This window comes from Scyliorhinus torazame, chromosome 4 (genome assembly GCF_047496885.1).
Source record: "Scyliorhinus torazame isolate Kashiwa2021f chromosome 4, sScyTor2.1, whole genome shotgun sequence".
In the NCBI taxonomy this organism is placed as follows: domain Eukaryota; kingdom Metazoa; phylum Chordata; class Chondrichthyes; order Carcharhiniformes; family Scyliorhinidae; genus Scyliorhinus; species Scyliorhinus torazame.
This window is the reverse complement of record NC_092710.1, coordinates 172,930,186-173,074,364: the sequence shown is the minus strand read 5'-3', so window position 1 is coordinate 173,074,364 and position 144,179 is coordinate 172,930,186.

Genomic DNA, 144,179 nt, shown 5'->3' with positions numbered 1-144,179 from the left:
GCCCTTAGTGTCCAAAATTGCCCTTAGTGTTGGGTGGGGTTACTGAGTTATGGGGATAGGGTGGAGCTGTTAACCTTGGGTAGGGTGCTCTTTCCAAGAGCCAGTGCAGACTCGATGGGCCGAATGGCCTCCTTCTGCACTGTAAATTCTATGATTCTAAATTCTATGATAAGGCAGGAGAATGGGGATGAGAAAATATCAGTCATGATTGAATGGTGGAGCAGACTCGATGGGCCGAGTGGCCTAATTCTGCTCCTATGTCTTATGGTAAGCGGATGCCCTTAGCTGACTCCCGCTGCGTATATGCTCCTCATCCCCGTCAGTGGCAGACAAAGCTGTGTTGGCACTTAATTTTATGGACACATTGCCTGTTACGGCCTCAGAAATCCGTGTATGGACTCAAAGGACCCAAAGATTGTGCCACATTGGCCTACATGGAGGACTGAAGGGGAAACTTCCAGAAGAGCTGCGAGCATTTGCAACCAAGCAACAGGAGTTTAGTGTAGAGAATGGATTGTACAGAATCATGTGAACTATCTCAAAGGCAAGGAGCCTGCACCAGAGGTAGACCTGCCAGATGAATCCCCTTGCCTACAATCCATGAGCCAAGGAGCACAACTCTCCAGGGACCGTGGCGTATGTCTGCATGAGATGGAATTCTCTGCATCAGATATGGATATGGAATCCTCAATACATTTGGAAGTGTGGTCTGAGGTGGACCTCCGACAGGACTCGTGCAAAGGTCGGTGCAAGAATGATGCGCCCCGATGCGTTATACACCCCCTGACCCAATCCCACATTATGTGGAGTGCTCTTTCCAAGGGCCGGTGCAGACTAAATGGCCTCCTTCTGCACTGTAAATTCTATGATATTTATGTGAGCCTCCACTTGTAACCAGTCTCCAAGTTAAACTGTTACAATATTCATGCTCTGACAAACAAATCCCGAGTCAGATATTTTTGCTGTAATTCTAAGCACACATTGCCTTAAATGTAGACTTCTTGAATATTTGTGAAATAAATGTTTAAAATGTTTGGATTAAATATTTTAGGGCACAACTTTAATAGAGATTTCTAACTTGTTTATTTTAATAGATTAAATCCTGACTAGTTTGCTTTCTCATGGCAATGATTAGGACGTGCCTACAGTCTAGTTGTCAAGGCAAGTATTTTAAACTGGAAACCTCATTGGTACTTATTCCTAAACATAGCATCATGGCAGGTCTGAGGAACAGGAAACTGAAGCAATCTTTATCAGTTAGACAGAATTCAAGATAATGTATGAGCAAAAGAATGACACGTCCAAATGAATTTTGTCTCAGATTTGACACCATTAAATCCAAAATCCATCTTAAAAAATTATTGAATATTCAAAAACTCCTCATTAAATACAAATTGACTCATTAAGGACAGACATTTTTTTTTAACAGGAGCAAAATTTAATATTGATGTCTGGCATTTGAGATTTTTGGAATTCCTTTGGGCTTTTTGCAAAATAATTTCAGAATCTCTTTGTTTCTGTGGTTAAACTAGGTTTTCACTTTATTGAATTATCTTGAGTTATAATTCCAACCATCATATGCCAGCAAGAGCTGGCACCACGAGGATTGGGAGGACACCCACTGCCCACGGCCTCTAATGTTACCACTGCTCTGAACTTCAGTGCAAGCATCTAATTTCAGGGCAACTTTGATGACCTGTGCAGCATTTTCCAATCAGCCACACACAAATGCATAAGGAAGGTAACAGATGCCCCCTTTTTTTGTGAGTGCCCACATGTATATAAACGTGGACCGGGACCAGGTGAGACAAGATGCCAAGCCCATGGGCTTTGCCCACTGAGCAGGCATGCCCCAGATGCAGGGGATAATCAACTGCAAATATGTGGCCCTGTGGTGTCCATAGCATTATGTGGCACCATTCATGAACCTCAAGGGATTTCACTCCCTCAATACCCAACTCATTTGTGACCACACGACATGCATAATGCATGTGTGCGCCCATTTCCCCGGGAGCTTTCATGGCAGTTACATCTTGGCAGGCTCGCGGATCCCTGATGTTTTTTGAGGGAGAGCAACGTCTAGAGCATAGTTCCTCAGAGATAGTGGGTACCGACTGAGGAGATTGCTATAATGAGGCTCATGCATCAACATGCATGCTGGTCGAGCAGGTGATAGGACTGCTGAAGATGCGGTTCTGGTGCCTGGACCTGTCGGAGTTGTCCTGCAATACAGTCCCCAGAGGATATCCTGCATTATCGTGCCTGCTGCTTTCTCCACAACTTCCCGCTGCAAAAGGGAGACTAACAGGGCGAAGAGGAGATGGGGGAGCAACATGTCTCCTCGGATGAGGAGGAACTCAAGGAGGGTGACAAGGGACAGCTCATGGAGGAGGAGAAGGAGGACGGAGTTCGGGCCATGTCGAGGGCTCACATGGGCCGAAGAGCTGGGGACACCCCCATAGCTTCTCGGTTTGGCGATGACCAAGACTAGAGAGTGAAGAACTCTCCCACTTTGGGCTATGACATCTCATCAGTGCTGTAGTGCCAGCAATAGCTTCGCGTGATGGTGCCTAAGTTCATGGGCAGGGCACAAAATACATAGGCCGGACTCTGCAGGAGAATGACGATGACTTGCTTTGAGGACAGAGCGATGCTCGTCTCTTCCTCAGCGATATGTCTGACTCCAGCCTGACAGAAAGCTGAATGCATCCTGCCAATGAACGGGCTTCTCAGGATGAGCTCTCATCAGCTGCCGGCCCCTCCGAGTTCTGGGGTCCTAGTATTTTCCTTCAACTCATATCCGAGGTGGCTCAGCCTCACTACACTTTGCTAGCCCATGACCTCCTCATCACTGGAGAAGAGAAGGCTGCGCGGTCAAGTGTTGACACCAGCGTAAACACCGGAGTGGTATACGTCGCCGTCAACGGGCCTCCTGGCCCAGCGATTCACTGGTCTTCAGGGGGCTAGCACGGCGCCGGAGTGCTGCACGCTGCTCAGCTGCCGAAAGGCAGCCCTGCACGGCCAGGGCGGGTCCGCGCATGCGCGTGACAGCCGTCTCCGCGCAGGCGTGGAGCAACATTGCGGAAACCTAACAATGGGCCAGTGCGGAAAGAGGTAGGCCCCCTCCAGACCACGGGCCCCCGATCGCGGGCCTAGACCCCGTGGAGACTCCCCCAGATTCAGAACCCCCGGCCCCCCCCCTCCACCAGGACGTCCACTGCAGTCACGGGTCCGACCTCCTGCCGGGTGGTACCCGGTTCAAACCACGCCGGAGGGACTCGGCGGGAGTTCGGCCGATCCCCCGTGGAGAATCGCCACGGGCATCTTTCAACGGCCCCCAACCGGTGCCGCTTCTCTGGTCGCTGGAGAATCGCTGCTTCAGAGCGGGTGGCGGGAATTTCCCGTGTCCCCGGTGATTCTCCGACCCGGCACGGGCTCAGAGAATCCCGCCCATAGTTCTGCCATTCTCACACTCCACACGGATGAAATGCCAAGTGTGTGCAGGGGGTTTGCAGAGCATGGCTTCATGATTGGAATGGATTTTGTTTATTGTCACGTGTACCGAGGTACAGTGAAAAGTATTTTTCTGCGAGCAGCTCAACAGATCATTAAGTACATTAAAAGACAAGGAATAAAAGAAAATACATAATAGGGCAACGCAAGGTACACAATGTAGCGACATAACACCGGCATCGGGTGAAGCATACAGGGATGTAGTGTTAAAGAGGTCAGTCCATAAGAGGGTGGAGCATCTGCTGATGAACAAAGTGATATTTAATACAAGTGCTTTATTACAATGGTGGCCTATCTCAACTAGTGCCTATGTTCACGAGTGCTCACTAGGTGCCTCCAGTTTCTTACTTTTCCTCAGCCCAACGTTACATCTAAGTGTCTCCCCAGGATCCACAGCTGTAGTTGAGATGGTGTACTGCCTTCCTGTGGCATGAGATTGGCATGACATGCTTCCCCTTGATTTTGAGGTTCCAGATCTACAATCAGGCAGCATGGGTGTTGCAGTGCTACCTACCTTGGAGTGCTGGGCTGGTGGTATGTCATTCACAGGGAGGAGGATGTCAGATGGGCTGGACACCCTTGGATATCCTGTGTGTAGGGCTCCTGGCTGTGCTCCTACCGACCTTCATCCCTTCGGGTGCTCGGTGGCCCCTGTGCTCATTGATGGGATGGGATGGGAGTGAGATCTAGAAACCCCGCCGTACCCTGGCGCAGACATTCATGGACTCCCAACAGTACCTGCCCCATGTAGTTGAAGCTCTCAGCCATGAAGGTCTTGAGCTGAGCCATGGAGTACCTTGGACTCATTTCTTGTTCAAAGGTCTCCTTTGCGGATGTTACTCTCACAGTGTTTTGCATGGAAATACCGGTGCTACAATGGAACAAGTATTTAGTAGGGATTAAAGTGAAGTGGTTATACTAAATAACTCCCTTTCTCATTGCAATGATTAGGACGTGCCTGTATCTTGTAAATGACAGCTTCCTGTTTATAATGCCAGAGGTCTCATTGGGGAATGCTGCAAGAACAGTCTGGGGGAGATCTGAGTCATTACTTTAGAGATTATTTTTATCTTGGCTGATCACAAACCAAGCATCGATGAGCAGGTTATTGCTGAGCAAGCACCACGTAGCAACACTGCTGCCGACGCCTTCCATCACTTTGCTGATGATCGAGAGTAAACTCATGTGCAGTTATTCGTGTCAGAAGCCAGGAAAAGTCTGTCGTTGCAGATCTTGTAGGTGTGAGTACAGAAACTATTTGAGAATTTTAATTAAATTCATGAGCAAATAACTCTGACGCAGTTCGGCAGCTTTACTTTCATTCTGTGTGTTGAATTTATGGCCAATAAATTCATTCAGGTTACGAATTTCAGGCATTTGAAAGTCAGATTGAGATTTGATTGAATACTCAGAAACCAAGAATATAACTCAAAACTGCATTGCTAAAACCTTTGAAGAACACACAATTAAGCTGATAGTAGATCAAAGTCTTCCTTTACTTTAAACAGCGTGGAAAACAGTAGTATCGAAACTGCTTGGTTGGACTGAGGAATGGCATTTTGATTTCATCCAGAACACGGGATAAATGTACACATCTTGAAGTTTATATTTTTCCAGCCAGCCAAGGATTAGAAAGCTAATTGATGCCAAGCCAAACATGTAACTTGAGGACTATAATATGGGCAGCACGGTACACAGTTGCCAGCCCTGTTGCTTCACAGCGCCAGGGTCCAGGTTCGATTCCCAGCTTGGGTCACTGTCTGAGTGGAGTCTGCATGTTCTCCCCGTGTCTGCGTGGGTTTCCTCCGGGTGCTCCGGTTTCCTCCCACAAGTCCCAAAAGACGTGACTAGGTGAATTGGACATTCTGAATTCTCCCTCTGTGTAACCGAACAGGCGCCACAATGTGGCGACTAGGGGCTTTTCACAGTAACTTCATTGCAGTGTTAATGTAAGCCTACTTATGACAATAAAGATTATTATTATTATTATGAGCAAATCAGAAAGCGCTGGAAATACACAGCAGAACAAATCTGCAGCTGTACAGGTATAGGACAGGTTAACATTTCAGATGTCGGACCTTCTGCTAGAACTGGAAACTGAAAGTTAAACAGATCTTGCCATCACAGTTGATGGGCGAAGGCCCATGAGCAATTGAGCTGGCATAACACCCGTGGTAGTGCGAGGGGTCATGTTGCAGGACAATAGGAAGTTGGCCAATAGATGGCGCAATGGCCAGTCTGATTGCTTCCTCATGGCATTCTTAAAAGTCTGCATGGCCCTTTCTGTCAATCCGTTGGATGCAGGGTGATATGGGCTTTCCTGGTATGCAGAATTCCGATGTCTGAACAAAGCTTGGAAATCACCTCCAGTAAAAGTGGTACCATTATTGGAGACAATGGCTTCTGGCAAGCTGTGTATGGCGAATAAACGGTGTAAGGCGACCACTGTAGCTCCCATCTCTTGTACGGATAACCATTTGGAATAAGCGTCCACCAAGAAACATCCTGCCTGAGGAAGGACCTGCAGAGTTGATAATCACTCTGGTCCATGGGCGACATGGCCACTCCCAGGGGTAGAGATTGGCCAAAGGAAGTATCAATTGTTGAGTCTGGTATGGAATACTTTGTTATCGTACTTCCTCAGTAGCTTTATGGATTCTTGGCCACCAGATATAACTGCAAACCAGCATCTTCATCTTTGTTTGACCCAGGTAGGTGCTGTGTAAGTGAGGTTCCCTTGTTGGGGGGTGGAGTGATGTCTCAAGAGCCCCAAAATATTAATCTATCTTTGCAGGTTAGTTCATCCCTGCGGGTTAAGTAGGGTCTGTTGCTAACTTTTGGTTGGCTCTTAAATCGTAATTTGCTCTGTTTTATAACCTTTGCTCTAGAGTCGCCAGGTATCTTTATGATACCGCCACGAGGTTCAAGTTCAAGTAATGATCAATAACTCAACGCACCAATTAGTAAGATTCAAATCAAAACACTTTTATTATACACAGTAAATCACTACTCATGCATAAACTCTACTTTCTAGACTATTCCTATCACTAAAAGGCCTATACTTAGCTTCGGAATTGGCCCACCAGGTCAGGGGAACAAATGGCCTTTCGTTCAGGTCCTGAGTCTGCAGGATTCAAAAGCTGGTATGGACTGGTAACTAGGAGCGCCTATCTCATTGCGAGCATTGACTTGAGACTTACTTGGTTGGCGGTCGCTGGACAGTTCTCTCAGGGGTTGCTTCGCGCTGCTGAGTGACCCTGTCAAGAAGGACGATTTGAACTTGGGGGCTTTACTTTATAGTCCACAGGGGCTTCCCGCCCTTTGGGGCGGACCCCGTACCTGGTTCCAAGTGATTGGACTGCGTTCCGATCACTTGCATCGATTTCTCCAATACTGGAGTTGTTCCCTGATCGCTGGGCGGTCCCTAAATGTCCATTGGCCTTCCTTTGTCTTGGTTCCTGCTGGCGCCGAGGAGTCTGACTTGGCTTTAGTCACCTTAACTGTTGCAATTGTGCCTTGGAATCGCTCATTACTATGCAGATGGCTGCTGCATTACTATGCAGATGGCTGCTTGTTTCAGTGCTGTCTGTTTTTTTACAGGTTTCAATACACATGATTTCTGTACTTGCTAGTCTTTGCCTGTGTTGGCTGAATTTCCCTTCAGTCTTTGCGGTTCTCCATTTTAAGTCGGGAAGTGGCCAACCCAGGTGGCTACAGGTCTTAAATGTTCTGACCTCTCATGGTGCCAAGCTGTTTGTGTCATCCGTTTCATCTTGGACATTACCCCATCTCATTGATCCCAATTTTGCCTCAGTCCCGACGACACCGGCAAGGTGTTTGGCTTATCTCTTCTTAGAAGACCCAATAGCAGCTTAAGGTTGGTTATTATAATGAATTGCCGACCGCAGACATATTGGTGAGCGTTTTAACATCGTAGATGACGGCCAGTCCCTCCTTTTCGCTTTGAGCATGATTTCAGTCCGCTTCTGATAGGGTCCGTGAGGCACAGGTAATTGGTCATTCCAATCCATCCTCCATCTTATGGGATAGAGCGACCCCAATTCCATATGGTGAGGCATCGTATGTGAGAGCAATTGGCTTCCCCTGGTCGAAATGAATTAAAAGGTTTGAGGATTGCACAGCTTGTATTACCGCAATGAGTCAGGTCAGATAAAGGAAAGCTTCCTCTTGCTGCTCCTTCTATTTCCAACATTGGTGTTTCCTTAGTAACTGGTATGCTGCCGCCAATGTCATGGCCAGGCTTGGAATGAACCTGCTACAATAGTTCATAATTCCCTGGAAGTATTTCAGCTCTGCTACATTCCTGGGTGCTGTGACCCCTCATATGGCTTTGACTTTTTTCTGAGTGGGTTTAAACCTGTGGCATCCACTCAGAACCCCAAGTACCTGGCTTCTGTGGCCTGGAAGGTAAATTTCTCACATTTAAAGCAGACTCCCGCATATCTAAGCCACTTTAATACTTCCTCCAATCTTGACATGCCCTCTTCACGTGTGACTCCAGTAACTATATCATTGTCTAGATAGACTATCACTTTTAGGGTAGGTACCCTGAAGGATTTTTCGATGGTACGCTGGAAAATAGCACAGGCTGAGGAAATGCCGAAGGGTAGACTTGTGTACTGGAATGGGCCTTATGTGTATTGATCATGATGAAATTTCAGGAACCCTCCCTGTGCACTTGGGCAGCCTGGTTGACAGTCCCCACATGGTTTCAGCATGGGGACTACGGGGGCTAGCCACTTGGAAAACTGCATTTGTTTAATTATTCCCAGTTCTTCAAGTCACATTATCTAAGCTTCTACCTTTTGATGCAGGGCATGAGGGACTGATCTGACCCTAACAATCTTAGTTGTCTAGTCTGGATCGACATAAAGTTTGGCTTTTATGCCCTTTATTCTGACCTGACTCATTGCAGTACACATCCTCGTACCTTTACAGGACATCTCGAAAACCGTTGTTTGGGACTTTGAAAATTTCCAGCCCATATAGTTTAATTTGCTGTAACCATCCCCTTCCCAGGAGGCTTGGTCTGTACCCCTCTATGACAATCAAAGGCAGCTGGGGCTTCTTATTCTTTGTAAGCTACTGGCATACTGGTGGTCCCAAGGATTTTAGGGATTCCCCGGTCAAGGATGACAGCTTGGCCCTCGAGCGACCCAAACGCAAGGTCTGAGCCCCTTCTCGAATGTAATCAAACGTCTGCTCCCCCACAACCTTAACTGTTGCCCAGGTATCGATCTCCATTTTCAAGGGTCTTCCATTATGCACTTCTCTCAGAGTTCTTCTCTACAGTTATGCCGTGCATTGCTGTTGTTGCTGCTTTTTTTGCATTTCCGTAAATTGCCTCGCTCAGCAAAAAGCCAGGATATGGTCTCTTCGGTTACAACGGAAACACAAACTTGCGACAACGGCAAGCTTCCTGAGAGTGATCTCCCCCACACCGAAAACGATCTACTTCTGCCCCGGGCTGCCGACCCATTCATTTCCCAGATCTTCTCGCAGAGAGTGATGAATTTGTGGAATGGGCTGCCTCGTAGTGCGGTGGAGTCTGAATCATTAAATGGTTTCAAGAAGGAGATAGATATATTTCTGATTTTAAAAATGGGTTTAAGGGATACGGGGAACAGGCAGGGAGATGGATTTGAGACCAGAAAGATATCCAAAATAGACCTCATGTGGCAGGCAAGGGTGAGCCTATTGCTGTCAAGCCTCCACATTAAATTAACGGGATCAGATAACATTGCTAACAGCCCCAACTCTCCCAAAGCTGTGGTTCTTACAAGCCTAGTAGTGTGGAAACCCGCCCAGCCCAGCTGCCCAGACTTCCCAGCCCAGGGCAAGGGCCCTCTCTTCAGCTATGGATTCCAGCCTCAGGTGTAGTGATCTGCACATCTGCATGTTTACAAGGGGTTAATGTAAATACACTACAACTAAGTAATCACTAGAGGGAGCACTAGAGATGTATAAAATAGACAGACGGGATTCAGGATCTCACTCTTTACAGGAACGGCAGCTAGTGACCAGACACAGACAGAGATGTAGCATCTAGTATAAGCTCTGGAGAGAGAACAAACTTACTCAATAAAGCATTTACTTCAACTGGAAGACTACGAGCTTTATTCAAACATAGGAAATAATATATGGTACCAAGGAGTGGCTTCAGAAAGCTTACTAGACAGATTACTCAAGATTCTGACAAAGAAAGATCGAAAAGAGATGAAAACTCGTACCGGATTCGATGTGGGGAGACTTCGCTGATTTGATGGAACCCATTGGAACTCCACCGCAGCTGGAAACAACCGGTAATTTAAGTCATAACTGGAAAATTTTTAAACAAATGTTTGAAATATATATCGTAGCTAATGATTTGAACACGGCCTCTGAAGAAATGAAAATAGCACTGCTACTAGCAGGACATCGAGCTAGAGAAATCTATAACTCCCTTAATTACTTAGAAGGCGAAGACAACACCAAATTAAAAGTAGGACAAGGACCCCCTCTTCAGCTGTGAATTCCAGCCTCAGGGTGGGTGAGATTTGTTTGTGGCTTTGTTGCCATCTCATTGTAAATTTCCTTCCTCCCCTTATGGGGCCTGTCCCCCAAACTGCTTCCCACCCCCACTTTGGAACATAGCCTTTGCCCATTTTGCCTGCCACCCCCAACACTGCCCCCCAATGCCAGTTCCAACAACCCACAAGGATCAACATTTCCTCCCTGGCCCCCATGGAACCTCCCAACTAGTGTGCACTGCTCTGGGGCTGCCCTTTCAAGACTCTACTTGACTCCCCCCTACCTGCAAGCATGTCCACCCCCAGTGAGCACCCCTCAAACCCACAGGCACCCGCTCCCCCACCCCCAGACCTGTAGGGGTCTTAATGCCCCGGACCTGCTCTCAAACCCCCTGACCCATCATCTCTGCACGGACCTGCGCTCACCACCCCCCAGTCCGGTGAGCATTTCCCCGCCACCGGATCTGTTCTCAACCTCCCCAGACCCGCACTTAATCCCGCCGGACCTGCAAGCACCGCCCCCCCCCCCCCCACCCCACTCCCAAACTGCAACCCTCTTATCAGGCTCCACCGCCGAGCTCTCTGATGCCCTCTCTCCATGGAATCCTTGCTGGACAGTGCCGAGCAGTGCGTTCATGTCCGAACTCCGACTTAGAGGTGAGATTGGCAGGATTGGCTGGTGTGATGTCACCCAGCAAGGTTGGAATATATAATGAAGGGGGAGGTTACTGGGAAAGTACCTGCTAATGATATGTTAATACATTGAAAAGTGGTTCCCAACCTTCCTGCGGAACCTTGTTATGTCACCAGAAAGGGGGGCGATCTGAAAATGAGATCTCACCGGCGGGACTCCTGTTTTTTCACTCTCGTGATGTTTTGTGCCCACATCAATATTTGCGCTCATGGGCTGGATATGGAAAATAGGAATGGATAATATACAGATCACCCCAGTCATGCAATGAAAAGTCACCAAAATAAGAAAAGAATGTACAAATCATTAACATTGAAAAACAAGAAAAACGAAAAAGCTACTGGTTCCAGTTGTATGTTCTTGATCATCAAAACAGAATTCTAGCAGAGGATGAAGACCGTGAAATCAAATCAGGACCCGCTAGCTGTGAATTTCCACCAGCTGTCAGAAGATCTCAATTTCTGAGGCCATGAGGGGTTTGCAGCTGTGATTAATTTTTCTGGCCAAGGGATGGAAACAATCAGGGCTGGATCTTTCTCTCTGCATCTGCAAACGCGAGTTAGGCCGTTTCCCAATTTTGCGATCCTGAACCTGTCACCTCCTCCCACTCCCACAGCATTTTGTTTCTGTAAGATATGGGTCGGCAAGATTTGGGTCTTCTGCCTCCCTAGGCAGACAAAGACAGTGGCAGAAGTGGGCTGCGCCAAGGCAGGCTGGTTGAAAGTCCTGCCTCAGTTCTCTGGGACATCAACATAGTTTTTTGGCTGCCAGCCCTCACTCATCATCCCCCATACCTCCTCATGCCCCCATGGCTCCTCATACCCCACCCCCAAGTCCTCTCATCCCTCATCCCCCCTACTTCATCTATGCTCCCGTATATACCCCTGCTCCCTCCATGCCCTCATATCCCTCAATGCCCCTTCATATTGTTGCTTTTTTTACCTGCTATAAATATGGCAATCAATAAGGTTGCCCTTCTTTCTTTGGATATCAATATTATATTGTTCAGTCGCCAGGTATCAGATGATACCACCACAAGGTTCAACCAGATATTGATCAAAGAGCCAAACAGCAGTTAGTTAGTTCAAGGTCAAGGGTACTTTATTTACACACACAATTAATCATCCAACATAAACACTACTCGTTAAACTACACCTATCAACTATGACAACCTGGACTGTTGCTCGTTGCTCTTGTTTCTTAATTTGCCTCTGTTTAATTACGTTTGCTCAAGAGTCGCCAGGTATCTTTCAATACCGCCACAAGGTACAAAACCGAATACTGATCAAAGACTCGATACACCAGTTAGTAAGTTCAAACTCAATGCTCATTTATTTACACACACAGTCAAATATACTCATGCATAAAACTCTACAGACTAAACTATCACTACTGCCAAAAGCCTATATTTTGCTTCGGGTGCCCACTCAGTCAGAGGAACAATGGCCATTGCTCGGTTCTGAGGCTGCTGGGTTGAGCTGTTTACAGGATAGCAACTAGGAGCGTCTATCTCGGAGCGTGCGTTGACTTGGAACTTACTTGGTCTGGAGCAGCTTTGGCAGGTCTCTCCTCGCTGAGAGCCAAGGCCAAGAGAGAGATTCTCTCTTGGGGAATCCTTTTTATACCCAAAAGGGCTTTGCACGCTTTTGGGCAGGCCTTGAACTTAGCCCCAATTAATTGGGCTGTTTCCCAATCGTTCTTATTGATTTTCCTCCAGTAGAGGGGTGGGCTCCCTGATTGCTGGGCGTGTCCTAGGTGGCCGTTGGTTTGCTTTGTTTTAGTCTCCTCTGGCGTCGGAGTGTCTGTCTTAGTATTGTTTACTTAAATGTTGCCTTTTTGCCTTTTTGTTTCCGGGGATGGCTCATTAGTATGTAGATGGTTCTGCAGTCTCGGTCTTGTCTGGGAGCTATGGTTCCAATCAACAGACACACCTTGCACCTGATGCTTTCTCGGTATTGTCCAATTTTCCCTGCATTCTTTGCAAAGTGTCCATTTTGTAATCGGGACGTGGCCATCCCAGATGGCTACACGCCCTCCTTGTGATCCTCAACGCGAAGACATTACTGCGTCGTCTTCGTTCTCTGACCAAACGGGGCACCCATAATCTGCCCTATCCTATGAAACACTATTTTACCGAAATCATTTTAAATACATACATTATTATAAAACTCTATGGGGCGCTATTACATTAATGCATTCATTACAGAAAAAAAAAACTGGAACCTCTAACTATCCTCAATAAACTATCCTCACTCAAACAATCCAAAAATAATCTATAACATCTTAAACTGTACAAAATAGCAGCACACAAATTTCTCTGGCCTGGCAGTCAGGCACAGAGATTTACATTTCTTTATTTAACAGAATACATAAAGAGAAACAGACGCACTTTAATTCATGTCAAGGGGTTCGGGGGTTTGGTGGAATCCGAAAATAGGGGACCTAAATCTGTATACCGGGGTGCGAGAGGGTTGGCTCTCCTTCACCATTTCCTGACTCTAATTGTCTGCACGACACTGCAAAGTATCGGCAGCACTAAGAGGGCTTCTACTACATACAATAGTGAGTACCAGGTGATAAACCTATCACACCAGTTCGGGGTATTGTTAGCTGTCGCGGGGCTAACTATCTCGGGGTTCTGTGTATTGCGGGAGTGGGAATCATTCATGGCTTGTGTGGTAGGGGTCAGGGCTGTAGCATCCACGCGCAACTGAAGGGATCCCGCTAAGATCCATGTGAGCATGAGGGTTGTCTTCATCTTTCGGTCTTTCTGTCTTCTATTTCTTCCTCTGGGGTTCCTGAGGTTCCGGAGTTCTGTGAACACAAGCATAATTTCTGTTATTATCTTGCTTAAGATCTCTTATGTCTGTCTGTCCTTTGTTGCCAATTTCCCTTTATAATTGGTCACCATCTGTGACTCCCACATTTTTTTTTTTTTTAAACCAAATATTTGGGACAAGACATCCGAGAAAAATATTGACATAGTGCGAGCTGTCTCACAGCCTGTGCGATCTGCCATCCTAGTGTTTGAGGATGTAAATAGCATATGGAAGCAACCTAAGGGTCGCCAAAAACAAACAAAAAAATTTCGAACCAAAAGTGCCAAAATGGGGTGCGTATGGGCCACGGCGGGTAAGAAATGGGTGGAATCCCCGGGGAGAACGGTGATCAATGCCGTTTGTGCTCTACCCGAGCAAAGCTGACCAGAGGGGGGTCCTCAGGCAACTCAGGGACCAGTGCCATTTCTCCACTGCCTGAGCAAAAGGCACGAACAGGTAAGAATGTGGTCGTCGTGGGGGTTGCCTTGTTGTCTGCTGACAAATATGTACCTCTAAACTGGTTTCTGTTGACAAACTAATTCCTCTGAACTGGTTTCGGTTGACAAACCAGTCCCTCTGAACGGTTGTCTGGGGACAAACTTTTTCCATTTACTGCAAGTGGGCGTTAAAGGAGTGGTGACGTGGGGCCGTGAAAAACTTTCAAGTTTACAAGCAACACTTAACATTAACACTGATGAACAAACATACAACAAACATGGTGCAGGTTCCATCAGAAAGGACACCGTATCTCTCCATCAGTTCCATTTTTCCATCATCTGGACACCTCACTGCTCAATAGCGAACAGGGTCGCAAAGGGATTCATTTGGTGGGAGTCAGACTCTAAGTCATCACCTTCTCCCGGCTGCCAAACCCTTGACTGTAGTAATCGTGCTAAAGCTGCTTGGGGCGAATTGGGGTCCATCTCATCATTCCGCATGAGCCTGAACGAATTGGCTCGCTGCCAGAATCGTGTGTCGAGGTTGGAGCTACTATGCTTCAATCCGTAATCGTCGGGCGGTGGGTCTGGGTCGGGGGCTTTGATATATGTAATCTCGAAGGGGTCAGTGGAATCATGCTTGGATTCGCTGGGAGTGGGGCCTGGTACAGGGGGATAATCGTAACGTGGTGTGCTGTGGCTATCGTCATCGTGATCGCTATCACTGTCGCTGTCGCTGCTGGTTGAAGGAAGGGAGAGGCGGAGTTGTGCCTCTGGGGGTGGAGTTGAAGTTGTGTCTGAGGACGGGCTGGACTGGTTGGGGGAGGGTAGGAAAACGTCATCTGTGGGCAGGGCGTGCTCATCTGCTGCTGTGAGCAGGATGTGGTGTGTGTGGCTATTCTGCGAGCCATAAGCCTTGAGCTGGTTTATGTGAAACCACGCAGACTTGCCATTGGGATATATAATCTTGTATACCGAGGGGCTGACTTTGTCCGAAATGGAGTACGGTCCGGAGAATTTAGGGGAAAGGAATGAACTGGGGTTGTATAAGGAAAGCATCACTTGCTGCCCGACTGCAAACTCAGTGGCGTGTACTGTTTTGTCGAAACAAGCCTTGCTCTGTTTCTTCCTGGTCCCAAGTCTCACAGCTGCTGCGAGTTGGGCTGCCTTTATGTTCTCCAACAATTGTTGTACCGCATTTTCATGCATGAGGGCGGTGACTGCGGGGCTGGTCAAATCCAGTCCTAATAAATACTCTGTCCCTTTCATGGGGCATCCGGTCATGAGAGTGTGGGGGGTGCATCCTGTGGGCGTGGATACCATGTTCCTTAGAAACATTAAAGCAAATGGGAGAACTGAATCCCAGGTGCTGTTATTCTGCTGCACCATTTTCCTGAGGGTGGCTTTTAATGCCCTGTTCATCCTCTCTACAATACCACTTGACTGGGGGTGGTATGCTATGTGAAACTTTTGTCGAATGCCGAAAATCGTGAGGACGTTTTTCATTGCATGTCCTGTGAAATGGGAGCCTTTATCAGATTCTATACTGCGGGGTAGGCCCCATCTTGTAAAGGCCGGGTCGGAGAATGGCTGTTGGCCGCCGTGAATCCCGCCCCCGCCGAAGTCTCTGGTACCGGAGATTGGGCGGGGGCGGGAATCGGGCCGGACCGGAGAATTGAGCGGGGGGTCCCGCCAACCGGCGCGGGGACCGCCCGCTCAATTCTCTGGCCCGGATGGGCCGTAGTCCCGCCCAGAAATTGCCTGTCCCGCCGGCGTAAATCAAAGCTGGTATTTACCGGCGGGACCAGGTGGCGTGGGCGGGCTCCGGGGTCCTGGGGGGGGGGGCGCGGGGCAATCTGACCCCAGGGGGTGCCCCCAAGGTGGCCTGGCCCGCGATCGGGGCCCACCGATCCGCGGGCGGGCCTGTGCCGTGGGGGCACACTTTCCCTTCCGCCTCCGCCACGGCCTCCACCATGGCGGAGGCGGAAGAGACTCTCCCCACTGCGCATGCACGGGAAACTGTCGGCGGCCGCTGATGCTCCCGCGCATGCGCCTCATTTCCGCGCCAGCTGGCGGGGCACCAAACGCCATTTCCGCCAGCTGGCGGGGCAACAAATGCCATTTCCGCCAGCTGGCGGGGCGGAAATCCCTCCGGCGCCGGCCTAGCCCCTCAATGTTGGGGCTCGGCCCCCAAAGATGCGGAGCATTCCGCACCTTTGGGCCGGCGCGATGCCCGTCTGATTGGCGCCGTTTTTGGCGCCTGTCGGCGGACATCGCGCCGTTGGGGGAGAATTTCGCCCGTGGTGTGTTAGGATTTTAGATGTTGTCTTGGCCGTATTAGTTCTCGATGGAAATGCTTCCACCCATTTTGTGAAGGTGTCAATGTCCACCAACACATACTTATAACCATTTCTGCAAGGGGGTAGGGGTCCTATATAGTCTATCTGTAGATTTGTCCAGGGTCCATAACAGGGCGGGTATGACTAAGTTGAGCCTTTTTCGCATATTTGTCCGGATTGTTCTGGGCACTGCTCAAGCAATTCTCTATGTAGTGGGTAACATCAGCTTTTAAATCAGGCCACCAGCAGAGCGGTCTGAGGTGGGTTAGGGTGGGTTCAATACCTTGGAGTCCATGATTGTCATGGAACTGACAAATGATCTGGTTCCTGTCCTGGCTGGGAACTATATAAATACCATCCTTTAAAATCACACCGTCGTGTGTGGTTATTGCATTCTTGTATTTATCATACGGGGCTGGGAAGGTACCCTTTAAAACTTCCCTGAGTTTCCCGTCCTCTTTCTAAGCCTTCGCTAGATCCTGAATGTTGGTCTGTGAGACCTGAACTGCGTGTACTGGGGGGGGGTTTCCCAAATAACAATGCCTGGAGCCTGCCTTCGCTAGGGTGTCTGCTTTAACATTACCAGGGGTGGGTGGGGAGAACGGTGATGACTGCGAACCTTAATTATTCCATATTTTCTATCCTTCGCTGTCTCTAAGATATGGCGGAGTAATGGGGCTGAAGGTTGGGGTTTACCGTCCGCGGAAACAAATCCTCTCGTTTCCCACAGGGGTAGGAATTCCGTCAAACTATTGCAGACAAACAAGCTGTCCGAATAGATGTCTGCTGGGGTCGGGAACGAGTCGGGGTGGTCTACAATATAAGCGATTGCTGCCAGTTATGCTGCCTGCGAGCCTAAGTGTCCTGGCAACTTTAGTGAAATCTCATCTCGGGCACGTCCCTGCTGTCCTCTACATAAATACCGCAACCTGTAATTCTCTTTCCATTTAACACTGTGGAGGAGCCATCCACATAAATCTTCAGGGGTGTGCACGTGTCTGTGGGCTGGTGTCTCCGGGGTGTACTACCTGCTTTCCTGGGAGGTGTTTTGGGCATAAATGGGCTTGTGTTCTATTTTGTGGTGATGATCTCACATTCATGAGGGGTGCCTGCATGCTGCAAATCATCAGTAAGGAAGGTGTGGGTCTTGGTTCTTTTTACTGTAATGTCCCGTCCCTGTAAAAGAAGGGTCCAACGGGCTGCGCGGATTTGGCTGACTGTGCCATCCTTAAGTCGGCCGTCTACCAATAGCTGTGTTGGGGTGTGTTCTGTGAGAATGGTGATGGGGTTGAGTCCTGTAATGTAGGCGAAGTATTGTACTGCCCAAAAAACTGCGGGCAGGTGCCTTTCACAGGCAGAAAATCCTTGCTCGACAGGATCTAACACGCGTGAGGCGTATGCTATGGGGCGTAATTGGTCATGGCATTCCTGGAGGAGTACGGCCGAAAGGGTTCGGTTGGTGCTTGCAACTTCAATAGCATACGGGGAAAGTGGATCTGGGACCTGTAGTGCTGAGTGCTCTTTTTAAAGCATCCACGGCATCTGTATGCTGTGGAAGCCATTCCCAAGGTGCCTGCTTCTTGAGAAGTTTGGAAATGGGCGCTGCTTTAGTGGCGAAACCGTCAATATGGTTTCGGCAGTCGCCAACCAGTCCTAAAAATGACCGGAGGGCTGAGACATTGTGGGGAAGGGGCAATTTGACGATCGAGTCAATTCTCTTGTGCTCGATCTCGCATTTACCATGAGTGATCACTGTTCCCAAGTAAATCACTTCCTCTTTCAAAATCTGGGCCTTCTTGGGGTTGACCTTGCAACCAATTTCTTTTAGCAGTCCTAGGAGTTTGGCGAGAAGCGAAATGTGCTCTCCCTTTGTGTCTGTCTGCAGTAACAAGTCGTCTACATACTGGACCAGATAATCGGGGCGGGAATATTTTGCTAATCCATTTGCCAGCTGTCGGTGGAAAATGGATGGGGAGTTGTGGAAGCCTTGTGGAAGGCACGTCCACCTACATTGTTGTCCCTGGAATGTAAAGGCGAATTTGTACTGGCACGCTTTAGCCAATGGAATGGACCAAAAGCCATTGTTAATGTCCAAAACCGAAAAAAAATTTGACTGGATTCCCTGTTTGAGCATGGTCTCGGGACTTGTGGCTACAGTGGGGGCTGCTACTGAGGTTACTTTGTTCAGTTCCCGGTAATCAATGGTCAGTTGCCATGATCCATCCGGTTTTCTGACGGGCCAAATTGGTGCGTTGTTTGTGAAGGCTACTGATCTGAGTACGCCTTGATCCAACAAACTCTCTATTACTTTGGAGATTTCTCCCTCTGCTTCCTGGGGAAATCCGTACTGCTTCTGGGGTTTAGGGTCGGGACCTGTAATGTTCACAAAGCCAGCCAATTTGCCACAGTCGTGCTTGTGCTGTGCAAATGCCGCTTTGTGTTCCTGCAGGGCTGCCCTAACCTGTTTGTCTGCACTAATGGCTCGAGGGTCGAACCAGATGTCTCCAATGAGCTAATCCTGTTTACATACTCTCCTACTGTGAGCGTGGCGGGGGCTCGTGCTGCTTTTGCCATTTTCCATACACACTTGTTAACTGGGTCAAAAGAAAGATTGTGGGAGCTCATAAAATCGATCCCTAGGATATGTTCTGCTGTCTGGGGCAGATCAACCAAAACTACGGGGTGCTTAGTTGTAATGTTACCTATTTGTATCGCTACAGGGGTTGTGATGTGTCCCTGTTGTAAATGACCTGTAAAGCCGCTGAGTGTGATGGTGTCTGTTGTGGGCCACGTGTCTCATTGAAACATCGTGGAGGAATTGAGTGTGGTGTGGGACCCTCCTGTGTCCCAAAGAAATTCCACGGGGTGTCCCCGGACTTTGCCTGCTACTACCGGTCTATTGGACTTGCCCCAAAGGGTGTCGCAGACCCAAGTTGGGGAGCCCGAACACCGTCAGTCGGTGCCGTTCATGTCTGCATTCTCTGAACGGGCGCTAACGCTATGGATCGGCTTTGCCCTATTCCTGTTTAGGGTGCCTGTCTGTTGGCTTCTCTGCTGCTTTTGGGGCGCGTTGCACTCTCGTGCAAAGTGTCCTAACTGTCCACAATTGTAACATTCTTGAGCTTTGGGCTGGGGTGGGCTGTTCCTGCCCTCATTTACCCATGCGGGGTTCTGGTGCGCTTTAACTGGATTCATGTCTGCCTGCTCTTCATCTGGTTTTGCAAATGCGGTTTTTGACTGGTTGTTCCCAAGCGCGGGACAATCTCTTCAAAACCCATTTCTCGTTGTGGGCCTCGTCTGAGACTTCGTAGTTTGCGCAAGCTCTCTGTCCTGCGTCTGTCACATGAGAGACTAGGATTCTAGTCCATTTGGCCATGTTATCTGGGGACAAATGGGCGTGGGCTAACTCGCCGAAAGCTGCTGTGAAATGTATCCACAAGCATCCAGCAAACACCGTGGGGTGCTCTGTCTTCTTTTGCCTACACTTGTTCAGGGCTTCTACCGGGTCTCCTCTGTTATAACCGATTGCATCTAGGATCGCTGTGTGCATCTCTTGGAGTGTGCCTCCTCCTACATTCTGTGGGTCGGGGAGGGCTGCCACGACTGAAGGGTCGAGGCTTAAAACTGTGAGCTCCACTTGCTCCTTTTCGTCCAGACTGTAAATGGTAGCCTGCTGTTTGACCTTCGCGAAAAATTGGTGGGGGTCGGATGTGGGAAGGAACGGTGTAATTTTTCCACATGCGTCCCGTAATTGGGTCACTGTTAATGGGGTTGTATAAAGGAAATCAGCGTCTCCTTCTGCTGCGGCCCTGTGGTGTGTGGTTACAGGGTTCATAGGGGTGTGTTCTGCCTGTTCGGTTGGGGGTTGGGGCGCTATCCTTTTCTGGGGTTTTACCTGCGTACATGTCCCATGTACGTATCTATGGGCAGTCTCGTTCAATCCCTGCCAATCAAATTTTTTTTCGGTTTTGGACATTAACAATGGCTTTTGGTCCATTCCATTGGCTAAAGCGTGCCAGTACAAATTCGCCTTTACATTCCAGGGACAACAATGTAGGTGGACGTGCCTTCCACAAGGCTTCCACAACTACCCCTCCATTTTCCACCGACAGCTGGCAAATGGATTAGCAAAATATTCCCGCCCCGATTATCTGGTCCAGTATGTAGCGACTTGTTACTGCAGACAGACACCAAGGGAGAGCATATTTCGCTTCTCGCCGAACTCCTAGGACTCCTAAAAGAAATTGGTTGCAAGGTTTCCTGATCTAACTGGGGTCCAAATGTGCTTTGAAACCCATTTTGAACTGAAAGCAGAGATTGCAATTCTGCAATTTGCTTCCGGCACTTTGAGTGGTCTACTGAACTCTGCCTTTGTTCCGTCGTGGAAGTATGGAGTGCTCATAGGGCTGCTTTCAAATCATTGCACTGTTTCTCAATTTGTTGCTCAGTCTCTTGTCTTACCAAGACCGCACGTTGTGTGTCCTGGTAGGCCTTATCATATTGCGTTTGGAAGCTCCTCAAATGCGCGAGACAAGACTGGTGTGCCCACTTGGCATCATCCATATCTCTGTCCCTTGCTGTTAACTGCTCTCTCAAATCTCTATTCTCCTTCTCTACTTCGCTCACGTCTACCTCACTACTTCTGTCTCTCTCCTCTATCTCTCTACGGAGCGTCCCAACGAACTCCCTCTGTGCCTCGCAATTGAGCCAAACAGGACACGATTGCCATCGGCTTGCGAGCTTTCCCCAAGCTCTTCTTGTGGATCTCCGACAGATTCTCCCACCAAGTATGTCCTATACTCCCGGGGCCTGTTTCGTCATTCACGCAGAATTCGCTCAAAAGGGCCATCCTTTCCCTTTGAGATATTTCCTGATCTCATCTTCCCAAACGGGACACTGTCCTACTCTACTGGTCACTGCGACCTCGAATTCCTGGGGGTTCATAAGGCGTTCCATTGCCTTCATTGCCATTTTCTCTATCTCTGGGTTCTCTACTGAATTTGGAACAGGGGGTGATAAAGTGGTGATGTAGACACGGGTACGCCTTACGCTAATTTCCGGCCTAGAAAACTCCCGACAGTTTTACGCAACAAAATCTCTCAGGTTTACCTTATATTCCTGTTAGTACGCATGCATTAACACACTTCCGAATCTCAGAGGCTTGATCAGTATTGTTCTTACGCTTGTGGTTTTTCTGTTTCCAATTGGATTCTCAATTCAAGTTTGGGTTCTCTCGGAGTGGTTAGGCCACTTCTAAGTCGAGTCCCGTCAGATGTCGCCAGTAAATGTTGCTCGTTGCTGTTGTTTCTTAATTTGGCTCTGTTTAATTACGTTTGTCAGGTATCTTTCGATACCGCCACAAGGTACAAAACCGAATACTGATCAAAGACTCGATACACCAGTTAGTAAGTTCAAACTCAATGCTCATTTATTTACACACAGTCAAATCTACTCATGCATAAAACTCTACAAACTAAACTATCACTACTGCCAAAAGCCTATACTTAGCTTCGGGTGCCCACTCAGTCAGAGGAACAATGGCCGTTGCTCGGTTCTGAGGCTGCAGGGTTGAGCTGTTTACAGGATAGCAACTAGGAGCGTCTATCTCGTAGCATGCGTTAACTTGGAACGTACTTGGTCTGGAGCAGCTTTGGCAGGTCTCCCCTCGCTGAGAGCCAAGGCCAAGAGAGAGATTCTCTCTTGGGGAATCCTTTTTATACCCAAAAGGGCTTCGCGCGCTTTTGGGCGGGCCTTGAATTTGGCCCCAATTAATTGGGCCGTTTCCCAATTGTTCTTATCGATTTTCCTCCAATAGAGGGGTGTGTTCCCTGATTGCTGGCGCGGGGGTGTCTGTCTTAGTATTGTTTTCTTAAATGTTGCCTTTTTGTTCCCGGGGATGGCCCATTAGTATGTAGATGGTTCTGCAGTCTCGGTCATGCCTGGGAGCTATGGCTCCAATCAACAGACAAACCTTGCACCTGCTTGCTTTCTCGCTATTATCCAATTGTCCCTGCATTCTTTGCAAAGTGTCCATTTTGTAATCGGGACGTGGCCATCCCAGATGGCTACAGTACTTAACTTCAGACACCTGGCTTAGGTCAGAGGAACAGTGGCCATTGTTCGGATATGGATCGATCGGGTCTGTAGAATTGACTGCTGCTCAGCTGGGCTCATCCGTCTGGTAGCGGGTATTGAACTTGACCTTGCTTCTGGTGGTGCTGCAATTGGAAGTAAACGTTGCCGAAGTGCCAGGTCCAAGCGAGGTCGAACGCATGGTGGTCTCTCTCTTTATCCTTGGGGATTTTTGCGCTCTTTTGGGCGGTCCTTCAGTTTGGACTCACTAATTGGGTAATTCTTGATCACTATGTTCGATTTGAACCAATAAAGGGGTGGGTGCCTTGATGGCTGGGCGTGTCCTAAGCGGCCATTGACCCTATTCTTTACGCTTCCTGAGTGCAGGGAGTGGCGCCGAAATGTCTGGGATTGTATCGGTTGCTCAAGTATCAGTCCTTTGTCTGACGGAGATGGGCCATCAAAATGCTAGTCGGTTGGGGGTTCCGCTGCTGTCTGGATTCTTCGCTCACAAATATACATTCAGGCTCTGAGCCTGCCTGAACCTTACATTGGCCATTTTTCCCGTTATGCTTTGCAACCGTCCATGTTTCTTATTGTAAGTGGCCATCCCAGATGGCAACAATATCCCTACATGCCCCTATATGTACTCACTTCACTGCTTAACTTACAATGTTACAAAAATGTAATTCAAACGCAGGCATTTATAATATCACTGGCAAAAGCTTTAATTCTCTTAAAAACTCTAAATCATGTCTAAATAAACACACAGGCATTGAAGACCCACATCAAGGAAAGAATAACTTATTATAACCCCGTGGAGCTGTCAATCAAGAAAACATAATCTCCCTTCAAGTTGTGTTAACATTGCATGCTGAGTAAAGTCAACTCGTCAATCTCGAAGCTCAGTCAAGCATTTCTATTGAGGCCATCTGGAAACTGTACAAACAGAAGCTCCAACTCCACTTCTTTGCCTTCCTTCTTCCCAATTGTGATTTCCAGGAAAATGCAATTGCAATGTTAGAAGTATCTTAGTAGTTTAGAATTTGCAATAGCTACAACAAATTCTTTAAATCCTTTAAGGTCAGAAAGCCTGAACGCTCCTGCAAGAAAATTGTCTCTAAAAGCTCTGTAAACTTTTAAGTGAGGAAAGCTGAAGATCCTTCTGTTGTGTTATGCTGCTTCGGATGACACAGGCTGCTACTTGATGCAGTCTTAACTAAAGGATGCTCCAGACTCTGAAATGAGGTCAACGTGTTTATTGAACTATTAACACAGTTCTCAAATGAGTTTGACTCTCTGCTAATCTAGTAACTCAGTCTAACTGTACCAGCTTGCTCTAAGCCACGTGCTGGGGTGTGATGCTGCTGATCAACCCTGTCTAACTCTCTAGATGCCTGTCTGTGGAAAGAGGCAGGGTGTGAGTGCCTCATCCCTTTTATAGTGTTTATGTCATGCCCCCTTGTGGTGATGCCACCTCTGAGTGTCCTGACTGCCCATTGGTTGTGTCCTATTTTGAGTGTTCATTGGTTGCATGTTTGCATATCTTGACATCTCCTTTTTTTGTAGATGTATATACATGTGAACGTGTCTGTCTAATGTGACTGACTGAGGAATGCAGAACAGAACAAACAAAACAAATGTTCATAAGTCCAATCTCTGAGGCTTGCGTCTGATCCTCGTCGACTGCCAGAGAGGTGGTGGAGGGGATGATGGTGTCTTGACAGGCGAGTGGGAGGCACGACTGGTGGCCTCGTGGTTCGAGGTGGCTGGAGGTGGCAATTCAACATGTGTAAATGGAGTGGAATGTGGTTGTGGGCAAGCAACCTTTCGCAGTGCCCTTCGATTCCTTCGCACAATGGAGCCATCAGCCATACGTATGACATAGGATCTGGGTGCGGCCTGTCGAACTACGACAGCCGGAGCAGACCAAACACCATCCGGAATCTTGATTATGACCGTGTCTGCCGGGGATAGCACATCCAGATCGGAGGCATGTGCGTTATAGCCCTGCTTCTGGCTGTCGTGAAGCTGCTGCATCATCTGCAGCACCGGGAGGTGATCAAGGTTGAGCAGGTGTATGGCTGGAAGCGTCGTCCACAGGTCCCTGGTCATCAGCAGTTGAGCTGGCAACATGCCAGTGGACAAGGGAGTAGCCCCGTACGCAAGTAGTGCAAGGTGTATGTCGGAAGCGGAGTCCGAGGCCTTGCGGATGAGCTGCTTAACGATGTGCGCCCCTTTTTCAACTTTGCCATTGGACTGCGGATAGTGCGGACTGAAGGTGACATGCCTGAAATTGTAGCTCTTGGCAAATATGGACCATTGTCGACTGTGGAAGCACGGACCATTGTCGCTCATGACGGTGTTCGGGATGCCATGCCGTGAGAATGTCTCTTTACATGCTTTGATGACGGTCCGTGAGGTGAGGTCTGGCAGCTTCAGCACCTCAGGATAGTTCGACAAGTAATGGATGATTAAGATATAGTCGCGACCATTCACGTGGAATAGGTCAGTGCCAACCTTGGACAACGGAGAGGTCTCCAGGTCATGTGGTTGGAGCGTCTCCTTGCTCTGCGCTGGTTGGAACCTCTGACAGGTTTCGCAGTTCAGGACCATGTCCGTGATGTTCTGGTTGATGCTGGGCCAGTAGACAGCTTGCCGGGCTCTGCGTCTGCACTTTTCTACGCCCAGGTGTCCCTCATGAATCTGCCGCAGCACCATGCTCTGGAGACGTAGCGGGAATGACTATCCTGTCCAGCTTGAGCAGGATGCCGTTGATCAGCGTCAGGTCGGCCTTGACGTTGTAGAATTGAGGGCATTGCCCTTTCTGCCAGTCATTGCTGAGGTTGTGGATGACTCACTGCAACAAGGGGTCTTTGGCCGTCTCTTCTCGGATGAGAACGATCTTCTCATCTGTTGCCGGGAGAGTGCTTGCACACAGTTGTACCTGCAATTCAATGTGCTGGATGATCTCCAGTGGTTCACTGGGTGAGTTGACGGAGCGGGACAATGCATCGGCGATGATGAGCTCCTTGCCAGGTGTGTACACCAAATTGAAATCATACCTCTGGAGTTTGAGCAGAATTCTCTGCAAACGAGGCGTCATGTCGTTCAGGTCCTTTTGGATGATGTGGACCAGAGGCCTATGATCCCTCTCAACGGTAAATGTTGGTAAGCCATAGACATAATCATGAAATTTGAGGATGCCGGTGAGAAGACCTAAACACTCCTTCTCAACCTGCGCATATCTGGTCTCAGTGCCCGTGACGCGTATGCTACTGGTACCCAGGATGACATGTCATCTCTTTGAAGCAACACCGCCCCAATGCCAACCTGACTCGCATCTGTGGATATCTTGGTCTCTCGGTCTGGGTCAAAGAATACAAGGACGGGTGAAGTGGTGAGCTTGGCTTTCAGCTCCAGCCACTCGTTCGGTGCTCCATCTTCCACTCAAAGGCGGTTGATTTTTTTCACCAGGTTGCGTAGGGCTGTGGTGTGTGTGGCCAAATTCGGGATGAACTTGCCAAGGAAATTGACCATTCCCAGGAAGTGCAATATTGCCTTCTTGTCCTCGGGGACTTTCATTGCCTCGATGGCTTTAATTTTGTATGTGTCTGGGCGCACACCGTGTTGCGAAATCTGATCGCCCAGGAACTTCAGCGTGGATGTCCCAAAACAGCTCTTGGACCTGTTTAGCTTGAGGCCAGGTTCATGTATGCGTCGGAATACTTTCTTGAGTCGCGACACATGTTCCTCTAGGGTTGTGGACCAGATTATGGTATAATTAACGTAGACACGAACCCCTTCTATTCCCTCCATCATCTGTTCCATGATGCAATGGAAAATCTCTGATGCCGAGATGATGCCAAATGGCATTCGGTTGCAGCAGAATCTGCCAAAAGGCGTGTTAAAGGTGTAGAGCCTCCTGCTGGATTCTTCAAGTTGGATTTGCCAAAATCCTTGGGATGCGTCCAATTTTGTGAAGATGCGCGCGTGTGCCATCTCTCGTGATTTCTTCCCTCTTCGGGATGGGGTAATGTTCCCGCATAATGTCTTTGTTTAGATCCTTGGGGTCAATGCAGATGCGTAGGTCCCCCGAAGGCTTCTTTCTGCACACCATCGAGCTGACCCAGTCGGTTGGTTCAGTGACCTTGGAGATGATGCCTATTTGTTGTAGACTTGTGAGCTCTGCCTTCAGGTGCTCTCTCAGTGGAGCAGGGACTCGTCGTGGTGCGTGGACCACTGGCTTGGCATCAGGCCGCAGTAGAACCTTGTACTCATACGGCAGCGTGCCCATCCCGCTAAATACATCTGGGTACTGGGTTAGGATGTCGTCGATGCTGGCCTGAAGATCCGAATGGGACGGCGTTGTGGTGTAGACCCTTTGAATGAGGTTCAGTTGCTTGCAGGCGTGCGCACCTAGCAGGGACGCCCTGTCTGGTTAAACAATCTCGAAGCGTAAGCTTGCTTGTGTGTGTCGGCTGGACACCTGCAGATGGCAGGACCCCAGTGCCTTGATTACGTTTCCATTGTAGTCCAGGTGTTTTCAGGCAGGTGGAAGGATTGTGGGGAGCTTCTTGGTTCTCTTGAAGTCCACCTGCGAAGTCAGGTTGGCGGAGGCACCTGTGTCCAGTTTGACCTCGATGGGGCAGTGGTTGACCTCCATCACTGCATGCCAATTGTCCTCGGAATCCACGGCCAGGATTGATTGGACTTGCGATATGTCCGGTGTGGTGTATTCGCACTTCGTAATAATGGCCACTCGGTAAGTGTTGCCCAGGTATTCATCCTCTGCATCCATCGCACTGCCTGGATCAGAGTCATGCATTCGGTGTTGCACACTTCTGATGCGCCGCTGTCGGAATTGGGAGCGCTGGCTCCTGACTGGTGGTGCAGATCTGCACAGGGCTGCATTGTTTAAACAGTGTTTGCCTCTTGCAGGGCAATTTTTTAAAAAATGGGCGGTGCCGCAGTTCGCACACGTCATGACGTCAGAGTCATGACGCTCAGTGCATCGTTGCGCATGCGCGGTGCGGTTCTCGGACGTCTGCACCTGCGCAGTGCGGTTTTCGGCCGCTTCGTGTTCCCGATCGCATTAGAATCATAGAATCATAGAAGTTTACAGCATGGAAACAGGCCCATCGGCCCAACCAGTCCATGCCGCCCAGTTTTTACCATTAAGCTAGTCCCAGTTGCCCGCACTTGGCCCATAACCCTCTATACCCATCTTACCCATGTAACTATCTAAATGCTTTTTAAAAGACACAATTGTACCCGCCTCTACTACTACCTCTGGCAGCACATTCCAGACACTCACTACCCTCTGAGTGAAGAAATTGCCCCTCTGGGCCCTTCTGAATCTCCCCCCTCTCACCTTAAACCTATGCCCTCTAGTTTTAGACTCCCCTACCTTTGGGAAAAGATGTTGACTATCTACCTTATCTATGCCCCTCATTATTTTATAGACCTCTATAAGATCACCCCGAAGCCTCCTACGCTCCAGGGAAAAAAGTCCCAGTCTATCCAGCCTCTCCTTATAACTCAAACCATCAAGTCCCGGTAACATCCTAGTAAATCTTTTCTGCACTCTTTCTAGTTTAATAATATCCTTTCTATAATAGGGTGACCAGAACTGCACACAGTATTCCAAGTGTGGCCGTACCAATGTCTTGTACAACTTCAACAAGACGTCCCAACTCCTGTATTCAATGTTCTGACCAATGCAACCAAGCATGCCGAATGCCTTCTTCGCCACCCTGTCCACCTGCGAATCCACCTTCAAGGAGCTATGAACCTGTACTCCTAGATCTCTTTGTTCTATAACTCTCCCCAACGCCATACCATTAACTGAGTAGGCCCTGGCCTGATTCGATCTGCCAAAATGCATCACCTCACATTTATCTAAATTAAACTCCATCTGCCATTCATCGGCCCACTGGCCTAATTGATCAAGATCCCGTTGCAATCCTAGATAACCTTCTTCACTATCCACTGTGCCACCAATCTTGGTGTCATCTGCAAACTTACTAACCATGCCTCCTAAATTCTCATCCAAATCATTAATATAAATCACAAATAACAGTGGACCCAGCACCGATCCCTGAGGCACACCACTGGTCACAGGCCTCCAGTTTGAAACACAACCCTCTACAACCACCCTCTGTCTTCTGTCGTCCAGCCAATTTTGAATCCAATTGGCAACCTCGCCCTGGATCCCGTGAGCTTTAACCTTCTGCAACAACCTACCATGCGGTACCTTGTCAAAGGCTTTGCTAAAGTCCATGTAGACAACGTCTACTGCACTGCCCTCATCTACCTTCTTGGTCACCCCCTCAAAAAACTCAATCAAATTTGTGAGACATGATTTTCCACACACAAAGCCATGCTGACTGCCCCGAATCAGTCCTTGCCTCTCTAAATGCTTGTAGATCCTGTCTCTCAGAATACCTTCTAGCAACTTACCTACTACAGACGTTAGGCTCACTGGTCTGTAGTTCCCAGGCTTTTCCCTGCTGCCCTTCTTAAACAAGGGCACAACATTCGCTACTCTCCAATCTTCAGGCACCTCACCCGTGGCTGCCGATGATTCAAATATCTCTGTCAGGGGACCCGCAATTTCCTCCCTAGCCTCCCACAACATCCTGGGATACATTTCATCAGGTCCCGGGGATTTATCTACCTTGATGCGCTTTAAGACTTCCAGCACCTCCTCCTCTGTAATATGCACACTTCTCAAGACATCACTATTTATTTCCCTTAGTTTCCTAACATCCATGCCTTTCTCCGTTGGTTGCGTATGCGTCGGGCCCCGGGAACAGCACGCAAAATGGCCGCTTTTGTCAATGTGGAAGCGCTGCATCAGGGAGATGGCCTGAACACTCTCCACCTCGTGGGAGGCTTGTCTTTCACTTTCTGCCGTTTTGTACTGTGAATAGCAATTTTTTAGGGTGCTCATGCACAGTACACTTTTCAATCGCGACTGGCAGGGTCATGTGCTTGATTTTCAACAATTGCTCTCGCAGAGGATCAGAGTGGACTCCAAAAACGATTTGGTCTCTGATCATGGAGTCAGTGATATCACCGAAGTTGCAGGATTGCTCTAGCAGTCTAAGGTTAGTTAGATAGGAGTTGAAGGATTCGTCTTTACCTTGCATCCTCTGCTTGAAGATATAGCGCCCGAAGATTTCGTTGGTGTCCACGTCGCAGTGGCTGTCGAATTTGTCCAGGATGGTTTGGTACTTCGTTCTGTCCTGCCCTTCGGAAAAGTGAAAGGAGTTGAAGATCTCTATCGCATGGTCACCCGCAGTGGTGAGTAGAAGAGCTATCTTCCGAGCATCGGTTGCGCCGTTGAGCTTCTACTTATAGTTGAAATTTTTGTTTGAATGATCGCCAGTTGGCACTAAGATTGTCAGTGGTCCTGAGCTGATGAAGAGCCTGAATCTTGTCCATTGTGTCTGTATTCAGTAGCTGGTTGTCACGGATCTTGCTGAGTTTAACTAACTAGATTGAACAGTCACCCCTGGTATCATGTTGTGTTATGCTGCTTCAGATAACACAGGCTGCTACTTGATGCAGTCTTAACTAAAGGATGCTCCAGACTCTGAAATGAGTTCAACGTGTTTATTGAACTATTAACACAGTTCTCAAATGAGTTCGACTCTCTGCTAATCTAACTGTAGTAACTCAGTCTAACTGTACCAGCTTGCTCTAATCCACGTGCTGGGGTGTGATGCTGCTAATCAACCCAGTCTGACTCTCTAGTTGTCTGTCTGCGGAAAGAGTCAGGGTGTGAGTGCCTCATCTCTTTTATAGTGTTTATGTCATGCCCCCTTGTGGTGATGCCACCTCTGAGTGTCCTGACTGCCCATTGGTTGTGTCCTATTTTGAGTGTTCATTGGTTGCATGTTTGCATATCATGACACCCTCCACTCAGTATTTGAATTAGCCACCTATACAGCTACTTTAGTTGCTGGGTACGAGCAGACAAAGGCTTCAGTCAGAAGCAAGGTTAGAAAATAGCATCACTATCATAGAGCAACACTTGACGCTTGGTTTTCGACAGGAGCTCTGGAGCCAGGAACGATCACCTGAACAGAATATTGGGTGAATTTTTAAAAATCAACAATAGCCAAGCAGAATGTACAGACATTTTGGGAGAAAGTTTCATTGCAATAAATAAACGGGTTTGAGTCGTGTGGGAGGGTCAAGAGTGAAAAATCTAAATGCCGATACAAACCAGCTTCCAATCTGCTTACTTGTGGCAGGGCACTGACCCATGCCAAGGAGGTATGTCGACAATTTAAATACCTGAATGAGACTATCATATTTATCCACCATTTCAAGTTTATCTCTGGTCTGCCTGGTTTTCCAGATCTCTGGATACCTGGCAGCTAAAGGAAGACAAAGGCTGCTGGACGAGGAAATAAGTGCCTTCCACTTACCTGCTGGATCAAGCATACCTGCGGTGGTGAATGTATTACTGCTACTGTTCACCATTGTATTGCATTACATTGTATTGCATTATGTTGATGCCCTTGTGGGCTCCGCCTACTGCTCCGCCCCCTCCGGGTAGGTATATAGATCTGCAGCCTGTAGGCGGCACTCAGTACAGAGCAGTCGCAGGCAGGCACAGATCTAACTGATTAAAACCACTGTTCACTTCAATTCATCTTGTGTGAATTGATGGTAACGTCAATTTAATCAGCTACAATATAGCTATGGAAGCCGCCCTCAAACCTGATCAACTGGAACTCGACCCACAGGCAGCTGAAGCCAAAGGAATCTTTTCGCACTGGCTCTGCTGTTTTGAGGCCTTCCTCACCACCTCCTCCTCGTCCGCCGTCACAGAGGCACAGAAACTGATTCTCCTCCATGCCCGGGTGAGCCACCGAATCTCCATATTTATCGAGGAAGCGACCATGTACGCAGACGCGGTCGCGATCCTGAAAAGACACTACATGAGGCCAGTGAATGAAGTGTTCGCACGGCATCTCCTCACCACTCGTCATCAATGCCCCGAGGAATCGCTGGAGGAATACCTACGCGACCTGAGGGTACTCGCTCGAAACTGCAATTACAAGGACGTCACGGTCTCGCAGCACATGGAACTGGCCATCCGGGACACCTATGTGGCTGGAGTCCGGTCCAACTATGTCAGACAGCGCCTGCTCGAAAAGGGCGCCCTCGACATAGAAGAGAAGGTCAAACTATTCACCTCATTAAAAGTAGCTTTCCAGAGCCTAAATGCTTTCCCCTCTGACCACGCGATTCACTCGTGGACACCCAACCAGAGGGTGACCCAGGCCTGTGCCACGCGGCTGCCTGCCTAACCCGGGGGCTGCCTGCCTAACCCGGGCCTGTGCCACGCAGCTGCCTGCCTAACCACGCGGCTGCCCTGCTATTTCTGCGGCCAGAACCAGCACCTCAGGCAGCATTGCCCGGCTCGGAACACGACCTGTAGCGACTGCGGCAAGAAAGGACACTTTGCCAAAGTCTGCCTGGACTGATCCAAAGCTCCTAAATCGCAGACCCGGCTCACAGACTCACAGGCCCGCAGACCCCGCAGCGTGGCTGCATGCCTGCCGGTACCACCCCCTTCAGACGTGTCAAGAGCCCCGTGGGGGCCGCCATCTTTAACCCTACCTGACACGTGCGACCGACGGGGGCGCCATCTTGGCCGCCATCTTCAACGGCGCCCGACAATTGCGACCGACGGGGGCAGCCACCTTGGGACCACTCCGCTATCTCCGACCACGCCGGCTACCCGCAGCTCAGCGCTGTCACCCTCGACCAGTCACGGCCCAAGCACCTCAGGAACTTGATGATGACCGTCCGGGTCAATGGGCACGAAACGCCCTGTCTGTTTGACTCTGGGAGCACGGAGAGCTTCATACACTCAGACACCGTAAGGCGCTGTTCTCTCCAGATTTCCCCCGCATCGCAAACAATCTCCCTTGCTTCCGGATCACATTCAGTGCAGATCCGGGGGTCTGGGTCGTGAACCTTACGATAGAGGGCGCTGAGTACGCCAATTTTAAACTATATGTCCTCCCCCATCTCTGCGCTCCTCTCCTGTTAGGACTGGACTTCCAGTGCAACCTCAGGAGCCTGACCCTGAAGTTTGGCGGGCCCCTCCCCCCTCTCACCGTATGTAGCCTTGCGACCCTTAAGGTCGCCACTCCCTCGCTCTTCGCGAACCTCACCTCCGACTGTAAACCCGTCGCCACCCGGAGCAGGCGGTACAGTGTCCAGGACAGGACTTTTATCAAGTCAGAGGTCCAGCGGCTCCTGAGGGAGGGGATCATCGAGGCCAGTAATAGCCCCTGGAGAGCCCAAGTGGTGATCGTCAGGACCGGGGAAAAGAACCGGATGGTTGTAGACTACAGCCAGACCATAAATCGGTACACGCAACTCGATGCGTACCCCCTTCCCCAGATAGCGGACATGGTTAATCAGGTTGCATACTACCGGGTTTTTTCCACGATAGATCTGAAGTCCGCATACCACCAGCTCCCAATCCGCCCGGAAGACCGCCACTACACTGCCTTTGAGGCAGACGGCTGCCTCTTCCACTTCCTCAGGGTTCCCTTCGGCGTCACCAACGGGGTCTCGGTCTTCCAAAGAACGATGGACCGAACGGTGCACCAGTACGGGCTGCGGGCCACGTTTCCGTACTTGGATGACGTCACCATCTGCGGCCATGATCAACAGGACCACGACGCTAACCTTCAGAAGTTCCTCCAAACCGCCCAAGCCCTCAATCTCACCTACAACAAGGAGAAATGCGTTTTCCACACAACCCGACTAGCCATCCTCGGCTATGTCATGGAAAACGGAGTCCTAGGGCCCGATCCCGCCCGCATGCGCCCCCTCCTGCAACTCCCTCTCCCCCACTGCCCCAAGGCCCGGAAAAGATGCCTCGGGTTCTTTTCATACTATGCCCAGTGGTCCCCAACTATACGGACAAGGCCCGCCCACTTATCAAAGCCACCATCTTCCCCCTGACGACTGAGGCCCACCTGGCCTTCAGCCGCATCAAGGCAGACATTACCAAAGCCGCGATGCACGGGGTGGACAAGTCCATTCCCTTCCAGGTGGAGAGCGACGCATCAGATGTTGCCCTGGCCGCTACCCTTAACCAGGCAGGCAGGCCCGTGGCCTTTTTTCCCGTACCATCAACGCCTCCGAGATTCGACACTCCTCGGTCGAAAAAGAAGCTCAAGCCATTGTGGAAGCTGTGCGGTATTGGAGGCACTACCTGGCTGGTAGGAGGTTCACCCTCATCACCGACCAACGATCGGTAGCCTTTATGTTCAACAACACACAGCGGGGCAAGATCAAGAATGATAAGATCTTGAGGTGGAGGATCGAACTCTCCACCTATAATTACGATATAGTGCATCGTCCTGGGAAGCTCAATGAGCCCCCAGATGCCCTGTCCCGTGGCACATGCGCCAGTGCGCAAGATGACCGACTCCGGGCCATCCACAATGACCTCTGTCACCCGGGGGTCACCCGGCTTCTCCACTTCATCAAGGCCCGCAATCTGCCGTACTCCACCGAGGAGGTCAGGGCCATGACCAGGGACTGCCAAGTCTGCGCGGAGTGCAAGCCGCACTTCTATCGGCCAGACAAGGCCCACCTGGTGAAGGCATCCCGGCCCTTTGAGCGCCTCAGCATCGATTTCAAATGGCCCCTCGCCTCCGCTGACCGCAATGTGTATTTTCTTAACGTCGTTGACGAAGACTCCTGCTTCCCCTTTGCGATCCCATGCCCCGACATGACCGCGGCCACTGTCATTAAGGCCCGGCACAGCATCTTCACCCTGTTCGGTTTCCCCACTTACGTCCACAGTGACCGGGGCTCCTCGTTTATGAGTGACGAACTGCGTCAGTACCTGCTCGGTAAGGGCATTGCCTCGAGCAGGAATACCAGTTACAACCCCCGGGGAAATGGACAGGTGGAGAGGGAGAACGCGACGGTATGGAAGGCCGTCCTTCTGGCCCTACGGTCTAGAAGTCTCCCAGTTTCCCGCTGGCAGGAGATCCTCCCCAACGCACTTCACTCAATTAGGTTGCTCATCTGCACAGCCACGAACGAGACCCCCTAATGACCGCCTATTTGGCTTCCCCATGAAATCCACCTCCGGGGTCTCGCCTCCGTCCTGGCTGACAACGCCGGGGCCTGTCCTCCACCAAAAGCACGTGAGGAGCCATAAGTCCGACCCCCTGGTCGAGAGGGTCCAACTCCTCGATGCCAACCCTCAGTATGCCTACATGGTGCACCGCGACGGCCGACAAGACACAGTCTCCCTCCGGGATCTGGCACCCGCCGGTTCCCCTGTGAACATCACCCATCCACACACCCCCACCCTACACCGAACACCGCCCCCACTCCTACATGGCCAACACCCCCCCTCCCCCCATCGCCGACCTACAGTGATGAAGCTCCAGGCGACATGCTCCCGGAGTCAACGAGCCAACACCCGTTCCCGCAGCGACGAGTTCAACACCTGTGCCCGCAGCGAAGCCGGAGCTGAGGCGATCGCAGCGAACGATCAAGGTGCCGAACAGACTCGATCTGTGAGCCCACTTCACCCCCACTGGACTTCAATTTTTAACAGGGGGTGAATGTGGTAAATGCATTACTGCGACCATTCACCATTGTATTGCATTACATTGTATTGTATTATGTTGATGTCCTTGTGGGCTCCGCCTATGGCTCCGTCCCCTCGGGGGAGGTATATAGATCTGCAGCCTGTAGGTGGCACTCAGTACAGAACAGCCACAGGCAGGCACAGATCCAGCTGATTAAAACCACTGTTCACTTCAACTCTTCGTCTCGTGTGAATTGATGGTCGCATCACCTGCCTCACCAAAACTCTGCAACTGGGCAACTACCTCCACCCAACTAACTACCCCCCACCCCAGGTCTCTGATTTCTCCTCCCCCCCACCTCCCATTTGGAAATTCCAGCTACCCACCACCGCTCCCAACTTCTTTAGCATCTGATCCCTCTGGCCGCCAACCTCTGTTTCCCCCCCCCTCAACCTCAGGATTGGATCCCCTACAATTTGGGATTGGAGTTCTTCACCACATAGCACCAGCATCCCCCCACCCCCCCCCCCCCTCAACCCTGTCAGGGTTTGCAGCCATGTGCTGTTGCAGCCTCTTCTCCTCTCCAGCATTCGTCACCTGACTGGAAGCCACAGCTGTCAATCAGACTGACTTCCAGCTGGGAACCAGTCAGTGGCTTCACATGGACTGTGGATTTAAAACTCACAGTACATGGGGAAACCCCAGTTTGTGGTTTCTCACGCGCTAGCGGGTCCCCCTCTCTATATTCAGCAGGTCAAAAGTTTAAACTTTATACATTTTCCATCCACTACTTCTCTGCCTTGGAGCACAAACAGGGTAGTAAAGGAGACTCTAATAATAACCATCATGTTTTATTATCTGATGTTGGCTAAAAATAGTAATTTAACAACTAAAATAAAGTGCTTTGCTTTGAATTGTTAATCTTATGACCTAGTGTTCCATTGAACTTTAAGTTTAATGCCTTTTATAGCTTGCTATCCTTATCTTAAATCACAAAGCAATCTTACTGAATTCCTGTCTTATTTTTCTTGGCTTTGTCTTGTCCATATCACCACAAGAAGTGACAAGTTCATTTTTTATAACAGTTACTATGCCTGTAATGTTAATACTGCACACTGCAATCTGCACCATTATGAACATGAGTGGATGTTTCCTAACGGTAGGATTTTTGCGTTATAACTCAAAGACAGACTGAATAGCATTGAAGAAACCCTGACTGAGCCACACCCTACCACACCTGCAACCAACCGAGGACCAAGTTGACTTCAGAATATAGAAACGAAACAGTAAACAAATAATGGGCCAAATTTTGCTGGAAGAGAGGGCGGGATTCTCCGGTGGAGAGTCAGAGTGTCGGCGCCGTCGTGAACGCCGTTGCGTTTCACGACGGTGCGAACGGGCCGCCGGCAGTATTGATTCAGGCCCCGAAAAGGGGCCAGCAACGTGGTCGCGAGAAACGCGGTGGGCGTGGCGCCAGAGTGGCACGTCATCGCACGATGCCCAGATGACGCGGCGCCGCGTCAGTTTATGTGCGCGATCCGCGCACAGGCCCTGACACAGAGAGGTGGCTGCGCCCCTCCGTGCCGCTCCCAGGTTCCGGAACAATGACCTGGAGACACTGCTGGACGCAGTGGAAGAGCGGAGGGTGATCCTGTGCCCAGGACGTGGCCACCGGCACCCGGCCAGCACAGTCAGGTGCAACTGGTGTGATGTGGGCATCGTCGTTAGCACTGCGGGGCACACCCCACGTTCTGGAGAGCAGTGCTGCAAGAAGCTCCACAACCTGACGAGGGCAGCCAGGGTAAGTACCCCGAGAGTTCCCCCAGGCCACACCCCACCCCTCCCCCCCCCCACCATGTGCCGTGCCCCCCCCCCCGCCTATGCAGGGGTGGGGCACCAGGTTCCACCCGACCCACATGGGCACCACACCCCCCTTGCGTGTTGCCGTGGTGTGGTGCCCATTCCCCCGCCCCCCCCCCCAGTCATAATGTTGCCAACATCGGCGCGTCTTGCTGCTGACCTCCTAACTCTGATGCTCCCCCCCCCCCCCCTCCCGCAGGGTAAGACAGCCCACAACCATCGTGAGCGTGCAAGAACCGGAGGGGGATCACCTGCTCTGCACCCCCTCACCGTCCATGAGCAGAGGGCTCTGGGCCTCGCTGGGGGAGCCGCCACCCGGGAGGTAGCGCCATGCCAGGTCGGAGGCGCAGCACCAAGTGAGACTCCCCTGCCTGGCTACACTCCCAGCCCCTCACCGCCCCCTCCCCCCCTCACACTGCCCCCTCCACCCCCTAACCCCCCTCACACTCCACCCCCTCACACGGCCCCCTCCACCCCCTAACCCCCCTCACACTCCATCCCCTCACACTGCCCCCTCCACCCCCTAACCCCCCTTACACTCCACCCCCTCACACTGCCCCCTCCACCCCCTAACCCCCCTCACACTGCCCCCTCCACCCCCTAACTCCCCCTCACACTCCACCCCCTCACACGGCCCCCTCCACCCCCTAACCACCCCCTCACACTCCACCCACTCACACTGCCCCCTCCACCTCCTAACCCCCCTCACACTCCACCCCCTCACACTGCCCCCTCCACCCCCAACCCCCCTCACACTGCCCCCTCCACCCCCTAACCCCCTCACACTCCACCCCCTCACACTGCCCCCTCCACCCCCTAACCCCCCTCACTCTGCCCCCTCCACCCCCTAACCCCCCCTCACACTCCACCCCCTCACACTGCCCCCTCCACCCCCTAACCCCCCCCTCACACTCCACCCCCTCACACTGCCCCCTCCACCCCCTAACCCCCCCCTCACACTCCACCCCCTCACACTGCCCCCTCCACCCCCTCACAGCCGACTCCGCGTGTCCAACAATACATGCTTTAATGTGTATTCCAGGGTCAGCCGACGATCATCCCGGAACGTCTCAGACAAACCACCGCCGTCCAGATCCACGTCCATCCACCCACAGGGATGCACGCCCGGGAGGGGAAGGAAGACAGACAGGAGGGCCCTCGTCCGAAGCCGGGGCACAGGAAACGGACGCACAGAGGACCGACAGAAACGACAGTGACGAACAGAGGACGGACAATCAGGATACTGACGGCCATGAAACGGACGAAGGGAGGACGGAGAACCAGGACAGTGACGGACAGAGGACGGGGACTCTGGGCAGTGACGGACAGAGGACGGGGACTCTGGACAGTGACGCACAGAGGACGGGGACTCTGGACAGTGATGCACAGAGGACGGGGACTTTGGACAGTGATGCACAGAGGACGGGGACTCCGGACAGTGATGCACAGAGGACGGGGACTCTGGACAGTGACGCACAGAGGACGGGGACTCTGGGCAGTGACGGTCAGAGGACGGGGACTCTGGACAGTGACGCACAGAGGACGGGGACTCTAGACAGTGATGCACAGAGGACGGGGACTCTGGACAGTGACGCACAGAGGACGGGGACTCTGGACAGTGATGCACAGAGGACGGGGACTCTGGACAGTGACGCACAGAGGACGGGAACTCTGGACAGTGACGCACAGAGGACGGGGACTCTGGACAGAGATGCACAGAGGACGGGGACTCTGGACAGTGACGGACAGAGGACGGGGACTCTGGGCAGTGACGGACAGAGGACGGGGACTCTGGACAGTGACGCACTGAAGACGGGGACTCTGGACAGTGACTCACAGAGGATGGCTAATCAGATGTTGGACAGACCGGACAGGGCCCCTCACATGGGCCGGAGACAACCTCCATTGGTCCAAGGCTCGACCCAGGAGACCTCAGACCTGGGGTCCAATGACGACATGGACCTTGCGTCACTGTTGTCACCCACACCCTCCACCATCGCAGATACACTCACCTCGGTTGGGCACATTAGTGATGAGGCTTCTGGTTCACAGACTGGTGCGCACCACACGGCCGAACCTGTACAGCAGATGGAGGTAGGAGTAGCCGAGGGTCTGGACGGTCCGAGGGCAGCCTTGGCCTAGCACCCAGTGGCCGCCCAGATCGTTCCCGGGTTCCTTGGCTTAACAGACCCACCCACAGACCCGATGCGTTTGGAAACCCAGGGAGTGGACAACGGGATGACGGCCACATTCCAGCATCTGCAGACGCAGGTGGAGGAGTCCATCCGTGTCCAGGAGCAGGGAGTGGTGCCGGTCATGGCTGTCACCCAGGCCAACACCGCACGGGTGCCGTCCACGGTGGAGGCAATGGGGGCAACGGTTTCGGCCATGGGTCAGGTTCTGCAAGGCATGGGGTTCATGTGCACGCGTCATCCATGGCCCAGGCCAGGGCTGCCCTCTCACAGGCAGCCGTGTCCTAGAGCCAGCTGGACATTGTCGCCCCGCTCCGGGTTCTGGCCGGGTCTCAGCAGGCCATCGCTGAGAGCATCGGTGGCCTTGCGCACGTGCTGGATGGTGTCGCACAAGCCCAGAGAGAGGTTGCACAGTCCCTGTCAGGGATGGCGCGCTCCCTAAGCTCCATCGCTGCGAACGTTCAGACCCTGGTCGATGCCGCAGCGGGCCTCCAGGACGGGCAGCGCCAGGTGTCGGTGGTGCCACAGCGCATGTCTCCACTTGCACCACCGTCCCATAGTGAGGCCCGGGGGCCACCGGGTTCCCCGAGGGAGGAGGGGTTTCTGGGTCCCGTCACGATGACTCCTGCAAGGGAGGTCCCGGAACACTTGGACTCCCCCCCCGTTCCGTCCCTGGTGCATCTGGTGGGCAGCGGGCAGAACGGGGTGGCACCACGCCATCCAGCATGCACGCCGAGCAGCCTGGCCCATCCAAGCGGGGTCGCCCCAGGAAACACGTGCCGACGGGGAGCCAAGTCGCAGGGCAGGAGTCTCAGTAGTCCGCCTCCACTCCTGCTGAACCATCTGGGGAAACACCAAGGCGTAGTGGTAGGGCCCGTACGGCAAAGAAGTTAGAAACGTAGAAAGTTGGTACGGGTGCAGGGCACAGCTTAGTTATAGGGGCTAGGGCACTTGTATGTGAATGTCACGATTAAAGTCACTGTTACACCAAACCTAGATGCCTCTGTGCTGTGTCCGGTGCCGGAGGGGTCGTGAAGGGGACCGAGTGGCGCTGGGGTCGAAGGTCGGTACAACAGTGAGGCTGGGTGTGGGTTCCCCCCAACATGTGGGTTCCCCCTCCTCCCTTCTGCACTGTAAATTCTATGAAATCTATGAAACATGCCGTCGTCCTCGGAACAACGACGCCAGCTACCCCACATGGCCATGTGATGGAGTGTCCGTGACGCAAACAGGGACCACCCAGGTGGAGGGTATAACTGTGGCCATGTCTAACAATCCGGAGCTCACAGCTCATCGCAGAGCGGGTTGTCATCATTCAACATGGCACTGATCACACCCACTTACACAAGCAATTGTGTGAGATCAGTCTGTTGTGCCACAGGTGTAAGATGCTGTGAAAGTGGTGGTGTGGGAGCTAAGGTTGTTGGATGGTGCGGGACGTGGGGGGTGCTAGGTGGTACGTTTGGGCGGTTCGATGGTGCAAGTGCCTTGCTCAGCTATGCCCGCCCCAGTTGGTGAAACGTGTGGCGATCAACGCCTCGCGTGCTCGCTTGCCAAGCCGGTGGCGTCGTGCAGCCTCCCGGCCATATCCAGCCCCCATGTCGCGTCTGTGCCCCCCCCCCTCCCCATCCTCCTCCACCTCCTCCTCCTCCTCATGTACAGATGTGTCACCCTCAGTGGGCTCCCCCTGTGCCTCCTCCTTCAGGACGTCGCCCCTCTGCTGGGCTATGTTGTGCAGGATGCAGCAGACAACAACTATGCGGCAGGCCCTCTCTGAATGGTACTGGAGGGACCCTCCAGAGCGGTCCAGGCACCTGAAACGCATCTTCAAGAGGCCAAAGCACCTCTCGACAACATGCCTGGTTGCTGCATGGGTCTCATTGTAGTGGCTCTCCGCGTTGGTCTGTGGCCTCCGTATAGGTGTCATCAGCCACGACCGCAACAGGTAACCCCTGTCGCCCACAACCAGTCCCTCAGCCGGGGGGGTGTCCCTCGACCATAACGGGGATGAAAGATTGCGCCAGTAGAAAGGCATCATGTACACTGCCCGGGTACTGGGCGCACACGTGCATGATCTTCATGCGGTGGTCGCAGACCACCTGAATGTTCATGGCGTAGGTCCCCTTTCTGTTCATGAACACGTCCCTATTCTTCGATGGTGGACGCATGGCGACGTGCACCCCATCAATCACCCCCTGGACCATTGGTATCCTGGCGAATCCCGCTGCCCGAGCATCCTGGTGTGCGCGGTCCTCTGGAAACTGGATGTACCGGTCGGCGATGGCATACAGGGCTTCGGTGACTGCTCAGATGCTCCGGTGGACCGAAGCCTGGGAGATACCGGACAGGTCCCCACTCGGTGCCTGGAACAACCCCGTTGCGTAGAAGTTGAGGGCAAGCATCATCTTGACAGCCACCGGGACAGCATGTCCTCCCCCTGTTCCACGTGGTGCCAGGTATGCCATGAGGTGGCATATATGTGCGACGGTCTCCCTACTCACCCGGAGTCTCCTCCTGCATGCCCTGTCCGGCAGGTCCTCGAAGGACATGCGATGACGGTACAATCGAGACCTCATGGGGCACCTCTGGCACACTGGCACTACCACCTGCTCCTCCTTCTCCCCCTGCACCCCATCAAGATTGGTATCCTCGTCTTGTGCATCCCCATCAATGTGGTGGTCATCGTCCCCCTCCGCCTCCTGCACCTGTCGGGTGGATGGGCCTGCAGCCTGGGTGGGTGGCACGGGGCCCTCTGCAGCCACTCCCTCTGCTGCAGCCGCTGCTGCTGCAGCTGCTCTGAGCCCCCTGCATCGACGCTGCCAAAGGGACACCTGCAGGGCAGCGGCTGCCGCCATGGCGGCAAACATTGCTGGCTGGTACCCAAACATTAGGATCTGTGGGAGGGGGGGAGTGGGGTGGGGGGGGGGGGGGGGGAATACAACATGTTTAACGATGGCGCATTGACACCTTGACAGCCAGGTGCCATGGGACAGATGTGTGCCCCGGTTGGCTGGTGTCGCTACAGACACGCAGACACCCTGACCCCTGCCCACAGTATCCGTCCATCGCCCAGTTTTGCCCGTCCCTCCTCATTGCGCCACGGGGGCTGGCATGTGTGTCGCCTTGACTGTTCCCAGAGATGGTCTCCGTCAGCTGGGTGTTGCGGCACCTCGGGGGGGGGGGGGGGGGGGGGGGGGGGGGGGGTGCTGGGCGCACCCAAGGTCAAGGCGTGTGGCCGTGCGGGATGGTGGCGCCAGTGGCCTTTGCCCATCAGCATGACCTCAACTTGCAGGCGTGGCTTCGCCGACGCCCTGCCATGGCAGGCCGGCTGGCATGTCGCTCCCGCGCAGAACCCTCCCGCCGCCCTCCCCGGAACATGGAGGCCCTTTGCCCTGAACCCCCTGTAGCCACCTAAAATGGCTGATTCCCGATTAATTTGGCCAAAACCCGATATAAAATGGCTAACCGAAAAGGCTGATGGTAAAATCAGCCAACAGGACTCAATCGGAAGGCTGCAGGTAAAACAGTGTTTTCGCCTCTGGGGGAAGCCAGACTGATCAAATCATGCAGCCATTAACATCACAACAATCCAGCCACCTGCATAGTGAACAGCCACCCCGGGAACAATTGCTATACATTAGCATTTGTAAAGCTGCTCCAGACCTCTCGGCACCAAGAGAGGCTAACACAAAGAAAGGTGGGCAACCACCCCCCGATCAAGGAATGCCCCATTATTGGAGCATATCGAACCGAGTGATTGGGACCAAGTCCAATCACTTGGAACCAGGGTCAAGGTCCGCCCCGAGAGGCTGGAAGACCCTAGCTAACTATAAGAATAGGGGCCAAGTTCAGATCGACCCTTCTCTTCCTGCTCGCAACCTTCGCAAGAACCTTCGACAAAAAAACAGTAAGTTTGACTCCAGCAATTGCTACCCGATAGACACTCCTAACCATCGACCTTTATCAACCTTTGAATCCCACGGGCTCAGGGCCAATTCGGAAAAACTATTTGTTTCCCTGACCTGGTGGGCTATTCCTAAAGTTAAGTATTGGCCTGTTAGTTGTAGGTATTAGTCTAGAAGTAGCATTATTGTATAAGTGTTAATTGCTGTATATAATAAATGACCGTTGATTTAATTCTTACTAAGCGGTGTGCTGCATTATTAATCATAACTTGAACTTGAACCACGTGGCGGTATCAGAAAGATACCTGACGACTCGTGAGCAAAGGTGACAGAATTAGAGCTAATAAAACTAAGGCTAATAAGAGCAACACCCCCCTCCCCCTGAACATGGCTGCACCATTCCCCCCATTCCTTCCTCCCCTCTGAACATGGCTGCACCATTCCCAACCCTCCCCCCCTCCTTCTCTCCCCCTCCTTCCCCCCGAACATGGCTGCACACTTCCCCCCCCCTCCGTCCGCCCCCTCCTTCCCCCCCCCCCTCCTTCTCCCCCCCTCCTTCCCACCCCTCACGGAACATGGCTGCACGGTTCCCTCCCCTCTCCAGCACGACTGGCTGACAAATGTATTTTGCAGGTGTGAACGCGACGGCGTGACCTAGGGTCGATTCTCCGGGCGGCGTGACACCGACCTCGATGACGCCGTACTCACCGGTTGGGAGAATGGCAGAACAGCGTTGCGCGAAAATCCGGCGCAAACGGTGATTCTCCCAAACGGCGCGGCATGGGAGAATCCCGCCCAGAGTATCAGTTAGACTTTTATTTTGTACCCTTTAACTCAAAAAATCTTTTGGCCTGCAAGTGGCTGGATTTGTGAGTTGGTCACAATGAGCATAGCGAAACATCTGGGACATAATAAACAACACACTCAACGCAGCCTATCTCCCTAAACAATGTAATTTAAGGATTGCGAAGGAAACAGAGGAACTGCGAAGAAGGAAATAAGGTGATTCAAATCAGATACAGAAAGAGAAACAAAGAGAGGGAAAGAAAGATTGGATTAAGAGAAAAACAAACAGAAAAGAAAAAGAAAAAGAAAAAATATTTTTGAAATTTTCATGTTGAATTTACTATGTGCACCAAAACAGTGATTAGACTTAAAAAATACTTTGCTGGCTGCAAAAGTCTTTGGGATGCCCTAAGATTGTGAAAGGCATGATATAAATGAAAATCCTTCTTCTAAATTGTTATAATTGCTTTAAATCATAGAATTTACAGTGCAGAAGGAGGCCATTCAGCCCATCGGTTCTGCACCGGTTCTTAGAAAGACCACCCCAGTTACACCAAAGCCTCACCTAACCTTTTTTGGATGCTAAGGACAATTTATCATGGCCAATCCACCTAATCTGCACATCTTTGGACTGTGTGAGGAAACTAGAGCACCCGGAGGAAACCCACACACACACGGGGGGGCACGTGCAGACTCCACACAGATAGTGACCCAAGCCAAGAATCGAACCTGGGTCCCTGGAGCTGTGAAGCAGCTGTGATAACCACTGTGCTACCGTGCTGCCCTTAATTCGTTATCTTTCCTGACCAGAGATTTATCGGCCTCGCATGATCAATTTTCACATGGCTAAAAGGGTGCTTACTCTTCAAATTACCTGCCTAACATTTTGTGTGATGTTTCGTGGGCAATTGTTTTGTTGTTGTAAATTTAGAGTACCCAAATCATTTTTTCCAATTAAGGGGCAATTTAGCCTGGCCAATCCACCTATCCTCGGTTGTGGGGGTGAGACCCACAGAGACTCGGGGAGAATGTGATAACTCCCAACGGACAGTGACCTGAGGTTCTTGGCGCCGTGAGGCAGCAGTACTAACCACTGTGTCACCGTGTCGCCTCTGTTTAGTGGGCAAGTCATGCAAACATTTCTGAAAAATAATCTTCACTGGCTGACTGTCCAGTAATGGAGTGACCCATTGCTGGTTTGTTGTATTAGCAATAACTGGTACGTTTAATGACAATTTGTCTGCAGACTGTGAATTAAGTTCCATCTCATGTCCTTTTTTGTACCATATGGATACATTTTCCTTGATTCAGCCTGCTATTTGTTTTATTTTGCTTTTGCTTCTTACAACATTTTCCGGAAGCTTGATTCTTTTTCCAACAAACGAATGCAATGTGGTCCTTTCTGCTACAATTTCTGCACAGGGTGTCTTTGCACTAACAATCAGCTGCTGAGTGCCTGTTTTAAAAAAATGTATTTCTGGGATGTGGGCTTCGCTGGTTAGACCAGCATATATTGCTCATCCCTAGTTGCCTTTCAGAAGTGGTGGCGAGGTTTTGCACACCTGCGGAAGTGCGAGTTTGTGTTCAGTTTCAGCCAACATCTTGTGAATTCTTGTGCTTGAGCACAACCGTTGAGTTTCTTTGGCTGCTAATTCCATGGATACAGCAACTTCCAAAGTTTTCTTTAAGTTCAGGTTGCTTTTGGATAACAATCGCTTTTGAATATCTTCACTCCTTAAACCACAGACTAATCTATTTCATTTCCAAATTCAGAGTGTTCAGCCAGTCTTTTTAGGGTAGCTACAAACTGTAATCGATTAACCTTCTTCGTTGTCAACCCTAAACCTTCTGCTCTGACTAAAGATTTGGGTTAATAGTGGTGCTGCATTTTCCATTATTCTTTGTATGTTTTTGTGCCTGGCTGTACCAGACTCCAAAGGAAGTTAAATGTTTCCCTCCACCACTATCGCTCCCTCCCTCCCTCCCCCACCCATTATGCTCGTGTTGGGGGCGACACGGTAGCACAGTGGTTAGCACTGTGGTTTCACAGCGCCAGGGTCCCAGGTTCGATTCCCGGCTTGGGTCACTGTCTGTGCGGAGTCTGCACGTTATCCCAGTATTTGCGTGGGTTTCCTCCGGGTGCTCCGATTTCCTCCCACAAGTCCCGAAAGACGTGCGGTTAGGTGAATTGGACATTCTGAATTCTCCCTCTGTGTACCTGAACAGACACCGGAATGTGGCGACTAGGGGTTTTTCACAGTAACTTCATTGCAGTGTTAATGTAAGCCTACTTACGCATTTTTAGCACAACTGTGCTTCCTTTCTTCCCAAAATAAGGCACAACCAGAGCTTAGCCTGTTTTCTGTTGTGTTTTCCAACACCCTTAGCTGTAAATTTGTAGCTGCAGGGTATTTCCTACTCATGCTTACAGAATTTGTTTCGGGCGGAGCACGTGGCTGACTTCCCTCCAAGGTTGTTTCCTTCGGAATTTTCAGTTCCTCCAGTGGCCGCAAACATTGTCTGCCCCCCCCCCCCCCCCCCCCCCCCCCCGCCGGCATCTTTCTTGTTGCAACGATTTCAATAATTTATTATTTCTTTGGGTGCCAACAAACGCTATAGGACTTTTTTTTGGGTGCTCACAAAAGCTGTTTGCCTCACTCATTGGCAGTTTTTATGTGGTGGATTCAAGATTGAATCTGCACACCTTGGAGGTTCCATCAAAACATAGAGCTTTATTTAGAAGATGTTAACACTAAAGGCTGCAATGCTAGCCTACGTAAACGGTTGATGACATCATACAATCGCTCTCTTAAAGTGCCTTGTGAGGAAATACTATGAATATGCAACAGCTGTGACTATTTAGGATGATGGTACTGTAGCACCGTCAATATGACGCGAGGCAGGTTGAGGTAATGTCAATTGAAGGCTTTATTAAGCAGAACTTTATCCCCAGCAGCGTGGTTACAGAATGCAACTGCTGATGGAAATGGAGGGAAAAACTGGGTTCTTATACCGGCATTTCTGGGTGGAGTCCAGTAGGTGGCAGATCCTATCAGGACCTGGCATCCCTCCACCAATAGCCTGTCGACACGTGGTGTACCGTATTACCCCTAATACATACCACCACAGGTACGTTCCCACTTTCCCCTCATCCTACAATTTCTCATGATTTACAAGCTGCGATATTGTAACTACATGGCCCTTGCTTTTGACCTGTTCCGCATCTCAACTGTATCCTTCTGCCTTTATTATTTCAGATATGCAAGAACTGCCACCTGATCGACAACAGGTGCCTGAGGTGCAAGCGGAACAAAAGGTTGATGAAGAAGAATCACTGCCAGCTGAAAGGCAGGCACTGCACAAACCTTAGGGGCTGGGATACAGCGAGGATCTACGCATGCTGAGTTCACCAGGCATGAGTGAGCTGCAGTCAGGGTGGGGAGAATGGATAGCATGGATACCAGCTCAGCAGAAAACTTTCCCAGGAGCTCTCCTACGGAGATCTTAGATGAGGTCTTCACAGGGATGATATACAGTATAAGGCAGATGGATGTACACTCATAAATGTTTGGTGCTTTGACAGGCCTGCCAGAAAAACGGAGTGCGGAACCCGTTCTTTTCAGTGTGGAAGTGGTGACCAACTTTTTTTGTAAACTTCAGCATTGTTAGCTCCGCAAATGCCTGATGGTTTATGTCTCCGCTTCCACTGCTGCACAAGCAGGTGTTGTCCAAAATCTGGATGCTGCATTGCAAACTCAGATTGAGATCATGAAATCTCAGCTCGTTGGCCTGTAGATTCAGACTACACCCATCATGGATACCAGCGGCCAAAGGGTTTTAACGTTCTCCAACAAATCAGTCGTATTAGGCACCATGTGGCACAGTGGTTAGAGCTGTTGCATCACAGCGTCAAGGACCCAGGTTCGATTCCGACCTCGGGTGACTGTGTGTGGAGTTTGCATGTTCTCCCGTGTCTGCGTGGGTTTACTCCGGGTGCTCTGGTTTCCTCCCACAGTCCAAAGATGTGCAGGTTAGGTGGATTAGCCATGATCAATTGCCCCTTCCTGTCAAAAGGTTAGGTGACATTATGGGGTAATGGGAATAGGGTGAGTTTGTGGGCCCAGAAAGGGTACTCTATCCGAAGGTCAGTGCAAACTCGATGGGCCAAATGGTCGTCTTCTGCACTGTCTATGATTCTATGATTGAAAGGTCACCTTGGAGTATGAGCCTGCTGTTCTTTCTCAGGATGATCGGATTCGTACACCAGTCGCCCTGCTGTTCGCCCTCAGCCAGCCCAGATTGCGGCTGCCCATTCTGAGGCTGCGCAGTCTGAATCCAGGCCTCCTAGGCTCAGATTTAAGCAAGGGTGCCTGCAAGGCACCCCCAGAATCATTTATAGAAGGTCAGCAGTATTCCACCAACTGTGATGCTGTAGCCACATGGATGGCATTGCATTGGAGCACAATGCCTAGCAAAGGCAACCTCGAAGCATGCACCAAGGGAATGCTGAAGGATAATTAGTTGGCATTTGTTTGAAATATTGGATGGTTTAATTGATAAAGTTGGTATGGTTTGGTTGTTTTGTGGTGGCTTTTATTTCAGCATTGTGGCCAAAAATAGTGCGATGGTTGTTAACAGAGGGACGATAAGATGTACGACTATTGTGCAATGGGGTTTTGCCATTGTGTTCAGGGTATCAGCAGTTAAATGAGGCCATCATGGACAAACAGACCAGGATATAAATATGCCAGTTTCTTCCACCTTAGATCCTCTTTCTGAGCAGCCCAGATGGTCTGGTCTATGGTTGTGTTTTGTGTATGCATCCTGACTATGTGTGGTTGGATCGCTGAATGCAGTCATGAGCCAGATGCAGAGTGGATAGCCACATGGTGACTGAAAAACTGAGGGAACATTGGACTGCCATATCATGACTGCTGCCAGGATAGCAAGCATTCACCAGCATGGTGTGTTGAGCACAATGGCACATTCAATAAGTGGCAATTGTTGCGATAATGGTACATCTCACCTTTGAGCTGTGGTGTCTGCAAAGACCCATGCGTGTAGTCTATGAACTGAACAATGTTGAAACCCACTGGGCTGGATTCTCCATCGGCAGGATCCCCTATTTCGCCGGCAGCGCACTCACAGCCACGGATTTCCCGACGGCATGGCGGTGCCCAAAATGGGGAAACCCCATTGGCCAGCTGCTGGGATGGAGAATCCTGCTACCGGCGGGGGCACACTGCACTGGAAAATGGGTGCGACGGGACGGAGGATCCCGCCCATTGTCCTTGTGAAGTCACCTGGAGAATTCATCTGCTTCTCTTTATTTACAGAGAACATAATGAGCTGTAGCATTGCTGAAAAAAGAGACATGATGTGAAAGCTTTCCGTCTGGCACTCATCAGGACAGATGTAAGAATGTCAGATTTCAACTGGAGCAACATTTTTATACTGCAAGTGAAGAGGGTGCTGATTGGTCGGCAAGTCAACTGAGACTGGTTGAGCCATGCCATGGAAAATTCACCAGGAAACTATTGTCCTTTATGCTTTTGTTTAATTCAAAAAAGGTGCAATGACTAGACTTGCTCCTTTTGTCTGCACTGGACAGTTGGCTGCCTACCAATATATGTACCTTCTAGCAAGCATGAGTAAGTCACATTACAAATCTGAATGGTTGTTAAATTAGTTGTTAGTGTAATTTTCAACACACTTGGGATTGTTCAGTAAGTGCTGTCCAATTGAGGAATCATGGGCGAAATTCTCCTACCTGCCCTGCCACATTTCTGCCCCGACCGACCGGCGGGAGTCTCCATAACACCGGCCGGTCAATGGGGTTTCACATTGTGGGGCAGCCCCACGCCGTCGGGAAACCCCCGGGCGACGGCAAAACGGAGACTCCCGCTGGCGGAGAATGACGCCCCTTATGTGATGTTAGACATTGTGTTCTGAATTCTACAAGTATGGGTCGGTTGAGTATGATCCGGGATTTGCCAATTGTTTACAGCCAAAGGGATGTGCTGTTTGATATGATTGGCCTGTTATTGGGATGTACGGCCTATGTACCTGGCATTGCATTGGCACTGAAATTCATATACCATACTATTCATTTGTAAAGATAAGAGTATCTCTTTGACTTGATGGAAGCATCCTGTTAGTGGAAGATACTGCATAATAGCAGTGTGAAATTACTGGCTTCACCTATTGCTCAAACTTTTGAGATATCTTAAACTTGCAGGACAATTTGAGGTAAACCGGGCACTTTTCAGGTCCAAACTTGGTGGCCATAGGCCCATTCGAGAGTATGCACATTACATAGCAAGCAATAAACTGTCCACCCCTGGTGTAAGGACCATCTGTCAATTTTATGATGCAGCATAGAACATAGAACATAGAACGATACAGTGCAGTACAGGCCCTTCGGCCCACGATGTTGCACCGACATGGGAAGTCACAAAACAAAAGCCATCTAACCTACACTATGCCATTAGCATCCATATGCTTATCCAATAAACTTTTAAATGCCCTCAATGTTGGCGAGTTCACTACTGTTGCAGGTAGGGCATTCCACGGCCTCACCACTCTTTGCGTAAAGAACCTACCTCTGACCTCTGTCCTATATCTATTACCCCTCAGTTTAAGGCTATGTCCCCTCGTGCTAGCCATTTCCATCCGCGGGAGAAGGCTCTCACTGTCCACCCTATCTAACCCCCTGATCATTTTGTATGCCTCTATTAAGTCTCCTCTTAACCTTCTTCTCTCTAACGAAAACAACCTCAAGTCCATCAGCCTTTCCTCATAAGATTTTCCCTCCATACCAGATTTACCCTGGTAAATCTCCTCTGCACCCGCTCCAAAGCTTCCACGTCCTTCCTATAATGAGGAGACCAGAACTGTATGCAATACTCCAAATGCGGCCATACCAGAGTTTTGTACAGCTGCAACATGACCTCATGACTCCGGAACTCAATCCCTCTACCAATAAAGGCCAACACTCCATAGGCCTTCTTCACAACCCTATCAACCTGGGTGGCAACTTTCAGGGATCTATGTACATGGACACCGAGATCCCTCTGCTCATCCACACTTCCAAGAACTTTACCATTAGCCAAATATTCCGCATTCCTGTTATTCCTTCCAAAGTGAATCACCTCACACTTCTCTACATTAAACTCCATTTGCCACCTCTCAGTCCAGCTCTGCAGCTTATCTACGTCCCTCTGTAACCTGCAACATCCTTCCGCACTGTCGACAACACCACCGACTTTAGTGTCGTCTGCAAATTTACTCACCCACCCTTCTGCGCCCTCCTCTAGGTCATTTATAAAAATGACAAACAGCAACGGCCCCAGAACAGATCCTTGTGGTACGCCACTTGTAACTGAACTTCATTCTGAACATTTCCCATCAACCACCACCCTCTGTCTTCTTTCAGCTAGCCAATTTCTGATCCACATCTCTAAATCACCCTCAATCCCCAGCCTCCATATTTTCTGCAATAGCCTACCATGGGGAACCTTATCAAACGCTTTACTGAAATCCATATACACCACATCAACTGCTCTACCCTCATCTACCTGTTCAGTCACCTTCTCAAAGAACTCGATAAGGTTTGCGAGGCATGACCTACCCTTCACAAAGCCATGCTGACTATCCCTAATCATATTATTCCTATCTGGATGATTATAAATCTTGTCTCTTATAATCCCCTCCAAGACTTTACCCACAACAGACGTGAGGCTCTCCGGTCTATAGTTGCCAGGGTTGTCTCTACTCCCCTTCTTGAACAAAGGGATCACATTTGCTATCCTCCAGTCCTCTGGCACTATTCATGTAGCCAATGATGACATAAAAATCAAGGCCAAAGGCTCAGCAAACTCTTCCCTGGCTTCCCAGAGAATCCTAGGATAAATCCCATCAGGCCCCGGGGACTTATCTATTTCCAGCCTGTCCAGAATTGCCAACACCTCTTCCCTTCGTACCTCAATGCTATCTATTCTAATAGCCTGGGTCTCAGCATTCTCCTCCACAACATTCTCTTTTTCCTGAGTGAATACTGACGAAAAATATTCATTTAGTATCTCGCCTATCTCTTCAGACTCCACACACAACTTCCAATCCCTGTCCTTGACTGGCCCTACTCTTACCCTAGTCATTCTTTTATTCCTGACATACCTATAGAAAGCTTTTGGGTTTTCCTTGATCCTACCTGCCAAATATTTCTCATGTCCCCTCCTTGCTCGTCTTAGCTCTCTCTTTAGATCCTTCCTCGCTACCTTGTAACTATCAAGTGCCCCAACTGAAACTTCACTCCTCATCTTCACATAGTGACCCAGTCACGCAGTGAGTGGTGACTGGGCGATGTTACCTGCTCTAGCTTGGGAGATGCCCAATATGAGAAATAAAATCAAGGAATGGTTACCTTCAGGCACCTGCGGAAGTCTGTTGTTCCCTCAGTCTTTGAGTCACCACACCAAACCAGAGTGTGGCAGCTGGGTGACAAGGACTATCCACTTTACATTTCACTTGTGACTCCACTCAGCAAACCAACCCAACGCACCTTCACGATCATTACCGATGCCATCTTTGCCCTGCGCTGAAGCTGTAGGCCTAGTTACAAGAGGATCTACTTCATAAAGCATAGACAATGCACCCACTGCTTGTGGCTTCGCTGGAAAGTAAGCTTGGAAGACACTAAGTGGATAAGGTTTCCTGCGGAGAGCCTTTCTCCTCCTCTTCCTCATTACTCTGTGAGCAAGTTGTCCTCTTTGCTGCCTCTGTCTGCTTCATCTCCCTCTTATGCTTGAGCCTAAGAGGAATTGTAACTATCACTACCATGACCTGAACGAGTGCCTTGACCTTTCAGTCACAACCAAGGTCTTCTCCATGTGCAGCCCCCTTTGACATTCTCCAACTTTTAGCAACTCTACAACCAGAAACACAGCCAGTCGAGCTAAATAAGAAACTAACCTGAAAGTAGTTGATGATCCCTTTAAGTAGACTGATGAGGGCCCTTATTGCTGTTGAATGTATGTTCAGTTGTCCGTGATTAAGAGAGGGTGTTGGTTGGAGCAGCGAGGTTGAACGTGGTAGCACTAACATCAGATCATTGTTAGATACTGTGATGCTACAAACTGCTTATTCTGAAAGCTTGCCACACACGTTCTTAATGCCTGGGCAAATGCCATCACCACGCGTATGAATTTGGTGCAGATCACGTTGCAAGTGTGAGCACGTGGTGCGGACCCCAGTTTAGTACCAAAGTGGCATCTAAAACTGGGAGTGCTACATAGCCCAGTTTTGCAGCTTTAAAGTCGGTATATTTTCTATACAAATAGCAATGAGGGCAATGAGGGCTGTGCTGAGGACATAAAGTGGACACAAAGTGGGGACTGTCAGATGTTCGTCCAACGCTCCCAGATCCCAGTCAAATCATATCTCCATGGCAACATATTGTGTAGGGAGAGAGGCAACAAGGTAATTTTATTTAGAGCTATCAATTGTATTTGTTTCAACCAAATAACACAAAATGTAGCAAAACATTTTTTTCATTTGACTGCTACTGTTATTTTCCATTCAATTGTGTCTTTGTCTTAATCTGTAACACATATAGCCATAGTCAACTCTTGTAACGAAGGAACACAAAGACAGCACAGTGTGCTTCCTTAAATCTTTGACGTGTAGATTTATAAACTGATCATAGAATTACAAAGACCATTCTTCAGCAATTGGAATTATCCAGCTCATTTATGATTTGGAAATATAAAGGGAATGTAAAGTGCATTTGTTTATTATTTATCCAGCCAATATTTCATGCATTTGTTCCCTCCCAGATGATGATGACAATAATTATGCAATTAGAAAAGTAGCAGGATCAGTATGAGAGAGGAACAGCTCACAAAGTAGACCCGAACAGAGGCAATATCAGAACTGCGCTCAATCAAAGCACAAGAACATCAGTGCTCACACCAGGCTGGATGGAGGCCAATGCCTGGAAAATTGTTGTTGGGCAGGAGTCCAGAAGTTGGTTTCATATGAGGCGGCTGGGGGTTGGCGGAGGGATTTTTCAGTGAGGCAGCATTTCTTTCTACATTCAGAACATTAATCTTGATTCAAGTTGCAGTGAACCTCAGGTACAATTGGAGAGAACTGCCCTTGTTCAGGAAGAGACATTGCAAATGTTAGTGCAAGAGGTGCACAATGGAGATAGAACATAGAACATAGAAAATACAGCACAGAACAGGCCCTTCGGCCCACGATGTTAGGCCAACTTTGAGTGAAAGCAGAGGTGCAAGCTGTAAGGATTGAACAGGCAGACAGATAGAATGGAGTCCTAAACCAGTTTAAATTTAAAACAACTGCAAGCTCTGATTATGCGTCCATAACTGAAAGGTCAACTTGTCTGTTTCTCTTCACACATGACCTGTTGAGCGTTTCCAACATTTGTTGCTTTTGTTTCTCGGTCCACCGAGTCTAGATCCAATTAAGGACAAATTGTTTAATGCGCTGAGATGGAGTGCCAGATTAAGGCACGCCCTTTTGGCAGAGTATGCAAGGCACAAAGGAAACGTTGCTGGTCCCTCAGGGAGGTACCATGAAATGTATCAAAATGTTCCCCCTTTCAATACAACTGACGAGATCTTACAAAGCACAATTTCTTTTGAAGAACACACTTAGCTGGTGTTGCGATATCCAAAAGTTGAAAGGTCCGCTCTGAACCTGTCATTCCACTGGAACCTGCACCCTAGTTGCATTAGATTCTGTTCACATCAGCCATCTGTCAGGGACCTCTGCCAATTTCTAACATTTGGATATCTTATGAATGTTCCCACATAAGGGATGCTCATTATCACTGTGAGCAAATGCACAAATATGGAAGGATCATCACAGTCAAAACAGCTGTCCCAGTATGAGGCGATATCCCTGGGGTACTAAGCATTCTTTTACTGGGACTGAATTTTAATTTGTTTTCCTGGTGGCACCCTTATTTTTAAATTAACTATGGGATGTGGGCGTTGCTGGCTCGGCCATCCTTTATTACCCATCCTGAGTCGCCCATCAGAAGGTGGTGGTGAGTTGCCTTCTTGAACCGCTGAAGTCTGTGAGTTGTAGGTACACTCACAGCGCTGTTAGGGAGGGAATTCTAGGTTTTTGACCCAGCAACAGTGAATCAATTGCAACATATTTCCAAGTCAGGATGATGAGTGACTTGGACGGAAATCTCCTGATGGTGGTGGTGATGGATATTAGGGAGATTCCTCGGTACTTCCCAGAGTCTGCTTTGTCTCCTTTCTTGACCTCCTAATCCGCTGCCCATATCATTCTAGATGCTAGTGGTCATGGGTTTGGAAGGTGCTGCCTAAGGAACCTTGTTGAGTTCCTACAGTGTATCTTGTAGATAGTACAAATGGTGTCATTGTTCATCAGTGGAGGAGAGATTGAACTTTTGTGGAAGGAGGAGAAATCAAGCGGGCTGCTTTGTCCTGGATGGTGTCGAGCTTCTTGAATGTTGCTGGAGCTGCACTCATCCAGGCCAGTGGAGAGTATTCCAGCACACTCCTGACTTGTGCCTTTTAGATGGTAAAAAGGCTTTGGGCGGGTCAGAAGGTGAGCTATTCACCACAAGATTCCTAGCCTTTAACTTGCTCTGGCAGCCACAGTATTTATATAAGACCAGAAAGAGATAGAAGCAGAATTAGGTCATTCAGCCTATCAAGTCTGCTCCATCATTCATTCTCGTCCAGGCCAGCTTCTGGTCAATGGTAACCCCCAGGATTCTGATAGTGGAGGATGCAGTGATGGCATTGTCAAGGGATAATGGTTAGATCCTCTTCTGTTGGATATGATCATTGTCTGGTACTTGTGTGGCATGAATGTTACTTGCTGCTTATCAGCCAAGCCAGAATTTTTTTTAAATGTGTTCATGGGATGTGGGCATTGCTGGCTGTACCAGCATTTATTGCCTATCCCTAATTGCCCTGAGGGGATAGTTAAGAGTCAACCACATTGCTGTGGGTCTGGAGTCACATGTAGGTCAGACCAGGTAAGGGCGGCAGATTTCCTTCCCTAAAGGACATTAGTGAACCAGATGGGTTTTTACACCAATCGACAATGGTTTCATCGTCATCATGAAACTTTTAATTCCAGATTTCCTTTATTGAATTCAAATTTCATGATCTGCAATGGCAGGTTTCGAACCTGGGTCCAAAGAGTATTACCCTGGGTTTCTGGTTTACTAGTTCAGTGACAATATCCCTATGCCACCACCTCCATGTGTTTTTTGGTATCATGTGGAGTGAATCGGATTGGCTGAAGACTGACATCTGTGATTCTGGAGACCTATAGAGGAGGCCGAGGTGTATCATCCACTCGGCACTTATGGCTGAAGATTGTTGCAAATACTTCAGCCTTATCTTTTGCACAAATGTGCTGGACTCCTTTATTATTGAGGATGAGCATATTTGTGGAGCCTCTTCCTCGAGTGAGTTGTTTAATTGCTCACCACCATTCATGGCTGGATGTGGCAGGACTGCAGAGCTTGGATCTGATCCGTTGGTTGTGGGACTGCTTAGCTCTGTCTATCACTTGCTGCTTATGCTGCTTGGCATGCAAGTAGTCCTGTGGTGATGGATAGTAGGGAGATTCCTCGGTGCTTCCCAGAGTCTGCTTTGTCTCCTTTCTTGACCTCCTAATATGCTAACCTACTAAAAGATAGTTATCTTTTATATTTTTGGGACTGACTCAGCACCAGGACATAGCCCTGCTCAATGCCATTGCAGTTGCCAAAGTCCAGAGAGGTCTTGATGACATCCACAAGATTTCCCTTCCTCCTGTGCCATGACAGCTGCTCTGCCTTTTCTGTGCCCTGTCTCTTACCTAGTTTCATCTGCTCAAGCTTAATCGGTGCATCGATTTTTGTGTTGATATTGCGAATGTTCGTGAGAGACACAGAGTAATTTGGGATGCTTTCTTTTTCATGCTTACGGACAATCCTGATGGAGATTGTTGTTGCAGGATAAAAGAACAATGGTTGTTACAATGTTGAGAGGCACCCTCCAACAGAGCTTGAATTGCAGTATATGACAGTATGCACGTGATGCTTGTGGGATTGTGTCTTCCTATGGGAGAAGGGTCCAGTACATAAGAAACAGATGGTTCTAACTCCTAAAGATGGAGTGAGGCATCAACTTCATGATTCCTTACTTCCCCTATGCTTGTGGATGATTGACCTTCAGTCAATGACGCAGGTCCTTAGGCTCATCCTATTTTGGCCGCATATTATGGAGCCTTTGGCTGCTCCTGTTTATTACATGCATAGTTGTCCAGCAGAGAAAATAAGTGAGTTCAAAGTTGCAGCAAAGTGCCATTATGGAAGTCATGGTGACTGTCATTACCTGATTATTACCTGATGCAGCTAGATTTTAAAAAAAGATTTAGAGTGAATCCCTTTAAGGATATTAATGAAGGAAGAGTTGCAGGTGAAAGTTGCTAATTTGAAGTGTCTCCTAATGTTTAATGTGTAACGTGCCTGCATGCGTATCATTCAAAATACTGAATGATAACTTGAGGGAGAGGAAATGCTGTAATGTGCCACATATATTTTTGGTCACCTGCTCAGCATAAAGTGCTGTGCCGAGCGTGCTGAGCTCTCTAAAAGTTGTACCTGACTTAGAAAAAGTCCTCTGGATCCTGGTCTCTGTGTTGACATGCCAAACCTCCTCTTGCCCAAATGTTGCATGTCGTTTTATGTACTCTGGGATAACACAGGCGGCAACTGGATGCAGCTTTAACCAAAAGATACTCCAGACCTTGAAGTTAGTTCAATCTGATTTATTGAACCAGTAGCACAGTTAGCACAGTTCTCTATGAGTTCGACTCTGCTAACCTAAGTGTAGTTACTCTGCCTGACTGAACCAGACTAGTTCTTAGCCACTAGCTGGAGGTGTGATACTGTACATACACCCTGACTCACTCTGTAGATGTTCATCAGTGGAAAGAGGCGGAGTGTGAGTGCCTTGTGCCTTTTATAGTGAGATACCACCCCTGAGAGTCCTGCCTGCTCATTGGTCATGTCCTGTTCTCTGTGTTCATTAGCTGCCTGTCTGTATATCATTATCTGCATGTCTGCATATCATGACATTGCTGTCCAGAGTTGTGTCCTCAGACGTCAATAAGAGCCACCTTACCATCTCACTTAAGATAATAAGACATCCAGAGAAACCTATGGAAGATGTGGCGCACTGCTGCCTCTCTCTCATCCATGAGCAAACAAGATACGTGCATTTATCAACAATTTCTTTGAAAACTATTACTATTTTAAGGAGTTGTTACAAGCCTTTAATTATTGTACCAGCACTGGATATGACAGCCCACAAACATTAAACTAATGTGATGTATTGTCCATGCTCGGAATTCACTGACAATATTAATGCTGGGCTGACTCTAGATTTTTCTGTGGCGTCAGTATTCTTTGGACCTGGCAACTGTGAAACCTGCTGTGCACAGACCAGAAAAATCTTCAGACGCAAACACTAGCCGTCACAGTTTCTCCTTTGCCAGCTCCCACAGCTGTTACATTTCTATTCAAGCTTTCCCATAAACAGATTACCAATTCAGCTTCAACCTTCCATATCGGTTTTCCTTATTGGTACCTAATCTTAACCAATCAGATTCCAGTGTTCAGATATGTTTGCCCTCAATTCGCCTATCACACAACTTATTTTTTCACTTTTATTTCCCTCTCCTTCCCTCCAAGGCCACTGAATCTCACCTCTCAGCCTGGGCAATGAATGTTGTCAGACTATAAAGATCACAGTAATGTAGGTTCCCAATGAATGAATGACCAGTAGTTGCCTGAACCTGGGGAGTTCCTGACCGAAGCTCCACTTCAGGCAACTCACTAGATCAGAGAATTAAATTTCCTGCTGCACTGTGACCCCCCTCCTCGCCGCCGCTGCCCCAGCTCACTCCAAGCATTCATCAGAGGCGGTGAGAAAAGCTTCTTACCTGATGACATTAACTCCAGAATCCTGACCTGTGGAGTGCACGGGGGGGGGGGGGGGGGGGGGGGGGCATGGTGGCGTGTTTGGAATTGGTGAGTTGGCATCCTGGAGGGGTATGGTGGAAAAAGAGGGGAGGTGGTCTTAGCAAAGGTGGGAAGTTTCCAGAATCAAAGGCAGTTTTGAAGTCAAAATGAAGAATTGGAGGGACATGGTGGGGAATGGATTGAAACTGAAGAACGGGATCTTGATGAGCAAGGGAGGCTGAGGAATGGGAAATCAGAGGATGAAATCAGGGTTGAGAGGAAGGCAAGAGGTCAGGAGATTGGGGCTAAAGTGACAGGTGAGTGAGAGTGGCACTGAGAATGGTGCAGCCATTAAAGGAGCGAGCATCATCTCAGGATCTTACTGGTTGTAAACAATGAAAGACTATTTCCAATGAGATGGCAAATGGGCAACAGAGATCTTGAATCTTTACTGGAAGAACCAAGGGGGGAAAAAATAAGGTAAGTCCTTGATCTGAAGCCCAATAGACCGTATAATAAGTCACAATGTGACCGTTGAAGTAGAAGCTTGTTATTTCAAAGAGAAAGACACAAAATCATGAACAAACATACTACACCATACACAACCATTATAAAGGAAATGTGGACTTCCGGGTGCGGCGATGACCAGCTAGGTCGCACGTTTCGGCACCTCCCGTTTGAACGGACTTTTGGGCTCTTATTGGGAGCCCCAACGGCAATTTTTGATGGCTAAACCCATTGTGCGGTGAAACAGAAGGGATGTACATGGAGAAAGGAGATAATAGTGGCCGGATTGCAGAGGATCCTCTGGAGCAGTGGCAAGGAAGGGAAGCACGAAGCAAGATGGCGGCGGAGGGAGGCCGTTTGGTATGGGGCCCGGAACAGCAAGAGTTCCTTCGGAGATGTGTTGAGGAGCTAAAGAAGGAGGTGCTGGCCCCGATGCTGCAGGCGATTGAGGGGCTAAAGGAGGCGCAGAAGACCCAAGAATTGGAGCTTCGTGGCGTGAAGGCAAAGGCTGCCGAAAATGAGGACGAAATACAGGGCCTGGTGGTGAAGACAGAGATACACGAGGCACTGCATAAGAGGTGTATGGAGAGGCTGGAAGCCCTGGAAAATAGCTCGAGGAGGAAGAACCTAAGAGTTTTGGGTCTTCCCGAAGGTGCAGAGGGAGCAGACGTCGGGGCATATGTGAGCACGATGCTTCATTCCTTAATGGGACCGGAGGCCCCGACGGGCCCCTTGGAAGTGGAGGGAGCATATCGAGTCCTTGCGAGAAGACCGAAGGCGGGAGAAATACCTCGAGCTATAGTGGTGAGGTTTCACCGCGATAAAGACAGGGAGATGGTCCTGAGATGGGCGAAAAAGACACGGAGCTGCAGGTGGGAAAACGCGGTGTACCAGGATTGGAGTGCGGAGGTGGCGAGAAGGAGGGCGAGTTTCAATCGGGCCAAGGCGGTGCTCCATAGAAAGAAAGTTAAATTTGGTATGCTGCAGCCGGCGAGACTGTGGGTTACACATCAAGGGAAACACCACTACTTCGAGACGGCAGAAGAGGCGTGGACATTCATTGAAGAGGAGAAGCTAGACTAGACTGGAGAGAGAAAGAACTTTTGTAATAAAGTTGTGGTGTGATTGCGTGGGACTGGGAATCGGAAGGGGGGGGGAAATTTTCTCTTTCCTTTCGATGGGGGGGGGGGGGGGGGGGTATGGTGAACTGTGGGCGCCGGTGGGGAAGGAGAGGGGGAAGGAGAGAGGGAGCTGCGCCATTAGGGGCGGGACCGAGTGGGAAGCGCGGGCTTTGCTCCCGCGCTATGGTAATTGTGGCGGGAAAAGGGCGCGCAGGAAGGAGGGGGCCTTACACAATGGGAGGCTGAGGATAAACGGGGGAAGCCGAGGTCAGCCAGATTTTGCTGACTTCTGGAAGCAACATGGGGGAGCAATCACGCTAGAGGGGGATCTAGCGGGGGGGGGGGGCGGTAACTGGGTTGCTGCTGTTAAGGGGAAGGGGGAGCTGCTACTGGATGGGATGGTCGGGACGGGAGGACACCGTTGGGGGGACAAGTGTGTGCGTGGGAACCGGGTGAGGAGCTGGTTTAAAAAAGGGGATGGCTAGTCGACTAAGGGGGGGGGGGTAAAGAGCACCCAACCCGGTTGATCACGTGGAACGTGAGAGGGCTGAATGGGCCGATTAAGAGGGCAAGGGTACTTGCGCACCTAAAGAAATTAAAGGCAGATGTGGTCATGCTGCAGGAGACGCACCTGAAACTGGCGGATCAGGTCAGATTACGAAAAGGATGGGTGGGACAGGTATTTCACTCGGGCTTGGATGCGTAAAATATAGGGGTGGCAATATTCGTGGGGAAATGGGTATTGTTTGAGGCGTGGACCATAGTGGCGGACGGTGGGGGTAGATACGTGATGGTGAGTGGCAGATTGCAAGGTGAGGCGGTGGTTCTGGTGAACGTATATGCCCCGAACTGGGATGATGCCAACTTCATGAAGCGTATGCTGGGGCATATCCCGGACCTGGAGGCGAGAAAGTTGGTAATGGGGGGAGACTTCAACACGGTGCTGGATCCAGGGCTGGACCGGTCCAGGTCTAAGACCGGGAGGAGGCCGGCAGCGGCCAAGGTGCTTAAGGGCTTTATGGAGCAGATGGGAGGAGTGGATCCCTGGAGATTTACTAGGCCTAGGAGTAAAGAGTTCTCCTTCTTCTCCCATGTCCACAAGGTGTATTGTCGGATAGACTTCTTTGTCCTGGGAAAGGCGCTGATCCCGAAGGTGGCCGGGACGGAGTACTCGGCTATAGCCATTTCGGACCATGCCCCACATTGGGTAGATCTAGAAGTAGGAGAGGAAAAGGAACAGCACCCACTGTGGAGATTAGATATGGGATTGTTGGTGAACGAGGGTGTGTGTGTCAGGGTAAGGAGATGTATCGAAAGGTATCTGGAGATTAATGACGACGGAGTGGTTCAGGTGGGAGTGGTCTGGGAAGCACTGAAGGCGGTGGTCAGAGGGGAACTGATCTCCATAAGGGCCCATAAGGGGAAACAAGAGAGCAAAGAGAGGGAGAGATTGTTGAGAGAAATTTTGAGGGTGGATAGGCAGTATGCGGTGGCTCCGGATGAAGGACTATACAGGGAAAGACGAAGGTTGCACACGGAATTTAATTTGTTGACCACGGGTAAGGCGGAGGCACAATGGAGGAAGGCACAGGGAGTGCAGTATGAGTACGGAGAGAAGGCGAGCCGGTTACTGGCCCAACAACTGAGGAAGAGGGGGGCGGCGAGGGAGATTGGAGGGGTTAGGGACGAGGAGGGTGAGATGGAACGGGGAGCGGAGAGGGTGAACGGGGTGTTTAAGGCATTTTATGAGAGGCTGTATAAGGCTCAGCCCCCGGACGGGAAGGAGGGAATGATGCACTTCCTAGACCAGTTGGAATTCCCGAAGGTTGAGGAGCAGGAGAGGACAGGACTGGGAGCACAGATTGAGGTGGAGGAGGTGGTGAAAGGGATTGGGAGCATACAGGCAGGGAAGGCCTCGGGACCGGATGGGTTCCCGGTGGAATTTTATAGGAAATACGTGGACCTGCTGGCCCCGCTTCTGACGAGAACCTTTAATGAGGCCAGGGAAAGGGGGACGTTGCCCCCGACGATGTCGGAGTCGAAGATATTGCTGCTCTTGAAAAGGGACAAAGACCCGCTGCAGTGCGGGTCTTACAGGCCTATTTCCCTCCTGAATGTAGATGCCAAGCTTTTGGTCAAGGTGATGGCGACGAGGATGGAGGATTGTGTCCCGGGGGTGGTTCACGAGGATCAAACGGGGTTTGTTAAGGGGAGACAATTGAACACTAACATACGGAGGCTGCTGGGTGTGATGATGATGTCCCCACCTGAGGGGGAGGCGGAGATAGTGGTGGTGATGGATGCAGAGAAAGCATTTGATAGAGTGGAGTGGGATTACCTGTGTGAAGTGTTGAGGAGATTTGGATTTGGAGAGGGGTTTATTGGATGGGTTCAGCTTCTATACGGGGCCCCGGTGGCAAGTGTGACTACAAATAGGCAGAGATCTGACCACTTCCGTCTATACAGAGAGACAAGACAGGGATTTCCTCTGTCCCCATTACTGTTTGCGTTGGCAATTGAGCCACTGGTCATAGCACTGAGGGGCTCTAGGAAGTGGAGAGGAGTACTTAGGGGAGGAGAAGAGCACCGGGTGTCACTATACGCGGAAGATTTGTTGTTGTATGTCGCAGACCCAGTGGAGGGGATGCCCGAGATAATGCAGACACTCAGGGAGTTTGGGGAATTTTCAGGATATAAATTGAATATGGGGAAGAGTCAGCTGTTTGTGATGCACCCTGGGGAACAGGGCAGGGGAATAGATGATTTGCCGTTGAGGAGAGTAACAAGGGATTTTCGGTACCTAGGGATCCAGATGGCCAGGAACTGGGGAACCTTGCATAAGCTTAATTTAGTAAGATTGGTGGAGCAGATGGAAGAGGACTTTAGGAGATGGGACATGGTGCCCCTTTCACTGGCGGGTAGGGTGCAGGCGGTTAAAATGGTGGTCCTTCCGCGGTTTCTCTTTGTGTTCCAGTGCCTCCCTGTGATGATTACAAAGGCCTTTTTCAAGAAAGTGGATGTGGTAGTATGCATTAGGGGTCATGTGGGACTGTGAAGCCGTGATGCCATTGGCTGACAGATCCCGGGTCCTGGTTGGCTGTTGACCTCTAGCTCCGCCCTGAAGGCAGAGTATAAGAACCAGGAATTCTCCCCGCAGCTTCAGTCTGTTGCTGAACTGCGGGGAACGAGTCACGCTTAATAAAGCCTCATCGACTTCATCTCTATTCGTCTCACGTAAGTCTTTGTGCGCTACAATTTATTAAGCGTGACTTAAAGGACTATGGAGCTCAGGATCGTCCCGGAATGCCTGAGGATCAGCCCCCACGCAGTGAACTCAGCAGCAATTTTTAAACACTGGCAGACTTGTTTCGAAGGCTACCTCCGAACGGCCCACGGCCGGATCACAGAAGACCAGAAACTGCAGGTCCTGCACTCGAGGGTAAGCCCGGAAATTTACCCTCTCATAGAAGACGCAGAGGATTTCCAGACGGCGTTCGCAGCACTAAAGACCATCTACGTTCGCCCAGTGAAACAGGTCTACGCACGCTACCAGCTCGCAACGAGACGTCAAAGTCCCAGAGAATCGATAGACGAATTCTACGCCGCGCTGCTAATCTTGGGACGGGCCTGCAGCTGCCCGCCGGTAAACACGGCTGAACACACGGACATGTTAATTCGCGATGCATTTGTGGCAGGTATGAACTCGCCCCAAATCCGCCAAAGACTGTTAGAAAAAGAGTCGCTAGGACTCTCAGAGGCACGGGCCATTGCAGCTTCCCTAGATGTGGCCTCGCAAAACGCCCGCGCGTACGGCCCCGACCGCGCAGCAGCCCCTTGGGCTCCGTGGACCCCCGTCGCGACAAACCTCCCCCCCCCCCCCTCCCACAGGCTTGCGCGGTCCAGACGCCAGGTCATCCCGGGGGGGCCCGCTGCTATTTCTGCGGCCAGGCGAAACACCCCCGGCAGCGCTGCCCGGCCCATGCAACGATTTGCAAGAGCTGCGGGAAAAAGGGCCATTTCGCGGCTGTGTGCCGCTCCCGGGGGGTCGCCGCTGTCCCCGGAGAAGAGAGAGTCCAGCGCATCCCAAACGCACCCCAACCCCCCCAGCGCCCCATGTGCGACCCGCAGGCGCCGCCATTTTGGGTCCCGGCCACCACGAGGGGAGGAGGGGCGCCGCCATCTTGTGACCCCCAAGTCATGTGCGATGCATGGGGGTGGCCATTTTGTCCACCCCCGCTGCCATCTTGGGACCCCCCAGTCACGTGCGATGCATTGGGGTGGCCATTTTATACACCCCCGCCGCCATCTTGGACGACAATAATGGACCCCAGCTTCGACGGCTCCACGGGGTCCGAAGAAGACGCTGAGACACTGCGACCACGTCTGGCCTCGGTGACGCTGGACCAAGCACGGCCCCGGACGCTCCAGACGACGACAACAACGGTGCTGATCACGAGACACCATGCCTGATCGACTCCGGGAGCACAGAAAGCTTCATCCACCCCGACACGGTAAGACGCTGTTTTTTGACCATCCATCCCAGCGCGCAAAAGATTTCCCTAGCGGCAGGATCCCACTCCGTAGCGATCAAAGGGTTCTGCATAGTGACCCTAACGGTGCAAGGGAGGGAGTTTAAAAACTACAGGCTCTACGTCCTTCCCCAACTCTGCGCGCCCACATTACTGGGATTAGACTTCCAGTGCAACCTGCAGAGCCTAACATTTCAATTCGGCGGCCCAATACCCCCACTCACTATCTGCGGCCTCGCAACCCTCAAAGTTGAACCCCCATCCTTGTTTGCAAACCTCACCCCGGATTGCAAACCCGTCGCCACTAGGAGCAGACGGTACAGCGCCCAGGACCGGACATTTATTCGGTCCGAAGTCCAGCGGCTGCTGAAGGAAGGCATAATCCAGGCCAGCAATAGTCCCTGGAGAGCACAGGTGGTAGTAGTAAAGACAGGGGAGAAGCAAAGGATGGTCATAGACTATAGCCAGACCATCAACAGGTACACACAGCTAGATGCGTACTCTCTCCCCCGCATATCCGACATGGTCAATCGGATTGCCCAATATAAGGTCTTCTCCACCGTGGACCTCAAGTCCGCCTACCATCAGCTCCCCATCTGCCCTAGTGACCGCAGGTACACAGCCTTCGAGGCAGACGGGCGATTATACCACTTCCTAAGGGTCCCATTTGGCGTCACAAACGGGGTCTCGGTCTTCCAACGGGAGATGGACCGAATGGTTGATCAACACGGGTTGCAGGCCACGTTCCCGTATCTCGACAACGTAACCATCTGCGGCCACGATCAGCAGGACCACGACGCCAACCTCCAAAAATTCCTCCAGACCGCTAAAGCCTTGAACCTCACATACAACGAGGACAAGTGCGTGTTTAGCACAAACCGGCTAGCCATCTTGGGATATGTAGTGCGCAATGGGATAATAGGCCCCGACCCCGAACGCATGCGCCCCCTCATGGAATTTCCCCTCCCCCACTGCTCCAAAGCCCTGAAACGCTGCCTGGGGTTCTTTTCATATTACGCCCAGTGGGTCCCCCAGTACGCAGACAAGGCCCGCCCCCTAATACAGACCACTACCTTCCCCCTGTCGACAGAGGCTCGCCAGGCCTTCAGCCGCATCAAAGCGGATATCGCAAAGGCCACGATGCGCGCCATCGACGAGTCCCTCCCCTTCCAGGTCGAGAGCGACGCCTCCGATGTAGCTCTAGCGGCCACCCTTAACCAAGCGGGCAGACCCGTGGCCTTTTTCTCCCGAACCCTCCACGCCTCAGAAATCCGCCACTCCTCAGTGGAAAAGGAAGCCCAAGCCATAGTGGAAGCTGTGCGACATTGGAGGCATTACCTGGCCGGCAGGAGATTCACTCTCCTCACCGACCAACGGTCGGTAGCTTTCATGTTCGATAATGCACAGCGGGGCAAAATTAAAAACGACAAGATCTTAAGGTGGAGGATCGAGCTCTCCACCTTCAACTACGAGATCTTGTACCGTCCCGGAAAGCTGAACGAGCCGTCCGATGCCCTATCCCGCGGCACATGTGCCAACGCACAAATAGACCATCTCCAAACCCTCCACGAGGACCTCTGCCACCCGGGGGTCACTCGGTTCTACCATTTTATAAAGTCCCGCAACCTCCCCTACTCCGTGGAGGAGGTCCGTACAGTCACCAGGAACTGCCACATCTGCGCAGAGTGCAAACCGCACTTTTTCAGGCCAGATAGAGCGCACCTGATCAAGGCTTCCCGCCCCTTTGAACGCCTCAGTCTGGATTTCAAAGGGCCCCTCCCCTCCACCGACCGCAACACATACTTCCTGAACGTGGTGGACGGGTACTCTCGTTTCCCTTTCGCCATCCCCTGCCCCGACATGACATCGGCCACAGTTATTAAAGCCCTTAGCACCATATTCACACTGTTCGGTTGCCCCGCATATATCCATAGCGACAGGGGGTCCTCCTCCATGAGTGACGAGCTGCGCCAGTTCCTGCTCAGCAAGGGTATAGCCTCGAGCAGGACGACCAGCTACAACCCCCGGGGGAACGGGCAAGTAGAGAGGGAGAACGGCACGGTCTGGAAGACCGTCCTACTGGCCCTACGGTCCAGAGATCTCCCAGTGTCACGGTGGCAGGAGGTCCTCCCGGATGCTCCCCACTCCATCCGGTCGCTGCTGTGTACCACCACTAATCAAACGCCTCATGAGCGCCTCCTTGTCTTCCCCAGGAAGTCCTCCTCTGGAACATCGCTGCCGACCTGGCTGGCGGCCCCAGGACCCATCTTGCTCCGGAAACATGTGCGGGCGCACGAGTCGGACCCGTTGGTCGAGAGGGTTCATCTCCTCCACGCGAACCCGCAGTACGCCTACGTGGAGTACCCCGACGGCCGACAGGACACGGTCTCCCTGCGAGACCTGGCGTCCGCCGGCAACACACACCCCCCCCCCGACACCAGTCACCCCCTCCCTGCCACCGTCGCACCCCGCGACCGCCCCCTTCCCAGGAGGATCGGTCCTCCTCCCAGGTCCGACCAGGAGTGAAGCTGAAGCAGAAACCGTAGAGCTCCCGGAGACGACAACGCTGGAACAAGCAACTGCACCACCACCGGGGTTGAGGCGATCGACAAGGAAGACCAGACCGCCCGCTCGACTCGTGGCATCGGTGTAACGCTAGAATGTCATGGACTTTAACGAGAATGTTCTTCTTCTTCTTCTGACGAATACTGTAAATAGTTCACAAACTCTGTACATAGCCCAGTGTAGGGCACTGTAATGAAATGCTAAAGTTTTTTTTTCCTCCCAGAACCAGCCTTGTAAAACCCCTACCACCATGCGAAGCACCACCCCGCCGGGTTCATTTTTAACAAGGGGTGAATGTGGTAGTATGCATTAGGGGTCATGTGGGACTGTGAAGCCGTGATACCATTGGCTGACAGATCCCGGGTCCTGGTTGGCTGTTGACCTCTAGCTCCGCCCTGAAGGTGGAGTATAAGAACCAGGAATTCTCCCCGCAGCTTCAGTCTGTTGCTGAACTGCGGGGAACGAGTCACGCTTAATAAAGCCTCATCGACTTCATCTCTATTCGTCTCACGTAAGTCTTTGTGCGCTACAGTGGATAAGAGCATTATGAGTTTTGTGTGGGCTGGGAAGACCCCAAGAGTGAAGAGGGGGTTTCTGCAGCGTAGTAGGGATAGGGGGGGACTGGCACTGCCGAGTTTAAGTGACTATTATTGGACCGCCAACATATCAATAGTATGCAAGTGGATGGGGAAGGGGAGGGAGCGGCGTGGAAAAGACTAAAGATGGCGTCCTGTAGGGGAACCAGCCTAAAAGCATTAGCGACGGCGCCTTTACCGTTCTCCCCGAAGAAATACACCACAAGTCCAGTGGTGGTGGCAGCGCTGAAAATTTGGGGGCAGTGGAGACGACATAAGGGAGTGACGGGTGCCTCGGTGAGGTCCCCGATAAGGAACAACCACAGGTTCGTCCCGGGGAAGATAGATGGGGGATTTAAAGCTTGGCAGAGAGCAGGGATTGTGAAATTGAAGGATTTGTTCCTAGACGGGACGTTCGCGAGCCTGGGAGCACTGACAGAAAAATATGGGTTGCCACCGGGGAATGCATTTCGATATATGCAACTGAGGGCTTTTGCGAGGCAACAGGTGAGGGAATTTCCACGGCTCCCGGCGCAAGAGATTCAGGACAGAGTGATTTCGGGGGCATGGGTGGGGGATGGTAGGGTGTCAGATATATACAGAGAAATGAGAGATGAGGGGGAGACGATGCTGGAGGAGCTGAAGGGAAAATGGGAAGAGGAGCTAGGAGAAGAGATTGAGGAGGGGCTGTGGGCAGATGCCCTAAGTAGGGTAAACTCTTCGTCCTCATGCGCCAGGCTCAGCCTGATACAATTCAAGGTTCTACATAGGGCGCACATGACTGGAGCAAGGTTAAGTAGATTTTTTGGAGTGGAGGATAGGTGCAGGAGATGCGCGGGAAGCCCGGCGAACCACACACACATGTTTTGGTCATGTCCGGTATTGCATGGGTTCTGGGTGGGTGTGGCAAAAGTGATTTCAAAGGTGGTGGGGGTCCGGGTCGAACCAGGCTGCGGGTTGGCTATATTTGGGGTTGCAGATGAGCCGGGAGTGCAGGAGGCGAGAGAGGCCGATGTTTTGGCCTTTGCGTCCCTAGTAGCCCGGCGAAGGATTCTACTTATGTGGAAAGAAGCTAAGCCCCCGGGTGTGGAGGCCTGGATCAATGACATGGCAGGGTTCATAAAATTGGAGCGAATAAAGTACGCACTAAGAGGGTCGGCTCAAGGGTTCACCAGGCGGTGGCAACCGTTCCTCGACTATCTCGCAGAACGATAAGGGAAATGGGAAAGGCAGCAGCAGCAACCCAGGGGGGAGGGGGGAGGGGAGGGCCCATCCGGGCCCTCAGGGGTTTTGTACAGGTGTTTGTATATGAGTTATTTATATTGGTTTTTGTGACTTTATTATTTTGGATATTGGCTAGTTTTTATTTTTGTTGCTGGCAGTTGCCGTCTAGTTAATATATTATTATTATTTTTTTTTTAACGGTCATCATCATTATTTATATTGTTTTAAAGTTGCAAAAGAGAAAATATTGTACTGTCTTTGTTTGACCGAAAAATTTGAATAAAAAATATTTTAAAAAAATAAATAAATAAAGGAAATGTGATCCAATTTGATGAGGTCATGTCATCAGGTATCACAAAGTCATAATATAATATGGCCAAATCTCCAGCAATACATCCAACCAGAGTTGGCAACTCAATAGTCAAGTCTGACCTGTAGCCATCTGGGATGACCACTTCCAGAATACAAAATGGACATTTGCAAAGATTGCAGGGAAAAATGGACAATGTTAAGAAAGCAAGCAGGCACAGAGCCTGTCTGCATATTGGAGCCGTAGCTCCCAGACGAGACTGAAACTGTAGGCCCATTAGCATATGGATGGCCCACCTCCGGGAACAAAGGAAGATACTTAAGTCACCGATCTGGCCCCAGACCTCGCAGTGCCAGTTCCCCAAACCGAAAGCAGAACACAAAGCAGGCCAACGACCACCTAGGACACGCCCAGCCATCAGGGCACCCACCCCTTCATTGGTCAAGATCAATACGAGTGATCAAGATATGGCCCAATTGATTGGGGCCAAGTTCAAGGCCTGTCCAAAAGTGCGCAAAGCCCCCTTCGGGTATAAGAAGAAGGCCCCAAGAGAGAATCACTCTCTTGGACTTGGCTCTCAAAGCGGAGAGACCCGTCCACCAGCTACAGCAGAAGCAAGTAAGTCCAAGGTCAACGCTCGCTACCAGACGGACGACCTTAGCTGTTCCTCTCTACCACTTCGACCCCAGCAGCCTCAGATCCGAATAACGGCCATTGTTCCTCTGACTGAGTGGGCGCCCGAAGCTAAGTGTAGGCTTTAGTTTAGTGATAGTTTAGTCTATAGTATTTTGTGCATAAGTAGATATTACTGTGTGTGTTGTTAATGCATGCAGGCCACAGCTCCCAGACAAGAATATAAATAAATAGTATCGACTTTGAACTAACTAACAGGTGTATTAGCTCTTTGATCAGTATTCGGGTTTGAACCTTGTGGCGGTATCGAAAGATACCTGGCGACTCAAGAGCAAACATAATTAGGATTAAGGAAGGCGACCATGTTGATCGCCAGATTCAGAGCCAACCAAAGAGAGCAACATTTACTGGCAACCTCTGATGGGACTCGACCTAGAAGTGGCCTAGTCACTCAGAGAGAACCCAAATTTGAATTGGAATCCAATTGGAAACAGAAAAACCACAAGTGTAAGAACAATACTGATCAAACCTCCAAGATTCGGAAGTATGTTAATGCATACGTACTAACAGGGATATAAAGTAAACCTGAGAGATTTTGTTGCGCAAAACTATCGGGAGTTTTGTAGGCCGGAAATTAGCGTAAGCCGTACCCGTGATTACATCACCACTTTATCACCCCCAGTTCCAAAGTCAGTAGAGAGCCCAGAGATAGAGAAAATGGCAATGAAGGCAATGGAATGCCTTATGAACCCCCAGGAATTCGAGGTCGCAGCGACCAGTAGAGTAGGACAGTGTCCCGTATGGGAAGAAGAGATCAAAAAATATCTCAAAGGGAAAGGATGGCCCTTTGGAGTGAATTCTGCGCCAATGATGAAACAGGTCCCGGGAGTATAGGGTATACTTGGTGGGAGAACCTGACAGAGATCCATAAGAAGAGCTTAGGGAAAGCTCGCAAGCCGATGGCAACCGTGTCCTGCTTGGCACAATTGCGAGGCACAGAGGAGGTCGTTAGGACGCTCCGTAGAGAGATTGAGGAGACAGGAATAGTGAAGGAGATGTGAGCAAATTTGAGAAGGAGAACAGGGAATTGAGAGAGCAGTTAGTGGCGAGGGACAAGGAGGTGGCTGATGCCAAGCGGGCACACCAGTCTTGTCTCGCCCATTTGAGTAGTTTTCAGACCCAATATGATAAGGCCTGCCAAGAGACGCAACGCACGGTTTTGGTAAGACAGGAAACCGAACAACAGGTTGAGCAGTTGCAGAAACAGTGCAACGACTTAAAAGCAGCCCTACGAACGCTCCACACTTCCACGACGGAACAAAGGCAGAGCTCGGTAGATCACACAAAGTGTCGGAAGCAAATTGCAGAATTGCAATCTCTGCTTTCCGTTCAGAATGGGTTTCAGAGCACGTTTGGACCCCAGTTAGACCAGGAAAACGGCCCCGATTAGCAGGAGTTAAATGAGACTGCCCACAGATACGTACATGGGACATGTACACAGGACAGACAACAAAAACGAAAAGCACCCCCACCCCCGACTGCACAGGCAGAACACACCCCTATGAACCCTGTGACCACACAGCCAGGGCCACAACAGAAGGAGACCCAGATTTCCTGTACACGACCCCGTTAACCGTAACTTAATTACGGGACGCGTGTGATAAAATTACACCGTTCCTACCCACATCGGACCCCCACCATTACTTTACAAGAGTAAAACAGCAGGTGACCATGTCTGGCCTGGATGAAAAGGAGCAAGTGAAGCTCACAGCTTTAAGCCTCGACCCTTCAGTCGTGGCAGCCCTTCCCGACCCACAGAATGGAGGAGGCACACACCAAGAAATGCACACAGCGATCCTAGGTGCGATCGGCTATAACAAAGGAGACCCCGTAGAAGGCCTAAAGAAATGTCGGCAGAAAAAGACAGAGTACCCCACAACGTTTACTGGACGCTTGTGGATTCATTTTACAGCGGTATTTGGAGAGTTAGCCCGCGCCCATTTGACCCTAGATAATATGGCCAAATGGACTCGCATCCTAGTCTCTCATGCAACAGAGGCAGGACAGAGAGCTTGAGCAAATTACGACCCCACAGACAAGGCCCACAACGAGAAATGAGTTTTGAAGAGATTGTCCTGCGCTTGGGAACAGTCCATCCAAGGCAAAACCGCATTTGTTAAAACCGAGGAAGAACAGACAGACATGTACCCAGTTAGGACGCATGAGAACCCCGCATGGGTAAATGAGGGCAGGAACAGCCCACAGCAACCCAAATCCCAGGAGTGTTACAATTGTGGACAACTAGGACACTACGCACGAGAATGCCAAGCACCCCAGAAGCAGCAGAGAAACCAACAGACAGGTACCCTCAATAAGAATAGGGCAAAGCCAATTCACAGCATTAGCGCCGTTTTGAGAACGCAGACATGAACGGCACCGACTGACAGTGTTCAGGCTCCCCAACTTGGGTCTGCAACACCCTTTGGGACAAGTCCAGTAGACCGGTAGTGGCAGGCACAGTCCGGCGACACCCCGTACACAGGAGGGTCCGGCACCACGCACAATTCCTCCACGATGTTTCAGCGAGACACGTGGCCCACGACAGACACCATTACACTCAGCGGTTTTACAGGGCATTTACAGCAGGGACACATCACAGCCCTTGTAGCAATCCAGGTAGGGAACATTAAAATTAAACACCCCGTAGTTCTGGTCGATCTACCCCAGACAGCCGAACACATCTTAGGAATTGACTTTATGAGCTCCCACAATCTATCATTTGATCCGGTAAATAAATGTGTGTGGAAAATGGCAAAGGCAGCACGAGCTCCCACCACTCTCACAGTTGGAGAGTATGAAAATAGAATCAGTGCAGTAGGAGACTTCTGGTTCAACCCTTGAGCCATTAGTCAGGACAAACAAGTTAGGGAAGTCCTGTAGCAACACAAAGCAGCATTTGCATAGCACAAGCACGACTGTGGCAAGATCACTGGATTAGTGAACATTACAGGTCCCGACCCCAGACACAAAAAGCGGTACGGTTTTCCCCAAGAAGCAGAGGGAGAAATCTCAAAGGTAATACATAGTTTGCTTGACCACGGAGTACTCAGATCAGCAGCCTCCACGAATAACGCACCAATTTGGCCCGTCAGGAAACCCGGTGGATCATGGCGACTGACCATTGATTACCGGGAACTGAACAAAGTAACCCCAGTAGCAGCCCCCACCATAGCCACGAGTCCCGAGACCATGCTCAAACAGGGACTACAGTCAAAAAGAGTTTCTGTTTTGGACAATAGCAACGGCATTTGGTCCATTCCATTGGATAAAGCATGCCAATATAAATTCGCATTCACATTCCAGGAACAACAATGTACATGGACGTGCCTTCCACAAGGCTTCCACAACTCCCCCTCCATTTTCCACCGACAGCTGGCAAATGGATTAGCAAAATTTTCCCGACCCGATTGGCTGGTCCAATATGTAGATGATCTGCTACTACAAACGGACACAAAGAGAGAGCACATTTCGCTTCTCGCCAAACTTTTAGGACTCCTGCAACAGATTGGATGTAAAGTGAACCCCAAGAAGGCCCAGATTTTGCAGGAAAAAGTGATTTACTTGGGTACAGTAATCACACATGGTAAACGCGAGATCGAGCAAAAGAGAATTGACTCGATCGTCAAATTGCCCCTTCCCCATAACGTAACAGCCCTCCGGTCATTTCTAGGACTGGTTGGCTACTGCCGAAACCATATCGACGGTTTTGCCACAAAAGCATCGCCCCTATCCGAACTTCTCAAGAAACAAGCAGCTTGGGAATGGCTTCCACAGCACACGGATATCGTGGGTGCTTTAAAAAGAGCCCTCAGCACAGTCCCCGCGTTACAGGTCCCAGATCCACTTTCCCCGTACGCAATTGAAGTTGCAAGCACCGGCCAAATCCTTTCGGCCATGCTCCTCCAAGAATACCATGACCGATTAGGCCCCTTGGCTACGCCTCACGTGCGTTTGTAAGTTTTTCGGGCAATTCAGGCTTTTCTCTGAGCTGGGAGAGGATTGAAATCAAGGAACTGTGAAAGTTGGCCACCTTTGGCTGCAAAACCTGACCAAATCTCCCAGTAGTCTCAGCATGCCGGTGGGTGGGTGTGTGTGTGTGAGAAACCCCAGTCTTTGAATTGACAAACTGCAAGATGCCAGACAGCCTCTGATTAGTTCAACCAACAGAACAATGGAGTGAATGATGTCACCAGACTCAACCAGCAGGAGGTCAGAGCACAGAAACTGGACTTCAATACAGGTGCTAACGGCCTTATCTCAGGGTAAGGAGATACCCATTACCATGATGGGGAAGTAAGTTCAGAATCTCCGGAGAAACAAGGAACGGCTGTTAAGAGGTCCTTTTATCTTGCGGATAAAGAGACAGTGGCTTTTGTCATAGGAACTTTGCCTGTTGGAGAGTGGGCGGAGACTGCGGGAGCTTTGAAATCATATTATAAAGTAAGGGGCCAGGGCAGCGATTTGGGGGGGGGGGGGGGGGGGGGGGGGGAGTTCAATCAAGTGGTTCCAGGGACTCAAGTTCAGTTGTTCAGCTAAGTAACTCAAGTTCAGTTGAGCTAACAGGTCAGCTCTAAATGCTCCTGATTCTACTCTCCTGCCGTTTTTGTGTCCACAGTCTGCTGAGAAATCGGACCTTTTAAACTGTGAGTACCTCAAGCAGCTTGCGAAGTTTCCCGAGAGATTCATAGGTGTTGAGAATCTGGGGAAAGGGGGTTTGACTTGTTTATTAATTGTTTTGAAACATTGCTAAGAAACTGTGTAACAGTAAGCTTTTACGTTGTGTCCGTCATAGCAATTTCTTGATAGACATAGTTTTGGTAGAGTTTAAGGGTTTTATTGTATTTTCTTCTGTTTGGTGATTTTGACCTGGGTTTTTCAATAAACCTCGATTTGTTTGTAATTGGAGTCCATTTCAATTCTTCGGTCTCTCACCAGCAATCTCTGACCAAGTCACATTTAAAACACTCCTCACCCTAATTCCGGGGTCGAGAACCTAGGGTAATCTTGGAACGATTCGAACCCGTTCACTCAGGACAGGCTGCTGGTTAGGTGATAAACAGCAGTGTCCTATTCTCTCTCTTGGGGAAGCTACTCCAGCGAAGTAGGAACCGGGTGGGTGTTTTACCACCGGCAAGAGAGAGAATCACCTGGGCATTGGTGGGGGTCTGGATATAAGCCTCAGGCTTCCGGTTAGGAATAAACGGCAGGCTTGATTCAGTGCTCTCTCCTGTGGAGGTGTCCCAGTGCGGCATCCCCTGGTCTCTGAAGTTTCAGTGCCAGCTGGAGAGAGACACACACAGATATACAAACCCCAGATATCGGCCCAGTAGTGGAGTAAAGCAAGAATGGAACCCGCTACAATGGCGACAGCACACGGATATCGTGGATGCATTAAAAAGAGCCCTCAGCACATCAGCGTTACAGGTCCCAGATCCACTTTCCTCGTACGCAATTGAAGTTGCAAGCACCGGCCAAATCCTTTCGGCCGTGCTCCTCCACAAACGCCATGACCGATTAGGCCCTGTGGCATACGCCTCACATGTGTTAGATCCTGTCGAGCAAGGATTTTCTGCCTGCGAAAGGCACCTGCTCGCAGTTTTTTGGGCAGTACAATACTTCGCCTACATTACAGGACTCAACCCCATCACCATTCTCACTGAACACACCCCAACACAGCTGCTACTAGATGGTAGACTTAAAGATGGCACAGTCAGCCAAATCCGCGCAGCCCGTTGGACCCTTCTTTAACAGGGACGGGACATAACAGTTAAGCGAACCAAGACCCACACTTTCCGAGCCGATAATTTACAATATGCAGGCACCCCACACCAATGAGATCATCTCCACTAAACACAATACCTTTATACCTAAGTCAGCTCCCAGGAAAGCAGGTACTACACCCCAGAGACCGCAGCCCACAGACACGTGCGCACCCCTTAGAATCTATGTGGATGGCTCCTCCACAGTTTTAAATGGGAAAAGAATTACCGGTTGAGGTATTTATGTCGAGGACGCGCAGGGATGCGCCCTAGAAGCGATTTTGTTAAAATTGACAGGACACTTAGGCTCGCAGGTAGCAGAACTGGCAGCCATAGCGTACATTGTAGATCACCCCGACTCGTTTCCGACCACAGCCAACATATATTTGGACAGTTTATATGTCTGGAACAGTTTAACTGAATTCCTATCCCTGTGGGAAACTAGAGGATTCGTTTCCACAGACAGAAAGACCCTACCTTCAGCCCCATTACTCCGGCATATCCTAGAGACAGCTAAAGATACGGAATATGGCATTATTAAAGTTCGCAGTCTTCATCCTTCTTCCCCCCCTGGTAACGTTAAAGCAGACGCCCTAGCGAAGGCAGGTTCCAGGCATAGTTACTTTTGGAACCCTCCCCCGAAAGCGCCCCAGTACACGCGGTTCAGGTCTCACAGACCAACATTCAAGATTTGGCAAAGGCTCAAAAAGAAGATGAGAAGCTCAGGGAAGTTATAAAAGGCAACTTCCCAGCCCCTTATGATAAGTTTAAAAACGCGATAACCACACATGACGGTGTGATTTTAAAAGACGGCATTTATGTAGTTCCCAGCCAGGACAGGAACCAAATTATTTGTCAGTTCCATGACAATCATGGACACCAGTGCATTGAACCCACCCGAGGCCACCTTAGACCCCTCTGCTGGTGGCCTGATTTAAAAGCCAATGTTACACATTACATTGAGAATTGCTTAATCTGTGCCCAGAACAATCCGGACAGATATGCAAGAAAGGCTCAGTTTAGTCATACCCACCCCGTTAATGGCCCCTGGTCGAATTTGCAAATAGATTATGTAGGACCACTACCCCACTGCAGAAATGGTTTTAAGTATGTCTTGGTGGTCATCGACACCTTCACAAAATGGGTGGAAGCTTTTCCATCCAGAACAAACACGGCCAAAACGACAGCTAAAATCCTAACACAGCACATCTTTACAAGATGGGGCCTCCCATGCAGTATAGAGTCCGATCAAGGCTCCCATTTTACAGGACAAGTGATGAAAAACATCCTCACAATTTTTGGCATAAAGCAAAAGTTTAATATTGCATACCACCCCCAATCAAGAGGCATTGTAGAGAGGATGAACAGAACTCTAAAAGCCACCCTCAGGAAAATGGTGCAACAGCACAATAGCACCTGGGACACAGTTCTCCCATTTGCTTTAATGTTCATTCGAAACACAGTATCCACATCCACAGGATACACCCCCCACACCCTCATGACCGGACGCCCCATGAAAGGGACAGAGTATTTATTGGGACTAGATTTGGCGAGCCCCACAGTCACCGCCCTCACGCATGAAAAAGCAGTACAGCAGATTAGTGATAATGTAAAGGCAGCCCAGCTCGCAGCAGCTGTCAGCCTTGGGACACAGAGGTAACAAAACAAGGCTTGCTTTGATAAAACGGTACACGCCACCGAGTTTGCAGTAGGGCAGCAAGTGATGCTATCCCTATACTACCCAAGTTCATTACTTTCCCCCAAATTTTCCGGACCGTACTCCATCTCTGACAAAGTCAGCCCCTCCATATATAAGATCACATATCCCAATGGCAAGTCTGCATGGTTTCACATAAACCAGCTTAAGGCTTATGGCTCGCAGGACAAACATGCACACCACATCTCGCTTGCAGCAGTAGATGAGCACGCCCCGCCCACGAATGACGAATTCATACCCTCCCCCAACCAGTCCAGCCCGTCCTCAGACACGACTTTGACTCCACCCCACAGAGGCACGACTCCGCCTCTCCCTTCCTTCAACCAGCAGCAATAGCGATAGCGACAGCCCCAGCACACCACGCTACAATTACACCCCTGCACCAGGCCCCACTCCCAGCGATTCCGAACGTGATTCCAGCGTCCCTTCAAGATAACGTACATTAAAGGCCCTGACCCAGATCCACCGCACGATGATCATGGATTGAAACCCAGCAGCTCCAACCTCGACACAAGATTCTGGCACCGAGACAATTCATTCAGGCTCATCCGGAATGATGAGATGGACCCCAAGTCGCCCCAAGCAACTTTAGCAAACCTACTCCAGTCAAGAGTATGGCAGCCGGAACAAGATGATGACATAGAGTCTGACTCCCACCAAACGAATCCCTTTGCGACTCTGTTCGCTACTGAGCAATGAGGTGTCCAGATGATGGTAAAAAAGAACCGATGGAGAGTTACGGTGTATTTTCTGATGGAACCTGCACCATGTTTGTAATGTATGTTTGTTCGTTATTGTGAATGTTAAATGTTGTTGTTAATTTAAAGTTTTCATGGCCCCACGCCACCACTCTTTTACCGCCCACTGGCAGTTAATGGAACAAGTTTGTCCGCAGACAACCAATCATAGCTACTCTCCTGATTTGAAGGTAATCACGAGAGGCAGCCCCCACAACAACCACAAATTCATACCGTTCTTGCCGGTCGCTCAGGCAGTGTAGAAACGGCACTGGTCCCCGCCCTGCCTGAGGACCCCCCTCTGGTCAGCTACGCTCGGGTAGAGCACACACGGCACTGGTCACCGTCCTACCCGGGGAATCCACCCATTTTTACCCGCCGCGGCCCATATGCACCCCATTTTGGCTCTCTATGTTCAAAACTTTTTTTTTGTTTATGGCAACCCTTAGGTTGCTTCCAAATGCTATTTACATCCTCGAACACTGGTATGGTAGATCGCACAGGCTGCGAGACGACTCTCACTGTGTCAGTTTTTCTCGGATGTCTTGTCCAAAATATTTTTTTTTTTTTTAAATGAGGGAGTCACAGATGGTGACCAATTATAATGGGTAATTGGCAATAAGAGGACAGACAGACAGACATACGAGATCTTAAGCAAGATAATAACAGATATTATGCTTGTGTTCATAGAACTTCGGAACCTCAGGAACCTCAGAAGAATAAAAAAAGAAGACAGAAAGAAGGGAAGGTGAAGACAACCATCATGCTCTACAGTTGGATCTTAGCGGGATCCCTCCAGTTGTGCGCGGACGCTACCCCGGACCCCTACCACGCAGGCCGTAAATGTTTCCCACCCCTGCCATACACTGTACCCCGAGATAGTTACCAGTACACCGACCTGGTGTGACCGGTTCATCACGTGGTATTCCTTATCCTACGGTGTGGAATCACTATTAGTACTTGCGATACTCTGCAGTGTCGTTCAGACTCTAAGACTGAGGAAATGGCGGAGGAAAGCCTCCCGCACTCGCACTCCGATATACGCCCTCAGATCCCCTATTTTCGGACTTCAACAAACCCCCAACCCCTTTAAGTGAATTAAAGTGCATCCGCTTTTTGTGTGTGTTTTGTTCGTTCCAATAAAAAGAAATGTAAAACTCTGTGCTTGACTGCCAAGCCAGAGACCTGTGTTGCTGTTATTGTACAGTTTAAAATGTGTAAATTGTTTTGATTGATTGACGTTAATTTTGTTAAGGACAGTTAGAGGTTCCAGTTTTTTTATTTTATAATGCATGCCTGAATGTCATAGCGCCCCATAGAATTTTATAATGATGTATGTACATAAATAATTTAGGTAAAAGATGCAATTCATAGGACAGAGCAGTGTTGAGCCTGTGAAGCGCTTACAGGTGCCCAACTTGGGAGGAGAACGAAGACGACGCGGTTATTTGCTCCTTCACGCTTCACATTGAGGATCACAAGGAGGGAGTGTAGCCATCTGGGATGGCCACTTCCAGAATACAAAATGGACATTTGCAAAGATTGCAGGGAAAAACAGACAACGTTAAGAAAGCAAGCAGGCACAGAGCCTGTCTGCATATTGGAGCCGCAGCTCCCAGGCAAGACTGAAACTGTAGGTCCATTAGCATATGGATGGCCCATCTCCGGGAACAAAGGAAGATACTTAAGTAACCGATCTGGCCCCAGACCTCGCAGTGCCAGTTCCCCAAACCGAAAGCAGAAAACAAAGCAGGCCAATGGCCACCTAGGACACGCCCAGCCATCAGGGACCCACCCCTTCATTGGTCAAGATCAATACGAGTGATCAAGATATGGCCCAATTGATTGGGGTCAAGTTCAAGGCCCGCCCAAAAGTGCGCAAAGCCCCCTTCGGGTATAAGAAGAAGGCCCCAAGAGATAATCACTCTTTTGGACTTGGCTCTCACAGCGGAGAGACCCTTCCACCAGCTGCACCAGAAGCAAATAAGTCCAAGGTCAACGCTCACTACCAGACGGACGACCTTAGCTGTTCCCCTCTACCACTTCGACCCCAGCAGCCTCAGATCCGAACAACGGCCAATGTTCCTCTGACTGAGTGGGTGCCCGAAGCCAAGTATAGGCTTTAGCAGTAGTGATAGTTTAGTCTGTAGTATTTCGTGCATGAGTAGATATTATCGTGTGTGTGAATAAATAGTATTGACTTTGAACTAACTAACTGGTGTATTGGCTCTTTGACCAGTATTCGGGTTTGAACCTTGTGGCGGTATCGAAAGATACCTGGCGACTCTAGAGCAAACATAATTAGGATTAAGGAAGGCGACCATATTGACCGCCATATTCAGAGCCAACCAAAGAGAGCACTAGACCCTATCCTCAGCCAGACATACACATGCACACTTTTTAGTTGCAATCAAGCCTGAATTCTTCCCCTCCCCCAGTTCAGCAGCATTGAAAAACCATTTGTAGTGTCGAACGGCTGCCTCTAGATCTGGAAATTTCTGCCATGTATGGCTTTGTGTTTCAATGAGGACTTCAGTGCTTCAGAGAAATATAAGAACATTTAGAAAAAAATATATAACTCAGTTTCCCACCATTGGAATCAAATAAAAGGAAAATTCAGAAGATTCTATTTGACTCATTCCTTTGCCAAAATGTTTGTAAGTTTCCTGTATTGGGATTAATGGATGCGTTAAATTGATTTATGAGGGAGAAGTTGTGCCATTTGTCTGCTGAAGGTAAACCTGGTTTGCACTGCGTGTTATTTTGAGTCTTATAAATTTTCACCTGGGATTTAAATAAGACAAAGAATTCTGGCGAAACATTTCTAAGAATTGTTATTTGTAATGGATTCCTTTCATATGAACTAGGTCAGGCGGACAATAACAGAACAGTTTACAGCCAAATTCACACATAATAGAACTGACAGGAAAAAAATACCCATCAGTATGCAGATTTATGTGAGGTTTGCATGTGTAGAATTTGACAGTATTTAATTCTTTATTTTAGTTTTTAGAACAGAAAACAAGGAATGTCTGTGTTTTCTCAGGGACACTCATATGAAGGCATATTAAATGCTGAGAACCTAACAACAGAGTGCTGACAGTTACTTGTGAAGAGTAGTAGTTCGGGAGATTTGTTTGCTTATCTTTGTGGATCAGAGAATTTCCCACAGGAGATTAGATAGAAGGGTTCTGTTAGATCCAAGGTAAGCAGCCATGCATAAGGCGTAGGTTAGAGCACAGAGGGGTCTCCTTTCCCCGAGGGGCTACACTTGTTAAGGGGAAGCTACGTCCCTTTACCAGGGAAGTTCATATTCCCCGCAGGGCTCGGGAAACCTGATGGTTCCTATCCTGTGACCTCCCCTGGGGGTTATAACAGGTTCATGGTAAGGTGGATATATGTTCCATGCTAAAATTAGTCTCTGGGTTTCTAACACTCCTGGATTATCCTGAAGTCACCAGAAATTAAAACATAATTACTTTGGCACTGCTGTGACCAATCCAGGAGAAAGATCAGATGGTAGTAGAGTCTACACATTAATATTTGCAGTTCGGACCTCTGGGGCGGGATTCTCCAATAATGGGGCTATGTCCCCACGCCCAGGAGAAAATGGGTGCGAATCACTCCGGACTGTTTTCTTGAAAGTGCAGTGTGATTCTCTGTATTTAAGGGGGCTTGCAGACGCCCTGGAGTAGTCCTTGCAGCTGCGGCTGCCGATACGGGGGCCTGCGGCTCTGGCCCCGCATGACATGGCGGACCCACACAGCGGGCCGGAGCCGAAGAAATAGGCCCCCCCCCAAGATTGCGCGTGCTCGCCGATCTGTGGCCCCCCATCGCGGGCCTGGCCATTGTGGAGTCCCCCACCGGTGACGCACCCCCACCAGGACAGCCACCGCAGCCACGACTCCAAGCTCCTGCCGGGTGGAATCATACGTGAACCACGCTGGCGGAAACTCGGCAGGTCGTCCGCGGAGATTCACCGCGGGGGCCTACATCTTCAGCGCCGGCCCACTGTGTGTGTCCGCCATGTCGCTCATTATTTTGATGGCCGTTATCTCACTTCCCAGTCATATGACTGGATAATTCCCAGGCGCTGATCCGAACACCATACTCCAACCCCCCACTGATGTCAGGATTGTAGTACATGACCGCACACCACGAGAGAATGAAAATGAATGCAAATTAGTCTTAATATCCATTTGCATCCATTTAGTGGGCCCAGTACCCTATTGTCTGGCCATCTGATCTGCTGTGCCGAGAATCATTTCTGGTTATTACCAGTCCTGGGCCTGACATGGTGGATCTCACTGTGGGCCAAGGGGGTAACACAGTTACCAAGGGAGAACGGGTTCAGATATCTGCAGGTTAGGGACTTTATTAGGAAGGAGGTGCTGTCGCCCCCGTGTTGCAGGATAAGCTTCTGTCCGAGGATGAAATTGTGGAGGGCAGGGTTGCGGACATGTATGGGGAGCTGATGAAAAGGGAGAGTGCTGCCATGAGGAGGTCAGGCTCAAGTGGGAGGAGGAGTTGGGGGGGCATTGGGGGCTGGAGTGTGGAGGGGAATTCTGTGGAGGGTGAATGCATCCTCATCTTGTGCTAGGTTAAGTCTTATCCAATTTAAGGTGGTGCGTAGAGCTCACATAACGGTGTCCGGGAGGAGTCAGTTGTCCGCGGGAGTGGAGGGGAGGTGTTCCCAGTGTGTGGGTGGGCCAGCGAACCATGTGCATATAGAGAACATAGAACATATAGTGCAGAAGGAGGCCATTCGGCCCATCAAGTCTGCACCGACCCACTTAAGCCCTCACTTCCACCCTATCCCTGTTACCCAATAACCCCTCCTAACCTTTTTTTTTGGTCACTAAGGACAATTTATCATGGCCATTCCACCTAACCTGCACGTCTTTGGACTGTGGAGGGAAACCGGAGCACCCAGAGGAAACCCACGCAGACACGGAGAACGTGCAGACTCCACACAGACAGTGACCCAGTGGGGAATCGAACCTGGGACCCTGGCGCTGTGAAGCCACAGTGCTAGCCACTTGTGCTACCATGCCACCCTGTGTTTTGGGTATGTCCAAGGTTGAGGGATTTTGGAAGTAATGTCAAAGATTTTGGGGTAGAGGTACCTCCGAGTCCAGAGGTGGCAATATTTTGAGTGTCGGAGGATCTGGGACTACAGGTGGGGAGAAAGGCCGACGTCTTGGCCTTTGCCTCCCTGATAGCCCGGAAACAGATTGTGCTGTGTTGGCAGGACTCGGAGCCACAAAAGGCGTGAGTATGGGTGAGTGATTTGAAATGAAATGAAATGAAAATCGCTTATTGTCACAAGTAGGCTTCAAATGAAGTTACTGTGAAAAGCCCCAGTCGCCACATTCCGGCGCCTGTTCAGGGAGGCTGGTACAGGAATTGCTGCTGACCTGCCTTGGTCTGCTTTCAAAGCCAGCGATTTAGCCCTGTGCTAAACCAGCCCCTGATTTGGCAGAGTTCCTGCATTTGGAAAAAATCTAATTTGCCATGCGACGGTGGAGGAGGGGTTCACCTTGAGGTGGAAGCTGTTTATCAACTTCTTTAAGGAGTATTGAGTTGCCAGCGAATGGGGAGCATTACTTTTTTTGTGGTGGGGGGCGATAAGTTGTAAAAGGGAGGCGGCACTGAGGTGGCAGCGGGATGAGTGGGGTTTGTTCCCTGTTGCCATGGTTGGCTTTTGTACTTTTGTGATGATGTATATATTTAAAATGTCTTCAATAAAATGTTGTTTTTTTAGATGCTGACATTGCAAAGTGAATTGTCTGATTCAATGACCAGAGACTCTGAATTAACAATGCTTGTCAGTGATACTACTCAAGTTGTAGTAGGTGGGCGAAAGGCCGGAGAACAGTTTGACAGAGACCATTCAAATTCCCCTGAAAACTGGAGAGATAGTTGGGAAGTTGTGCAAAAAAAGATGAAGGATTAGACCGGAATATGAATCTTCAGAGAGAGGAAGTGATTGACGTGGCTCAAACAGAATTGAAAAGAACTTGTTTGAAACGGGACTGGAAGAGACAACAAGGTCACAAAAGCTTAAAAGAACAAACAAAGCAAGAGCACAATACCTATTTTGAGTGAATTCAAGAAACATTTTAACAACATCCTTGAAATAGCTAAAAGAGATTTTGACGCGTGACGCCTTGGACATCTTCACTCATGGTGCTGACGTTGTGCACCAGACTTTGCACTGTGGTCGCCTTCCTGGCTGTGTTGGCCTCGGTGCCACTCATTGCCGGTGCAATCTCCTGTGCCCCTAGCTTCTGGGACTGCTCCAAGCAGCTATGGATCTGCTGGAGTGATGCTGGCTTCTCACTATGAATGCCCAGATTGGTCCCTATCATCTCCAACAGCTCCGGGTACCTCTGTACTGGGATCCAGCAGACCTCCAACTGCTGTCTCACCTGGAGGTTCTGCCTGCCCCTGATATGCATCATCAGCAGTGTGGGTCTCACCAGATTGTGCTCCAGAAGCCTGTCCACTAACATGCCCCGCACTGAGGTGCGTCTATATGCGCTGCTGGAGGCTAAAGGACCTGCATGGACATGTGGCCAATGGAAGGCATGGGTCAGTTAATAAGACTCTACTCACGTTTGACAGGTCCTCCAGGTGGAACCCGGTGGTTCCTCACATCTGCGGCGTCCACCAGCCTCCGCGTTGGTGACCACCCTGTCCTCGGCCACACCAGTCACCTCCAGGGCTAACTCCTGGAAAGAGGTGAGGAATCTCAAGTCCGGAACCCCACCACCAGTCTGGGCCCTCTCACGATGATTATGGGAGAGCTTTTCCTGAGGAGACACAGAGAGGCCATCGTTAGCCACACGCGTGATTCACAGTGGTGGGAGAGGGGATGTGAGGGTGGGGTTGGGGGGTTGATGGGGGAGGGGGTGGAGGATAGGCTGGGCGTCGCATGGGGATTTGGGGGTTGGATGCTCCCTTGGGAGAGAGGGGGTGCGTTTGTGTCTACTCACCCGTGCTGCCCAGTGTCGGTCATTGACCTTTTTCCAGCACTGAAGGCCAGTCCTCCTGGTCACACTCCCTGAGCTCACAGCTGCCATCACTGTCATGATATACATCAGCATATCATGGAGCAATCACACACACACTGACACACTGATAGACATACAGTAGGACCAACTAGCATACACAACATCGCAGCCAATCACCGGTGAGAGCTCACGCACTATAAAGACAGGGGACACCAGAGCTCCCGTTCATTCTAGCAGCAGCCAGCTAAGAGCACAGAGCTCACAGCCTGCATCACAGACATTCACCATGTGCTGAGTGCCTCACATAGATAGTGATAGGACAGGGTCCACAGATAAGCTGGTAATGCACGTTCCCAAGCTTACAGTATGTTATTACAGTTGAGTTGTTGATAAAATAGAGTTACACCATCTCCAGCCATGTTGACCTGTTTGTAGACCAGAACACACAACACGACATGGTTCCAGGAGTGGAAGCATACTAGCCCCTGTGAGACCTGTCATGATATTCAGGCACACATCGTAGCACATACATACATACATACTGATGGACAGATCAACGGACCAATCAACACACACAACACGACAGCCAATCACAGGCAAGAGCATACACAGTACAAAACAGGGAACACGACACTTCCTGGGCACTCGAGCAGGAGACGGCTCAGGGCACAGAGCTCCTTGCAGGCCACTCAGACATTCACCATGTGCTGAGTGCCACCACAAGACAGAATTAGGAATAGGTCCACAGAATCAAAGGTCATGATCGAACCTCAGTGAACAGTTCACCAATGTAAATAGTTGTCTGAAATAAAACTGCGTTGTACCATTCATAATCGTGTTGGTTCATCTGTGTGGCAGACCACCCAACACTTCAAATCTACCTGCAATTTATCAGCAATCCGCCATCCTGCAGCATGGAGAACATCAACCCGCCGCCGCCGCCGCTCCGCATCGCTGGCAATCTCGGGGTGAATTGGAAGCTATTTAAACAGCACTTCCAGCTCTTCCTATAGGCCACAGACAGGGAGAATGCATCAGACACCAGGAAGATTGCCCTTCTTCACTCCACGGCAGGGCAACACGCCATCCACATCTTTAACTCCCTTACATTCGCGGACGGCGAGGACAAAACCAAATACAAGACGGTGTTCCTAAAATTTGATGACCACTTCAGCGTCGAAGTAAACAAAAGCTTCGAAAGGTACCTGTTCCAGCAGCACCTGCAGGGTAAGGACGAGCCTTTCCAGTCTTATTTAACGCACCTCCGCATCCTCGCGCAGTTCTGCGGCTATGGGCCCACCACTGACTCCATGATACGTGACCAGATAGTTTTCGGGGTCATGTCGGACACCCAGCGCCAGCAGCTCCTTAAAATCAAGCAACTCACCCTAGCGACGGCCATCGAGACCTGCGTCCTGCATGAGAATGCCACCAGCCGGTACTCACACATCCAGGTGGCTGAAACGGCGCGGCAGGGGCCCCACGAGGCGGAGCGGGTCCAGACGATCGAGTACCTACTGGCCCACGGCCCGGAGGAGGGCAGCCGTTTTGCGTGCTTTCCGAGGCCTCCCGCACTTGTACGCGCCAAAAGAAGGGACATTGACGTGGAGGAACGTGATGCGCAGGCGCGCACTACGCAAGACCGCACCGCGCATGCGCGGTGGTGCAACGGACGCACTGATGTCATGACGTGTGGCAACTGTCGCTCCGCCCATTTAAAGCGGCAATGTCCGGCCGAAGCGTGACAATGCCTACGCTGTGGCAGGCTTGGCCACTATGCTGCCTGCTGTTGAGCACCTCAGCCTGCCAACTTGCAACATTTTAACCAGCCTCGCAGAAATGTTCGGGCAATTCTACCCACAGGGTTCACCAAGTCTGATCCTGACATCATACAGACCAGTGACACTGAGGACAGGGAGCCTTTCCGCATTGCTGTCATCAACAAGAACAAGCTGTCCCCGAGTCGAACGCACCAGCCGCTGTCGGTGCACAGCATTGATCCAGCCGACGAGTGGTGTGCCACCCTGATGGTCAACCGATACCAGATCACATTCCGCCTGGACACGGGTGCTTCCGCAAATATCCTCGCATGGTCAGCACTTCAAACCCTGAGGGTCAAGCCAGCAATTCTTCCATCCATCTGTCAACTGGTCGACTATAATGGCAACGTCATCCCCGCCACGGGGTCGTGCCAACTCGAAGTGACGCACAACTCGCGTAAAGCCATCCTACCCTTCGAGATCGTGGGCTCTTCAAAGGACTCTCTGCTAGGCGCACAGGCGTGCAAACTCCTCCACCTCGTTCAGCGAGTACACTCTCTCTCTCCAGAAGGTACATCTGACTTCCAAGATGCGGAATTCAGGGTGCAACTAAACTCAATCCTCTCTCACAACCAGGATGCTTTCGAGGGCATGGGTACACTGCCCTACACATACAAAATCCTGCTCAAACAGGATGCCACCCCGGTAGTTCATGCACCTCGCAGAGTCCCAGCACCCTTCAAGAACCGCCTCAAGCAGCAGCTGCAGGACCTTCAGTACCAAGGAGTGCTTTCCCGGGTGACGGAGCCAACTGCATGGGTCAGCTCCAAGGTGTGCGTCAAGAAGCCTTCCAGCGAGCTCCGGATCTGTATTGACCCGAAAGACTTAAATCGCAATATAATGAGGGAAAACGACCCTATACCCAAACGTGAAGAGATCACGTGCGAGATGGCTCGGGCAAAAATATTCACCAAGCTTGATGCCTCAAAGGGCTTCTGGCAGATTCAATTGGATCAGTCCAGCAGGAAGCTGTGTACCTTCAACACTCCATTTGGCAGATACTGCTACAATAGGATGCCATTTGGAATCATATCGGCCTCTAAAGTTTTCCATCGCATCGTGGAACAGATGATGGAGGGCATCGAAGGGGTGCGTGTCTATGTAGACAATATCATTATTTGGTCCACCACACCGCAGGAGCATATCAGTCGCCTCCAACGTGTCTTTCAACAGATACGGGACCAGGGCCTGCGTCTTAACTGAGCCAAATGTTCTTTTGGCCGAACCAAGTTCAAGTTCTTGGGGGACCACATTTCCTGGTTGGGTGTGCGGCCGGATGCCGACAAGGTGGCAACCATCACGGCCATGCAGAAGCCGACAGACAAGAAGGCGGTGCTACGCTTCCTAGGAATGGTCAACTTCCTGGGAAAATTCATCCCTAATCTTGCTTCCCACACTACAGCTCTCCAGCACCTTGTCAGGAAGACAACTGAATTCCAGTGGCTTCACACCCACCAGCGTGAATGGGAGGAGCTCAAGGTCAAGCTCACCACCGCCCCGGTACTGGCGTTTTTTGATCCTGCAAGGGAGACGAAGATCTCGACTGACGCCAGCCAATCCGGCATTGGGGTGGTCTTCCTGCAACGGGATGACGCCTCATCATGGGCCCCAGCCGCCTATGCGTCACATGCCATGACTGCCAGAGAGCAGAGCTATGCGCAAATTGAGAAGGAGTGCCTAGCCTGTTGACTGGCGTTGACAAGTTCCACGACTATGTGTATGGCCTTCCCCAGTTCACTGTGGAGACTGACCATTGCCCGCTGGTTGGCATCATCCAAAAGGACCTTAATGACATGACCCCTCGCCTCCAGCGCATTCTGCTCAAACTCCGGAGGTACAGCTTCCAACTTGTCTACACCCCGGGTAAGGACCTGATCATAGCAGTCGCTCTGTCCAGGGCAGTCGACACTCCATCCGACCCAGAGAGGTTCGTTGGCCAAGTCGACGCACATGTAGCCTTCACTTCTGCCAATCTGCCAGCCACTGATGCACACCTGGCCCATATTCGCCGTGAGACTGCGGCTGACCCCCTTCTGCAACGTGTAATGCGCCACATGACGGACGGGTGGCCCAAGGGACAATGCCCACAGTTTTACAACATTCGGGATGACTTGGCCATCGTTGATGGTGTCCTCCTGAAGCTGGACCGCATTGTGATCCCACACAGCATGCGCCGGCTTGTCTTAGAACAGCTGCACAAAGGCCATCTCGGCGTTGAGAAGTGCCGCGGAGGGCCCGAGAGGCTGTATACTGGCCGGGAATAAATGAGGACATTGCCAACGAGGTGCTCAATTGCCCCACCTGTCAGCGGTTCCAGCCGGCACAACCACGTGAGACCCTTCAACCCCATGAGCTGGTCACGTCCCCCTGGTCGAAGGTGGGCGTGGACCTGTTCCATGCGCTCGGCAGGGATTACATCATCATCATCGACTACATTTCCAGCTATCCAGAGGTCATACGCCTGCACGACACCACGTCATCGGCTGTCATCCGGGCCTGTAAGGAGACCTTTGCTCGCCACGGCATTCCGCTCACTGTGATGTCAGACAATGGCCCCTGCTTCGCGAGTCAGGAATGGTCTTCCTTCGCCAGCTCACACAACTTCACACATGTGACGTCCAGTCCCCTGCACCCTCAGTCAAATGGCAAAGCAGAGAAGGGCGTCCACATTGTAAAAAGGCTCCTCTGCAAAGCTGCTGATGCAGGATCTGACTTCTGCCTCGCCTTGCTGGCCTATCGCTCGGCCCCACTGCCCACGGGCCTATCGCCGGCCCAACTGCTTATGGGTCGCACCCTCAGGACCACTGTGCCGCCCATTCACGTCCCAGACCTCGACCATGCTCCGGTACTTCGGCAGATGCAGCAAGAGCGTGAGCAACACAAGGCGGCTCATGATGCTCGGGCGACTGATCTTCCTGCCCTGGTGCCTGGAGATCATAAGAACATAAGACCATAAGACATAGGAGCGGAAGTAAGGCCATTCGGCCCATCGAGTCCACTCCACCATTCAATCATGGCTGATTTCAACTCCATTTACCTGCTCTCTCTCCATAGCCCTTAATTCCTCGAGAAATCAAGAATTTATCAATTTCTGTCTTAAAGACACTCAACGTCCCGGCCTCCACCGCCCTCTGTGGCAATGAATTCCACAGACCCACCACTCTCTGGCTGAAGAAATTTCTCCTCATCTCTGTTCTAAAGCGACTCCCTTTTATTCTAAGGCTGTGCCCCCGGGTCCTAGTCACTCCTGCTAATGGAAACAACTTCCCTACGTCCACCCTATCTAAGCCATTCATTATCTTGTAAGTTTCTATTAGATCTCCCCTCAAACTCCTAAACTCCAATGAATATAATCCCAGGATCCTCAGACGTTCATCGTATGTTAGGCCTACCATTCCTGGGATCATCCGTGTGAATCTCCGCTGGACCTGCTCCAGTGCCAGTATGTCCTTCCTGAGGTGTGGGGCCTAAAATTGCTCACAGTATTCTAAATGGGGCCTAACTAATGCTTTATAAAGCTTCAGAAGTACATCTCTGCTTTTATATTCCAAGCCTCTTGAGATAAATGACAACATTGCATTTGCTTTCTTAATTACGGACTCAACCTGCAAGTTTACCTTTAGAGAACCCTGGACTAGGACTCCCAAGTCCCTTTGCACTTCAGCATTATGAATTTTGTCACCGTTTAGAAAATAGTCCATGCCTCTAATCTTTTTTCCAAAGTGCAAGACCTTGCACTTGCACAGGTTGAATTTCATCAGCCATTTCTTGGACCACTCTCCTAAACTGTCTAAATCTTTCTGCAGCCTCCCCACCTCCTCCATACTACCTGCCCTTCCACCTATCTTTGTATCATCGGCACACTTAGCCAGAATGCCCCCAGTCCCGTCATCTAGATCGTTAATATATAAAGAGAACAGCTGTGGCCCCAACACTGAACACTGCGGGACACCACTCGTCACCGGTTGCCATTCCGAAAAAGAACCTTTTATCCCAACTCTCTGCCTTCTGCCTGACAGCCAATCGTCAATCCATGTTAGTACTTTGCCTCGAATACCATGGGTCCTTATTTTACTCAGCAGTCTCCCGTGAGGCACCTTATCAAAGGCCTTTTGGAAGTCAAGATAGATAACATCCATTGGCTCTCCTTGGTCTAACCTATTTGTTATCTCTTCAAAGAACTCTAACAGGTTTGTCAGGCACGACCTCCCCTTACTAAATCCATGCTGACTTGTCCTAATCCGACCCTGCACTTCCAAGAATTTAGAAATCTCATCCTTAACAATGGATTCTAGGATCTTGCCAACAAGCGAGGTTAGGCCAATTGGCCTATAACTTTCCATCTTTTTCCTTGTTCCCTTCTTGAACAGGGGGGTTACAACAGCGATTTTCCAATCCTCTGGGACTTTCCCTGACTCCAGTGACTTTTGAAAGAACATAACTAACGCCTCCACTATTTCTCCTTTAGAACTCTAGGATGTAGCCCATCTGGGCCCGGAGATTTATCAATTTTTAGACCTCGTAGTTTCTCTAGCACTTTCTCCTTTGTGATGGCTACCATATTCAACTCTGCCCCCTGACTCTCCTGAATTGTTGGGATATTACTCATGTCTTCTACTGTGAAGACTGACGCAAAGTACTTATTTAGTTCCTTGTCTCCCATCACTAGATTACCAGCGTCATTTTGGAGCGGCCCAATCTCTACTTTTGCCTCCCGTTTGTTTTTAATGTATTGAAAGAAACTTTTACTATCATTCCTAATGTTACTGGCTAGCCTACCTTCATATTTGATCCTCTCTTTCCTTATTTCTCTCTTTGGTATCCTTTGTTTGTTTTTGTAGCCTTCCCAATCTTCTGACTTCCCACTACTCTTTGCCACATTATAGGCTTTCTCTTTTGCTTTGATGCATTCCCTAACTTCCTTTGTCAGCCATGGCTGCCTAATCCCCCCTCTGATAACCTTTCTTTTCTTTGGGATGAATCTCTGTACTGTGTCCTCAATTACTCCCAGAAACTCCTGCCATTGCTGTTCTACTGTCTTTCCCACTCGGCTCTGCTTCCAGTCGATTTTCATCTGTTCCTCCCTCATGCCCCTGTAGTTACCTTTATTTAACTGTAACAACTTTACATCTGATTCTACCTTCTTTCTTTCAAATTGCAGATTGAATTCGACCATATTATGATCACTGCCTCCTAAGTGTTCCCTTACTTTAAGATCTTTAATCAAGTCTGGCTCATTACATAACACTAAGTCCAGAATGGCCTGTTCCCTCGTGGGCTCCATCACAAGCTGTTCCAAAAAGCCCTCCTGTAAACATTCAATTAATTCCCTTTCCTTGGGTCCACTGGCAGCATTATTTACCCAGTCCACCTGCATATTGAAGTCCCCCATGATCACTGTGACCTTGCCTTTCTGACATGCACTATCATATCCGCATACATCTTCTGGAGGGTGGCTGGTCAGCAACCGCTGAGGTTCTTAGACAGGTGGCTCCCCGCTCGTTTCTGGTTTGTTTGCCTGATGGCTCCATTCGCCGCCGCAATCGGCATGCCCTTCGTCTGGTTCCACGCTCGCTATGAAATTCTGCACCGGTGCCATGCCCTCCTGTTGTTCCCTGACATGGACTTTGTTGAGCTTCCGGATACCCTGCCTCCTCCTCACTCGACCGTGGCCCGGCCCATTCCTCAGCCGGTGGATCCTGAACCACCCTTACGGTGGTCAACCTGAATTCGTCGCCCACCCCAAAGACTTGATTTATAAACCTTGCACTATTGGACTTACTGACTTGTTCTGCCGTACAGTTTAAGAGTTTTTCATCGTTTGTTACTAGCATTTGTTTCGTTCTTGGTGTAACATAGTTTTCCTCTGCACCTGGCACCTTCCCGTGTATATAGCATAGCCACATGTACATATTGATGTAAATAATGCACACACATGATCAGACACACTCACTACACTTTATTTATTCTCATGTAGGCACATATTCTTTGCGAAAAGGGGGGAATGTCATGATATACATCAGCATATCATGGTGCAATCACACACACACTGACACACTGATGGACATACAGTAGGACCAACCAGCATACATAACACCGCAGCCAATCACCAGTGAGAGCACACACACTATAAAGACAGGGGACACCAGAGTTCCCGCTCATTCTAGCAGCAGCCAGCTCAGAGCACAGAGCTCACAGCTTGCCTCTCAGACATTCACCATGTGCTGAGTGCCTCACCTAGATAGTGATAGGACAGGGTCCACAGATAAGCTGGTAATGCACGTACCCAAGCTTACAGTATGTTATTACAATTGAGTTGTTAATAAAATAGAGTTACACCATCTCCAGCCGTGTTGACTTGTTTGTAGACCAGAACACCCAACACGACAATCACCTCATCCCAGGCAGCACTGGCTGCCTTGTGGCTGACTCTACAGGATCCTGGGGGAAATAGACATCCCTCCTGGCCTCCACTGTGTCTAGGAGCCTCCCCAGGTCAACATCTCCAGATCTTGGGACCGGCCTCCTCGCCGCCATTGTTGCAAGCTAGCTGGGGTTGGCTGAGCAAATGCAGCTTAAATGCTGCTCGACCTTGTTAGCGGGGGGCTAACGAGCACGGTCCCGGCGAATCAGCTGGTGAGCCTCCATTTGCGACGAGAAGCCCATGAGCCCTCGTTAAGTGGACCAATTGGCATTGAATTGCGTTCCCGGCCTTGCTGGGCCAAGTGCTGGGAAGCTCGCGGCAATTCCCACTCACCACCACACTTAGAAATACTTCCGGAGAATTGTGCCCTAGGTGAATTGGCCGTGCTAAATTGCCCCTTTGTGTCTAAGGATGTGAGTTTAGGTTACGGGTATGGGGTCGGGTGGACGGGTGAGTGGACATGAGTAGGGTGCTCTTTCGAAGATGGGATCCTGACTATTTCTTTACTCTCTGCCCTGCGACTTGTTTTTGGAACTGCATTGAGTCCCCCCCCCACCCACCCAATTTGCTTATTTAAAGTTCTTGTAAGCACCCTATTTATTCCTTCCGCTAGGACACAATTTAATTGGTTAATGTTTTAGTTCAATATATGATGCCGCCACAGGCAGCTAGCTCATTTGAACAAAATGAATGTCAGGGCACTGAACTTACTAAGAGACCTGAAGCTCGTCTTGGGAGAGCTTGGGGGTGAGGGGGGTTTGGGGGAGCGGAGAATGGCAATTGGGCTATAGTGTCGCTTGGGAAGCACTCCCGCTCATTCTGGCTGCACAACAGCTATCTGTCGGCAACGGTCACTTGTAGGCCACAATGACCACTGAACGAGCCTAAATTGATCAGTCCTGGCTTCTCTATTCATCAAAAGCAATTTCGCAGATGGATCCTTAAATAGGCTTTGGGCCCCTTATTAACTGAGGTCCGAACTATTGCTTTTGGTACTGGGACACCTAAAAATGCACCAGATGAAAATAGAAGTGGCTCAAACACTTACGCATGTCAGGCGCAGAATGTCTCACTGCTAAATTTGTCACCGTTGCACTCATTTTGCACCTGAAGTATTCTAATTTAACCCGAATCACATTTGCTGCGTATCGTTCTTTGTGTAAAAACACTGAAATTCAGAACACCTAAAGGTAATGAAATGATACTGACGGACTGTGGAAGATCATGTGATCAAGGAAGAGTGCCGGAGGTATGCCAGGAGTAATACCAGTCATATTTTTAGGTGTCATCCTGGTGAAGCTATAACACAGGACTACTTGTGTGACAAACAGCATAAGCAGCAAGTAATAGACAGAGCTAAGTGATTCCACAACCAAAGGATCATACCTAAGCTCTGCAGTCCTGCCACATCCAGTCATGAATGGTGGTGGAGAATTAAACAACTCACTGGAGGAGGAGGCTCCACAAATATCCTTATCATCAATGAGGGAGGAGCCCAGCACATCTGTGCAAAAGATAAGGATGAAGCATTCTCAACGGTCTTCAGCCAGAAGTGCAGAGTGGGTGATGCATCTTGGTCTCCTCTGGAGATACCCAGCATCACAGATGCCCGTCTTCAGCTATTCAGTTCACTCCAGATGACAGCGAGAAATGACTGAACTCCAGCAACAGTACCGAAGACTTGTGCTCCAGAACTTCCTGCGCCCCTAGCCAAGCTACCTGGCAATGTGGAAAATTGCCCATGCATATCCTGCACAGAAGAAACAGGGCAGATGCAAACAGACCAATTACTGTCCCATCAGTCTACTCTTGATCATGAAGAGTCGTATCAAGTGGAACCTGCTTACCAATAACCTGCTCACGGATGCCCAGTTTGGGTTCCCCCAGGGTCACTCATCTCCTGACCTCATTACAGCCTTGGTTCAAACATGGAGAAAAGAGTTGAATGCCTGAGGTGAGGTGAAGGTGACTGCCCTTGACATCAAGGCAGCATTTGACCGAGTATGGCACCAAGAGGCCCTAGCAGAACTGGAGTCAATGGGAATCAGGAGGAAAACTCTCCGCTGGTTAGAGTCATACCTAGCACAAAGGAAGATGCCTGTTGTTATTGGAAATCAATCATCTCAGTTCCAGGATATCACTGCAGGTTGTGTCCTAGGCCCAGCCATCTTCAGCTGTTTCATCAATGACCTTTCTTCCATCATAAGGACAGAAGTGAGGATGTTTCTGGCTGGTTGTGAAATGTTCAGTACCATGTATTCCTCCTCAGATAATGAAGCAGTCCATATCGAAATGCAACAAGACCTGGATAATATTCAGGCTTAGGGTGACAAGTGGCAATTAACATTTGTGCCACACAAGTGCCAGGCAACAACTATCTCCAACAGAAGAGAATCTAACCAAGTCCCCATGACAGTCAATGGCACTAACATTGCTGAATTCACAACTATTAACATCCTAGGGCTTACCATTGACCCGAATCTAAACTGGACTAGCTTATAAATACAGTACGTACAGCTGCACGTCAAATGCTAGAAACCCTGTGGTGGATAACTCACCTCCTCATTCCCCAAAGCCTGTCCACCATCAACAAGGCACAAGTCAGGTGTGTGATGGAATCCTTCCTGTGGTAGTCACCACTGCTTGTATAATACGTATATAAGAGGTAATACGGTAAGGCTCCTGTACTACAGGTACAGGGGTAGATCCCTGCCTGCTGGCTCCGCCCAGTAGGCGGAGTATAAATGTGTGTGCTCACTGAGCTGCAGCCATTTCGGCAGCAGCTGTTGGAGGCAACACATCTCTGTGTAATAAAGCCTCGATTACTCTCTACTGTCGTCTCGTCGTAATTGATAGTGCATCAATTTATTAAGCAGAGATTTTACAGCAATGGACCTACGCATAAAGCCAGATCGCCTGCAGCTGCACCTTCAAGCAGACAATGCCACGTCGGCCTTCGACCACTGGCTAGCTTGCTTTGAAGCCTACATCGGAGCAGCGACAGAACAACCCTCAGAAGCACAGAAGCTACAGATCCTGTACACACGGTTGAGCTCCGATATTTTTCCTCTTATCCGGGATGCGCCCAACTACACTGAGGCCATGGCACTTCTGAAAGAGAACTACACACGACCGATCAACAAACTCTACGCCAGGCACCTCCTGTCCACGCGGCAACAACTCCTCGGTGAGTCATTGGACAATTTCTGGCGCGCCCTGCTCGCCCTGGCGAGGAACTGCGATTGCCATGCAGTTCCAGCCGCTGAACATACTGAACTCCTAATCAGGGACGCTGTCGTTATGGGCATAGGGTCCGCTCAACCTCGCGGTGACCAAGAAACTCGCGACCTCGCTAATGGTAGCCTCCCATAATGTACAAGCGTACACCCCCGACCGCACGGCGCCCCCTTCATGGACATTGTGGGCCCCACCAGCGGCCGCCCCAAGCCAACCCCAAGCCTGCGCCGCGCGGCAGCCAGCAAACCCCGGGGGGCCTAAGTGCTATTTCTGCGGGCAGACAAAGCACTCCCGGCAGCGCTGCCCGGCGCGGAGCGCTATCTGCAAGACCTGCAGGAAGAAGGGGCATTTCGCTGTGGTGTGCCAGGCCCGGTCGATCGCCGCTGTATCCATTGTTCCTGCACCCCCTCACGTGCGACCCGTGGACCCCGCCATTTACGTCCCCCCAGCCCACGTGCGGCCCGTGGGCGCCGCCATCTTCCCACCATCAGACCTCGGGCGGTCCATGGGCACCACCATCTTTAACGCCGCCCACCACGTGCGCCCTATGGGCGCCGCCATCTTTGGCGCCATTTTTGACGCCGCCTCGGGACCCCTGCTCGTCGGGCACCTCATCTGGCCGCTCATCGCCCGCAACCACCACCGACCAGCCCGGGGCCCACCAACACCAGCTGCAGCTCGCCTCCATCACGCTCGGCCAGTCCCGGCCACACAACCTCGCAACCGCGACAACGACGGTGAAAGTCGATGGCCACAAGACATCCTGTCTTCTCGACTCCGGGAGCACAGAGAGCTTCATCCACCCCACTACGGTAAGGCACTGCTCCCTCGCGGTACACCCGTTACCCAGAGAATCTCCCTGGCCTCCGGATCCCACTCCGTGGAGATCCGGGGGTACTGCATCGCCACCCTCACCGTCCAGGGCGTAGAGTTCAGCAACTTCCTCCCCAACGTCCTCCCCAACCTCTGCGCTAACTCTAAATTTCGGCGGACCCCGACCATCCATCACCGTATGTAGCCTCACGACCCTTAAGGTCGACCCACCTTTCCTGTTTGTGAACCTCACCCCGGATTCCAAACCCGTCGCCACCAGGAGCAAATGGTACAGTGCCCAGGACAGGACAGGACCTTCATCAGGTCGGAGGTCCAGCGGCTTCTGCGGGAAGGCATCATTGAGGCCAGAAACAGCCCCTGGAGAGCCCAAGTGGTAGTTGTAAAGACTGGGGAGAAACACAGGATGGTCATTGACTACAGTCAGACCATCAATCTGTACACGCAGCTCGACGCGTACCCCCTCCCACGCATATCTGATATGGTCAATCAGATTGCACAGTACTGGGTCTTCCCTACAGTAGACCTGAAATCTGCCTACCACCAGCTCCCCATCCGAAAAGCGGACCGCCAATATACTGCGTTCAAAGCAGACGGCCGCCTTTACCACTTCCTTCGGGTTCCCTTCGGCACCACTAATGGGGTCTCGGTCTTCCAATGGGTGATGGACCGAATGGTTGACCGGTACGGTCTGCGGGCCACCTTCCCGTACCTCGATAACGTCACCATCTGCGGCCACGACCAGCAGGACCACGCCGCTAACCTTTTCAAATTTCTCCAAACCGCCAAACTCCTGAACCTCACGTATAACAAGGAGAAGTGCGTGTTCAGCACCAACCGCTTAGCCATCCTTGGCTATGTGGTGCAAAATGGAGTTCTAGGTCCCGATCGCATCCGCCCCCTCATGGAACTCCCCCTCCCCCCACTGCCCCAAGGCCCTCAAATGATGCCTGGGGTTCTTCTCATACTACCCCCGTGGATCCCTAACTATGCGGACAAGGCCCACCCACTCATCCACTCCACAGTTTTCCCCCTGACGGCTGAGGCCCACTAGGCCTTCAACTGTATCAAGGCCGACATCGCTAAGGCCGCGATGCAGGCGGTCGACGAGACCCTCCCCTTTCAAGTCGAGAGCGATGCATCAGACGTAGATTTGGCCGCCACCCTCAACCAGGCAGGCAGACCCGAGGCATTCTTTTCCCGCATCCTCCATACCTCCAAAATTCGGCAGTCCTCCATCGAAAAGGAGGCCCAAGCCATCGTTTAAGCTGTGCAGCATTGGAGGCATTACCTGGCCGGCAGGAGATTCACTCTCCTCACTGACCAACGGTCGGTTGCCTTCATGTTCAATAACACACGGTGGGGCAAGATCAAAAATGATAAAATCTTGAGGTGGCGGATCGAGCTCTCCACCTACAATTACGAGATTTTGTATCGCCCCGGGAAGCTCAACGAGCCCCCCGATGCCTTATCCCGAGGTACATGTGCCAGCGCACAAGTGGACCGACTCCGGGCCCTACACGATGGTCTCTGTCACCCAGGGGTCACCCGGTTCTTTCACTTCATAAAGGCACGCAACCTACCCTACTCCATTGCGGAAGTCAGGAAGGTCACCAAAGACTGCCAGGTCTATGCAGAGTGCAAACCGCTCTTCTCCCGACCAGACCGGACGCACCTGGTGAAGGCCTTCCATCCCTTTGAACTCCTCAGCGTGGATTTCAAAGGGCCCCTCCCCTCCTCCGACCGTAACACGTACTTCCTGAACGTGGTCGATGAATACTTCAGATTCCCCTTCGCCATCCCATGCCCCGATATGACATCTGCCACAGTCATCAAAGCCCTGAATACCATCTTTACTCTGTTCGGTTTCCCCACTTATGTCCACAGCGACCGGGGATCCTCCTTTATGAGTGATGAGCTGCGTCAGTTCCTGCTCAGCAAGGGCATTGCCTCGAGCAGGACGACCAGCTACAACCCCCGGGGAAACGGGCAGGTGGAGAGGGAGAACGGGACAGTCTGGAAAGCCGTCCTGCTGGCCCTACGGTCTAAAAATCTCCCCGTCTCCCGCTGTCAGAAAGTCCTCCCTGACGCCCTCCACTCCATCCGATCACTACTTTGCACTGTGTCGAATGAAACATCCCATGAACATCTCCTTGCCTTCCCTAGGAAGTCCACCTCCGGGGTTTCGCTCCCAAGGCGGACCCGTTGGTCGAAAGGGTACAGCTGCTACATGCAAACCCGCAGTACGCCTATGTGGCCACCGGCGGCTGCCAAGACAGTCTCCCTCAGGGACCTGGCACCAGCTGGTTCCCCAACCCCTCCCTCCAATTCCCACAGTGCACCCACCCTGCCCCCAGCGCACCTCACCACAGCCCCTGCTCCAGGACGATCCGTCCTCCCATTGGTTCAACCCGGGGATGAAGATGAGGACCTGGTATAGAGGAAAGATCGTATGAGGAAAGGCTGAGGGACTTGAGGCTGTTTTCGTTTGAGAGAAGAAGGTTAAGAGGTGACTTAATTGAGGCATACAAGATGATCAGAGGATTGGATAGGGTGGACAGTGAGAGCCTGTTTCCTCAGATGGTGATGTCTAGCACGAGGGGACATAGCTTTAAATTGAGGGGAGATAGATATAAGACAGATGTCAGAGGTAGGTTCTTTACTCAGAGAGTAGTAAGGGTGTGGAATGCCCTGCCTGCAACAGTAGTGGACTCGCCAACACTAAGGGCATTCAAATGGTCATTGGATAGACATATGAACGATAAGGGAATAGTGTAGATGGGCTTTAGAGTGGTTTCACAGGTCGGCGCAACATCGAGGGCCAAAGGGCCTGTACTGCGCTGTAATTTTCTACGTTCAATGTTCTATGTTCTATGTTCCACACGCTCCCGGAGTCATAGGCGACCAAGCCGGCGCCTGCATCACCACCGGGACTGCGGCGCTCACAATGGAAGATCAAGGCACCCGACCGGCTGAATTTGTGAACTTTCGCCAAACTGTACTCATATATCATGTAAATAGTTTTTAAAATGCTCACATACCAAGTAAATAGTTTTAAAAATGCTCACATACCAAGTAAATAGTTTTCCACCACCCGCGCTGGACACTTTTTTAACAGGGGGTGAATGTGGTAGTCACCACTGTATGTATAATATGTATATGAGAGGTAATACGGTAAGGCTCCTGTACTACAGGTACGGAGGTAGATCCCTGCCTGCTGGCTCTGCCCAGTAGGCAGAGTATAAATGTGTGTGCTCACCGAGCTGCAGCCATTTCGGCAGCAGCTGCAGGAGGCAACACATCTCTGTTTAATAAAGCCTCGATTACTCTCTACTCTCGTCTCGTCGTAATTGATAGTGCATCACTTCCCACTTGCCTGGATGAGTGCAGCTCCAACAACACTCAAAACGCTTGACAGCTTCCAGGACAAAGCTGCTCACTCGATTGGCACTCCATCCACAAACTATGACTCCCAGCTCCATCAACGAACAGTGTGCACCGTCTACAAGATGCACAGCAGTAACTTACCAAGGCTCCTTAGGCAGCACCTTCCAAACCCACAACCACTACCATCTCAAAGAACAAATGAAGCAGACCCATGGGAGCCCCATTACCTGGAGGTTGCGTTCCAAGTCACTCACCATCCTGACTTGGAAATATATCCCTGTTCCCTCACTGTCACCGAGTCAAAACCCTGCAACTCCCCTGCCCCACCCCCAAAGATGAACTGCAGCAATTCAAGAAGGCAGCTCACCATCATCTTCTCACGGGCAATTAGGGATGGGTAATAAATGCTGGCCTCGGCAGTGATGCCCTCGTCCCATAAATGCATTAGACAAATGTTCAAACTTCCTGGAATAGATTTAATCAATGTTGCAACCTTAACTGGATTGATGGACGATGTCGAATTGCATGCTTTCCTCTGCTACTGAAATATTCCAATTTTGTTGATTTAAATTTAACAGTTCCTTGTAGCTGAGACAGTAATCATTTGAACTACAAAAAATCTCAATGAATTCAGCCACCCTCATCACGAAGGGTACTGGTGGCCCAGGCCACGCCTGTGGACATGTGTCTTACGTATTGTGTGCGTTGTGGTATTATCATAAATGTAAGAACTGCAATGGTTAATAAAATGTACAATTCAACCACTAGAGGGAGCTAGATGTACAAGTATATAAGATATTAATGCTAAGCCTTATGGGTGAGTGGTTGAGGAGAAGGCTAGAGAACAGACTGAAAGAAACATAGTGTGAATGAGAGCAGATCATAGTTAATGTTATAGTGTGGATATTAGGAGTAGATGTGCAGATGATGGGCGTGATTCTCCCTTTTGGGAACTAAGTCCCCACGCCCGCCGAAAAATGGGCGAGAATCACTCCGGACTTTTTCCTCGAAAGTCCGGGGTGATTCTCCGTTCTCCAGGGGGCTAGTAGGGCCCCGGCGTGTGTCCCGCAGCTCTGGCTACCGGCGGGTCCCTGCTGTCCAGACCGCGTGGCCGCGCATGGTGGCTGCAAGCGGGTCCGTGCATGCGCGCAACGGCCCACTTCGACGCGGGCGCCACCAACATGGCGGATCCACACAGCGGGCCCGCGCGGAGTAAGGTAGGTCCACCCCCCAGATCGTGATGGCCCACCGATCGGAGGCCCCCGATCGCGGGCCTGGCCACCGCTGAGCCCCCCCCCCGCAGTCAGATTCCCCATGCCCCCACCAGGACCGCAGCCGTGGCCGCGGGTCCGAGCTCCCGCTGGGTGGTACCAGATGTAAACCACGGCGGCGGGAGTTCACCCGGTTGACCACGGAGAATCGCCGCGGGGGCCTCTCTCAGCGGCCCCCGACCGGCGCCGCACCGATCGCGCACGACTGGCGGGTCTGCAGAGAATCGCGGAAGCGCCGTCGTGACGGATTTCTGGCATGAACGGTTATTCTCTGCCCCGCGCCGCGCGTGATTTTGGCGTGGAGGGTCGGAGAATTCCGCCCCTATATGTTTATTATCAACTGTGTATTATCTAGGAGTAAGTGTCAAATCCAATTAGTAGTGTTAATAAATTTATAGCTTTGTTCAAGTTAGTCATAGAATTTACAGTGCAGAAGGAGGCCATTCAGCCCATCGAGTCTGCACCGGCTCTTGGAAAGAGCACCCTACCCAAGGTCCACACCTCCACCCTATCCCCATAACCCAGTAACCCCACCCAACACTAAGGGCAATTTTGGACACTATGGGCAATTTAGCATGGCCAATCCACCTAACCCGCACATCTTTGGACTGTGGGAGGAAACCAGAGCACCCGGAAGAAACCCACGCAGACACGGGGAGGATGTGCAGACTCCGCACAGACAGTGACCCAAGCCGGAATCGAACCTGGGACCCTGGAGCTGTGAAGCATTTGTGCTATCCACAATGCTACCGTGCTGCCCTTTTAATTAAAGCTATTTTGTGGTCTTTGTGAACACTACGCCAACCATCCTGAAATGAGCAACATAAAGAACACCACATGCTTGAGATCTACAGGAGTCAGAAGTGATCTGCAGCCTATTGGCTAAATAAAATGAACTGATGGTCTAGCCTGTCAGCAAGTTAGATAAATAACATTGCAGCAATTTCAGGCAGGAGAAGACTTTGGCTTCATAAAACCTACTGATCCACAATGTTTCCTTTGTACATTTCTGAAACATGAATCTCAATTTTTGATTAAAACCTGTTCCGTTTTTTCTTGAAATTTTTTAAGGCTGCTGTTCATTATCCATACTGGAAATTTAATCCCAGCTATTTATTTTTGTTTCATTTAGGAATTGTACATAAAATATTGAAATATATGAAACATGCAAGGTTACTTGACTTTCAATCTTACTGGAAGGCCTAATCCATTCTCCTATCAGTTAGTTTGATTGACGTTGGTGTTGCAGTTCTGCTCGGCTTGGGGACGATGAGTAGAAATGCTGATTCTGCACCCAGCACATTCTGACTATGTGTTTTTCAACTACTTGCACAATACAGCCCATGAATTTCTGTGTATTAAAAATTCTGGACATGAAATCACTGCTGGTGATGTGCAATTTCATAATTGATACATTCAGCATGCACAGAGCATATAAATGAAAATGTATGTATTTAAAGTTTCTTTTTCTATGTAGAAATCCGTTGCCAGCATGTAACAGGGGCACTGAAAGTCGATGTTTGACCAGCAATTCATTTTTATTTAGTTTAGAGTATTGGTTGCGTAGTGATAATATTATTGAATTAGTAATCCAGAGGCTTGTAAAATGCTTTCAAGATATGAGTTCAAATATAACCATAGCAGCTGAGTGTCGTGTTAGGTACACTGGTCTAACACTGGCTGCAACTGGATGCAGTTTAGATCAGAAAGATACTCCAGAGCTTGAAGTTAGTTCAATCAGGTTTATTGAACTAATAGCACAGTTAGCACAGTTTGTGAGTTCGACTCTCTGCTAACTTAAGTGTGGTTACTCTGTCTGACTGAACCAGACTAGCTCTTAGCCACGTGGTGGAGGTGTGAGATTGTAACAACACCCTTGACTGACTCTCTAGATGTTCATCAGTGGAAAGAGGTGGAGTGTGAGTGCCTCATGTCTTTTATAGTCAGATCCCACCCCTGAGTGTCCTGCCTGCTTATTGGTCATGTCCTGTTCTCTGTGCCCATTAGCTGCGTGTCTGTTTATCATTATGTGTGTGTCTGCATATCATGACATCTCCCCTTTTTTATGTTTGGATGACATATGTGAATGTATTTACAAGAATAGGCCAATATTAACATATATACATGCAGTGGATGTGAACATATGTACATGTGAAAACAGCTGTCTCATGCGAAAACACAGAACGTAGCAAACAGAACAAATGTTCATAAGTCCAGTCTCTGTGGCTTGCGTCTGATCCTGGTCGACCGTCGGAGAGGTGGTGGTGGGGACGACAGTGCCTTGATGGGCGGGATTGAAGCCTGACTGGTGACCTCGTGAGTCGAGGTATCAGGAGGTGGCAAAACAACAGAAGGTAACGGAGAAGAATGTGGTTGCGGGCAGGCAACTTTGCGCAGTGCCCGTCTGTTTCGTCACACAACAGAACCATCAGCCAGACGCACAATATACGAGCGGGGGTCAGCCTGTCAAACAACGACAGCTGGAGCTGACCAGCCTCCATCAGGGATCTTGACCCAAACAGTGTCTGACGGGGATAACACGGGCAAATTGGTGGCATGAGCATCATAACACTATTTTTGCCGGTCTCGGAGTTGCTGCAGCACCGGGAGGTGATTCAGGTTGGGCACGTTCTCTGTGAGTTCGACTCTCTGCTAACTTAAGTGTGGTTACTCTGTCTGACTGAACCAAACTGGCTCTTAGCCACGTGGTGGAGGTGTGAGATTGTAACAACACCCTTGATTGACTCTCCAGATGTTCATCAGTGGAAAGAGGCGGAGTCTTTTATAGTCAGATCCCACCCCTGAGTGCCCTGCCTGCTTATTGGTCATGTCCTGTGCTCTGTGTTCATTAGCTGCTTGTCTGTATATCATTATGTGTGTGTCTGCACATCATGACTGATGTGTTGGGTGTTCTGGATCACATACAGGTCACCAACACTTGAAGTAGTGCAACACTATTTTATTAAAAGGTTAACTATTTAAACATACTTGAACTGTGGGTAAATACGATACCAGCTTTAACTAAAGACCTTTGCCTTGTCCTAACCAGTTGATGCACTCAGCACATGGTGAATGTCTGTGTTGCAGGCTGTGAGCTCTGTGCTCCTAGCTAGCTGCTACTCGAATGAGCGGGAACTCGATGTCCCCTGTCTTTATAGTGCATGTGCTCTCACTGGTGATTGGCTGCAGTGTTGTGTATGTTGATTGGTCCCACTGTGTGTCCATCAGTGTGTGTCTGCACCATGATATACTGGTGTATATTATGACAATGACACTGAGGGAAATTAAAATCAATTAATCAAATGAACATGAGATAAAAAGTCTCAGTAATGATAAAACTGTTGGATTGTCGTAAAAGCCTGTCTGGGTCACGAATGACATTTAGGGAAGGAAATCTGGTGCCTTATCCTGTCTGGCCTATATGTGACCCCAGATCCACAGTGGTTGATTCTTAACTGCTCTCCGAAATGTCCTAGCTATCGTATTCAGTTGTATCAAAACTGCTACAGAAAAGTCAAATATGAATAAATCAGATGAACCGCCCAGAATCAACTTCGGCACCAGAAATGACAGTGACACGTTCTGTCCAGTCAAGTTTGCAAAGTCATCCTCACTAATATCTGAGGACTTGTGCCAAAACTGGGAGAGCTGTCCCTCAGACTAGTCAAGCAACAACCTGGCATAGTCACACTCTCAAAATCACACCACACAGTCAATGTCACAGACGCCACCACCACCATTCCTGGGTCTGTTCTGGCCCACTGGCAGACCAGATGCTACAGAGATGGCAGCATGTGGTATACAGGTGGGAAGGGAGTTTGTTTTGGTTGTCATTAACATTGACCCCAGACCCCATGAAGTCTCATGGAATCAGGTCAAAAATAGACAAGGAAAACCCCTGTTGATTAAAACCAGCACCCTCCCTCAGCTAATGAATCAGTCTCCCTCCACGTTGAACATCACTTGGAAGATGTACTGAGGTTTGCAAGGCCACAGAATTTACTCCGGCTGGGGTATTTTACTCCGGCTAATGGCTTGGTAGCACCACTACTGACTGAGCTGGCTAAGTCCTGAAAGGCATATCTGTCAGACTGGGCCAGTGGCAGCTGCTGAGAGAACCAACACAAGGGAAAAATCTACTTGGTCTTATCCTCATCAATTTACCTGTCACAGATACATTCATCCATGAAAGTATTGGTAGAATTGACTACCGCATAGTGGAGACCAAGTCTGCCCTCAATCTAATGACACCCTCCACCATGTTGTATAAACACCATCATTCTGTTAAATAGCCGCTCAAAAGCTGGCATCCATGAGCCATGTGGGTCATCAGCAGCAGCAGAATTAAATTCAACCACAAACTGAACTGTAACCTCATGCCCTGGCATATCCCTCACTCTACCATTACCATCAAACCTAGTGTCATGAGAATGCCACTTTAAGAAATGGTTAGCTACTCATGTTACTGCAGTGATGTCAGAGTGTGGCTGGAGCTGAGCTCTGGTTCTGCTTTTTAGTTTCACTTTGAGAAAAGCTTGGGTGTGTCTTTTTGGTTTAGTTTTTCAGTGTGTTGCAGCTGAAATCAGTCAAAGCAGCTGTACCGTTGATGTCTCTGCCATGAAGGACTATTTCGTGATCATTTGGTGAATTCAGAAATTTAAATGTTTTCAGTATTGAATGTAAATCCTGATGTGCTTCTGTTTAAAGGTTGTTAAGTCTTTTGGATGTTAAAAGGACAGCTTAAAGGATTACTTAGTGTTGTATTCTTTGGGGGTTATCTTTGAATTAATGGTTGCTAAGATATTCACTGTTTGTTTTAAAAAGGTTAACTTGAGGGGCAGCACGGTAGCATTGTGGTTAGCACAATTGCTTCACAGCTCCAGGGAACCAGGTTTGATTCCGGCTTGGGTCACTGTCTGTGCGGAGTCTGCACATCCTCCCCGTGTGTGCATGGGTTTCCTCCGGGTGCTCCAGTTTCCTCCCACAGTCCAAAGATGTGCAAGTTAGGTGAATTGGCCATGATAAAATTGCCCTTAGTGTCCAAAATTGCCCTTAGTGTTGGGTTGGGTTACTGGGTTATGGGGATAGGGTGGAGGTGTTGACCTTGGGTAGGGTGCTCTTTCCAAGAGCCAGTGCAGACTCGATGGACCCAATAGCCTCCTTCTGCACTGTAAATTCTATGATAATCTATGAGTTCATAGAATAAACATTGTTTTGTTTTAAAAAATACTTTTCCATTTCTGCTGTATCACACCTCTAGAGTGGGCCGTGTGCTCCCCATACCACAATCTATTAAAAGTTGTGGGTCAGGTGAACTCCATGATACACTTTGGGGTTCTCTAAACCCTGACCCATAACACTAGGATCAACTCTAGTTCAATGACGAGTGCAGGAGAGCAAGCTGGAGTAGAATCAACGGCAATTGGTACATGAGGTACTAAATTGGTGAATATGCAACATAGGACTACATGCATGCTAAACAATAGAAGAAACATTCAATAAAACTAAACAGTCCTACAACCAACTGATGGATCAAAACTCTGTCGCACTGCCACATCCAGTTGTGAATGTGGTGGACAATTACACAGCTAACCAGATAATTGCACAAATATCCTCATTATCAATGATGCCAGAGCCCAGCAGCTCAGAACAATAGGCAAGCCCCAAACGCCAAAAGGATGATCCATCATTCCCTCCTTCAGATGTCAGTCTTCAGCCGATTTGATTCACTCCATGTGGTACAAAGAAATAGAACAGGAAAATAGCAAAAGGCTATTGGTTCTGACAACATACTGGCATTAGAATCATCGAATCACAGAATACTACAGTGCAGAAGTGGCCCTTCAGCCCATCGAATCTGGACCGACGCATGAAAGGCCCTCACCTGCCCACCTAATGCCGTTTGCCAGCACTTGGCCCATAGCCTTGAATGTTGTGGCGTGCCAAGTACTCATCCAGGTACTTTTTAAATGATGTGAGGCAATCCGCCTCTACCACCCTCCCAGGCAGTGCATTCCAGACCATCACAGCGTTTAACATTTTCCCTGAAATCCCCCCTAAACCTCCCACCCCTCACTTTGAACTTATGTCCCCTCATAACTGACCCTTCAACTAAGGGGAACAGCTGCTCCCTAACCACCCTGCCCATGCCCCTCATAATCCTGTGCACCTCAATCAGATTTCCCCTGAACTGAAGACTTGTGCTCTCGAACTAGCTGCTCCCCTCTGTTCCAGTAAACTGTAACAATGACATCTACCTGACAAGGTGGAAAATCGTCGGACTTCCGGGTGCGGCGATGACCAGCTAAGTCGCACGTTTCGGCACCTCCCGTTTTAACGGACGTTTGGGCTCTTATCGGGAGCCCCAAAGGCAATTTTCGAAGGCTAAACCCACTGTGAGGCGACATAGAAGGGAGTCCCCCTGGATGTGAATGGACAGAAGAGATAATAGTGGCCAGATTGCGGAGGATCCTCTGTAGCAGCGGCAAAGAAGGGAAGTGAGAAGCAAGATGGCGGTGGAGGGAGGCCAGTTGGTATGGGGCCTGGAACAGCAGGAGTTCCTCCGGCGATGTGTGGAGGAGCTCAAGAAGGAGGTGCTGGCGCCGATGCTGCAGGCGATTGAAGGGTTAATGGAGGCGCAGAAGACCCAAGAGATGGAGCTCCGTGGAGTGAAGGCAAAAGCTGCCAAAAATGAGGACGAGATACAGGGCTTGGTGGTGAAGACGGAGACGCACGAGGCACTGCATAAGAGGTGTATGGAGAGACTGGAAGCCCTGGAAAATAGCTCGAGGAGGAAGAACTTAAGAATCTTGGGTCTTCCTGAAGGGGCAGAGGGAGCCGACGTTGGGGCGTATGTGAGCACGATGCTCCATACCTTAATGGGAGCTGAGGCCCAGACGGGCCCCCTGGAAGTGGAGGGAGCGTATCGAGTCCTCGTGAGACGACCAAAGGCAGGAGAAATACCTCGAGCAATAGTGGTGAGGTTCCACTGCTACAAGGACAGGGAGATGGTTCTGAGATGGGCGAAAAAGACACGGAGCAGCAGGTGGGAGAACGCGGTGATCCGCGTGTATCAGGATTGGAGTACGGAGGTGGCGAGAAGGAGGGTGAGTTTCAATCGGGCCAAGGCGGTGCTCCACAAGAGGAAAGTGAAGTTCGGAATGTTGCAGCCGGCAAGACTGTGGGTTACATACCAGGGTAAACACCACTACTTCGAGACGGCAGAAGAGGCATGGGCATCTATTGAAGAGGAGAAGTTGGACTAGATTGGAGAAAGAGTGTTTGAAATGAAGTAGTGAGGTGGTGGTAAGGGACTGTGAATCAGATGGGGGAAAATTTTCTTTCCCCTCGAAGGGGGGACACACGAAGAAATGTGGGCGCCGGTGGGGAAGGGGAGGGGGAAGGAGAGAGGGAGCTGCGCCATCAGGGGCAGGGCCGAGAGGGAAGTGTGGGCTTTGTTCCCGCGCTATGGAAATTGTGGCGGGAAAAGGGGGCGCAGGAAGGAGGGGGCCTCACATAATGGGAGGCTAAGGATAAACGGGGGAAGCCGAGGTCAGCCAGAGTTTGCTGACTTCCGGAAGCAATATGGGGGGAGCAACTAAGCTAGAGAGGGATCTAGCAGGGGGGGTGGGGGGGGGGCGGAGTTAACTGGGTTGCTGCTGCTAAGGGGAAGGGGGAGCTGTTACGGGATGGGATGGTCGGGACGGGAGGGCGCCGTCGGGGGGATAAGCGGGTGCGTGGGAACCGGGTGAGGAGCTGGTCTAAAAAAGGGGATGGCTAGTCGACGAGGGGAGGGGTAAAGAGCCCCCCAACCCGGTTGATCACGTGGAACGTGAGAGGGTTGAACGGGCCGATTAAGAGGGCAAGGGTACTTGCGCACCTAAAGAAGCTAAAGGCAGACGTGGTCATGCTTCAGGAGACGCACCTGAAACTGGCGGATCAGGTCAGATGAAGAAAAGGATGGGTGGGACAGGTATTCCATTCGGGCTTGGATGCGAAAAATAGAGGGGTGGCAATACTGGTGGGGAAACGGGTATGGTTTGAGGCGAAGACCATAGTGGCGGACAGTGGGGGTAGATACGTGATGGTGAGTGGCAGATTGCAAGGTGAGGCGGTGGGGCTGGTGAATGTATATGCCCCGAACTGGGATGACGTGAACTTTATGAAGCGTATGTTGGGGCGCATCCCGGACCTGGAGATGGGAAAGTTGGTAATGGGGGGTGACTTCAACACGGTGCTGGACCCAGGGCTGGACCGGTCCAGATCTAGGACCGGGAGGAGGCCGGCAGCAGCCAAGGTGCTTAAGGGCTTTATGGAGCAGATGGGAGGAGTGGATCCCTGGAGATTTACTAGGCCAAGGAGCAAAGAGTTTTCCTTCTTCTCCCATGTCCACAAAGTGTACTCCCGGATAGACTTCTTTGTCCTGGGAAGGCCGCTGATCCCGAAGGTGGCAGGAACGGAGTATTCGGCTATAGCCATTTCAGATCATGCCCCACATTGGGTAGATCTGGAAGTAGGAGAGGAAAAGGAGCAGCGCCCACTCTGGAGATTAGATATGGGACTGTTGGCGGACGAGGGGGTATGTGTAAGGGTGAGGGGATGTATTGAAAGGTACCTAGAGATTAATGATGATGGAGAGGTCCAGGTGGGAGTGGTCTGGGAGGCGCGGAAGGCGGTGGTTAGAGGGGAGCTGATCTCCATAAGGGCCCATAAGGGGAAACAAGAGGGTAAAGAAAGGGAGAGATTGCTGAGGGAGATTTTGAGGGTGGATAGGCAATATGCGGAGGCTCCAGATGAAGGGCTATACAGGGAAAGACGGAGATTGCACACGGACTTTGATCCCAAGGCTTTTTACAGTCCCAAGGCTTTTTACACGTACATAAAAAGCAAGAGGGTAGCCAGGGAAAGGGTTGGCCCACTGAAGGATAGGCAAGGGAATCTATGTGTGGAGCCAGAGGAAATGGGCGAGGTACTAAATGAATACTTTGCATCAGTATTCACCAAAGAGAAGGAATTGGTAGATGTTGAGTCTGGAGAAGGGGGTGTAGATAGCCTGGGTCACATTGTGATCCAAAAAGACGAGGTGTTGGGTGTCTTAAAAAATATTAAGGTAGATAAGTCCCCAGGGCCTGATGGGATCTACCCCAGAATACTGAAGGAGGCTGGAGAGGAAATTGCTGAGGCCTTGACAGAAATCTTTGGATCCTCGCTGTCTTCAGGGGATGTCCCGGAGGACTGGACAATAGCCAATGTTGTTCCTCTGTTTAAGAAGGGTAGCAAGGATAATCCCGGGAACTACAGGCCGGTGAGCCTTACTTCAGTGGTAGGGAAATTACTGGAGAGAATTCTTCGAGACAGGATCTACTCCCATTTGGAAGCAAATGGACGTATTAGTGAGAGGCAGCACGGTTTTGTGAAGGGGAGGTCGTGTCTCACTAACTTGATAGAGTTTTTCGAGGAGGTCACTAAGATGATTGATGCAGGTAGGGCAGTAGATGTTGTCTATATGGACTTCAGTAAGGCCTTTGACAAGGTCCCTCATGGTAGACTAGTACAAAAGGTGAAGTCACACGGGATCAGGGGTGAGCTGGCAAGGTGCATACAGAACTGGCTAGGCCATAGAAGGCAGAGGGTAGCAATGGAGGGATGCTTTTCTAATTGGAGGGCTGTGACCAGTGGTGTTCCACAGGGATCAGTGCTGGGACCTTTGCTCTTTGTAGTATATCTAAATGATTTGGAGGAAAATGTAACTGGTCTGATTAGTAAGTTTGCAGACGACACAAAGGTTGGTGGAATTGCGGATAGCGATGAGGACTGTCTGAGGATACAGCAGGATTTAGATTGTCTGGAGACTTGGGCGGAGAGATGGCAGATGGAGTTTAATCCGGACAAATGTGAGGTAATGCATTTTGGAAGGGCTAATGCAGGTAGGGAATATACAGTGAATGGTAGAACCCTCAAGAGTATTGAAAGTCAAAGACATCTAGGAGTACAGGTCCACAGGTCATTGAAAGGGGCAACACAGGTGGAGAAGGTAGTCAAGAAGGCATACGGCATGCTTGCCTTCATTGGCCGGGGCATTGAGTATAAGAATTGGCAAGTCATGTTGCAGCTGTATAGAACGTTAGTTAGGCCACACTTGGAGTATAGTGTTCAATTCTGGTCGCCACACTACCAGAAGGATGTGGAGACTTTAGAGAGGGTGCAGAAGAGATTTACCAGAATGTTGCCTGGTATGGAGGGCATTAGCTATGAGGAGCGATTGAATAAACTTGGTTTGTTCTCACTGGAACGAAGGAGGTTGAGGGGAGACCTGATAGAGGTATACAAAATTATGAGGGGCATAGACAGAGTGGATAGTCAGAGGCTTTTCCCCAGGGTAGAGGCGTCAATTACTAGGGGGCATAGGTTTAAGGTGAGAGGGGCAAGGTTTAGAGTAGATGTACGAGGCAAGTTTTTTACGCAGAGAGTAGTGGGTGCCTGGAACTCGCTACCGGAGGAGGTAGTGGAAGCAGGGACGATAGGGACATTTAAGGGGCATCTTGACAAATATATGAATAGGATGGGAATAGAAGGATACGGACCCAGGAAGTGTAGAAGATTGTAGTTGAGTCGGGCAGCATGGTCGGCACGGGCTTGGAGGGCCGAAGGGCCTGTTCCTGTGCTGTACATTTCTTTGTTCTTTGTTCTTTGTTGACCACGGGTAAGGCGGAGGCACATTGGAGGAAGGCACAGGGAGTGCAGTATGAATATGGAGAGAAGGCGAGCCGGCTGCTGGCCCAACAACTTAGGAAGAGGGGGGCGGCGAGAGAGATCGGAGGGGTTAGAGACGAGGAGGGAAAGATGGAACGGGGAGCGGAGAGGGTGAACGGGGTGTTTAAGGTATTTTACGAGAGGCTATATAAGGCTCAACCCCCGGAAGGGAAAGAGGGAATGATGCATTTCCTAGACCAGCTGGAGTTTCCGAAGGTTGAGGAACAGGAGGTGACAGGACTGGGAGCGCAGGTTGAGGTGGAGGAGGTGGTAAAAGGAATTGGGAACATGCAGGCAGGGAAGGCCCCGGGACTGGATGGGTTCCCGGTGGAGTTCTATAAGAAATATGTGGACCTGCTGGCCCCACTTCTGACGAGTACCTTTAATGAGGCTAGGGAAATGGGGACACTACCCCCGGCGATGTCGGAGGCGACGATATCGCTGATCCTGAAAAGAGACAAAGACCCGCTGCAGTGCGGGTCATACAGGCCTATCTCCCTCTTGAACGTAGATGCCAAGCTTTTGGCCAAGGTGATGGCGACGAGGATAGAGGACTGTGTCCCTGGGGTGGTGCATGATGATCAAACGGGGTTTGTTAAAGGGAGGCAATTGAATGCTAATATACGGAGGCTGCTGGGGGTGATGATGATGCCCCCACCAGAGGGGGTGGCGGAGATACTGGTGGCGATGGATGCAGAGAAAGAATTTGATAGAGTGGAGTGGGACTACCTGTGGGAAGTACTGAGGAGATTTGGATTTGGAGGAGGGTTTATTAGATGGGTTCAGCTCCTGTACAGGGCCCCGGTGGCAAGTGTGATTACAAATAGGCAACGATCTGACCACTTCTGGCTATATAAGGGTACAAGACAGGGATGTCCCCTGTCCCCGTTACTGTTTGCGTTGGCAATTGAGCCACTGGCCATAGCGCTGAGGGGCTCTAGGGAGTGGAGGGGGGTACTTAGAGGAGGAGAAAAGCATCGGGTGTCATTATACGCGGATGCTTTGTTGTTGTATGTCGCGGACCCAGTGGAGGGGATGCCTGAGATAATGCAGGCACTCAGGGAGTTTGGAGAATTTTCAGGATATAAATTGAATGTGGGGAAGAGTGAACTGTTTGTGATGCACCCCGGGGAACAGGGCAGGGGAATAGACAATTTACCGTTGAGGAGGGTAACAAGGGATTTCCGGTATTTAGGGATCCAGGTAGCCAGGAACTGGGGAACCTTGCATAAGCTTAACTTGGCACGGCTGGTAGAGCAGATGGAAGAGGACTTTAGGAGGTGGATCATGGCGCCCCTGTCATTGGCGGGCAGGGTGCAGGCGGTTAAAATGGTGGTCCTCCCGAGGTTTCTTTTTGTGTTCCAGTGCCTCCCTGTACTGATTACAAAGGCCTTTTGTAAGAAGGTGGACAAGAGTATTATGAGCTTTGTGTGGGCTGGAAAGACCCCAAGAGTAAAGAGGGGGTTCCTGCAGCGCAGTAGGGACAGAGGGGGACTGGCACTGCCGAGTCTAAGTGATTATTATTGGGCCGCCAACGTGTCAATGATATGTCAGTGGATGAGGGAAGGGGTAGGGGCGGCGTGGAAAAAACTGGAGATGGCGTCCTGTGGGGGAACTAGTCTAAAAGCACTGGCGACGGCGCCGTTACCGTTCTCCCCGAAAAAATACACCACAAACCCAGTGGTGGTGGCAACTCTGAAAATTTGGGGGCAGTGGAGACGACAAAAGGAAGTGACGGGTGCCTCAGTGTGGTCCCCGATAAGGAACAACTATAGGTTCGTCCCGGGAAGGATAGATGGGGGATTTAAATCTTGGCAGCGAGGAGGAATTGCGAAATTGAAGGACTTGTTCTTAGACGAGACGTTCGCGAGTCTGGGAGCACTGACAGAAAAATATGGGTTGCCACCTGGGAATGCATTTTGCTATATGCAAGTGAGGGCATTTGTGAGGCAACAGGTGAGGGAATTTCCGCAGCTCCTGGCGCAAGAGATCTAGGACAGAGTGATTTCGGGGGCATGGGTGGGTGATGGTAGGGTGTCAGATATATATAGGGAAATGAGAGACGAGGGGGAGACGATGGTAGAGGAGCTGAAGGGAAAATGGGAGGAGGAGCTGGGGGAAGAGATTGAGGAGGGGCTGTGGGCAGATGCCGTAAGTAGGGTAAACTCTTCGTCCTCGTGTGCCAGGCTCAGCCTGATACAATTCAAGGTTCTACACAGGGCGCATATGACTGGAGCAAGGCTGAATAGATTTTTTGGAGTGGAGGATAGGTGCGGGATATGCGCGGGAAGCCCGGCGAACCACACCCACATGTTTTGGTCATGTCCGGTATTGAATGGGTTCTGGGTGGGTGTGGCAAAAGTGATTTCAAAGGTGGTGGGGGTCCGGGTCGAACCAGGCTGCGGGTTGGCTATATTTGGGGTTGCAGATGAGCCGGGAGTGCAGGAGGCGAGAGAGGCCGATGTTTTGGCCTTTGCGTCCCTAGTAGCCCGGCGAAGGATTCTACTTATGTGGAAAGAAGCTAAGCCCCCGGGTGTGGAGGCCTGGATCAATGACATGGCAGGGTTCATAAAATTGGAGCGGATAAAGTACGCACTAAGAGGTTCGGCTCAAGGGTTCACCAGGCGGTGGCAACCGTTCCTCGACTATCTCGCAGAGCGATAAGGGAAAATAGGAAAGGTAGCAGCAGCAACCCAGGGGGGAGGGGGGGGGAGAGGGCTCATTTGGGTCCTCAGGGGTTTTATGTGTGTGTTTATATATTAGTTATTTATATTAGATGTTACGAAGTTACTATTTTAGTTACTATTTCTGTTGTTTCTTATTTTGTTGTTGGTAGTTGCCGTTAGTTAGCATATTATTTTATTTTTTTTAAACGATCAATGTATATATTATTACAAAGTTGTAAAATGGGAAAATTTTGTTTGGTCGAAAAACTTTAATTAAATATATTCATTAAAAAAAAGGTGGAAAATCGTCCTGGTTCACCCAGTCCACAAAAAGCAGGACAAATCCATTCTGGCCTATTGCTGTCCCATCAGACAGCTGTCAATCACCAGCACATTGATGGAAGGTGGTTGACAGTGCTCTCAAACACCACATGTTGAGCAATAACCTGCTCACCGATGCTCACTTTTTGTTCTGATAAGTAGGAAGTTACACACATGTTACACAGCTGTCAGGCAATGACCATCTCCAACAAGAGAGAATCTAACCATCTCCTTACCATTGACTAGAAACTGAAATGGTCTAGCCACATAAATAATGTGACTACAAGAGCAGGTCAGAGGCTAGGGAATCTGCAGCGAGTAACTCACCTCCTCACTCCCCAAAGCTTGTCCAACATCTACAAGGCACAAGTCAGGAGTGTGGTGGAATACCTCTCCACTTGCTTGGATGAGTGCAGTTTCAACAACACGCAAGAAGCTTGACATAATCCAGGACAAAAGAGCCCGCTTCATTGGCGCCCCATCCACCACCTTCTACATCCATTCCTCCACTACCAACAGACAGTGGCAGCAGTGTGTGCCATCTGCAAGATATGCTGCATTAGTTCACCAAGGCTCATTCGACAGCAACTTCCAAAACCAGGACCCGAGCCACCTAAAAGGCCAAGGGCAGATGATGCATGTGAACACCACTACTTGCAAGTCCTCCTTCAAGCTTCACACCACCCTGACTTGGAATTGGATCAACCTTACTTTACTGTCACTGGGTTAAAATCCTGCAACTCCCTTCCTAGCAGCACTCTGTATGTACCTGTATCACATCGATTGTGGCAGTGCAAGAAGACAGCACACCATCACCTTCTCAAGGACAATTAGGGATGGGCAACTAAATGGTGTTCTAGCCAGCGACGCTCACGTCCATTGAAAGTATAAAATAAAAATATAATTATCCACATTTCTCTATTCATTTCTAACTTTGTAGAGATGTTCTCAAATGAGACAAAATTTGTTTCAACTCCTTTGCCACTGAAATTACTAGACAAATATTCCTTGACAAATCAAAGCCAAAAATTAAACCGAGCTATTGTCAAGACCACTTGTTACTTCCTGTTCACATAACCAAAATGTTTCTCTGTGCAGTTAACACCTTCTGGCTTCTCCCGCTTTGCAATTCAAGGCTTTCCCTTTCTCTTACTCTTTGAAATTCTAATTCAAGTTTTGCATTTCCCGTTATTTCCCTTCCTCTGCTCTCTCAAGTTCCAGTCGCTTCATTTGTAAATTAAGTTTTTTTGATTCGTTCATGGGATGTGGGCGTCACTGGCTGTGCCAGTATTTATTTCCCATCCCTTGATTTGATTTGATTTATTGTCACATGTACCGAAGTGCGGTGAAAAGTATTTTTCTGCGGCCGAGGGAATGTACATAGTACATACATAGTAGACAAAAAGAATAATCAAACGGAGAACATTGACAAATGGTACATCGCCAAACAGTGATTGGTTACAGTGCGGAACAAGGGGCCAAACAAAGCAAATACTTGAGCAAGAGCAGCATAGGGTGTCGTGAATAGTGTTCTTACAGGGAACAGATCAGACCGAGGGGGAGTAGGAGGCAGTTAAGAGTCAAGAACAAAGAACAGTACAGCATGGAACAGGCCCTTTGGCCCTCAATGCCTGCGCCGATCACTTGTCCTATCTAGACCAACCACATGTATCCTTCTATACCCCATCTGTTCATGTGCCTATCCAGATAAGTCCTAAAGGTCGCTAACGTATCTGCCTCAACCACCTCACTTGGCAGTGCATTCCAGGCCACCACCATTCTGTGTAAAAACGTACCCTGTACATCTCCAATCAACCTATCCCCCCCCCTCACCTTGAACTTGTGCCCCCTTGTAATTGTCATTTACGCCCTGGAAAAAAGCCTCTAACTGTTCATCCTATCTATACCCCTCATTATTTTATGAACTTCTATCAGGTCATCCCTCAGCTTCCGTCTTTCTGGGGAGAACAATCCCAGTTTATTCAATCTCTCCTCATAGCTAATAACCTCCATACAAGCAGCATCTTGGTAAACCTTTTCTGTACTCTCTCCAACGCCTCCAAGTCCTTCTGGTAGTGTGGTGACCAGAATTGGACACAGTATTCCAAATGTGGCCAAACCAACGTTCTATATAACTGTAACATAATTTACAAACTTTTATACTCGATGCCTAATTCCAATGAAGGCAAGCATACCATATGCTTTCTTTACCACCATTTCCACCTGTGCTGCCACTTTTAAGAATCCGTGGAACTGCACGCCTAGATCTCTCTGTGTGTCTATGCTCCTGATGGTTCTGCCATTTATTTAATAGCTCCCACCTTAATTGGATCTGCCAAAATGCATCACCTCGCATTTGTCTAGGTTAAATTCCATCTACCATTTCTCCGCCCAAATTTGCAGTCTATCTATATCCTGCTCTATTCTCTGACAATCTTCATCACTATTTGCAACTCCTGCAATCTTAGTATCATCCACAACCTTGCTAGTCAGACCAGTTACGTTTTCTTCCAAGCCATTTATATATATTAGAAACAGCAGAGGTCCCAGTACTGATCCCTGCGGAACACCACTAGTTACAGACCTCCATTCGGAAAAACACCCTTCCACTGCTACCCTCTGTCTGCTATTGGCAAGCCAGTTCTGAATCCATCTAGCTAGTTCACCGCTGACCCCTTGTGATTTAATCTTTTGCACCAGCCTGCCATGAGGGACCTTGTCAAATGCTTTACTAAATTCAACCACACTGCTGTGGATCTGGAGTCACATGTAGGCCAGACCAGGTAAGGACTGTAGATTTCCTTCCCTAAAGGACACTAGTGAACCAGGTGGGTTTTACGACAATCGACAATGGTTTAATGGTTATCTTTAGACTTTCAATTCCAGATATTTTATTGAATTCAAATTTCACCATCTGCCGTGGCAGGATTCAAACCCAGGACCCCTGGGTTTCTGGTTTACAAGTCCAGTGACAATACCACTCCTCGTCAAATGAATCTGCATTTTATCTACATTATATTTTTCTTCCTCAGGGTTCAATTGTTGAGCCAATATTTCAACTATTTCTGATTTTACCTACTTCTAAATCTATTTTTAACTTTTCTACCATCATTTTCAAATGAATCTTTGTTGGGCCAAAGGGCCTTTTTGCATGCTGTAAACCTCTATGACTCTATTCCCCCCCCCCTCCCTCCACTCCCCACCACAGAACTCCTGCCTAGGCATGACCCTCCCCCCCAGGGGCTGTACTCACCTGTGCACATCTGGCAGGTTCTGCTCGGCAGGTGCACATCATGGGGAACTTGTCATGATTAGGGATGCCAATGTTAATGGACAACTTAACATGGAGGGGTGGAAATCAGGCATACAGGCCTAATAATGATATTTAAATATATTCAAATGGGAATCCGACGCCGAATGTCTGCAGGCACATTATGGCATTGGCTGGGACGGGTAATCCCTCTGCCCACGGGATTGTCCGCCAAGCCACTGATCTCGACCCTGAGAACGGGAGTGGAAAATCTCTGCCAATGACTTTTAAACAGGTCATAAATCTACGAGGGTTGTGACCAGATTTATTAATCTCAGTCTGCTGTGGGGAGAGGGATGGAGTTGATTGCGCGGGGACTGAAAACGATGGCTTCAGTCTTCCAAAATCAAAACATTATTTTAAAATCAAACTTGTGTATCAATCAATTAATTTTGGAAACAAATATTTTAAAGTGTCACTTATTCGGCCCACAGAATTTTCAAAAGAAACTGCCACGTTTCATTGATCGATTTTGTTCCTGATAAATCACAGCTGATTCTTTGTGTGGGATAGGTCTGCCTGGTGTGTAAGAAAATAAATTAACAATAACATTGGCCTAGAAATTGGATCGTGTGTGGACTAACAAATGGTCAGAGACCAGCAATCAGTACTTAACTATTTATGTGTTACAAATCATTGATGTCTTAACTGTCTGATCTTCGAGAAGAATCCATTTGATTTTCAAATGAGCAATTCATTTTTGGGCAAACTGGATAGCTGAAATTAAACAGAAAATTCTGGAAGTACACAGGAAATTAGCCAGCACTCTTCAAGAAAAGATAGACGGTGGCATTTTACAATGATTCGTTAGAACTGAAGACTGTAAGACATAAAGGAATTTCAATCAGGTTGTCCTTTTTGTCCTCTATCGTTCTATTTTTTTCCCCTTTTTGTTCCTGTGAGCCTCTCCTTCACCTTTTCATCCATGGAACTATGTTAGTTTGCAGCATAGAACAAAGAAAAGTACAGCCAAGGAACAGGCCCTTCGGCCCTCCAACCAGCGTCGACCATGCTGCCCGTCTAACCTAAAATCTTCTACACTTCCGATGTCCGTATCCCTCTATTCCCATCCTATTTATGAATCAAGACGCTCCTTAAATGATCGTATCTGCTTCCACCACCTCCCCCCGGCAGCGTGTTCCAGGCACCCACTACCCTCTGTGTAAAAAAACTTTCCTCGCATATCTCCACTAAACTTTGCCCCTCGCACCTTAAACCTATGTCCCCTAGTAATTGACTCTTCCACCATGGGAAGAAGCGTCTGACTATCCACTCTGCCCATGCCCCTCTTAATTTTGTAGACCTCTATCTGGTCGCGCCTCAACCTCCGTCGTTCCAGTGAGAACAAACCGAGTTTATCCAACCTCTCCTCATAGCTAATGCCCTCCATACCAGGCAACATCTTGGTAAACCTTTTCTGTACCCACTCCAATGCCTCCACATCCTTCCAGTAGTGTGGCAACCAGAATTGAACATTGTTTGTTAAATCTTTATTAGTGTCACAAATAGCTCTGCAATTAAGTATTTTGTTTTTATTTTAGAGTATCAAATTCACTTTTTTTCCAATTAAGGGGCAATTTAGTGTGGCCAATCCACCTACCCTGCACAGCTTTTTGGGTTGTGGGGGTGAGACCCATGCAAACGTGGGGAGAATGTGCAACCCCACACGGTCAGTGGTCTGGGGCCGGGATCGATCCCAGGTCCTTGGTGCCGTGAGGCAGCAGTCCAAACCATTGCACCACCATGCTGCCCTCACACTGTAATTAAGTTACTGTGAAAATCCCCTAGTCACCACACTCTGGCACCTGTTCGGGTACACTGAGGGAAAATTAAGAATGTTCAATTCACCTAACAAGCACGTCTTTCGGGACTTGTGGGAGAAGGCAGAGCACTAGGAGGAACCCACGCAGACACGGGGAGAACGTGCAGACTCCGCACAGACAGTGACCCAAGCCGGGTATCGAACCCGGGTCCCTGGTGCTGTGAAGCAACGGTGCTAACCACTGTGCTACCGTTCCAAGTGTGGCCTAACTCAGGTTCTATACAGCTGCAGCATGACTTGCCAATTTTTATACTCAATGCCCCGGCTAATGAAGGCAAGCATGCCGTATGCCTTCTTAACTACCTTCTCCACCTGCATTGCCACTTTCATTGACCTGTGGACCTGTACACCTAGATCCCTCTGCCTGTCAATATTCTTTAGGGTTCAGCCATTTACTGTATATTAGACCTTCCAAAATGCATTACCTCACATTTGTCCAGATTAAACTCCATCTGCCATCTCTCCACCCTATACCCTGCTGTGTCCTCTGACAGTCTTCATTGCTATCCGCAATTCCACCAACCTTTGTGTCATCAAATTTACATCAGACCAATTACACCATGTATTTATACTACAAACAGCAAAGATCCCTGCAGAACACATTAGTCTTCCATTCAGAAAAGCACCCTTCCACAGCTACCCTGTCTTCTATGACTATGCCAGTTCTGTATCCATCTTCCCAGCTCACCTCTTATCCTGTGTGACTTCACCTTCTGTCCCATGTAGACAACATCCACTGCCCTATCTTCATCAATCATCTTTGTAACTTCCTAGAAAAACTTGGATCAAGTTAGTGATCAAAACCGTGCGGCCTTTCACTAATACGTCCAATTGCTTCCAAATGGGAGTAAATCCTGTCTCAAAAGAATCCTCTCCAATAATTTCCCTACCACTGATGTAAGGCTCACCGGCCTGTAATTTCCTGGATTATCCTTGCTACCCTTCTTAAACAAATGAGCAGCATTAGCTCTTCTCCAGTCCTGGGACTTTAACTGTCGCCAGTGAGGCTACAAAGATTTTGGTCAAGGCTCCAGAAAAGTCCTCCCTAGCCTTCCTCTGTAGATCCCATCAAGCCCTGGGGACTTATCTACCTTAATGCTTTTCAAGACACCCAACATCTCTATGTAACCCAGACCATCTACACACCCTTCCCCAGACTCATCATCCACTAAGTCCTTCTCTTTGGTGAATACTGATGCAAAGTACTAATTTAGTACCTCGCCCAATTCCTCTGGCTCCATACATAGATTCCCTCCCCGATCCTCAAGTGGGCCAATCCTTTCCCTGGCTACCCTCTTGCTCTTTATATACATATAAAAAGCCTTGGGGTTTTCCTTAATCCTGTTTGCCAATGGCTTTTCGTAACCCGTTTTAGCTCTCCTGACTCCTTGCTTAAGTTCCTTCCTACCTTCCTTATATTCCTCGTGGGCTCCGTCTGTTTCGAGCCTTCTAGTCCTTACAAATGTTTCATTGTTCTTTTGGACTAGGTTCACACCATCCCTCGTTATCCAAGGTTCCTGAAACTTGCCATACTTATCCTTCTTTTCAACAGGAACATGCTGGTCCTGAATTCCTATCAACTGATATTTGAAAACCTCCCACATGCCAGATGTTGATTTACCCTCAAACATCCACTCCCACCCCCAATCTAGATTGTTCAGTTCCTGCCTAATATTATAATTAGCAGTTCCCCAATTTAGCACCTTCACCCGAGGACTACTCTTATCTTTATCCATCAGTACCTTAAAACTTCCTGAATTATGGTCACAGTTCCCAAAATATTCCCTGACTGAAACTTTGGCTGGGCTCATTCCCCAATACCAGGTCCAGTACAGCCCTTTCCCTAGTTGGATTATCTACATATTGTTTCAAGAAGCCCTCCTGGATGCTCCTTACAAACTCTACCCCATCCAAGTCCCTAACACTAAGTGAGTTTCAGTCAATATAGGGGAAATTAAAATCGCCCACCACAACAACCCTGTTGTTTTTACACCTTTCCAAAGTCTATCCACATAACTGCTCCTCTATCTCCCACTGGCTGTTAGGAGGTCTGTAATAAACCCCCAACATTGTGACTGCACCCTTCCTATTCCTGAGCTCTACCCATATTGCCTCGCTGCATGAGCCCTCTGAGGTGTCCTCCCGCAGTACATCTGTGATATTCTCCTTAACCAATAGTGCAACACCCGTAGCCCTTTTACATCCCCCTCTATCCCGCCTGAGCTATCTAATTCCTGGAATATTTAGTTGCCAATCCTGTCCCTGCCTCAACCAAGTCTGTAGTGGCAACAACATCATAGTTCTAAGTACTAATCCAAGCTCAAAGTTCATCTGCCTTACCTGTTATACTTATTGCATTGAAATAGATGCACTTCAGACCACCAGTCCCGCTGTGTTCAGCAACATCTCCCTGCCTGCTCTTCCTCTGAGTCTTACTGGCCTTAGTCTCTAGTTCCCCCTCAGTTATTTCACCTTCTGACCTATTGCACAAGTTCCCACCCCGCTACCATACTAGTTTAAATAGAGTAGAGTAAGAAGTCTTACAACACCAGGTTAAAGTCCAACAGGTTTGTTTCGATGTCACTAGCTTTCGGAGCGCTGCTCCTTCCTCAGGTGAAGCATTCCTTCACCTGAGGAAGGAGCAGTGCTCCGAAAGCTAGTGACATCGAAACAAACCTGTTGGACTTTAACCTGGTTGTAAGACTTCTTAATGTGCTCACCCCAGTCCAACGCCGGCATCTCCACATCACAGTTTAAATAGAGGGAGATGATTCAGCTCATTTTGTCTATGTCACCTTTTTCCCACACTGATATAAATTAATCACATTGGCCTACTCTCTCCAATGCTCAGTGCCTCCCAATGGTTCAGATATTTATTAATTTATTCTTTAAAAATGCAATAGCCTTTGCCTCAACCACTCCGAGTTGCAACTCATTTATTGCTCCAACAATCTGGTGATTAACAAATCTCTCCAAATTCTCTCCTGACTTGTATAGAGAAATCTTTACAATTATATTACTGGCTTCCCAACCAGAGAAAATTGTTTTCCCCAATTTGTTCTATCAGAATATTCCATAACCGGAATAACCTATTAAATCTTCGCTGTGCCAGTGGAATTTTTCGCACATTTCAAGTATAATAAAATGCTCGATTGAACTAATGGCAAAAATGTTGGGCGTTATTCTCCCATCCCACGCCGGGTGGGAGAATCGCCGGGGCACTACGCGAATCGTGCCACACCGCCCCGACCCCCACACGCGATTCTCCCACCACCCGGAAACCAGCGGCGCGCGGTTCGCACCGGGCCGCTCGGAGAACCGGCGAGCAGCGATTCTCTGGCCGGATGGGCCGAGCGGCCACTACGACACGAAAGGTTCCCACCGGCGCTGTCCACCCCTGGTCGCTGCTGGTGAGAACTCTGCGGGAATGCTGGGGGGGGGGGGGTGGCTGGTGGGGGGGGGGGGGGGGTGGGGGGGGGGGGGGTGGCCACCTTCACCGTGGTGGCCTTCGATGGGGTCTGGCCCGCGATCGGGGCCCACCGATCGGCAGGCCAGCCTCTCCCTCCCGGGCCTACCTACTTCCGCGCGCGGCCCCAGAACACCGGCTCCATGTTGGTGAGGGGACAGCATGCGTAAGACGTTCCCCGCGCATACGCAGGATGGCGTGGCCCAACTGCGCATGCGCGGGTTGGCACGGCGGTAAGGATGCTGGAGCGCCGTGAACCGCTCCAGCGCCGTGCTGGCCCCCTGTGGGGGCCAGAATAGGTCATGTCCAGGTCCTGTTTGCGCCGTCGCGTTTACGACGGCGTGAACACTTGGCCTCAATATCGGAGATTCACTCCCTAATCTTTGCATTTCTTTGGGCGTTGCAAGTGATGTATCTGGGCTCTATTCTTTATTTTTTCTGAGGTGACCGGCTTGTGGTGCTGTTAACATTTGGTTACCCATCTATCTTTGACCCTTGAATCTGGGCAGGGGTTAGGGGCACAGGTCACATTCTATCATGGACATGGTTGCAAATCCAACTTTGAGGAAGTTCAAGCCAGGGTGTTGAAAATTACATTTAATGAGATACATGTTTGTCTTTCATGCATTCAGGCAAATGTTTGGAATTTCTCAAAACAAAATTAGGTCCTGAGCACCAAAAGCATTTGCCCTAACTTTTTAGCTTGAAACCCCAGCCAGACCAAGATGTGGCAGATTCTGTCTCACCTAGGAGATTCCAGTGGCCTTGTTTTAAGACAGAGCCAGTGGCACAGAGTGGTCAGGAACACTAATGGTGGCATAAAGTGGGCAGGATCACTCAAGGCACACAGATTCCTCACCTGGACAGGTAACTCAGTCTCTTTAGTCTCTATGATAAACATCTGGGTCTTCAGTGGGGTGGGGGTGCAAGTGACTTGCTCTCACGCTACCAAAGACCCATTCCAGCAAGACATTCTGTGAATCAATGAACATTAGCAAGCTCAGCCGTAGAATTCCGTAGTTGGCACAATCCCAGAATAACTGTTGGGAATGTGCCATCATGGATTTTGAAGGTCATTAATTTCATGGACGACATGGGCCACCTGTCACAATTCCAATTTGGGAATCTTTGCATTAGGAATGTTGAAGGAAAGATTTAGCTAAACATTTCAAGTGAGGCCTCTGTATCAACTGTGTAAAGTTAGGATCATTTATTTCAATTTACAAACAAATGACCTTGAGATGTATTCCAGCATGATTGTTCTTCCTGATAACTACTTTGTCTGCTTTCATTCCTGCGTAGGCACATGTCACTAAAGACACAAAATTATTGTTCTCTTGTAGAATTTGTTTGCAAACCAATACTGTAACAAAGATCATAAATGATGATCAGTGACATATTCTTTTCGATATTGGCCACAGTGTAGACAGTTCAAGGGAACATTGCCACAAATGGTGCAATATTATTGCAGGAGAATTTAGAAATTCTGAAAATATCTCAAGGTGCAGATATTTTCTTTTTTTCCACAATTAAGGGGCAATTTAATGTGGTCAATCCACCTAACCTGCACATCTTTGGGTTGTGGGGGTGACACCTCGGTGCGGATACTTTCGAAGTAAAATTGTACCAAATATAAGAATTGTTATAAAATAATTGTAAATAACGTTGCAGGTGGCTCAAACTGAGGTCAGATTCGGAGAACGCTCTGGTTTAGGATGCTGAATTTTTACCCAACCATTTTCTCCCTTGACAGGTTAATATTGGTTCCTGCAAGAAAATCTGAGAATTTGAGAGTTGCAGCTTTCCAATGGCCTCCCCTTAGCAGAGGTGCTACATCAGTATCTAATATTATACTCACTATCAACTTTGATTACAAATAAAGCTCACACACACCCTTCATTCATAAATCTGCCTCCAAAGCTATCCTTTTCTTTCTATTCCTTTCAACAAATCTAAAGAAATCCAAAGTCCCCACTAGACATTTATACTGCTTCTGCAGTTGGAAAGTTGTTGGAATCACACAGACCTGGGGCGAAATTCTCCCCCAATGGCGCGATGTCCGCCGACTGGCGCCAAAAATGGCGCCAATCAGACGGGCATCGCGCCGGCCCAAAGGTGTGGAATGCTCCACATCTTTGGGGGCCGAGCCCCAACATTGAGGGGCTAGGCCGGCGCCGGAGGGATTTCCGCCCCGCCAGCTGGCGGAAATGGCGTTTGTTGCCCTGCCAGCTGGTGCGGAAATGCGGCGCATGCGCGGGAGCGTCAGCGGCCGCCGACAGTTTCCCGCGCATGCGCAGTGGGGAGAGTCTCTTCCGCCTCCGCCATGGTGGAGGCCGTGGCGGAGGCGGAAGGGAAAGAGTGCCCCCACGGCACAGGCCCGCCCGCAGATCGGTGGGCCCCGATCGCGGGCCAGGCCACCGTGGGGGCACCCCCCAGGGTCAGATCGCCCCACGCCCCCCCCCCAGGACCCTGGAGCCCGCCCACGCCGCCTGGTCCCGCCGGTAAATACCAGCTTTGATTTACGCCGGCGGGACAGGCAATTTCTGGGTGGGACTTCGGCCCATCCGGGCCGGAGAATTGAGCGGGGGGTCCCGCCAACTGGCGCGGCCCGATTCCCGCCCCCGCCCAATCTCCGGTACCAGAGACTTCGGCGGGGGCGGGATTCACGGCGGCCAACGGCCATTCTCCGACCCGGCGGGGGGGGTCGGAGAATGACGCCCCTGAATTTTCGGTCCTGTGTCAGCTGCACAGAGTCAAAACATTTTGCAGGTCTGCAAACCCAACCCAGGAGAAAGTGCCCCAGACTTCGGATTTACATTCCTGGGTGGCGGGGTCCCTGGGAGTCTGGAACGTGCCGGGTGTGGAGACATGTGGAGGAAAGGTAAGCCAGAAGAAGATCGCTGCCGCTACAGGGTTGGCATTGCCACTAAAATTAAACTAGTTGGCCATCTCAGAGACTTCCCTGGCAGGAACTATGAACGACTCACCACCCTCCGGCTCACCCTAGCCCAGAACCAATGCGTTACAGTCCTCAGTGTGTATGTCCCAACACTGGAAGCTATTGACAATTTCAAAGAGGAATTTTATTTCAGCCTCGAGCAATCCTTGGCCCAAGTCCCAATGGGTGACAAACTGGTCCTCCTTGGTGATATCAATACCAAAATTGGGAAGGACATAGGCCTCTGGGATAATCGACAGAGAGGGGCTCGGGAAATTCAACACCAAAAGCACACTACTTCTGACAAAATGCCGAGAACACAGCTTTGTCATAACCAACATCTTGTTCCACCAGAGAGACAGGTATAAGACCTCATGGCAAAACCTTTCTCCAATGACTGGCACCGACCAAGGGCCACAAGGATGTGCATATCCGCATGGCAGAAGCTGATGCCTACGGATAACCATCTAATCTGTTCTTGTAAACAAGATCAATGTAGCACAAATCAGCGACAGTAACCAAAACAATTCCCCAGGAACATCAATGCTGAGGCACTCAAAACCCCTGAAAAGAGAGTTCTATTCAGCGAGCACTTCACTGCCAACCCGACAACTTCCAGTGAACTAGGGACACAGAATGTTCACAGCATCTGGACTGCCCTCAAGATCTCTGCAAAAATAATCTGCATCTGCAAAGAGACACTTGGCCACAGGAAACACCAAGACTGGTTCAATGAGAACAACCAGGAAATTCAGAAGCTGATAAGCCACAAGTGTGAGGTTTTTCCCGACCTGAAACAGCAATCCAACTCAAAAGCAAGAAAGCATCTCTTCAGATGGCTGAAGACTCTAACATAGCAAAAAACCCATGATCTAAAGAACAGATAGTGGATGAAGAAACGCAGTTGATACAGCTGTTAGCCAACAACCATGATCCATGGGGTCTCTTTAATGCAGTCAAGAGCACCTGCCACCCAAACACCCAAGGCTCACATTACTGCTGGACAAGAACGGAGATGTGCTCATCAAGAACAGAGGAGCAGTCATCGCCAATTGGAAGCAGGCACTTCAAAGACCTCCTTAACAGAGAATAAGCCTTTAATGAGAGTATCCTCAGCCACATCCCACAGCATGTTACCCACCACCATCTCAGCACAACCCCAAACTGGCACGAGGTAGAAATGGACATCTGACAGCTAAATAACAATAAGGCATCAGGAGTAAATGGAAAGCTTTGGCTAATGCCAAAGCATAAAATATGGTGGAGTAGCACTACTGGTGCGAATATATGACCTCAATTTCCTGATCTGGAAGGTGAACATGCCAGGAGACCTCAGAGACGCCATAATTATGACCACCTTCAAGAAAGGTGACAAGTCCAAATTCAGTAACTACAGGGGAACTTCCCTGCTGTTGACTACAGGGCACATCAGTTTAAGAGTTATCCTTAATCGCCTGTACTGAAGGGCTCCTCCCCGAGTCCCAAAGCGATTCTGCCCACTAAGGGATATGACAGTCATTATCTTCACTGTGCAGCAACGACAAGAGAAATGCAGGGAACAGCACCAACCTATCTATATGGCCTTCTTAGACCTCACAAACTCTTCAACACTGTCAACCACGAGAGATTGTGGAGCGTCCTCCTCTGTTTTGGTTGCTCCGAAAGGTTTGCCACCATTCTCCATTTGCTCCACAATGATGTACAAGCTATGATCCTGACCAACGGATCCACTAGAGACCCAAGTCACATTCAGACTGGGGTCAAGGAAAGCTGTGCCATCGCACTAACGCTCTTCTTAATCTTCCTTGTTGCAATGTTCCATCTCGCTGGGTTCCCTGCTGGAGTGGAGCTAAACAACAGAACAGACGGGAATCTGTTCAACCCCCGCCACCTGCAGGCCATATCCAAGGTCTTCACATCCTCTGTCATTGAACTGCAGGTGATGCTTGCATCTGCACATACTCGAAGACCAAGCTCCATGTCATCGCCAACACATTCACAGAGACATATGAGAGCATGGGCTTCACACTAAATATAAGACAAAGGTCCTCTACCAACCTGCCGCAACCACACAGCACTGCCCTGCAGTTTATCAAAATCCATGACGAGGCCTTGGACAAAGTGGGCCACTTTCCAAATCTTGGGAGCCTATTGTTAACAAGGGTGGACATCGACAGCAAGGTTCAACGCTGCCTTTGGTCGGCTGATGAAGAGAATGTTTGAAGATCAGGGCGTCAGACCCAGAACCAGGCTTGTAGTCTACAGAGTATCAGTAATACCTGCCCTCCTATATGACTCAGAGGCGTGGACTATGTACAGCAGCCACCTCAAAACTGCCGCAAGTTTCTGCAAATCCATTGGCAAGATAGGCAGACCAACATCGGTGCCCTCATTCAGATAAACATCCCCAGCATTGAAGCATTGGCCACTCTCAATCAGCTATGCTGAGCTGGCCACATCAGCCACTTGCCTGACATGAGACTCCCACAACAAGTGCTCTACTCAGAGCTTCGAGAAGGCGTGAGCCCTTGGAGGGCAGAGAAAAGACTTCAAGGACACCCTCAAAGCTTCCTTGCAAAAGTGAAACATTCCCACCGACACCTAGGAAGGAGTTGAACTCCTCATGCTTTGTCGCCAAGAGCAAGATAAAGCTAAGTGGTGGCAGCGAATGGAGCATGTGGCAACCCAGGCATACAACCAGCCTCTCCTCCAACCACGTGTGACAGACTGTAAGTCACGCATTGGACCCCTCAGTTACCTGAGAACTCTTTTAGTGTGGCAGCAACTCATCCTTGACGTCGAAGGATTGACTAAGAAGAAGACTCAACATGTTAGTGTTAGCTGCTCCTGATGTACTGTACTCATTTTCCTAGGGGTTGTTCGAGAATTCCCACTTGCTAACAAGAATAAAGTGGAAGCTTTAGGGGAGTGGTACCTCAGGGTAGTGTCGGCCCAATCATCTTCAGCTGCCTCATCAATGACGTTCCTTCAGAAGGTTAGAAGTGGGATGTTCACTGATGATTGCACAATGTTCAGCACCATTCGCAACTCCTCAGATACTGAAACAGTCCATGTCCAAATGCAGCATGACCTGCAAGTAACATTCGTACCATACAAGTGCTATCTCCAAAACGAGATGATCTAACCATCACCCCTTGACATTCAATGGAATTACCATATCTGAATCTCCACTTTCTTGGGGATCATTATTATTTTTTTTAAAAAAATTTAGAGTACCCAATTATGTTTTTCTACTGAAGGAGCAATTTAGTCTGGTCAATCCACCTACCCTGCACATCTTTGGGTTGTGGGGGCGAAACCCACGCAGACACGGGGAGAATGTATAAACTCCACACGACAGTGACCCAGAGCCAGGATCGAACCTGGGACCTCGGCGCCGTGAGGCAGCAGTGCTATGCAGTATGCCACCGTGCTGCCCTCTGGGGGGTTATTATTGACCAGAAACTGAACTAAACTAGCCATATAAATACCGTGGCTACAAGAATAGGTTAGAGGCTAGGAATTCTTTTGGTGAGTAACTCACCTCCTGACTCCCCAAAGACTGTCCACAATCCACAAGGTACAAGTCAGACCCAAAACGTCTCCAAAGCTTTGAGGTGGCTCCACTTGCCTGAATGAGTGCAGCCCCAACAACACTCAAGAAGCTCGACACCATCCCGGACAAAGTAGACCACTTGACTGTTACCTCAAATCAGAGCATCTTGTAGATAGTATGTAGCAGAAGTACATACCATCTACAAGATGCACTGCAGGAACTCACTAAGGTTTCTTAGGCAGCACCTTCCAAACCCACGACCACTCCCATCTAGAATGGCAAGGGCAGCAGACACCCTGGGAACCCCATCACCTGAAGGTTCCCCTCCAAGTCACACCTTCCTAACCAGGAAATACATCGCCGTTCCTGCACTGCCACTAGGTCAAAATCCTGGAACTACTTTCCTAATAGCACAGTGAGTGTACCTACACCACATGGGTTGCAGCAGTTCAGGAAGGCAGCTCACCACGACCTTCTCAAAGACAACTAGGGATGAGCGATAAATGTTGGCAGATGTGAGCCAGCAACACCCACATTCCTTAAATGAAAAAAGATAAAAGAGGGCATTTGCTGAAAAATTTACTAATTGCTAAACAGAAACAAAAGTTTCTATTGTCATTGAGTAATGGAGGTTTACAGCACAGAAAGGTTCCTTTGGCCCATTGCATCAGCGCCAGGCAAAGCTAACCACCTAACTATTCTGATCCCATTTTCCAGCACTTGGCCCATAGCCTTGTATGCCTTGGCATCGCAAGTGCACATCTAAATACTTCTTAAATGTTATGAAGGTCTCTGCCTCCACCACCCTTTCAGGCAGCGAGTTCCAGATTCCCACCACCCTCTGGGTGAAGAAGTTTTTCCTCACATCCCCTCCAAACCTCCTGCCCCTTACCTTAAATCTATACCCTTCATCATTGATCCCTCCACCAAGGGGAAAATGTTCTATCTATGCCCCTCATAATTTTATACATCACAATCGTGTCCCCCTCAGTCTCCTCTGCTCCAAGGAAAACAATCACAGTCTATACAATCTCTCTTCATAACTAAAACTCTCCAGCCTTGGGCGGCAAGGTGGTGCAGTGGTTAGCACTGTTGCCTATGGCGCTGAGGATCACAGTTCGATCCCGGCCCCGGGTCACTGTCTGTGTGGAGTTTGCACACTCTCCCCGTGTCTGTGTGGGTTTCACCCCCACAACCCAAAGATGTGCAGTTTGGGGGATTGGCCAGGCTAAATTGCCCCTTAATTGGAAAATAAAATTGGGTACTTTAGGTTTGAACTGGTGAGGTTGGATGTTAGGTTTTGTGGCTGGGAGGAGCAGGGGGTGAGGGAAATGAAGGACTCAGTTCCAGAAGCGCAGTTCATGAGTCTGGAGGAGTTGTTGGAGAAATTTGGGTATATGCAGGTGAGGATTTTGCAAATATGTTTTTTCCGACTTTCCGGTGGTACATAGGGGGCACCGGACAAAGTCGAGGATGAGGCGGTTGTTTGTGGGGTGGATGACATTTGTAAGCGGCGTGGGAGTGGCCCAGCCAGCCATGTACATATGTTCTGGTCCTGCCTGAAGCTGGAGAAATTTTGGAGGTAATTTTTCAGCCCCATGTTGGAGATCTTGCAAGTGGATTTGGAACCCAGTCCCTTGGGGCCATATTTGGGGTATCGGACCTGCCGGAGCTCCAGACGGAGTGGGGGCAGATGTTTTAGCCTTTGCCTCGCTGATTGCTCGCAGGCGGGTCATGTAGGTACGAAGGGCAGGTTATCCACCCTGAGCCTCGGTATGGCTGGGGTACTTGTGGCATTCCTGTATTTGGAGAAAGTTAAGTTTATTTTGAGGGGGGTGAGTGAGGGGTTACACAAGAGAAGGGGTTTGTTCATATTACACTTTAAAAAGTTGGTTACTGTCAGCTGCTTGAGGGGAGGGGAGCTTTTGTTTTGTGTTATTGAGGTATTGGAGGGTGGAGGGGTTGGGGCTTTTTATTGTTTTGCGTTTGTGTTGTATGTTTAAAATGTTAAAATGTTAAAAATACCAATAATTTAAGTAAAAACCTTTTCAGAGTCTATCTGGTGCTTGCTCCAATCAGCTTTTTCCAGAAGAATTTTTTAAAAGGCAATAGGTGACTCGTTACCATTTGTGCAAAACACCAGAAGCCTGTTTGAAGGTCCCTACAACATCTGAAAATCATCTGATGCCAATATAGCATTCCATGTATTTTAGGCACCTTTGAGGCTCTTGGCATGCTCCACATTATCTTTACCCCCATCCTTTTTCACCAAGAGAAAAGGAACAACATTGACCAATTTTTACCCCTTTGCCTCACCCCCCAAGCTATCTCAAAATTCTCCAAGCTTTTCCTTACTTGTGTATCTTCTAACATAAGAACCTCTCACTGATTATGATCAAACTGTTTCTATAACATCACTAATGAAGTATATAAAACATGGAGGGCTTTTAAAAGGCACTCAAGGTGAAGTGTTGATTGAAGGTGCAACGTCAGAGCAAGCTGGTAATGTTTTCTGGATCCATTATGAAGTCAAGAATGTGACCTGCAAATGTTACTGATGTTTCTACAGAATGCAGGTCTCTGTAAAACCTTATAAAAATGTAAATCCAATGTCTGACAGCAGACACAAACAGACTTTCTAATCACATACACTCAATCATTCTTCACCTGTTCACCTTCTTAGAAAATGAGTCAGTTTATAAAGAATCTTCACCATTTGGATAACTTACAAGGAAAGTAATTCACTAAACTCAACTTGTTATACAAGTAGCCCAACATCAATAAACTAGTCTTGGGTAAGTTTCAATTAACTGTCTATCTGTTTCGGAATCTGGCCAAGGAGTCAATTATTTATAAAGAGTCAGGTCATAAAAGAGTTCGCTTTGTACTTTCAATTGTCAATTTGTATAAAATGCTCTGGGTTTGATTAGTGCATTTTACAATGACCATATACAGTGAGTAATGTTAGCTAAGGTAATCTGTTAATCTGAACTCATTCCTGCTTTAAGAAGATGACATTCAGATGCAATTGAATGCACCAAAATCATCTTATTCTTAACGATAGAAGTAATTGCATTCCCCAGTCATGATAGCAACATCCATCATTATGTCAGACTTTATCCAGAATTGCCAAGTGCGTACTGTGGAAAATATAGTTAATTTAAATGGAGGACTTCTGATATCAGTCCAGATCATTCATCATCATAAAATGTACCGACCCACAAAATGTTTATCTGCCCATGGAGAATGGCATTTTTACACAAATTCCTGGTAACCCAATGTTCCTACATATATGTCCAGTCTAGTGGATGTGGGATTCCACCCCTCCTCATCCTTCAACTCTTGATCTTTCATTTAACAAGAAACACATGGGCAGATCTTAACAATCCAGCTAAATATCCTTGCACAAGTCTTGTAATTATTGACCAATTTGGAATGACAAAATAAATCTTGCTTTCTACAATTAGCATATTGGTCAAGGAATTATTTTGCATGATTTCTTTCTCTTGGACAATTCCTTGGGACCGAGGAAGGCTGGCTCAACGGACTCTGGAATGGCTGATAAATCCAATGCATGATCTGCAGACTCTGCCACATGCGGGGCAGATGGTGCTTGAATGGTTGGGTAGGTAGGGTCTTTGGAAGATTTTTGCAGTCCCTCTGATGCCTCTATTGTGCCTCTGCACATTCCTGATGAAGTCTCTTGATGTACTTGATGCTCTCCAGGCCTTCTCCTTTTCGCAATGAATGGTCTCCAAAGAGTCAGAATGCTTTGAGCACATCCCTGAAGTGTTTTTTCTCTATCCGCCTGGAAATCTCCTGTCACGTCAGAACTTCGAGTAGAGAATTGCTTTGGGAGTCTGGTGTAAGGTACACAAATGACCCCGTTCAGTGGAACTGGCTTTGAGTAATTAGTGGCTTCATGCCAGGCACATTGGACTGGGAGAAGACACTGTTGACGAATGCCTTTCTAGCCACCACTTTTGGGGAATCTTGTGGTAACTGGTGGTATTGCTTCTGTGCTTTCAGATTTCTACTGTCGGTCATCCAAGTCTCCAAAGCATATATGAGTAGGGGATCACTGCTGCCAGGGTTAGTCTTGGGTCTGAGATCCTAGTCGTCAAATATTCTTTTCCTCGGTCAGCAAAAGGTTCAGTTGGCACATTGGAGGCATGGATAGCAACATATGAATGCTCAAAATGTTTAAAATAGCAGAGGAAGGAACTAAAATAACAGAGGCTATGCAATTTACCTCATACACAGCATGATTCATAGAATCATAGAATCCCGACAGTGCAGGCCATTCGGCCCATCGTGTCTGCACCGACCCTTCAAAAGACCATCCTATCTAGGCCCAATCCCTCGCCCTATTCCTGCAACCGCACCCTAAGGAGAATTCTATCATGGCCAATCAACCTAACCTGCACATCTTTGGACTGTATGAGGAAACCGGAGCACCCGGAGAAAACCCATGAGGTTGGAATAAACCATATACTGTGAGCTAAATCTGACTGTTAATCAAACATGGTGGCCAATTTGCAGACAGTAGGGGCGGGATTCTCCACTCCCGCGCCAAAGTGGCCGCGCCGTCGTGAACGCCGTTGAGGTTCACGATGGTGCGAAATGGCCCCGATCCCGACCGATTAAGGCCTTGACAATGGGCCAGGATCGGGGCCGCGTCATCTACATGCGCCAGGCCTTGTCGCCCGCGTAAAGGCAGCGCCGCATAGATAACGCGGCCAGCGCCGCATAACGGGTGTCATCCGCGCATGCGCGGGTTGGCCGGCGCCAACCCGCGCATGCGTGGTTGCCGTCCTCTCTAAGTCCGGCCCGCAAGAAGATGTCTGACAGATCTTGCGGAGCCGCGGAAGGAAGGAGGTCCTCCTTCAGAGAGGACGGCCCGGCGATCGGTGGGCACCGATCGCGGGCCACCCCACATTTGAGGTACCCCCCGGTGCAGGAGCCCCCTCGCCCCCCCGCAGGCCGCCCCCCCCCCAGCGTTCACGCACCGCTCACGACGGCAGCGACCAGGGGCGTCATTCTCCGACCCCCCGCCGGGTGGGAGAATGACCGTTGGCCGCCGTGAATGCCGCACCCGCCCCCGCCGAAGTCTCCGGTACCGGAGATTGGGCGGGGGCGGGAATCGGGCCGCGACGGTTGGGGGGACCCCCCGCTCAATTCTCCGGCCCGGATGGGCCAAAGTCCCGCCCAGAAATTGCCTGTCCCACCGGCGTAAATCAAAGCTGGTATTTACCGGCAGGACCAGGTGGCGTGGGCGGGCTCCGGGGTCCTGGGGGGGGCGCGGGGCGATCTGACCCCGGGGGGTGCCCCCACGGTGGCCTGGCCCGCGATCGGGGCCCACCGATCCGCGGGCGGGCCTGTGCCGTGGGGGCACTCTTTCCCTTCCGCCTCCACCACGGTCTCCACCATGGCGGAGGCAGAAGAGACTCCCTCCACTGCGCATGCGTGGGAAGCTGTCAGCGGCCGCTGACGCTCCCGCGCATGCGCCGCCCGGAGATGTCATTTCCGCGCCAGCTGGCGGGGCACCAAAGGCCTTTTCCGCCAGCTGGCGGGGCGGAAATTCATCCGGCGCCGACCTAGCCCCTCATGGTTGGTGCTCGGCCCCCAAAGATGCGGAGCATTCTGATGCCCGTCTGATTTGTGCCATTTTGGGCGCCAGTCGGCGGAATTCGCGTCGTTCCCAGAGAATTTCGCCCCAGATGAGCACTCCAGGTACAGTGTAAGGGCCTTTCCTGTCGTTTCCCATATTTCCCTTTCTTCATCATTTTGATCCCAGGATACTTAATGGACATTTTTCTTTCAGTCAGGCAGCAAAGAGAATGAGGAATTCAGAAAGTTGCAACATAGCATACGGTGCTGGTTTTTTGAACAGGAGAACTCAGAACTCAGCATCCAAGAGATGGGGTGGGACTCGGTTCGATTGATTGGCTGGTGGCCAATGAATTGGCCAAAAGGCCGTATTCTGCCTAGCAACAGGTGGCGATTGGGTCCTACTCAAGTAGAATGATTTTCAGAGACCCAAAGAGCTCAGTTTGAATCCTGGACACTCATGGAAACGACCTGTGTCTCTCTCTCTCTCTCTCCCCATCTGTGTGTGTGTCTCGCTCTCTCTGTCTGTGCGTGTCTCTTCTTCATTCTGCCTGTGTCTCTCTCTGTCTGACTACCTCTCACTCTGTGTCTCTCTCTCTCTGTCTGTGTGTGTGTCTCTTTCTCTGACTGTGTGTGTATATGTGTGTGTATTGTCATAATATACACCAGTATATCATGGTGCAGACACACACTGATGGACACACAGTGGGACCAATCAACATACACAACACCGCAGCCAATCACCAGTGAGAGCACACTCACTATAGAGACGGAGCATCAGAGTTCCCGCTCATTCAAGTTGCAGCTAGCTAGGAGGACAGAGCTCACAGCCTGCAACACAGACATTCACCATTTGCTGAGTGCATCGACTGGTTAGGACAAGGCAGAGATCTTTAGTTAAAGCTAGTATCGTATTAACCCACAGTCTAAGTATGTTTAAATATTTAACCTTTCAATAAAATAGTGTTGCACTATTTCATGTGTTGGTGACATGTATGCAATCCAGAACACGCAACACATCATGATACCAGGGGTGGTGGGATACTAGCACTTCTTAAACCTGCCTGCAAATGATCTGCCTTCCGCCAGCATTCTGTCATCCTGCAACATGAACAACATCAGCCCGCCGCCGCCGCTCCGCATCGCCGGCAACCTCGGGGCCAACTGGAAGATTTTCAAACAGTGCTTCCGGCTCTTCCTTGAAGCCACAGACAGGGCGGGCGCCTCGGACACCAGAAAGATTGCTCTTCTCCTCTCCACGGCCGGGGACCATGCCATCCACATTTTTAACTCTCTCACGTTCGTAGATGATGAAGATAAGACGAAGTTCAAGACGGTCCTCCTCAAGTTTGACACTCACTGCAACGTAGAGGTGAACAAAAGTTTTGAACGCTACGTGTTCCAGCAGTGTTTGCAGGGTAAGGATGAACCTTTCCAATCCTTTCTCACGCACCTCCGCGTCCTTGCGCTATCTTGCAACTACGTGCCCACCTCCGACTCCATGATACACGACCAGATCGTTTTCGGTGTTCAGTCGGACCCCCTACGTCAGCAGCTCCTCAAAGTAAAGCAACTCACCCTAGCGACCGCCATCGAGACCTGTGTCTTACATGAAAACGCCACGAGTCGGTATTCCCATATACAAGTGGCTGAAACGGCGCGGCAAGGTCCCCACCAGGCGGAACGGGTCCAAGTGGTTGAGCACCTCCAGGGCCTCAGCCTGGATGAGGGCGGCCATTTTGCGTGCTTTTCGCGGACTCCCGCGCTTGTGCGCACCAAACGAGGGGACGGCGACGTTGAGGAACGTAATGCGCAGGCGCGCACCACGCACGACCGCACCACGCATGCGCGGTGGCGCAGCGAACGTGCTGATGTCACGACGTGCGGCAACTGTCGCTCCGCCCATTTAAAGCGGCAATGCCCGCAAAATATCGACAATGTCTACGATATGGAAGACTTGGCCACTATGCTGCCTTCTGAAGAGCAGCTCAGCCTGCCAACTCCCATCGCTTCAGCCAGCCTCGCAGGAAGGTTTGGGCAATTCAACCCACGGTCACCAAGTCCGATGCGGACCTTTCACACAGCAGTGACACCAAGGACCCGAAGGCACCTTTTCGAGTCGGTGTTGTAACAAAAAACAGGCTGTCCCCAAAGCAAAGACACCAGCCGCTGTCGGTATACAGCATCGATCTGGACGATGACTGGTCTGCCACCCTGATGGTCAACCGGTCCCAAATACGATTCCACCTGGACACTAGTGCCTCCGCCAATCTCATGGCATGGTCTGCTTTCCAAAGCCTTTGTGTCAAGCCAGCCATCCTTCCATCGGCCTGCCAGCTACTGGACTACAATGGCAACATCATTCCTGCTACCGGCTCGTGCCAACTTGAAGTGACGCACAAGTGACGGAAAGCCATCCTTCCTTTCGAGATTGTGGGCTCCTCGAAGGACTCTCTGCTTGGCGCACAGGCGTGCAAGCTGCTGAACCTCGTTCAAAGAGTTCACTCTCTCTCTCTCCTGATGACACGCCTGCCTTCCAGGACGCTGACTTCAGGGCGCAACTCAACGCCATCATCGACCAGCACCGCAACGTCTTCGAAGGCATGGGCACGCTCCCATATACTTACAAGATCCTACTCAAACAGAACACCACGCCTGTGGTGCATGCACCTCGCAGAGTCCCAGCACCCCTCAAGGACCGCCTCAAGCAGCAGCTGCAGGACCTCCAGGACCAAGGAATGATCTCAAGCGTTATGGAACCAACTGACTGGGTTAGTTCCATGGTGTGCGTAAAAAAGCCTTCCGGCTAACTGAGAATTTGCATTGGTCCCAAGGATCTGAATCGCAATATCATGAGGGAGCATTATCCAATTCCCAAGCGCGAAGAGATCACATGCGAGATGGCTCACGCCAAGCTCTTCACCAAACTTGATGCCTCGAAAGTATTCTGGCAAATCCAGCTCGACAAATCCAGCAGGAAACTGTGTACCTTTAACACCCCCTTTGGCACATATTATTACAACAGGATGCCGTTTGGGATCATATCGGCTTCAGAAGTGTTCCACAGGATCATGGATCCCTAACCTCGCCTCTCATACCACAGCTCTCAGGAACCTGGTCAGGAAGACGACAGACTTCCAAATGCTTCCTGCCCACGAGTGCGAATGGAGAGAACTCAAAACCAAAATCAACACGGCCCCGGTCTTAGCCTTTTTTGATCCAGCGACAGAGACAAAAATTGCGACCGATGCCAGCCAATCTGGCATTGGGACAGTGCTCCTGCAATGCGATGAGGCCTCATCTTGCATATGCGTCACGCGCCATGAACCCCACGGAACAGCGCTACGCGCAGATAGAAAAGGAGTGCCTGGGCCTGTTGATGGGTGTCGTCAAGTTTCATGATTATGTGTACGGCCTTCCCCAATTCGCCGTCGAGACCGACCATTGCTCGCTGGTCAATATAATACAGAAAGACTTGAACGACATGACGCCTCGCCTCCAGCGTATTCTGCTCAAGCTCCGGCTATACGACTTCCAGCTGGTATACACCCCGGGCAAAGACCTAATAGTTGCCGACGCTCTCTCCAGGGCAGTCAACACTCCGTGTGACCCAGCGGGATTCGTCTGCCAGGTTGACGCCCATGTGGCCTTCGTGGCCTCCAATCTACCGGCCACGGATGAACGCCTCATCCAAATTTGCCGCGAGACAGCGGCTGACCCTTTGCTACATCGTGTCATGCGCCACCTAACAAACGGGTGGTTCAAGGGCCAATGCCCGCAGTGCGACAACATCAGAGATGATCTGGCGGTAGTCGATGGTGTTCTCCTGAAACTGGACCGCATTGTCATCCCGCACAGCATGCGCCAGCTCGTCTTGGAACAGCTACATGAGGGCCATCTTGGTGTGGAGAAGTGCCGCCGACGGGCCCGAGAGGCAGTGTACTGGCCCAGCATCAATGACGACATCGCCAACACAGTGCTCAACTGCCCCACTTGTCAGCGCTTCCAGCCGGCCCAACCACGTGAGACCCTACAGCCCCTGCAGCCCCATGAGTTGGTCACATCCCCTTGGTCCAAGGTCGGCATTGACCTGTTCCACGCGCTGGGCAGGGGCTATGTCCTGATTGTAGACTACTTTTCAAACTACCCGGAGGTGGTATATTTAAACGACATCACATCGTCTGCAGTCATCCATGCCTGGAAGGACACCTTTGCTCGACACGGCATCCCACTCACTGTGATGTCAGACAATGGCCCCTGCTTCGCAAGCCAGGAATGGTCCAACTTTGCCAGGAGGTACAACTTTGTGCATGTGACATCCAGTCCCCGGTACCCCCAATCCAATGGCAAAGCGGAGAAGGGCGTCCACATAGTCAAATGGCTCCTCTGCAAGGCTGCCGATGCTGGGTCCGATTTCTACCTCGCCCTGCTGGCCTATCGCTCGGCCCCACTCTCCACTGGCCTGTCGCCAGCCCAGCGGCTCATGGGTCGCACCCGGAGGACGACGGTGCCGTCCATTCATGTCCCAGACCTCCACCACGTTACGGTCCTTCAACGAATGCAACTGTCACGTGCACAGCACAAGGTGTCTCATGACTCCCGTGCAGCTGATCTCCCTGCTCTGGCTCCAGATAACAACGTCCGTATCCATCTTCCGGATGGTGGATGGTCTGCAACCACTGTGGTTCGTCGGCAGGTGGCTCCCCGCTCGTTCCTGGTTCGTCTACCGGTTGGCTCCATTCTGCGCCGCAATCAACGTGCCCTTTGTCTCATTCCGCGCTCGCTACGTGATCCTCCACCATTGCCATGCCCTCCTGTTGACCCTGACCTGGACTATGCAGAGATTCCGGTCACTCTGCATCCTCCTCACTCTGACGCAGTCCAGCCCGCTCCTCAGCCGGCGGCTCCCGACCCACCCTTGAGGCGGTCAACCAGAATTCGTCGCCCACCTCAGAGACTTAATTTGTGAACTTTGTGGACTTATGGACTTTCTGATTTGTTCTGTTCTTCCGTTCAATCGTTCAAGTGGTTTGTATATAGTGTTCATCTCATTATTCTTGTGACACACTGTTTTTCTGCACCAGGCACCTTCCCATGTAAATAGTTTAGTTTTTATGTACATAGTTCTGTAAATATTTCACACACACGTAGTCAGGAACATTCACTATACACTATCCATTGCCACGCAGGTACATTTTTTATTAAAGGGGGATGTCATAATACACACCAGTATATCATGGTGCAGACACACACTGATGGACATACAGTGGGACCAATCAACACACACAACACCGCAGCCAATCACCAGTGAGAGCGCACTCATTATAAAGACAGGGAGCATCAGAGTTATCGCTCATTCGAGTTGCAGCTAGCTAGGAGGACAGAGCTCACAGCCTGCAACACAGACATTCACCATGTGCTGAGTGCATCGACTGGTTAGGACAAGACAGAGGTCTTTAGTTAAAGCTTGTTTTGTATTAACCCACAGTCTAAGTATGTTTAAGCAATTAATGATTCAATAAAATAGTGTTGCACTATTTCAAGTGTTGGTGACCTGTATGCGACTCAGAACACCCAACACATCATGTATCTCTCCCTCTCTTTCTTTGTGTCTATGTCTCTCTCTCTCTCTCTGCCTCTGTCTGTGTGTGTCTCTCTCTCTGTCTCTCTGTGTCTGTCTCTGTCTGTGTGTGTCTGTCTGTCTCTCTGTGTGTGTGTCTCTCTCTCTCTGTCTCTGTGCGTATCTCTCTCTCTGTCTCTGTGTATCGGTCTGTCTCTCACTCTCTGTCTGTCTGTTTCTCTCTGTCTGTCTGTGTGTCTCTCTCGCTCTCTCGTTGTCAATCTATCTCTCTTTCTCTCTCTGTCTCTGGGGGTGTGTCTCACTCTCTGTCTGTCTTTTTCTCTCTCACTCTGTGTCTCTCTGTCTCTCACTCTCTGGGTGTGTGTATGTCTCTCTCTCTCTCTCGTTGTCTCTCTCTCTGTCTCTCTCTCTCTCGTCTTTCTGTCTCTCTTTCTCTCTCTGTCTCGTGGTGTGTGTCTCACTCTCTCTCTGTCTGTCTTTTTCTCTCACTCTGTGTCTCTCTCTGTGTCTCTCACTCTCTCTGTCTTTCTTTCTCTCTGTGTCTCTCTCTCTCTGTCTCGCACTCTCTGGGTGTGTCTCTCACTCTCTCTCTGTCTGTCTTTCTCTCACTTTGTGTCTCTCACTGTGTCTCTGCCTCTCACTCTCTGGGTGTGTGTCTCTCTCTCTGTCTCTGGGTAACTCTCTCTTACTTTGAAGGCAGGTCTGAAACAAAGACTCTTTTTCCTTTTATATATGTATGTATACAGATACACACACAGATATATATATATAGATATGCAGCACGGTAGCATAGTGGTTAGCATTATGGCGTCACAGCACCAGAGTCCCAGGTTCGATTCCCGGCTTGGGTCACTGACCGTGCGGAGTCTGCACGTTCTCCCTGTGTCTGCATGGGTTTCCTCCGGGTGCTCCGGTTTCTTCACACAAGTCGCGAGAGTCGTGCTATTAGGTAATTTGGACAATCTGAATTCTCCCTCAGTGTACCCGAACAGGTGCCGGGATGTGGCGACTAGGGGCTATTTGCAGTAACTTCATTGCAGTATACACACACACATTTGATTTGTCTGCAGCTTTAGGTGGTGCTGCTGATTGCCAACCAAGCAGGATTCTACAGCGGGCGATCAGGAAGGCAAAAGCTAGGGCGTCCACCCTCCTCCCCATGAAGAGATCTGGCTGGTCTGATACCCTGAAGACCGCCACTTTTGGGCATAGCTCCACCCCCATTCCCACCACTTTGGACATTGCCTTGAAGAAGGCTGTCCAGTATCCTGCATGTCTGGGGCAAGACCAGAACATGTGGGCATGGTTGGCCGGGCCTCCTTGGCACTGTTCACATTTGTCGTCCACCTCCGGGAAGAACCTGCTCATTTGGGTTCTGGTCAAGTGGGCTCTGTATACCACTTTTAGCTGCGTTAGGTTGAGCCTCGCTCATGTGGAGGTAGAGTTGACCCTCTGCAGTGCTTCACTCCAGAATCCCCACCTTATTTCGAACCCCAAGTCTTCCTCCCATTTCCTCCTTGTCGTGTCCAGTTCGGTGTCGACCCTCTCTAGCAGTCGTTTGTACATGTCACTACAGTTCCCTTTGCCGAGGTTGTCTGCGTCCAGTAGCTCTTCTAATAATGTCTGTTGTGGTGGTCGCGTGTATGTCCTTGTCTCCTTCCGTAGGAAG